General features: G+C 42.6%; 3 protein-coding genes across 4 annotated transcripts; 2 read left to right on the top strand and 1 right to left on the bottom strand.

The window, feature by feature from the left end:
• Nucleotides 1-11,310: 11,310 nt before the first annotated feature.
• Nucleotides 11,311-59,075, top strand: LOC115156901 (ATP-dependent 6-phosphofructokinase, platelet type). Of its 2 annotated transcripts, none has more exons than XR_003868345.1 (22): nt 11,311-11,538; nt 27,689-27,762; nt 29,048-29,125; nt 30,929-31,118; nt 31,377-31,542; nt 31,715-31,759; nt 32,049-32,157; nt 32,706-32,801; nt 38,183-38,275; nt 38,603-38,728; nt 38,963-39,027; nt 39,216-39,285; nt 41,494-41,640; nt 47,762-47,832; nt 47,980-48,067; nt 51,532-51,684; nt 52,506-52,670; nt 54,097-54,158; nt 56,198-56,309; nt 56,470-56,543; nt 56,783-56,888; nt 58,127-59,075. XR_003868345.1 is itself a non-coding variant. In XM_029704698.1 (22 exons), the coding sequence occupies exons 1-22, from the start codon at nt 11,445-11,447 to the stop codon at nt 58,266-58,268; spliced, it is 2,352 nt and encodes a 783-aa protein (XP_029560558.1). In that variant the 5' UTR covers nt 11,312-11,444; the 3' UTR covers nt 58,269-59,075. The 2 variants fall into 2 exon arrangements, 1 of the variants encoding a protein (XP_029560558.1); XM_029704698.1 differs by having other exon boundaries at nt 11,312-11,538; nt 56,444-56,543.
• LOC115156902 (uncharacterized) lies at nt 48,105-50,927 on the top strand. The gene is made up of 2 exons (XM_029704699.1): nt 48,105-50,563; nt 50,614-50,927. The coding sequence occupies exon 1, from the start codon at nt 49,604-49,606 to the stop codon at nt 50,519-50,521; it is 918 nt and encodes a 305-aa protein (XP_029560559.1). The 5' UTR covers nt 48,105-49,603; the 3' UTR covers nt 50,522-50,563; nt 50,614-50,927.
• Nucleotides 59,076-60,831: 1,756 nt separating the features above from the next.
• Nucleotides 60,832-73,470, bottom strand: LOC115156900 (presequence protease, mitochondrial-like). The gene is made up of 27 exons (XM_029704697.1): nt 73,424-73,470; nt 73,076-73,181; nt 72,710-72,816; nt 72,323-72,474; nt 72,035-72,149; nt 71,842-71,938; nt 71,525-71,685; nt 71,160-71,286; nt 70,761-70,849; nt 70,455-70,583; nt 70,195-70,308; nt 70,008-70,104; nt 68,706-68,840; nt 68,241-68,379; nt 68,037-68,153; nt 67,626-67,755; nt 65,608-65,728; nt 65,403-65,479; nt 65,038-65,203; nt 64,763-64,863; nt 64,536-64,656; nt 63,904-63,960; nt 63,490-63,602; nt 63,172-63,294; nt 62,146-62,291; nt 61,602-61,704; nt 60,832-61,398 (listed from the first exon to the last, which is right to left on the bottom strand). The coding sequence occupies exons 1-27, from the start codon at nt 73,468-73,470 to the stop codon at nt 61,305-61,307; spliced, it is 3,084 nt and encodes a 1,027-aa protein (XP_029560557.1). The 3' UTR covers nt 60,832-61,304.
• Between the last annotated feature and the right edge of the window lie 48,734 nt (nt 73,471-122,204).

The raw sequence follows: 122,204 nt of genomic DNA, 5'->3' as shown, positions 1-122,204 counted from the left end.
GCGCCGAATACAACAGGTGTAGACCTTACAGTGAAATGCTTACTTACAAGCCCTTAACCAACAATGCAGTTTTAAGAAAAATACCAAAAAAAGTAACAAATAAAAGTAACAAATAATTAAAGAGCAGCAATAAAATAACAATAGCGAGGCTATATACAGGGGGTACCGGTACAGAGTCAATATGTGGGGGCACCGGTTAGTCGAGATAATTGAGGTAATATGTACATGTAGGTTGAGTTATTAAAGTGACTATGCATAGATAATAACAGAGAGTAGCAGCAGTGTAAAAGGGGTGGGGGGGGGCAATGGAAATAATCTGGGTAGTGCCTCTGTAGTGCCTTGCGGTCAGAGGCCGAGCAGTTGCCATACCAGGCAGTGATGCAACCCGTCAGGATGCTCTCGATGGTGCAGCTGTAGAACCTTTTGAGGATCTGAGAACCCATGCCAAATCTTTTCAGTCTTCTGAGGGGGAAAGGTTTTGTCGTGCCCTCTTCACGACTGTCTTGGTGTGCTTGGATCATGTTAGTTTGTTGGTGATGTAGACGCCAAGGAACTTGAAGCTCTCAACCTGCTCCGCTACAGCCCCGTTGATGAGAATAGGAGCATGCTCAGTCCTCCTTTTCCTGTAGTCCACAATGATCTCCTTTGTCTTGATCACGTTGAGGGAGAGGTTGTTATCCTGGCACCACCTCCCTATAGGCAGTCTCGTCATTGTCGGTGATCAGGCCTACCACTGTTGTGTCATCGGCAAACTTAATGTTTGCCGATGTTGGAGTTGTGCCTGGCCGTGCCGTCATGAGTGAACAGGAAGTGCAGGAGGGGACTGAGCACGCACCCCTGAGGGGCCCCCGTGTTGAGGATCAGCGTGGCGGATGTGTTGTTACCTACCCTTACCACCTGGGGGCGGCCCGTCAGGAAGTCCTGGATCTAGTTGCAGAGGGAGGTGTTTAGTCCCAGGGTCCTTAGCTTAGTGATGAGCTTTGAGAGCACTATGGTGTTACAAGCCAATCTTTGTCCCCCTCCTTTAAAAAAAATCTGACACAGAAAATTGTACTTGTTTGGGGATCAAATGATAAGCAACTCTCAGGTTTTCTTGTCTAAATTTGGAGTCTTTTTCTTTGATTTGAGCTCCCCTTGCTGGTTAGAAAGCAGAAGTACATTCATAGAGGTTCACAACAGCCTGCAGAGATACAATATGCCACTAGATGTCTCTCTTCACTGACAGTAAACAAACAGATGCATTACATTTTAGTCATTTAGCAGACACTCTTATCCAGAGTGACTTACAGTAGTGAATGCATACATTTCATAATTTTTTAAATTTGTATTATTTTTCTGTGCTGGCCCCCCGTGGGAATCGAACCCACAACCCTGGCGTTGCAAACACCATGCTCTACCAACTGAGCTACAGGGATGCCTTCTCGACTCAAATCACATTTTATATGTTACACACGTGATTAGCAGATGTTATTGCACGTGTAGCGAAATGCTTGTGCTTCTGGCTCTGATAGTACAGTAATATCTAACAAGTAATATCTAGCAAATTACACAACATATACCCGAACACACAAATCTAAGTAGGAATGAATTAAGACTATACACATATGGACTAGCGATGTCAGAGCGGAATGGACTAAGATACTGTAGAATAGTATAGAAAACAGTATATACACATGAGATGAGTAATGCCAGATATGTAAACATTAAGTGACTAAGATAGCATATAATACAGTAAATACATATGAGGTGAGTAATGCCAGATTTGTAAACATTATTAACGTGACTAGTGTTCGATTCCTTAAAGTGGCCAGTGATTCCTAGTCTATGCCTATAGGCAGCAGCCTCTAATGTGCTAGTGATGTTGTTTAACAGTCTGATGGCCTTGAGATAGAAGCTGTTTTTCAGTCTCTCGGTCCCAGCTTTGATGCACCTGTACTGACCTCGCCTTCTGGATGATAGCGGGGTGAACAGGCAGTGGCTCGGGTAGTTGATGTCCTTGATGATCTTTTTGGCCTTCCTGTGACATCGGGTGCTGTAGGTGTCCTGGAGGGCGGGTAGTTTTCCCCCAGTAATGCGTTGGGAAGAACGCACCACCCTCTAGAGAGCCTTGCAGTTGCGGGCGGTTCAGTTGCTGTACCAGGCGGTGATACAGCCCAACAGGATGCTTTCAATTGTGCATCTGTAAAAATTTGTGAGGGTTTTAGGTGACAAGCCACATTTCTTTAGCCTCCTGAGGTGGAAAAGGCTCTGTTGCGCCTTCTTCACCACACTGTCTGTGTTGGTGGTCCATTTCAGTTTGTCAGTGATGTGTACACCAAGGAACTTGAAGCTTTCCACTTTCTCCACTGCGGTCCCATTGATGTGTATAGGGGGGTGCACCCTGTGCTGTTTCCTGAAGTCCACGATCATCTCCTTTGTTTTGTTGACGTTGAGTGAGAGGTTGTTTTCCAGGCACCACACTCCCAGAGCCCTCACCTCCTCCCTGTAGGCTGTCTCGTCATTGTTGGTAATCAAGCATACTACTGTTGTGTTGTCTGCAAACTTGATGATTGAGTTGGAGGCGTGCTTGGCCATGCAGGCATGGGTGAACAGGGGGTAAGGGGGGGGGGGGGCTGAGCACGCACCCTTGTGGGGCCCCAGTGTTGAGGATCTGTGGAGTGGAGGTGATGTTTCCTACCTTCACCACCTGGGGACGGCCCATCAGGAAGTCCAGGACCCAGTTGCAGAGGAGCCCAGGGCCTCGAGCTTAATGATGAGCTTGGAGGGTACTATGGTGTTGAATGCTGAGCTGTAGTCAATGAACAGCATTCTTACGCAGGTATTCCTCTTGTCCAGATGGGATAGGGCATTGTGCAGATTGATGGCGATTGCATCGTCTGTGGATCTATTGGGGCGGTAAGCAAATTGAAGTGGGTCTAGGGTGGCAGGTAAGGTAGAGGTGATATGATCCTTGACTAGTCTCTCAAAGCACTTCATGATGACAGAGGTGAGTGCTATGGGGCCATAGTCATTAAGTTCAGTTACCTTTGCCTTCTTGGGTACAGGAACAATGGTGGCCATCTTGAAGCATGTGGGGACAGCAGACTGGGATAGGGAAAGATTGAATATGCCCGTAAACATGCTCTGAGGACATTACTAGGGATGCCGTCTGGGCCTGGCAGTCTTGCGAGGGTTAACACGTTTAAATGTTTTACTCACGTTATCCCCGGAGAAGGAGAGCGAGAGCCCACAGTCCTTGGTAGCGGGCCGCGTCGGTGGCACTGTGTTACCCTCAAAGCGTGCGAAGAATTTGTTTCGCCTGTTCGGGAAGCAAGACGTCGGTCTCGGCGACATGGCTAGTTTTCCTTTTGTAGTCTGTGATTGTCTGTCGTCCCTGCCACATACGTCTCGTGTCTGAGCCGTGGAATTGCGACTCCACTTTATCTCTATGCTGACGTTTAGCTTGTTTGATTGCCTTGCGGAGTGAATAACTATACTGTTTATTTTCTGCCATATTCCCAGTCACCTTGCCATGGTTAAATGCGGTGGTTCGCACTTTCAGTTTTGCGTGAATGCTACCATCGATCCACGGTTTCTGGTTAGGGTAGACTTTTCTCATCATCAAATGAACACCCAAATGAACTGGAATTCTATGACAAAAACTATTAATTTGGAATTCATGGGCACATGTTTAAGTAGTAAAACAGTAAAGTTTAGGAAAACAGTGATGCCTTTTTTTCTTTTATTGTTTGAAAAATCATTTCAGACACAGTGTTTAGACAACTTGCATGCCTGCATGTGTTTGCCCTTTTGGATAGGGTTAAACAACCAACACTGAACAACCAACCAGTTAGAAACCTTAGAAACAAAGGAGATGTTTACGCAACATGAGTTGTGTGTAGCACCCAGAACCTAATCTCCTTGAGCAACTCCCGGCCAGGTAAGGCTGCCAATGAGAAACTACTTGTGGTCACATGCAGGACCAAACCTGCTCTGTGTTGTATGTGCAATATCAGACTTTTTATTTTTATTTCACCTTTATTTAACCAGGTATCAAATCAAAATCAAATCAAATTTATTTATATAGCCCTTCGTATATCAGCTGAAATCTCAAAGTGCTGTACAGAAACCCAGCCTAAAACCCCAAACAGCAAGCAATGCATGTGAAAGAGGCACGGTGGCTAGGAAAAACTCCCTAGGAAAAACTCCCTAGAAAGGCCAAAAACCTAGGAAGAAACCTAGAGAGGAACCAGGCTATGAGGGGTGGCCAGTCCTCTTCTGGCTGTGCCGGGTGGATATTATAACAGAACATGGTCAAGATGTTAAAATGTTCATAAATGACCAGCATGGTCAAATAATAATAATCATTGTAGTTGTCGAGGGTGCAACAAGCACGTCCGGTGAACAGGTCAGGGTTCCGTAGCCGCAGGCAGAACAGTTGAAACTGGAGCAGCAGCATGGCCAGGTGGACTGGGGACAGCAAGGAGTCATCATGCCAGGTAGTCCCGAGGCATGGTCCTAGGGCTCAGGTCCTCCGAGAGAAAGAGAGAAAGAGAGAATTAGAGAGAGCATATTTAAATTCACACAGGACACCGGATAAGACAAGAAAATACTCCAGATGAAACAGACTGACCCTAGCCCCCCGGCACATAAACTACTGCAGCATAAATACTGGAGGCTGAGACAGGAGGGATCAGAAGACACTGTGGCCCCATCCGATGATACCCCCGGACACGGCCAAACAGGCAGGATATAACCCCACCCACTTTGCCAAAGCACAGCCCCCACACCACTAGAGGGATGTCTACAACCACCGACTTACCGTCCGAAGACAAGGCCGAGTATAGCCCACAAAAATCTCCGCCATGGCACAACCCAAGGGGGGGGCGCCAACCCAGACAGGAAGACCACGTCAGTGACTCAACCCACTCAAGTGACGCACCCCTCCCATGGACGGCATGGAAGAACAGCAGTAAGTCAGTGACTCAGCCCCTGTAATAGGGTTAGAGGCAGAGAATCCCAGTGGAAAGAGGGGAACCGGCAAGGCAGAGACAGCAAGGGCGGTTCGTTGCTCCAGCCTTTCTGTTCACCTTCACACTCCTGGGCCAGACTACACTTAATCATAGGACCTACTGAAGAGATGAGTCTTCAGTAAAGACTTAAAGGTTGAGACTGAGTCTGCGTCTCTCACATGGGTAGGCAGACTATTCCATAAAAATGGAGCTCTATAGGAGAAAGCCCTACCTCCAGCCGTTTGCTTAGAAATTCTAGGGACAATTAGGAGGCCTGCGTCTTGTGACCGTAGCGTACGTGTAGGTATGTACGGCAGGACCAAATCGGAAAGATAGGTAGGAGCAAGCCCATGTAATGCTTTGTAGGTTAGCAGTAAAACCTTGAAATCAGCCCTTGCCTTAACAGGAAGCCAGTGTAGGGAGGCTAGCACTGGAGTAATATGATCAAATTTTTTGGTTCTAGTCAGGATTCTAGCAGCCGTATTTAGCACTAACTGAAGTTTGTTTAGTGCTTTATCCGGGTAGCCGGAAAGTAGAGCATTGCAGTAGTCCAGCCAAGAAGTAACAAAAGCATGGATTAATTTTTCTGCGTCATTTTTGGACAGAAAGTTTCTGATTTTTGCAATGTTACGTAGGTGGAAAAAAGCTGTCCTTGAAACAGTCTTGATATGTTCTTCAAAAGAGAGATCAGGGTCCAGAGTAACACCGAGGTCCTTCACAGTTTTATTTGAGACGACTGTACAACCATCCAGATTAATTGTCAGATTGAACAGAAGATCTCTTTGTTTCTTGGGACCTAGAACAAGCATCTCTGTTTTGTCCGAGTTTAAAAGTAGAAAGTTTGCAGCCATCCACTTCCTTATGTCTGAAACACAGGCTTCTAGCGAGGGCAATTTTGGAGCTTCACCATGTTTCATTGAAATGTACAGCTGTGTGTCATCCGCATAGCAGTGAAATTTAACATTATGTTTTCGAATGACATCCCCAAGAGGTAAAATATATAGTGAAAACAATAGTGGTCCTAAAACGGAACCTTGAGGAACACCGAAATTTACAATTGATTTGTCAGAGGACAAACCATTCACAGAGACAAACTGATATCTTTCCGACAGATAAGATCTAAACCAGGCCAGAACTTGTCCATGTAGACCAATTTGGGTTTCCAATCTCTCCAAAAGAATGTGGTGATCGATGGTATCAAAAGCGGCACTAAGATCTAGGAGCACGAGGACAGATGCAGAGCCTCGGTCTGACGTCATTAAAAGGTCATTTACCACCTTCACAAGTTGCAGTCTCAGTGCTATGATGGGGTCTAAAACCAGACTGAAGCGTTTCGTATACATTGTTTGTCTTCAGGAAGGCAGTGAGTTGCTGTGCAACAGCTTTTTCTAAACTTTTGGAGAGGAATGGAAGATTCGATATAGGCCGATAGTTTTTTATAATTTCTGGGTCAAGATTCGGCTTTTTCAAGAGAGGCTTTATTAATGCCACTTTTAGTGAGCTTGGTACACATCCGGTGGATAGAGAGCCGTTTATTATGTTCAACATAGGAGGGCCAAGCACAGGAAGCAGCTCTTTCAGTAGTTTAGTTGGAATAGGGTCCAGTATGCAGCTTGAGGGTTTGGAGGCCATGATTATTTTCATCATTGTGTCAAGAGATATAGTACTAAAACACTTTAGTATCTCCCTTGAGCCAAGGTCCTGGCAGAGTTGTGCAGACTCAGGACAATGGAGCTTTGGAGGAATACCCAGATTTAAAGAGGAGTCCGTAATTTGCTTTCTAATGATCATGATCTTTTCCTCAAAGAAGTTCATAAATGTATTACTGCTGAAGTGAAAGCCATCCTCCATTTGCGAATGCTGCTTTTTAGTTAGCTTTGCGACAGTATCAAAAAGAAATTTCGGATTGTTCTTATTTTCCTCAATTAAGTTGGAAAAATAGGATGATCGAGCAGCAGTGAGGGCTGTTCGATACTGCACGGTACTGTCTTTCCAAGCTAGTCGGAAGACTTCCAGTTTGGTGTGGCGCCATTTCCGTTCCAATTTTCTGGAAGCTTGCTTCAGAGCTCGTGTATTTTCTGTATACCAGGGAGCTAGTTTCTTATGACAGATGTTTTTAATTTTTAGGGGTGCAACTGCATCTAGGGTATTGCGCAAGGTTAAATTGAGTTCCTCGGTTAGGTGGTTAACTGATTTTTGTCCTCTGACGTCCTTGGGTAGGCAGAGGGAGTCTGGAAGGGCATCAAGGAATCTTTGGGTTATCTGAGAATTTATAGCACGACTTTTAATGCTCCTTGGTTGGGGTCTGAGCAGATTATTTGTTGCAATTGTAAACGCAATAAAATGGTGGTCCGATAATCCAGGATTATGAGGAAAAACATTAAGATCCACAACATTTATTCCATGGGACAAAACTAGGTCCAGAGTATGACTGTGGCAGTGAATAGGTCCAGAGACATGTTGGACAAAACCCACTGAGTCGATGATGGCTCCGAAAGCCTTTTGGAGTGGGTCTGTGGACTTTTCCATGTGAATGTTAAAGTCACCAAAAATTAGAATATTATCTGCTATGACTACAAGATCCGATAGGAATTCAGGGAACTCAGTGAGGAACACTGCATATGGCCCAGGAGGCCTGTAAACAGTAGCTATAAAAAGTGAGTGAGTAGGCTGCATAGATTTCATGACTAGAAGCTCAAAAGACGAAAACGTCATTGTTTTTTTTTTTGTAAATTGAAATTTGCTATCGTAGATGTTAGCAACACCTCCGCCTTTGCCGGATGCACGGGGGGTATGGTCACTAGTGTAACCAGGGGGTGAGGCCTCATTTAACACAGTAAATTCATCAGGCTTAAGCCATGTTTCAGTCAGGCCAATCACATCAAGATTATGATCAGTGATTAGTTCATTGACTATAACTGCCTTGGAAGTGAGGGATCTAACATTAAGTAACCCAATTTTGAGATGTGAAGTATCACAATCTCTTTCAATAATGGCAGGAATGGAGGAGGTCTTTATACTAGTGAGATTACTAAAGCGAACACCGCCATTTTTAATTTTGCCCAACCTAGATCGAGGCACAGCCACGGTCTCAATGGGGAAAGCTGAGCTGACTACGCTGACTGTGCTAATGGCAGACTCTACTAAGCTGGCAGGCTGGCTAACAGCCTGCTGCCTGGCCTGCACCCTATTTCATTCTGGAGCAAGAGGAGTTAGAGCCCTGTCTATGTTCGTAGATAAGATGAGAGCACCCCTCCAGCTAGGATTGGAGTCCGTCACTCCTCAACAGGCCAGGCTTGGTCCTGTTTGTGGGTGAGTCCCAGAAAGAGGGCCAGTTATCTACAAATTCTATCTTTTGGGAGGGGCAGAACACAGTTTTCATCCAGCGATTGAGTTGTGAGACTCTGCTGTAGAGCTCATCACTCCCCCTAACTGGGAGGGGGCCAGACACAATTACTCTGGGCTAGTTGAGAACAAGTTCTCATTTACAACTGCGACCTGGCCAAGATAAAGCAAAGCAGTGTGACACATACAACAACACAACGTTACACATGGAGTAAACAAACATACAGTCAATAACACAAGATAAAAGTATATATACAGTGTGTGAAAATTAGGTAGGATAAGGGAGGTAAGGCAATAAATAGGCCATAGTGGCGAAATAATTACAATTTAGCAATAAACACTGGAGTGATAGATGTGCAGAAGATGAATGTGCAAGTAGAGATACTGGGGTGCAAAGGAGAAGAAGAAAAAAATAACAGTATGGGGATGAGGTAGTTGGATGGGCTATTTACAGATGGGCTATGTACAGGTGCAGTGATCTGTGAGCTGCTCTGACAGCTGGTGCTTAAAGTTAGGGAGATATGAGTCTTCAGCTTCAGTGATTTTTGCAATTCGTTCCAGTCATTGGCAGCAGAGCACTGAAAGGAAAGGCGGCCAAAGGAGGAATTGGCTTTGGGGGTGACCAGTGAAATATACCTGCTGGAGCGCGTGCTTTGGGTGAGTGCTGCTATGGTGACCAGTGAGCTGAGATAAGGCTGGGCTTTACCTAGCAAAGACTTATAGATAACCTGGAGCCAGTTGGTTTGGCAACGAATATACATTTACATTTAAGTCATTTAGCAGACGCTCTTATCCAGAGCGACTTACAAATTGGTGCATTCACCTATAATATCCAGTAGAACAACCACAGCGAGGGCCAGCCAACGAGGTCATACAGGTCGCAGTGGTGGGTAGTATACGGGGCTTTGGTGACAAAACGGATGGCATTGTGATAGACTGCATCCAATTTGCTGAGTAGAGAGTTCGAGGCTATTTTGTAAATGACATCGCCAAAGTCAAGGATCGGTAGGAAGGTAAGTTTTACAAGGGTATGTTTGGCAGCATGAGTGAAGGATGCTTTATTGAGAAATAGGAAGCCAATTCTAGATTTAATTTTGGATTGGAGATGCTTAATGTGAGTCTGGAAGGAGAGTTTACAGTCTAACCAGACACCTAGGTATTTGTAGTTGTCCACATATTCTAAGTCAGAACTGTCCAGAGAAGTGATGCTGGACGGGCGGGCAGGTGCGGGCAGAGATCGGTTGAAGAGCATGCATTTAGTTTTACTTGCATTTAAGGGCTGTGACGTAGCCTGGAGGTCTGGGACCCGATGATGGTATTATTATTTTATAATAATGATGACTATGGCCAGAGCTGTGTGCCCCCCCCTCACCTCCAGTGCTGTGTGCTCCACCCTCCTCCTCGCCCTCTCCATCACCTCGAGCACAAGGCTGACTATATTTAGAACTTCTGCATCACCGCTTGTCATATTGACTCGGAGAATAACATACACACAAAATGATCTACTGTTCTCCACCTGGCCTTTCATTCAGGTTCAAGGGGAGGCTTTCAAGGAAGAATGCTGCATGCTACTGACATATTATCCTGGTGTTAATTCTTCATCTTCCTTATCCTTTCTACCAGTGTGTACCACTCTCTCTTTTCTGGCCATGCAAATTATGCTTCACATAAATATTCTAATACCACCCCTCCAGAGGTATCATTTCAGTCTAGACTAAAGCAAAAATTAAGTCTACTGTACCTAAGGATTGTAACAAGCTTAGTGGGGGTTATGTGACCTTTAATACCATCATTATTATTAAATAATAATACCATCATCGGGTCCCAGACCTCCAGGCTCAGACACAGCTTTTACTCACAAGCCATCAGAGCACTGAAATCTTCAACCCGTCTCTTGCACTGACTCCCTGCACCCTAACACACATATACACACTCACACACTCTCACACCTAGACTCGAACACACACACAAACACACTCCCACTCTCTCACACACACGCCCACGCTACACACACACTCCATGACTGCTGCGACTGGATACCTACAGTGCCTTCAGAAAGTATTCATACCCCTTGATTTATTCCACATTTTATTGTGCTATAGCCTGAATTTTATAATGGCCTTTGATCCTCCTTGAGCTGTCACTACAACTTGATTGGAGTCCACATGTGGCCAATTCAGTAGTTTGGACATGATTTATAAAGAAACACACCTGTCTATATAAGGTCCCACAGCTGACAGTGCATGGTCAGAGCAAAAACTATACCATGAAGTCCAACGAACTCCAAGATAGAATTGTGATGAGGCATATATCTGGGGAAGGGTATACAACTATTTTTATAGTGTTGAAAGTTTCCAAGAGCACAGTGGTCTCCATCATTGGGAAATGGGAAAAATATGAAACTACCCAGACTCTGTCTAGAACTGTCCGTCCGACCAAACTGAGCAACCCGGCAAGAATGACCTTAGTCAGGGTGGTGACCAAGACCACTCTGATATAACTACAGTGTTCCTTGGCTGAGATGGGAGAACCTGCCAGAAGTACAACCGTCTCTACAGCACTTTACTCAATTGCTTCCTGTTTAACTGTTCCTCGGTCGTCACTAGTTACCACAGCCTCAAAGGCATAAACCCCGCCTATTTATACAGTTTATCTTATTAAAATGTGATTTTAAACCTAACCATAACCTTTAACCTAACCTTAACCATACCGCGAACCTTATGCCTAACCTTAACCTTAAATTAAGACCAAAAATATCCAAGAAAAAAATCTATATCCAATTTTGACTTTGTGGCTGTGGGAAGTAGTGGAAACCTTCCTAGTCTCTACCATCTTGTCGCTGTAGTAGTTTCTACGGACCCAATTGGTCAGAAAAGTTTGAGGAATATACGTTATTCAGTAATCTATTGGATAACAGCACTGTCAATGAATTAATTACAGGAGGAAAGCTCCCCCATAGGCTCACTGCTGCCATCGGGAACAGTGGGGAGATGAGCGTGTCGAGAGCAGGAAAAGAGGGCGTAACCACTGCATCACTTATTTTATTTCAAAACAAAATAAGACTACCGGTGTTCAGATATTATATTTGTGAAGGATAGAAGAGGAGCCATGGCGAAGCAGCAGGACACAAAGAAGTTATTTGAGAATCTCTCTGGCGCCGGGAAATCCATCGGCGTTCTGACAAGCGGAGGAGATGCTCAAGGTATCGATTATTGAAACAAGTGGATAAGAGTGATATATTGTATCAAATGGATTACAGTGTAATAACTACATGATACTAAAATGGAAACAAACTGTTGAGTTATCATTTTTCCAAGGGCTGTCATTGGCATTGTTTAGCCTAAAGGATCAATTTATCTTACAGTAGGCCTATTTGTTATCTTATGGTCAACAAAATTATGCAACAGATGATATGGTTGAGTATTGACACTGACAGTCGTATAAGCTATTCAACAGAAACATTTAAAATATAGGGGCCTAACCATTATTTGTGGAATTATTTGGAAGTTATGTTACAATTTCTCGTAATTTAAAGAAATGTGATTATGCACTCTTATAACCGATAAAACACATGTAGCCTATAGGAGGAAAACACATGTAGCCTATAGGAGCAAATAAGTTATGATACCATCTTTGAGGTTACTGAAGCCTGCATTGCAGACTTCCAATCGTTGGGTAGATAACGTGGCGCAGACATGTCAGTCTGCAGCTATCGCGCCCTGCATGTTAAAGTCTACATGCCAAGATTTTAGAGAGCAAGGTATAAACCTACACCTCAAATTCCATCATTGACGTGTACCCAATATTGTAATGAATGTAACGTTATAGACTGTTGCAATGCCTTTCATCATCGACTTCCTCTGTCCGTTAAAACACAGGTCTTGTAGCGTGCATGACAGATGGGAAGACATCCACTTGAGTCGTGAGGAAGGGTGGGTGCCATGTACTGTAGGCCAGGCCTACGTGAGGAGCGGGAAGTAGCGGGGTTTTCCCAATGGTTTATATTTAAACTAGATGTCCGATTGGGGGAGCTATGTTGAAGCCATCGGACCTCCATCTTGGCACGCCCCTACCTTGTAAAAATATTTTGGAAGTGATAGAAATGCATTTATGAATGTCTACATTCGTTTTTGCCACGCTTATTCTATTACAGATATCTTAATGAATACTTTTAAATTATGTTATGTGAGCTAAGCATAAAAAAGGAAAATATATGAAAACATTTTCCTTAGAGTATACATTTTTGGAGATGACTAATGTTACTGTCCCCACTACAACCAAAACATACTTAAATACATGTAATTTTGTTCTTGAAACATTTAATTGAAATACTGTAGAATTCCATTCATTCCTATGGAGGACTGCTCCTACTGGGGAATGCCAATATGGCTGCTCTGTTGGTCAAAGCCTCTCAATGCCCAGTCAAGGGTTCAAAGCCTCTCAATGTCCAGTCAAGGGTTTATATACAGTTGAAGTTGGAAGTTTACATACACTTAGGTTGGAGTCATTAAAACTCGTTTTTCAACCACGCCACAAATTTCTTGTTAACAAACTATAGTTTTGGCAAGTCGATTAGGCATGACACAAGTAATTTTTCCAACAATTCCAGTGGGTCAGAAGTTTACATACACTAAGTTGATTGTGCCTTTAAACAGCTTGGAAAATTCCAGAAAATTATGTGATGGCTTTAGAAGCTTCTGGTAGGCTAATTGACATAATTTAAGTCAATTGGAGCTGTACCTGCGGATGTATTTCAAGGCCTACCTTCAAACGCAGTGCCTCTTTGCTTGACATCATGGGAAAATCAAAAGAAATCAGCCAAGACCTCAGAAAAAAATTGTAGACCTCCACAAGTCTGGTTCATCCTTGGGAGCAATTTCCAAACGCCTGAGGGTACCACGTTCATCTGTACAAACAATAGTACAGAAGTATAAACACCATGAGACCACGCAGCCATCATACCGCTCAGGAAAGAGACGGGTTCTGAACGTACTTTGGTGCGAAAAGTGCAAATCAATCCCAAAACAACAGCAAAGGACCTTGTGAATGTAACCGATGTGAAATGGCTAGCTAGTTAGCGGGGTGCGCGCTAATAGAGTTTCAGTCGGTGACGTCACTCGCTCTGAGACCTTGAAGTAGTTGTTCCCCTTGCTCTGCAAGGGCCGCGGCTTTTGTGGAGCGATGGGTAACGATGCTTCGAGGGTGACTGTTGTCGATGTGTGCAGAGGGTCCCTGGGGCAAGGAGAGGGATGGAAGCTATACTGTTACATGAAGATGCTGGAGGAAACAGGTACAAAAGTATCTCTATCCAAAGTAAAACGAGTCCTATATCGACATAACCTGAAAGGCCACTCAGCAAGGAAGAAGCCACTGCTCCAAAAGCGCCACAAAAAAGCCAGACTACGGTTTGTAACTGCACATGGGGACAAAGATTGTACATTTTGGAGAAATGTCCTCTGGTCTGATGAAACAAAAATAGAACTGTTTGGCCATAATGACCATCGTTATGTTTGGAGGAAAAAGGGGGCGGCTTGCAAGCCAAAGAACACCATCCCAACCGTGAAGCAGGGGGTGGCAGCATCATGTTGTGGGGGTGCTTTGCTGCAGGAAGGACTGGTGCACTTCACAAAATAGATGGCATCATGAAGATGGAAAATTTGGTGGATATATTGAAGCAACATCTCAAGACTGGGTCTTCCAAATGGACAATGACCCCAAGTTTACTTCCAAAGTTGTGGCAAAATGGCCACGGTATTGGATTGGCCATCATGAAGCCCTGACCTCAATCCCATAGACAATTTGTGGGCAGAACTGAAAAAGCGGGTGTGAGCAAGGAGGCCTACAAACCTGACTCAGTTAAACCAGCTCTGTCAGGAGGAATGGGCCAAAATTCACCCAACTTACTGTGGGAAGCTTGCGGAAGGCTACCCGAAACGTTTGACCCAAGTAAAAAAATTGAAAGGCAATGCTACCAAATTCTAATTGAGTGTATGTAAACTTCTGACCCACTGGGAATGTGATGAAAGAAATAAAAGCTGAAATAAATCCTTCTCTCTACTATTATTCTGACATTTCACATTCTTAAAATAAAGTGATGATCCTATCTGACCTAAGACAGGGGATTTTTACTATGATTAAATGTCAGGAATTGTGAAAAACTGAGTTTAAACGTGTTTGGCTAAGGTGTATGTAAACTTCTGACTTCAACTGTATAATGGGAAATTTTTTCACCAAATATTTTGAATATAAGGTACGATCCTCGCTGCGCTTTGATAGGTGGGGGCAATGTACTGGTGAGGTTCATTAGCATATTTGGGGACACGGTCAAATATTTGTATATTTGTGCCAACCATCAGTGGAAGTGTTGTAGCAGATTAAGTTTGAGGGTTATGCCAGTGCAAGTTGAGCACCTCATTTGACACTGTCTGTTCTGCAAATGTTGTAAGAGCATGTGTCACTAACTAACAAGCTGCTCTGTAATGAGGTTATTGTGCATTTTCCAGCAATTTAAGAGCAACTTGTTGTTAGAAGTTGCTGTGAATTTGTATTTTCTTAATTAACTGGAAAACATTTGTCAGTAAGTTATTGTAAAATTCACAACAATTTACAGGCAACTGGCTGCCACGAGCAATACATGCCAGTAACGTTCTGTGCCTTCACTGACTCTTCTGTTGACAACATGCAACATTACTTGCTTTTTGGCAGCATACTGTAGAAGCGGCAGCCTATCATAATATTGCAGGCGTGGCTTTCAGCTCCCATGAGAAGGCATATCATCCCAGTTAATGTGATCTGTTCTATTCTGCTCATAAACACCAGCTTGTACACTGTCAGTTCTCCAGCCTTGTTAAAAGCTGACATACACTACATGACCAAACATCTGATTCAAAAATCATTGGCATTAATATGAAGTTGGTCCCCCCTTTGCTGCTATAACATCCTTCACCCTTCTGGGAAGAGAACTAGTGAGGTTAGGCACTGATATTGGGCGATTATGTAAGGCTCGCAGTTGGCGTTCCAATTCATCCCAAAAGTGTTCGATGGGGTTGAGGTCAGGGCTCTGTGCAGGCCAGTCAAGTTCTTTCACACTGATCACGAGAAACCATTTCTGCGTGGACCTCGCTTTGTGCACAGGGGCATTGTCAAGCTGAAACAGGAAAGGGCCTTCCCCAAACTGTAGCCACAAAGTTGGAAGCACAGAATCGTATAGAATCTCATTGTATGCTGTAGCGTTATCATTTCCCTTCACTGGAACTAAGGAGCCTAGTCCTAACCATGAAAAAACATTATTCCTCATCCACCAAACTTTACAGTTGGCACTATGCATTGGGGCAGGTAGCGTTATCCTGGCATCTGCCAAACCCAGATTCATTCGTCGGACTGCCAGATGGCATTGCGCATGGTGATTGCCCATGAAAACCCATTTTGTGAAGCCCCAAGCAAACAGTTCTTGTGCTGACATTGCTTCCAGAGGCAGTTTGGAACTTGGTAGTGAGTGTTTCAACCAAGGACTTCAGTACTCCACGGTCCCGTTCTGTGAGCTTGTGTGGCCTAAAACTTTGCGTCTGAGCCGTTGTTTTTTCCTAGATGTTTCCACTTCACAATAACAGCACTTGCATTTGACCGGGGCAGCTGTAGCAGGGCAGGAACTTGACGAACTGACTTGTTGGAAAGGTGGCATCCTATGACGGTGCCACGTTGAAGGTCACTGAGCTCTTCAGTAAGGCCATTCTACTGCCAATGTTTCTCTGTGGAGATTGCATGGCTGTGTGTTCGATTTTATACACCTGTCAGCAATGGGTGTGGCTGAAATAGCCGAATCCACTAATCTGAGGGGTGTCCACATACTTTTGTATATATAGTGTATCACCCAACCCGACTCTACAGCTTTAAAGATTGTTACTGTGCATGGCCCTAATATTGTGGCCTTACTTAGAGCCTTCAAACACAGTGTTATGTCTGTTTCACTGGCCTGCTGTTTTTTACTTTGCTTGCTTCTATCTCGAAGGGTCAGTAGTGCTGAAAAGAAGAGGTTGTATGCGTACATACGCCTGTGTTGTGAAATACACTGTATCCTGACTTCAACTGTACATCATTGGTTTTGCGTCTATGCGTCACTATTCCAAAGATTGTATATTATATTGACAAGATAGTCAAGTGACCATTATACCAATGGAAATACATGTCCTCAAAGATGGAAGGCAGGTGGGAGGAGGCGAGATCTGGTGGGACCTTTCTAGCCAATGAGAGGTCACATACAGGTGTGAACAACAGGCCATAGAGATAGAGGACTCATCTTTGTATCTGCCATTGTAACGTCTATGACATATCTCCATTTAAAGTATTCAATTTTCTTCTTCATTGGCTGATTGCTCCCAATCCCCACCCTGTTGACTACTTTAAAATGGCAATGTCCATGCTTAAATAGGTTATATCCATGATGAGTACTCTATCTATAGAACAGGTTCAACTTCACATGCATCCACTTATATCAGTCCATTCGTAACATTCGTAACAACCTAACCATCTTCTATTTGATCAAGCAAATTAGCAATAACAAAATGTGTTGACCAATTTTACACTCTCGTTGATCTCCATACAAAAATTCCTCACTTCTTGGGCTTATTTTCATGGACAGATTTTGGGCAGAGTAAAACCTTTCGCTTTGCCTCTTCCTCTCTGATTATCCTCTACACTCTCGTTGATCTCCATACAAAAATTCCTCACTTCTTGGGCTTATTTTCGTGGACAGATTTTGGGCAGAGTAAAACCTTTCGCTTTGCCTCTTCCTCTCTGACTATCCTCTTTTTTTTTTACATCACATAAGTGTTTGGGGTGGGAAAAAACATCTTACAAAGAACATAAAAAAAAATAAAAACAAAAAAAAATATATATATATATATATATTTTTATATTATTGTCCATAAAATTATCTCAGTGAATCTCAGTTGATAACATGACAAATGTAACATTACAGTAGAAAACATAGTACATCCTGATGTCCACTACAAAGGCTGCTCTGAAAACTCACCAAACTGTTACTGAGATATTTATCTATTAGAAACAATTTGAATATCAAACTCACAAAAATGATAATTACACAATTACACACACTTACCATAAAATGTGCTAATTGTAATGGGAATTGTGATGGTTGCCATTTTGAAGAACCAGAAAGAAGAAATTATCAAGGTGACACTCATACACATATGGTATCATTGAAAAACCCAGAATGTCCTCTCTAAGGTACAACAGGACCTAACACAGTGGCAAGTATGGTCTTAGAGATACGGACCAAAAACGAATGTCCTTTAGAGAGAACAAAAATGAGGCTCAGGAGACTACAATAATGTGGAAACCCAACTGACATCCCAGTTAAGGACTGTGGTAGTAATAGAGTAATAGTGACTCAGCCCTTCATTGCTTCATGCCTGGCTGTCATCCAGTAACAATATTGTACTCTCTGAATATGGACTGTCTTATTGGCATACAGGCTACAGTAGGCTGAGATTTCCACTGAATTTAGGATACTGTAGTAGGCTACATTTGCAGTAATAGCCTATCTGTCATTGAAGTGTGACGTGGTGGGGAGTAGAGTAGTAGGCTACTCCCTTTCTCACCAGAGCACCAGTGACAGAAGCCTACAAGTTTCATTTATGACCATGTAATGACAATTCTAGCTCTCCACAATAGGGTTGGGCGATGTCAACCTTTGTCCTATGGTGATTATGTACTCATAAAATATTGTGCTATACCAGGCCTGGGCAACTCCAGTCCTCGGGGGCCTGATTGGTGTCACACTTTCCCCCATCCCTAGCAAACACAGCTGATTAAACTCATTTTAATTTTTAACTGAAGATCATGATTAGTTGGTTATTGGAGTCAGGTGTGTCAGCTAAATAAAAAAAACAAACACCTCTGGTAAAACCCCCGTTGAGCTATAGCGCAAAATCACATGCTACATCTGGACGAATCATTACGAAAGATATTGTTGTTGAAAGCCTGAGCAGAGGTTAAGTGCAGGCAAATGTAATATTTATTTCTGGTGGAGATTCAGCACGGAACAGGTGTGTCTGTCTGTGTCTGTGTCTTGTACATATGATGGAGCAAAGTGACAGTCAGCTGATGAGGAACAGGCTGTTTTACCGTCGTGAGGTTATAAATAATGGGTTTTATAGAAGCAAAGTCTACAGTCATGAGAACTGGATAATAATTGCGTTGCCTCATCAGCCTGTCTTATTAATGGGCTATTGTTTGTTATATCACTCATAAAGCTGTGATTGAGAATAGCCTATAGACTCCGACTTCCATTATTTTTGAAAGCTGCAACTTTAGGACAACAGTAACTTCTTAGGCTATTAGAATATTTGGGAAATAGGCTAGTTGTTCATAACTTTAATTTGTCTTAAATCCTTATGGAAAAAAACACATTTTTTGCCTTTATTTAATCAGGTAGGCTAGTTGAGAACAAGTTCTCATTTACAACTGCGACCTGGCCAAGATAAAGCAAAGCAGTTTGACACATACAACAACACAGAGTTACACATGGAATAAACAAACATACAGTCAATAATACAGTAGAAAAAGTCTATATACAGTGTGTGCAAATGAGGTAGGATAAGGGAAGTAAGGCAATAAATAGGCCATGGTGGCGAAGTAATTACAATATAGCAATTAAACACTGGAATGGTAGATGTGCAGAAGATGAATGTGCAAGTAGAGATCTTGGGGTGCAAAGATGCAAAGGTGCAAAGATAAATACAGTATGGGGGTGAGGTAGTTGGATGGGCTATTTACAGATGGGCTATGTACAGGTGCAGTGATCTGTGAGCTGCTCTGACAGCTGGTGATTAACCCTTTCACACGTACCATCACACGGGTGTGATCGTTCTACAGTGGTCCCTGAAGTGTACGATCACACCACGTGTGATTAGAACACTCATTTAGAATGCTCATTTAGTATGGCCAGTTTCGAATGACGCAACAGTCAGCATTTGAGCTGGCCACACTTTTTTCAGAAACTATTTACACAAATACAGTCCTTACAAAGTTATGTCCAGAATGTGAGCAGTTTATTTTTGGATGCAATGTTCAGATATTCACAGAAGTATCTATAGCATAAAACAATCATCCTAACCGGAAAAATGTAGGCTACATTTGTCCTAGCACTGAGGAAAGATTGACGCAACACAAGCGGTCATATTTTCTAACTCTCGGCTGACATAAACTACACTATGAATTTGCTAATAGCAATTACTCTGTATAATTAATCACATCACGGGTGAGCTCACCGTTGATCAAAATAATTGAGTAAAACACTTTCTAGAAATCAAAAGTAATCCAACGATTAGTTTCAGTGCGCAGCCATGCTTTTTTACCTCACAGAAACCAAAGATAATAAGAGAAGACAAGATTAGTTTGGTCTGTTTATAGTATGCATGTTGAAGGAGTGTGTCGTCTACCATCGTTCACATCCCACATTCACTTCCTGAAGTTCTCAAAAAATGAGTGAACCTTTACTCACCTCATTTTGTTATAGCATCTTTGGTCCGACAGACGATCAAGTGAAACCCAGAATGCATTGTATGTCAACAAACATGGCTCCACACACATAGCTGGAATTAGCTTAGCTCATCATAATCAGTACAACCTTCAAAACATTATTTTACACACATACTATGTGCCCATTACAATCTATGCAAAAATCGGAATGCATGATTTATCACCGGTAATTGAAAAACGTGAATAAAATAGTAAATATATCAATAATACCACACAAAACATTTTCTGATAGTGATTTATTGATACAAATGGTGCGTGCAGTCAGTCAATCACGGTAACCTCTCACTCCCACTCTGAGCCATTCAGTGTTGTTGTTTATGTATGTAGCTAATGAGCTAAGCTGTAGCATTAGCAATGTCTTTCAAAAGGAGACAACTCAGAAATGAAGAAATTCTGGAGATTTAAAAAAATTCTGACAATGAGTCTGAGTCTGAAAGTCAGGAATCAGATCTGAGTGACAGAGGACCCCTTGTCTGAGGACTCCTTGTCCACTGACAAAGTCCCAGTTCCCTTTCAAGATGCTGGTGGTGATGGAGGCAGACCGATAGTGGATGAAGTACAGGAGTTCTGTGGTAGCTGGAAGGCTGCCAGCCATTTCACCCCTCCAGGCCCTGCTGTTTGTGTTGATGAGTCCCAGTCTGGAGTGCAACACAGAGTGCTTCAAGTTGTTTCTGACAGAGGAGTTGGTGGGAGACATAGCAGAGACCAATCGCTATGCCTTGGAGCTACAGGAGAAGAGAGAGCCAGGAGTGGGGGGGACAACCACAATTAGTGAAATGTATACATTGGGGATAGTAAAGAAGAACTCCCTAAGAGAATACTGGAGCAGAGATCCTATGTTTGCAACTCCCTTCATTGCCACCCTCTTTTCCCAAGACTGCTTTCTAGTTCTGCTGCTATGACTGCATTTCATCAACAACGCTACTGACATCCTAAATGACCCGTTATACAAAATAAGAAATGTTAACAGCTGGCAGTAGAGTGCCATGACAAACGAGACGTCCATGTCCTCTCCACTGTCCATACAGCAACCATGTCGGCCACAGGGAAGGTGGACCATATGACGGGAGAGAGAAACAAACCAGACAGAGAAACATCAAACCAGACTGCGTGCTTGACTATAACCTCAAAATGGGGGCAGTTGATAAGGCTGACATGATAAACAGCTTTGTGGAATGCACTCAGAAAACGACCAAGTGGTATAAGATATGTTTCAATTTTTCCAGGGTAGCTTCAAAATACATGCCAATACTTCTGACGCATTTAGCATTGTTTTACAGCGCTAATAGAAGAATATAACTAGCTACATAAGCACGATTGAATATAACACCATAAAAGGTGAGTAACATGAGTAACGTTACCTCGCGTGTCCACTGTTATAAGGAATATACAGAAAAACATTATGCTACAGTAGAAACGACATAACATGACATGCAGAAACTATTATAACGTAATAAGGCACTTACTTTGATAGAAACGCACACATTTCCAAAGTTATTATTGGTAACGAAAACAACTTTGATTGCGATGAAGGCAACAGACGTAAAATATGGACACGTGTATGCAGGACGGCAGATGAGCAAATGTCTGCAGACTTGAACTGCACAAACAATTGAGAAGTATATTGGGGAATTTTGTCCAGGTCAGAAATGTCCCAAAAATGTATTGGTCCGCAAAAGTAAAAATTACTACTTTTATGTGAATGAATGAGGCGGAACACACCTCAATTCAAACTGTTATTACAAAATAAAAAACTTGTTAGAAAATTATTTAAAAATAACAAGTTGAAAACAGACTATAAATAAAAACAGTTTGCGTGCTTTGGTTTGAGGGCAGCGCGGATTAAATGTACTGTTAAGTAACAATCACATTCTGGAATGGGAGAGAACGTTCTAACATCACGTGCATAAAAAAACTCACGCTGGGGCGACCGTTAGAGATATTTGGAACTCACGCATGAAAGGGTTAAAGCTAGTGAGGGAGATATGAGTCTCCAGCTTCAGTGATTTTTGCAGTTCGTTCCGGTCCGGTCATTGGCAGCAGAGAACTGGAAGGAAAGGGGGCCAATTTGCTTTGGGGGTGACCAGTGAGATATGCCTGCTGGAGCGCGTGCTACGGGTGGGTGCTGCTATGGTTACCAGTGAGCTGAGATAAGGCGGGGCTTTACCTAGCAGAGACTTGTAGATGACCTGGAGCCAGTGGGTTTGGCGACGAGTATGAAGCGAGGGCCAGCCAACGAGCGCGTACTGGTCGCAGTGGTGGGTAGTATATGGGGCTTTGGTGACAAAACGGATGGCACTGTGATAGACTGCATCCAATTTGTTGAGTAGAGTGTTGGAGGCTATTTTGTAAATGACACCGCCGAAGTCAAGGATTGGTAGGATGGTCAGTTTTACAAGGGTATGTTTGGCAGCATGAGTGAAGGATGCTTTGTTGCGAAATAGGAAGCCGATTCTAGATTTAATTTTGGATTGGAGATGCTTAATGTGAGTCTGGAAGGAGAGTTTACAATCTAACTAGACACCTAGGTATTTGTAGTTGTCCACATATTCTAAGTCAGAACCGTCCAGAGTAGTGATGCTGGACGGGCGGGCAGCGATCGGTTGAAGAGCATGCATTTAGTTTTACTTGCGTTTAAGAGCAGTTGGAGGCCACGGAAGGATAGTTGTATTGCATTGAAGCTCGTTTGAGGTTAGTTATTAACACAGTGTCCAAAGAGGGGCCAGAAGTATACAGAATGGTGTCGTCTGTGTAGAGGTGGATCAGAGAATCACCAGCAGCAAGAGCGACATCATTGATGTATACAGAGAAGAGAGTCGGCCCGAGAATTGAACCCTGTGGCACTCCCATAGAGAATGCCAGAGGTCCGGACAACAGGCCCTCCGATTTGACACGCTGAACTCTATCAGAGAAGTAGTTGGTGAACCAGGCGGGGCAATCATTTGAGAAACCAAGGCTGTTGAGTCTGCCGATAAGAATGTGGTGATTGACAGAGTCGAAAGCCTTGGCCAGGTCGATGAATACGGCTGCACAGTAATGTCTCTTATCGACCGCGGTTATGATATTGTTTAGAACCTTGAGCGTGGCTGAGGTGCACCCATGACCAGCTCTGAAACCAGATTGCATAGCGGAGAAGGTACGGTGGGATTCGAAATGGTCGGTGTGTTTGTTAACCTGGCTTTCGAAGACCTTAGAAAGGCAGGGTAAGATAGATATAGGTCTGTAGCAGTTAGGGTCTAGAGTATCTCCCCCTTTGAAGAGGGGGATGACCGCAGCAGCTTTCCAATCTTTGGGAAAAACATGTGATCACTTGATTTTATGTGAAGTTAATGTGATAACATGTAACAACATGTGAAGAAAACATGATCTCATTTGAAATAAAAGTGACAACATGGTGATGCAAAATTTCAACATGTGATACCATGAAACCACACATGTGTAAACGCTGTGTCAAATGTTGAGATTATTTTAGTTTCAAATGTATAATGGACATTAATTCAATCAGTCATTGTCCCCTGCAAGTGTTATCTAGTTCCCTGTTTGTGGACAAGAATGTTTTTAGAATGTTGTATAATGTTCCCCTGGATAACTTGGGACTCACAACCTCTTGGCCAAGTTTAGGACCAAAAGGCTCCTTAACAGCTTCTAACACCAAGCCATAAGATTGCTGAACAATTAATTAAATGGCCACCGGACTATTTACATTGACCCCCCTCTCCACTTGTCTTGTACAGTGCTGCTACTCGCTGTTTATTATCTATGCATAGTCACGTCATCCCTACCTACATGTACAAATTACCTCAACTAACCTGTACCCCCGCACACTGACTTTGTACCGGTACCCCCTGTATATAGCCTCGTTATTGTTATTTTATTGTGTTTCTTTTAATTATTTTTTACTTTAGTTTATTTGGGAACTATTTTCTTAACTCTTCTTGAACTGCACTGTTGGTTAAGGGCTTTTAAGTAAGCATTTCACAGTAAGGCGCATGTGATGAATAAAATGTGATTTGATTTGCTACCTGAAGTTCCTGTTGAGCCACCAGGTCTTGTCATAATCCGTGTATGTAGGTGGCAGGGAAGTCAGGTGCAGGAGAAACCAGAGTGGTTTAAAAAATGGAGTATGTATTAACAAAAAACTAACTGCAAAACCAAATGCAAAATCCTGGGCGCTCCTCGTCTCCTGCCTCAGATGGTAGAGGCACTCACCCGCCGCTCTGCCCTCAGGTGGGTGGTCGAAGACCGCCCGGAAACGGCGGATGAACTCCTCATAACGGTCCAACGCCGCATCTCCTCCTTCCACCATAGCGCTGGCCCATTCCAGGGCTCTCCCGGTGAGGCACGAGACGAGGGCGAAAATCTTCTCACGATCTGATGGAACTGGGTGGACCGTGGCCAGATAAAGTTCTAATTGGAGCAGGAAACCCCGGCAGTTGGCAGCACTTCCGTCGTAACCCCGAGGCATGGCTAGACGGATACCACCCGGTTCAGGTTGACAAGGGGCGTTTTGGATCGACCCCGGTTGGGCTGGTGGAGGCGCTGGCTGAATCTCCCGTCTCTCCAAGCGGTCCATCATCTGAACAGCGCGATCCATGGCAGCGCATAGATGTAACGGTCTCTCCTCATTCTCCTGGATGCGCTCCTCCAACTCCTTGTCCGGGATATCTTCTCCTGCTGACTTCAAAAAAATGGTCGGTGATTCTGTCATAATCCGTGTATGTAGGTGGCAGGGAGGTCAGGTGCAGGAGAAACCAGAGTGGTTTAAAAAAATGGAGTATTTATTAACAAAAAACGAACTCCAAAACCAACGTAGAAAACTAATCCGGGTAAACAAATAACCCGTCACACACCGATACTTAAACAACACGTACATAACATAACAAACAATCACCGACAAGATATGAGGGGAAACAGAGGGTTAAATACACAACATGTAATTACTGGGATAAGAAACAGGTGTGTAAGGAGACCAGACAAAACCAATGGAAAATGAAAAACTGATCAATGGTGGCTAGAAGACCGGTGACGTCGATCGCCGAGCACCACCCGAACAAGGAGGGGCCTCAACTTCGGTAGAAGTCGTGACAGGTCTGTGGACATAATGGGGATAGGCTATACATACTGTACTCTATATTGGCAAGAATGCATTTTTGCACTTTGCCAAAAGTATATCCAATAACTTGAAGACATTATTTCTATAAAATGACAGTATGCTGCTGTATTCTGATTTCAATTAGTGTAATAAAAGTACGGTATTATTTCGTACTGTGACCACACTTGGGACTCAGCCTTAACTGGGATTTGAACTTAAAACCTAAACCTGAACTCTCATTCACTAGCAACCTGAAATGTCCTGCTACATTTCCTGCTGCACCACCACACTTAATGGCAAGAATACATTCATACACTTTGCTTAAAGCTGTCCAGAATCTAGTAAATAATTGTCTAATTATCACCACTGACATTACATCAACGTAAAACTAACAGTGCTCAAGGACACTTGACACAGAGTATACATGAATGCTTTGGGGATTTGAATTTGCAACCTCTTGGTTGAGTATGTCAATGTTTCTGCAGTGCCACCAGGTTCATACTTCCCTCTTGGAACATGTATTAACACACTCTCAAAAAATAAGGGTATGGTTAGGGTACAGTATAGTTCACTGGGGTGCAAAAAAAGTAAAAGGTACACTTCGCAGGTACACATATGAACTCACAGTTCGGTAAATTGTAGGTATAATGGGACATTTTTCCACCAAATATTTTGAATATAAGGTACGATCCTCGCTGCGCTTTGATAGGTGGGGGCAATGTACTGGTGGGGTTCATTAGCATATGTGGGGATGCGGTCAAATATATGTATATTTGTGCCAACCATCAGTGGAAGTGTTGTAGCAGATTAAGTTTGAGGGTTATGCCAGTGCAAGTTGAGCACCTCATTTGACACTGTCTGTTCTGGAAATGTTGTAAGAGCATGTGTCACTAACAAGCTGCTCTGTAATGAGGTTATTGTGCATTTTCCAGCAATTTAACAGCAACTTGTTGTTAGAAGTTGCTGTGAATTTGTATTTTCTTAACTGGAAAATATTTGTCAGTAAGTTATTGTAAAATTCACAATAATTTACAGGCAACTGGCTGCCACTAGCACTACATGCCAGTAACGTACTGTGCCTTCATGGACTCTTCTGTTGACAACATACAACATTATTTGCTAATTGGCAGCATACTGTAGAAGCGGCAGCCTATCATAATAATGCAGGCGTGGCTTTCAGCTCCCACTTAATGTGATCTGTTCTATTCTGCTCATAAACACCAGCTTGTACACTGTCAGTTCTCCAGCCTTGTTAAAAGCTGACATACACTACATGACCAAACATCTGATTCAAAAATCATGGGCATTAATATGGAGTTGGTCCCCCCTTTGCTGCTATAACAGCCTCCACCCTTCTGGGAATGCTTTCCACTAGATGTTGGAAAATTGTTGCGGGGTGTTGCATATATTTAGCTACAAGAGATTTAGTGAGGCCGTCATTGTAAATAAGAATTTGTTCTTAACTGACTTGCCTAGTTAAATGAAGGTTAAATAAATATAAATAAAATTGAATAAATTGGTAAACACTGATAAACAAAGGGAAACAAATTCACACAATTACACAATGAATGTGCATGAATTGGCGGGAGTCAGTGCTCATTAGTGGAGAGAGACATTGCACGTCTCTGCCACACAAAGACATATCCATAATCTCTAGGAACAATACTTACCTTGTGATTGGTTAAATGTGTCCCTCGCTATCAAATAAACAGCTGAATCAAACTTTTGTCGCAATCACACCACATTCCTGCTTTGTAGACAGTGGGCTGCCATTAGACCATGCACTTCGTGCAAGACTACCTACCACGTAATCTACCACTGTCTACACAGCAGGAATGTGGTGCGATTGGGACAAATGTTTGGATCTCTGTATGAGGCCAATGTCCCATAAGAATCCATCATAATCCAGGTCTGGCCAATTTGATAACCACTCCATCCTGTAGCCTACCTTGTAAACTAGAGAATGCAGTATGCATATTTTCTCACATGATGTTAGTAAAAACCACTTGCAAGTCTTACCTGCCAGAAAATATCAGTTTGTTCTGTATATAGGGGGATTTCTGTAATGACTCACAGAGCCATTGGCCATGCTTCAGGAAATCTTCCAGTGGATTAATAACTTTTAAAGTGTTTATCATTATTAATCCACATTGAGAAATCTGTGCCATTCTCCATGTGTAGACTCATCTCCTTCATTTTATATCGTTACAGGTATCCTAGCATGACTGCATGGCACTAGCCAACCAACAGTACCAGTATCAGTGCTTACAGTTTCGGTGCAACTAAGATGCCAGTTTTTCTAATCATTATGATCAGTTTTCAGACTGTAAATGGAAAATGTATTAGATATTGAATTAATGCAATGACACATGGCCGATGGCTATGCAAGCATCTTTCTCTGCTGGACGAAGCACCCCATTGGGCAAAGATGTCAATTCAACGTCTATTCCACGTTGGTTCAAAGTCATTTCATTGAAAACAACGTTGATTCAGTGGGACATCACTTTAATGTGGTTGATTTATCTCTGTGATTCATTCCATCTCCCTGATGAGTGTTTTCAGTCTGGAGTCTACTGGATGGAACATGCAATGCAATAGCCATTCATGTACTGCCATTTTTAATTTTCTCTCTCTCTCTCTCTCTCTCTCTCTCTCTCTCTCTCTCTCTCTCTCTCTCTCTCTCTCTCTCATTGTGCAGGTATGAATGCTGCTGTCCGGGCTGTGGTCCGCATGGGTATTTATGTGGGAGCTAAAGTTTACTTCATCCATGAGGTGAGATCATGACAGACACTACTTGGGGGCTTGTACCGTTCTACCACTGACACTGAGACAAATCAATTCTGGCAAGCTCTATGCTCAAGGGGCAAAGCTTTTCTTTCAAATGAGGGTCATGAAAATTAGAAGTAAGGTTATTTAACAATTTGTCATGTCATGGGTGTTAAATTCATGTTTTAAGTATCCCTATATTTCTGTTTTTACGGGGCTATCACTCTGTTATTAGTGTGCCTGCGCAGCAGTCTCATTGTGGATGAACCTGGCCTGAGTGCAATGGAAACCATGTAGTGTGCTAATACGGTTTAGTAAACGTTGTTGAACTGGAACCTTGTCGTTGTGTCATTTCGAGTTAACAATGGGATCAGTCCTAAATTCCCTAAATAGTGCACTACTTTTGACTAGGGCCCTTTATAGAAAATGGGAGCAGTTGGTAGTGGGGGTGGTTTCCCATAGATAAGTAGCTTCTTAAAGCGATAGTTCGCCCAAATTACAAAATTACACATTGGTTTCCTTACCCTGTAAGCAGTCTATGGACAAGGTAGGACAGCAATTCATGCGTTGGTTTTGTTTCCCTAGCACTGTTTCCACATGCTAACGTTGCTAAATCAATCATGCTAAATCATCCAAAAGTATCTACAATTTATGGTGAAGCTCAACAAAGTCACTTAGATGATTTGAACATGATGTGCGAACAATGCTAATATTGGTCCCATGACTTGAATGGGATTTGTGCCACCAATGTTAAAATGATAACATGTGGAAACAGTTGCAGGGAACTTTGCTTAAGTGTTGTCTATTGTTAGAGACTCTGGTGTTTAATGAGTGATGAAAGGCATTCCATTGAGGAGGCTCACATCACACTCACTGGCTTTGTCCCAAATGGCACCTTATTCCCTATATAGTGCACTATTTTTGTCCAGTGCTCTGTATAGTGCAATACTTTTAACCAGGGCCCATAAGGTTTCCTATTTTGTGTCCTACATTTGATCGGGGCCCATCGGGTTCTGGTCAGAAGTAGTGCACTATTTCCTATATAGTGCTCTACTTTTGACCAGATTCCTATGGGTCCTGGTCAAAAGTAGTGCACTATACATGGGATTAGGGTGCCATTTGGGATGCTGCCACTGAATGTAAGAGGTGTTAGGTTCTATTTTTAGAGTAAGAACTCGATGGACACTGTGAAAGCTTAAACCAACTTTATTCTTCCCAGAGGGTCAATACAGCTGCATTAGACAAAGCCATGAAATATAGGCCAATGTTAATGTTTCTTTTCTCCTTGCAGGGTTACCAGGGTATGGTAGACGGTGGAGATAACATAGAAGAGGCATCATGGGAAAGTGTCTCCAGCATGTTACAAGTGGTAAGGAGGGCAGTGAACTGACTACTGTGTGTATTTGTGCCTTTAGGCAAAATACTAGGGATTTCTTTAGAATTTCCATAGGCTATGTACAGTATACAATGCTAGGAATATGAGCTGAAAGTTATTCCGCTACCTAAGAATAGCAAAGCACCCTTAAGCCAATCAGCCTGTTACCAACCATTAGTCAACTTTTGGAAAAAATGGTGTTTGACCAGATACAACGCTATTTCAAAGTAAACAAATTAGCAACAGACTTTCAGCATGCTTATAGGGAAGGGCATTCAACATGGAAGGACATTCAACGGCACTTACGCAAATTACTGAGAAAAAAAATTCAAAAGAAAACTGTGGGGGCTGTTTTGTTAGACTTCGATGCAACTTTTGACATTATCAATCATAATCTGCGTCTGGAATAATGATGTGTTATGTCTTTACACCCCCTGCTATGTTGTGATTGACAGTTACCTGTCTAACAGAACACAGAGGGTGTTCTTTAATGGAAGCCTCTCCAACACAATCCAGGTACTCAGGCATTCCCCAGGGCATCGGTCTAGACCCCTTACGTTTTAAAATCACTGGCACTGAGTAAAGCCTGTGTGTCTATGTAGCAAGGAGCTGCAGTCAGTTTCAGAATGGGTAGCAAGAAATAAGCTGGTCCTAAATATAAAAAAACTAAAAGCATTTGGGACAAATCATTCACTAAACCATAAACCACAACTAAATCTTGTAATGAATAATGTGGAAATTGAGCAAATTGAGGAGATTAAACTGCTCGGTGTAACCCTGGATTGTAAACTGTCATGGTCAAAACATATTGATTCGACAGTAGCTAAGATGGGGAGAGGTCTGTCCATAATTAAGCGCTGCTCTGCCTTAACAACACTATCAACAAAACAAGTACTACAGGCCCTAGTTTTGATGCACCCGGACTACTGTCCAGTCATATGGTCAAGTGCCACAAAGAGGGACAAAGGCAAATTACAGTAGGACCAGAACAGAGCAGCACATCTGGCCATTAGATGTATACGGAGAGCCAGCATTGATAATATCCATGTCAATCTCTCCTGGCTCAGGGTGGAGGAGAGATTGACTGCATTACTGCTTGTCTTTGTGAGCGGTATTGACATGTTGAAATTACTGAGCTGTCTGTTTAAGTGACTAGCACACAGCCCAGACATGTTTTATTGTATGTAATTGTGATTGGAACCCAGGATGTGTAGCTGCTGCCTTGGCACCTAAAGGGGATACAGAATAAAATCCAAATCCCAAATGGTATAAATACATTTGTGGTCCCAGACTTGTAATTTACAAATTGCATGTGACAGATGAGCGCAGCTGCATTTCTGCCTGATGCTAACAGGGTGGAAGGTGCCTTGTCATTGTGGATTCTGCATGAACCTGTTAGTTAATGACAATAACAAAACACACCACACAACACAAAAAAACTAAATAAGAGGTTGAATTAATGAGGCATATCAATGACTGCAGCAGTGCTCCATTGTGTCAGATTATGCCATCCATTGTTTTGGTCTAGAGCTGTTGTGTTCCATCCATCCAACCTTCATCTGCCCATTCATCCAACATCCATCCACATTTATCCATCTATCCTTCCAACATTCATTCATTCATTCATTCAATCATCCATCCATCATCCCTCCATCTATCCTTCACCCATCCACCCAATCTTCCTTCATCTATCTATCCAACCTCAACCTATCCATCCATCAATTCAATTGTCATCCATCCAGCAACCCATCATTCATCCATTCATTTGAATTCTTAGCTGTTGTGTTTTACTGTCAGGGTGGCACAGTCATTGGCAGTGCCCGCTGCAAGGAGTTCCGCAGCCACGAGGGGCGTCTAAAGGCTGCCCACCAACTGATTCTGCGTGGCATCACCAACCTGTGTGTGATCGGAGGGGACGGTAGCCTCACGGGGGCCAACCTCTTCAGAGAGGAGTGGAGCGGACTACTGGAAGAACTTGTCCAACAGGGTAACTGAACGCTGTAGTCCATGTAGTGGACCAAATGTTCACAGTAATCTACTCGATCACTAAATTAGATATCTAATTTCTTACGTAAATTGCAAAAAATGTATTTTCCCACATGATATGTAGTAAGACATGCATTACTAGGTATTACCAAAGCCTGTATACCAAAGCCTGTATACAGCCATTCCACCTATGAGTGTACATTACTCAGTAGTAAAACCAGTGGGTTAAATGGTGGTGTCTTGTGTATCCTGTTTAAAGGTCTGATTGATGAGGAGGCTGCCCAGAACAACTCAGAGCTGCACATCGTGGGAATGGTGGGCTCCATCGACAACGACTTCTGTGGCACTGACATGACCATCGGGACAGACTCTGCCCTGCACAGAATCATAGAGGTGGTGGACGCCATCATGACTACTGCACAGAGGTACTGACAGAAACAGTATAGCATGTGTATCCCAAATGGCACCCTATTCCCTATATAGTGCACTGCTTAATTGGGAAGCATCCAGTGAATTTAATAAAGGGTACATATTACAGCTCAGTGGTGTTGTTTGTACACACTCAACATTTACACAAACTTCTCGCCTTTCTCTCAGCCACCAGAGGACGTTTGTGCTCGAGGTCATGGGAAGGCATTGTGGGTATGGAATGACATTAATTTGCTGCTCTGACTTCTTGCTTTATTCTTGTGTATTTCCTTGCTGTAATTTAGCTATGGGCTCTCAGCGGTCTTGCTTTGAAAATGTTTGTTCATAATACATACAAATGGGTTTGTGTTTGCATGTAGTTATTTCTATTTTATTATATTCTAATGTGTGTGTGTGTGTGTGTGTGTGTGTGTGTGTGTGTGTGTGTGTGTGTGTGTGTGTGTGTGTGTGTGTGTGTGTGTGTGTGCGTGCGTGCGTGTGTGTGCGTGTGTGCGTTTTTTAGGTACCTGGCTCTAGTCAGTGCTCTGGCCTGTGGGGCCGACTGGGTCCTGATCCCTGAGATGCCCCCTGAGGATGGTTGGGAGGAACATATGTGTCAGAAACTATCTGAGGTAAAACACACACACACACACACAGGTGACATCTGACATGTGCAGATGTAACAATAAACACATTTTAAATGTATGCTTTACATTGAATGGGATGTACTGCTTAGTGATCACAAGTGTTGTAGTGTATTGTATTCCCTTCAACCATAGCAAAATCAACAGTGTTCATTCCTGCAGTGTGTTTCTTAATGCCCAGAGCCGATCCAGGGGTTCAAGGCTGAATATAATCATAGTTGCTGAAGGAGCCACTGACAGACAAGGAAAGGCTATTACTGTTGATAATGTCAAGGATGTGAGTACCTGAATATGCAACGAAGGGGGAACCAAAAGCAGGCCCTATAGATGCGTGAATAGCTCCATGCTTTACAATGGAAAGGAATCTGTACAGTGAAAGATAGAGAAAGAAAGAAGAGGTAGTAGACATACTACCTCGTAGTTCTAAGGTAGGCATGCAGCTGTTTCAGCATAAACCGGGTCCAGCTTTTGACAAGCCAAATGCAAAACTTTTCTGTCATGTACTGTATATCTGTGCTTTGTTTGTATTCCTATAGAACCGTGCAGATAAGAAACGGCTCAATATCATTATTGTAGCTGAGGGGGCGATAGATTGCCACAACAAGCCTATCACTACAAACCATATTAAGGAAGTAAGTACTATGAGAAGACCAGCCCAGCCCAGCTGTCTTGTACTGGTACAGTACTTCTCTGCAGACCTGAGATCAAATCCTATTTAAAATCTTTCAAATACTTTGAATGTTTGCTTGAGTGGCAGATGGGTGGGGTTTGCAGTTTTGCGACTATTCTATTGTTACCAAGCGCCAGCCAAGCTCAATCAAGCCCAACGTAAGCATTTTAAATTATTTCAAATCGTTTTTGAACCCAGATCTGGTACAGTACTCCTTTGTGCCGTGGTTCCTTCTGGTTGGACATTGTCATCTCTCACTCTCTCTGTCCCATTAACAACATGTTGTACATGTTTTAACTCTGAAGTCTTTTCATGGACCTTTCTTAGCGATGTGAAGTTCTGTAAATTATACTCCTTCCTGTTTGTGCATTGCCACCTTGTTCTTCGTCAGCATACCTAAGAACCTGATAAACATAGAATTACATATAGAACTTATAGGATCTCTGTGCTGGTAAGAGTCTTATACAGTACATTTTACCTGGGAGAACAGAAGAACAAGTTTGAGTCCAAAGTGGCTCCCTATTCCCTATATAGTGCACTACTTTTGACCAGGGCCTATTAGACTCTGGTTAAAAGTAGTGCACTATATACGGAATAGGGTGACATTTGGGTCACAAAAGGTATAAGTGTTGAAGGTGTTACATCTGCTCCTGCCACGCCCTCTACTGCTCATCCTGTGTCTCCTTGACCTGCCACATAACAGTATGATCTGGCCAAAGAGATGAACCCAGCGGATTCAGATCCTCTCCACCAAACCCTCGCCGGCCAAGGCGCCCTGCTCAAGCAACATGACCAAGCCCTTCTGGAGCATATCAAGGAGTTTTCACTGAGCCTGTCTGACCTACAGGGCCGAACCTTCGCCCAGAGCTCACAACCAGTCCCAAGTACTTCTTCTCCGCCCCAGGAGCCGTTTGTTTCCGACTCCCGAGTGCTACGATGGCAACCTCTGAGCTTGCAGAGCCTTTTTAGTACAATGTTCACTAATATTTGAGCAGCAGCCCTACTCTTATGCTAGCGAACGGGCCAAGATTTCCTTCCTGATTGGCTGCCTCCGTGGAGCAGCGCTTTCCTGGGCCACGGCGGTGTGGGAGAGACAGTCCCCCATCTGCTTCTCCTACTCCAGATTCACGGAGGAGATGAAGAAAGTCTTCGACCACCCTGTCTGCGGTAAGGATGCCGCTAAACGACTCCTGTCCCTCCATCAAGGCCCCCATAGTGTTGCTGAGATGGCATGTGAGTTTCGCACCCTCGCCGCTGAGAGCGGCTGGAATGAGGAGGCCCTTCAGGGAGCATTCCAGAACGTGCTCACTGAGACCATAAAGGACGAGTTGGTGTCCAGGGATGAGTCTGATGGACTCGATGAACTCATCTTTCTCGCCATCTGCATCGACAACCGTCTCCGTGAGCGTCGGAGGGAGAGAGTAGGTAGGATTGCATGCACCATAACATCTGCTTCAGCACCTTGTACTCCTTCTCCGACTGCATCCCTTTCCAAGGCTCTTCCTGATCCTGAACCCATGCAGCTCGGCCGGGGCTGTCTCTCTCCAGAGGAGAGACAGCGGCGAATCGACGCTAGGAGCTGCCTATACTGTGGTCAGGTTGGTCACTTTGTCTCCACTGGTTCCCTGTGTCCAGCAAAAGAGGGGGCTCGGCAGTAGTGGGGGATATACTGTTGAGCCAAATCGCCTGCCCATCTTTCCCCAGACCCCTGCTTGAAGGCAACCTTGTGTGGCAGAGCCAGGCTTTTCCTCTTTCTGCTCTCATCGATTCGGGCACCGACAGGAGCTTCCTGGACCGAAGTGTCGTTACCCAGTTGGGCCTGGACACTGTCACACTCGATTCACCCCCTCGATGCCAACGCTGTCAACGGACAGCTCCTCGCCCGTGTCTGTGAGAGAACCGTCCCTACCATCCTGTGTCTCTCTGGAAACCACCAGGAAAAGATCAGTTTCCACATAATCGACTGTCCTTACTCCCCCCTGGTTCTTGGCCATCCATGGTTAAAGCTACACAACCCACAGATTGACTTGACCCGCGGAAAGGTAACCACTTGGAGTTCATTTTGTCACTCTAATTGTCTACATTCTGCCTTTCCCCCTGCCTTGTCTGTGCCCCAGTTCATTCCAGAACCTCCGGACTTGTCATCAGTTCCTCCAGAGTATCACGATCTAGCTCCTGTGTTCAGCAAGCACCGTGCCCTGTTGCTGCCGCCTCATCGGCCAAACGACTGCGCCATTGACCTCCAGCCTGGAGCTCCTCTTCCCAGTAGCCGGTTATTTAACCTCTCTCGCCCGAGCAAGAGGCTATGGAGAGGTACATCCAGGATTCTCTGGCTGCAGGACTTATCAAGCCATCTTCCTCCCTGGTGGGTGCTGGGTTTTTCTTTGTGAAGAAGGATGGATCACTGAGGCCGTGCATAGACGTCCGTGGGCTGAATAATATCACAGTGAAGAAAAGTACCCCTTGCCACTCATCAGCTCTGATTTTGTCCCCCTCCATGGTGCCACGGTGTTTACCAAACTCAACCGCCGGAATGCCTACCACCTTGTCCGCATAAGAGAGGGGGAGGAGTGGAAGACTGCGTTCAACACACCACTGGGTCACTTTGAGTATTTGATCATGCCTTTTGGTCTAACTAACGCCCCTGCTGTATTCCAGAACCTAGTCAATGATGAGCTGAGGGATGTGATTGACGCTTAGTTTTTGTCTATTTAGATTACATCCTGATTTTTTCCATGGACCCTGAGGCTCACCATCACCATGTTCGCCAAGTTCTTCAACGGCTGTTGGAGAATAAGATTTTTGTTAAAGCTGAAAAATGTGAGTTCCATGCTGCCTCAGTGTCTTTCCTGGGTTATATTATTGCACAGGGACAGTTACGTATAGACCCTGCCAAGGTCATGGCAGTCACAGAGTGTCCTGCGCCCTCCAACCTGAAGCAGCTACAGCGTTTCCTGGGGTTTGTACATTTTCACAGACATTTCATCTGCAGCTACAGCCATCGGCTGCACCTCTCACCACTCTCACCTCCACTTCCACTCCATCCCAATGGACTCCTGAGGCAGAGGCAGCATTCCTGGAACTCAAGCGTCGCTTCACCTCCACTCCGGTCCTTACTCAGCCCGACCCAGGACTCCAGTTCATCGTGGAGTTGGATGCCTCTGACACAGGAGTAGGTGCTGTTCTGTCTCAATGTTCCCTCTCTGATCAGAAGGTCCACCCATGTGCATTCTTTTCTCGTAAGCTCTCACCTGCAGAGAGGAATTTTGACATCGGAAACCGGGAACTCCTGGCAGTTAAGCCGGCTCTTGAGGAATGGCGTCACTGGCTGAAGGGCTCTGTAACCCCCTTCATTGTGTGGACTGACCATAAAAATATGTCCTACATCCAGACTTCCAAACGTCTGAACTCCCGGCAAGCCAGGTGGGCCTTGTTTTTCGGTAGATTCAATTTCACACTCACTTATCGCCCCGGTTCAAAGAATATCAAGCCTGATGCCCTCTCCCGCCAGTTCACCACCAACAACATGGATACCGAGGCAGAAGCCATTGAGCCATCCACCTGCATCGTCGCTGCCGTCGCCTGGGAGATCGAGTCCCATATCCGCCAGGCTCAGCAGAACCAGCCTGATCCAGGTAACGGTCCTAGGAATGCTATGTTTGTTCCAGATTGTGTTCGCTCTGAAGTTCTTCAGTGGGGCCATTCTACTCACCTCACCTGTCACCCTGGTATGAACCGGACCCTCGCCTTCCTGCATCAGCACCTCTCTTGGCCCACCATGGAGAGAGATGTCCGGGAGTTTGTCTCAGCCTGCTTGGTTTGTGCTCGGAACAAAACTTCCACTAAACCACTTCTGGGCTGCTGCGCCCTCTTCCCTTACCCAGTCGCCCCTGGTCACACATAGCTCTGGACTTCATCACTGGTCTTCCCCCATTTAACGGTAACTCCGTCATCCTCACCATTATTGACAGGTTTTCCAAAGTGGCTCACTTCATTCTCCTCTCCAAGCTCCCGTCTTCCAGGGAGACTGTGGACCTGCTAGTATCCCATGTGTTTTGTCTGCATGGCATTCCCACTGACATCATTTTCGACAGGGGACCCCAGTTTACCTCCCAGGTATGGAGATCCTTCTGTTCAGCTCTTGGTGTCAATGTCAGTCTTTCTTCTGGATATCACCCCCAGACCAACAGCCAGACCAAACGGGCCAACCAAGAGATGGAGACTGCCCTATGCTGCGTGACCTCTGCTAACCCTTCTTCCTGGAGCGCTCAGCTACCCTGGGTTGAATGTGCCCACAACACCCTCACTAATGCCTCGTCAGGTATGTCACCTTTCGAGTGTGCTCTGGGTTACCAAACCCCTTGTTCCCCGCCCAAGAGGTTGAGGTTGCGTTGTCCAGGAACATCTGCGCTGTTGTCATCATACCTGGAGGAAGGCTTGGGCTGCCCTTCTTCGTGCCTTCGACAGGACCCAGTCCCAAGCCAACCGTCGCCGGGTCTCAGCCCCAGTCTACACCCCAGATCAAAAGGTATGGCTCTCATCAAAGGACCTGCCATTGAAGGAGGCATTGAATAAACTTTCCCCCCAATTCATTGATCCCTTTGAAATTGACCGTGTCATTAACCCCTCTGCTGTGCGCCTGAAACTCCCAGCCTCTCTTAGGATCCATCCTACCTTCCATGTATCCCTGATTAAACCTGTGTGCTCCAGTCCCCTATCTCCTCCTGCAGCAGCTCCTCCACCCCCTCGGCTCATCAATGACCATCCTGCCTATACCTTCCGTCGGCTTTTGGATGTGCGCCGTCGGGGTCGCAGCTGGCAGTACCTGGTGGACTGGGAAGGATATGGGCCGGAGGAGCGCTACTGGGTGCCCCACCGTCACATTCTGGACCCCTCCCTCTTATGTGATTTCTATACCTCGCACCCAGATAAGCCTGGTCGGGGGGGGGGTTACTGTTATATCTGCTCCAGCCACGCCCTCTATTGCTCATCCTGTCTCCTTGACCTGTCGCATAACAGGAGGCTCACTTACTGTGTACATGACAGTGTTTTGCATGTGTCTACAGTGCTTGTGCTTTCCCCTTCTGTCTTTCTTCCTGAGAAATAGCATGCCATTTTCATTCTCTTTCTGCCATACATAGTGTATTATGTAACATAACTCAAATACCACGTTTTCAAATAGTCAATAGTTACGTCCCAAATGACACACTATTCTATATATAATGCACTACTTTAGGTCAGAGCTGTCTGGTCAAACGCAGTGCATTATATAGGGAATAGGGTGCCATTTGGGATGTAACCAGTGTTATTTAAGTACACTCTGATTTTCCTCTCCTGCTATAGCTGGTTGTTAGCTGTCTGGGGTTTGACACCCGAGTCACCATCCTGGGTCACGTTCAGAGAGGAGGAACCCCCTCTGCCTTCGACAGGATCCTAGTGAGTGGTACATCCACATACCAATTTTACATATTTAAAAGGCACTTACAGATTCAGTATTGCTTGCCAAATAGCACCCTATTCCCTATATAGAGCGCTACAGCCATTTATGCTGCTGCTTGTCTAATAGCTGCATAATATCCCTGGTTTGTTTGTTTTGGTTAGTGACCATGAGGCAGGCAAAGTTTCAGAGTGGTCATAATAATTTAAAGAGCATGTCATGTCATACTATTAAGCAATTTCTAACTTGAACTTGAAGTTACAGCATTTTCCCAGTGTCCCAAGTCACTATTAAAATACAGTGTAACCTTTGACCTGTCTGTCCAGGCCAGTCGTATGGGAGTGGAGGCGGTCCTGGCCCTGCTGGAGGCGTCAGACAGTACCCCGGCCTGTGTGGTGTCTCTGTGTGGGAACCAGGCTGTCCGTCTGCCCCTCATGGAGTGTGTTCAGATGGTAAGTGCTGTTGGCCTGCCACATACACCGTGTGTTCAATATTGCTTTACTCAACTGTAAATGAAGCACACATATGGAGTGATAGCCTACCCCATTATTTAGTGGTGTGTTTTTATGTTGTACACTCCCAAGTACTTCTACCTACTGTATACATTATAGATATATTATGAATAAAGATAATTGGTAGGCTGTTGATTAGAGACAAATTACCATTCGTCGTTATTTTCTCAATAGACACAAGATGTCCAGAAATCCATGGACGAGAAGAATTTTGAGGAAGCCGTGAGACTGCGTGGGAGGTACATTATCTGACTGTGTATATAGGACATTTCTTTGGTAAAATAAACATAAATCTCTGTATTTGGAAGCTTCATTGAATTGTGATTGATTTTCCACTGGCCTTTAAAAGCTTATGCAACTCAGTAATGGAGGCTTCTGGAGAATGGTAGAGGGATGAATAACAGTATGTTTCATTAATATTTTGCAGGAGTTTCGAAAACAACCTGAACACCTACAAACTCCTCTCTTACCACAAAGCAGACTCTGAACTCCCAAATGTAAGTAACCTCAGATAACCGAAGATAAAATGAATAATGTACATACACAAAGTAACTGTGACATTCATATTTATTTCCTCCTAACGTTTGTGTCATTTCAGCATTTTTCAGATTTGCGCGTTAGGACCAGGTACTTCCTATTGAGGTGCATTGTGGGTCATGCGGAGGTCTTTTTGTGACAGTAACAGTGTTTGTTGAATTGCTTCTGTCTTAAGGGGATAGGAGGAGGATGAGCCCCCGTATAATGTATGTACTATACTGTAGCCTACTATACTATAATAGTTCTAGCTCTGTGCTCCTAAGTGCCAACTATTAGTTGCAACTATATCTATTTTTAATTATTATAAAAAATAAAAAAAAACTTTTTCTCCCCAATTTTGTGGTATCGAATTGGTAGTTACAGTCTTGTCTCATCACTGCAACTCCCGTACGGACTTGGGAGAGGCGCAGGTCGAGAGCCGCGCGTCCTCCGAAACACAAACCAACCAAGCTTGACACAATGCCCACTTAACCCGGAAGCCAGCCACACCAATGTGTTGGAGGAAACACCATGTCAGTGCGCCTGGCCCGCCACGGCCAAACCCTCCAATAACCCAGACGACGCTGGGCCAATTGTGCGCCGCCCCATGGGTCTCCCGGTCGCGGCCGGCTGAGACAGAGCCTGGACTTGAACCCAGAATCTCTAGTGGCACAGCTAGCACTACGATGCAGTGCCTTAGACCACTGCGCCAAGTTGCAACTATAGCTATACCTTGTCAGATATCAGTCTCAACGTCAACAATGAAGAGGCTGGCAGCTTCATTAAAAGTACCCGCAAAACACCAGTCTCAACGTCAACAGTGAAAAGGCGACTGGGATGCTGGCCTTCTAGGCATTGTTCCTCTGTCCAGTGTCTGTTCTTTTGGCCATCTTAATCTTTTATTTTTATTGTCCAGTCTAAGATATGGCTTTTTCTTTGCAACTCTGTCTTGAAGGCCAGCATCCCAGAGTCGCCTTTTCACTGTTGACATTGAGACTGGTGTTTTGCAGGTACTATTTAATGAAGCTGCCAGTTGAGGACTTGTGAGGCATCTGTTTCTCATTCTAGACACTCTAATGTACTTGTCCTCCTGCTCAGTAGTGTACCGGGGCCTCCCACTCCTCTTTCTATTCTGGTTAGAGCCAGTTTGCGCTGTTCTGTGAAGGGAGTAGTACACAGCTTTGTATGAGATCTTCAGTTTCTTGGCAATTTCTCGCATGGAATAGGCTTCATTTCTCAGAACAAGAATAGACTGACGAGTTTCAGAAGAAAGTTCTTTGTTTCTGGCCATTTTGAGCCTGTAATCGAACCCACAAAATGCTGATGCTCCAGATACTCAACTAGTCTAAAGAAGGCCAGTTTTATTGCTTCTTTAATCAGGACAACAGTTTTCTGCTGTGCTAACATAATTGCAAAAGGGTTTTCTAATGATCAATTAGCCTTTAAAGTGATGAACTTGGACTAGCTAACACAACATGCCATTGGAACACAGGAGTGATGGTTGCTAATAATGGGCCTCTGTACCCCTATGTAGATATTCCACTAAAAAGCTGACGTTTCCAGCTACAATAGTAATTTACAACATTAACAATGTCTACACTGTTTTTCTGATCAATTTGATGTTATTTTACAAAAAATGTTATTTTCTTTAAAAAACAAGGACATTTCTAAGTGACCCCAAACTTTTGAACGGTACTGTAAGTGATTACAACGTTTATGAGGTCACTCATTATACGTGGGGTCTATCTGTCCATGATCTTACTGTGATCATGTGATTGACAGCTAACGAATTTCCCTAAGCTCAGAGCCAGTGGTCTATGTGAATGAAGTACAACAGCCTATAAAGATGTAACATCTTGGAGCCATAGCAAGAGGCCTTGTTAGAGATTATCAATGCATGCTGCTCCATTCTCCACAGAGACAACAGCTTTGCCAAGCCTTTACAGCATTTCTCTTTGTATTGTATACAGAGGGTGTGTGTCAATATGTGTGTCAACGGCTTGGAGTTGGGGCCAATTCTATTTCAAGAATTGGATAAGTGCCATTTATCTTCAATGAATGTTTTGACATGAACTGAATTGAAACAGAATTGACGCCATCCTCGCTGTCTAAAAGTGTGTGTGTCTGCGCATATGCGTGTGTGTGTGTGCTCGTGTGTGTGACGGTTGTGCTGTGCTGTTGATCCTCAGAGCTCCTTCAAAGTGGCTGTGCTGAACGTGGGCGCCCCCGCGGCGGGCATGAACGCAGCTGTCCGCTCGGCCGTCAGGGTGGGCATCAAAGAGGGGCACAAGATGTTTGCCGTTAATGACGGCATCGAGGGATTCTACAAGGGACAGGTACTGGGGTTAAGACATAAATCTGTTTTGTTTACCTTGTTGTCATTTCATTCTTGCCCAATGAGGATTATTGTCCCTTATCACGCCCCTATGACACCTACGTCCTGTTATTGTTAGTAGCGTCTCACTGCCACATGATCAACAGATCAACGTGATAAGAAGACATTAAACACATTTTGACCGTATTTGTCCCCTAGTATTGTTTACACCATAGAAATAGTTCTGTTGTTTACACCATATCTTGAAATCTAGCAAAACCAGAATACTTCTGCATATCTGATCAAAAGATATCAGACAGTGTTGGCTGTGATGAAAACATGACAGCTAAAACAGGTAAGCTATAGGTTATAGTGACCTTGTTGACTGGCTCTGCAGAGTAGAACAATAGCTGGCTACTTTAACCTCTCTAGGGTCACCTACGTAACAGCCAGTGGAATCATGTGGCGCGTTATTCAAATACCTTAGAAATGCTATTACTTCAATTTCTCAAACATATGACTATTTTACACCATTTTAAAGACAAGACTCTCATTAATCTAACCACACTGTCCGAATTCAAAAAGGCTTTACAACGAAAGCAAAACATTAGATTATGTCAGCAGAGTACCCAGCCAGAAATAATCAGACACCCATTTTTCAAGCTAGCATATAATGTCACAAAAACCCAGAAGACAGCTAAATGCAGCACTAACCTTTGATGATCTTCATCAGATGACACACCTAGGACATTATGTTATACAATACATGCATGTTTTGTTCAATGAAGTTCATATTTATATCAAAAACCAGCTTTTTACATTAGCATGTGACGTTCAGAACTAGCATACCCCCCGCAAACTTCCGGTGAATTTACTAACAATTTACTAAATTACTCACGATAAACGTTCACAAAAAGCATAACAATTATTTTAAGAATTATAGATACAGAACTCCTCTATGCACTCGATATGTCCGATTTTAAAATAGCTTTTCGGATGAAGCACATTTTGCAATATTCTAAGTAGATAGCCCGGCATCACAGGGCTAGCTATTTAGACACCCAGCAAGTTTAGCACTCACCAAAGTCAGATTTACTATAAGAAAAATGTTATTACCTTTGGTGTTCTTCGTCAGAATGCACTCCCAGGACTTCTACTTCAATAACAAATGTTGGTTTGGTCCCAAATAATCCATAGTTATATCCAAACAGCAGCGTTTTGTTTGTGCGTTCAAGACACTATCCGAATGGTAAAGAAGGGTTACGAGCACGACGCATTTCGTGACAAAAAAATTCTAAATATTCCATTACCGTACTTCGAAGCATGTCAACCGCTGTTTAAAATACATTTTTATGCAATTTTTCTCGTAAAAAAGCGATAATATTCCGACCGGCAAAGCCTGTTTACATTCAATGAGAGAGAAAGTAAAAGCATGGGATCCCCTCGTGCACCAGCCTTAGTCTGATGGCCCTCTGTTCGGCCACTATCCAAACGCGCTAATGTGTTTCAGCCAGGGGCTGCCTCGATATCATTCAGCTTTTTCCCGGGTTCTGAGAGCCTATGGGAGCCGTAGGAAGTGTCACGTTACAGCAAAGATCCTCAGTCTTCAATAAACAGAGGCAAGAAGCTCAAGGAATGGTCAGACAGGCCACTTCCTGTAAGGAATCTTCTCAGGTTTTTGCCTGCCATATGAGTTCTGTTATACTCACAGACACCATTCAAACAGTTTTAGAAACGTTTGGGTGTTTTCTATCCAAAGCCAATAATTATATGCATATTCTAGTTTCTGGGCAGTAGTAATAACCAGATTAAATCGGTTACGTTTTTTATCCGGCCGTGTAAATACTGCCCCCTACCCCCAACAGGTTAATACACTTTTCAAACCAAGATGTTTTGCCGCCAACTTTAGCATGCTGCCAACTTTTTTCTATATTTTCTTTATATCTGAAAGGTGTTGCCGGCAACAAAGCCTGTACTTTTATTTCCGCCGACCGACCTAGTCATGGTTGCGGTATTATTTAACCTGATAAGGTATAGGGGGCAGTATTTTCGATTTCGGATGAAAAGCGTGCCCAGAGTAAACGGCCTACTCGGGACCAGAGTCAAATATTTGCATATTATTCGTAGATTTGGATAGAAAACACACTGAAGTTTCTAAAAATGTTGTCTGTGAGTATAACAGAACTCAAATGGCAGGCAGAAACCTGAGAAAAATCCAACCAGGAAGTGTGGAAATCTGAAATTGTAGTTCTTCTTTTGAATCCCTATCGAAACAACAGTGTCTGTGGGGTCACGTTGCACTTCCTAAGGCTTCCATTGGCTGTCAACAGCCTTCAGAAAGTTTTTCCATCATTCCCCTGTTACTGGGCAGAGAATAGTAGCTCAGTCAATGAGTGGACTGCCTGGGACCAGTGAGTTGTTTACTGCGCAGGCACGTTTGTCGCGCCCCTCCTTCTTTTTCTCCTGGAATGAATACGCTATTGTCCGGTTAGAATATTATCGCATTTTTACGTTAAAAATACCCTAAAGATTGATTGTAAACAACGTTTGACATGTTTCTACGAACGGTAATGGAACTATTTGACTTTTCGTCTCTGGTATTGTGCTTGCGCGTTATGCCTTTGGATAGTGATCTGAAAACGGAGGTATTTGGACATAAATATGGAGTATTTCGAACAAAAATAACATTTCTTGTGGAAGTAGGAGTCCTCGGAGTGCATTCTGACGAAGATCAGCAAAGGTAAGAGAATACTTATGCCAGAACTTGGCGGGTAGCTGTATAGCTTGCTTCGATGGCTGAGCTATGTACTCAGAATATTGAACAATGTGCTTTCTCCGTAAAGTTATTTTGAAATCTGACAAAGCGGTTGCGTCAAGGAGTAGTGTATCTATAATTCTTTTAATAAATGTTGTACATTTTATCAACGTTTATGATGAGCATTTTTGTAAATTGATGTGCACATTCACCGGGAGTTTTGGTGGGAATACATTTTCTGAACATCACGCGCCAATGTAAAATGCTGTTTTTGGATATAAATATGAACTTTATCGAAAAAAACATACATGTATTGTATAACATGAAGTCCTATGAGTGCCATCTGATGAAGATCATCAAAGGTTAGTGAATATTTTAGCTGTACTTTTGGTTTTTATGGTGCATGTCCTTGCTTGGAAAATGGCTGTGTGGATTTTCTTGTGAAGTTTATATTCTAACATAATCTAATTTTATGCTTAAGTCGTAAAGCCTTTTTAAAATCGGACAATGCGGTTAGATTAACGAGAGTCTTATCTTTAAAATGGTGTAAAAAATTTTGAGAAAATGAAATTATGAGATTTTTGCTGTTTTGTATTTTGCGCCATGCTATTTCACTGGCTGTTGAATAGTGTGGGACGGTCACATCCCACCTAGCCCAGAGAAGTTAAAAGTCTCGCCAACCCCTCTGTATAAATGTCCCCTTTCATCTTACTGGCTTTGTCATTATGAAAAAGTATAAACACAAAAACGACTGTCTGCATGACATCGCAGCCCCCTGGTCCAAATAGCAACATTACCTGCTCAATTATTTGTACACCAAAAAACCCATCGGTTTAAACGTTTATTTAGGATATGTAGCTATTAAATCTAGCAAGGCAGGGAACTAAAAGCAAACTTTCTAGACAATGTTTTGGTTTGTTGCTAACGTTAGCTTGTTTGCTAGCTATCTAGCTGACTAGCCAGCTCATATAATTAAGAGAACATATCTAACAATGTTTTGAGTTCAACTGTAGCCAACTTTTTATTCACCATAACAGGAAAATGAACACATTACAAAGTAATTATTTAAAAATTATTTACAAGTATGGCGTGCTGCTAACTTACTGTTGTGAATGTGAAGAAATAGAACAACTTGCAGCTGTCACTCATGTTACCATGGCTACTGTTGCAACAACAGGGTCTAGGAGCTAGGGTCAAAGTTAAATGTCTCTTGCTCCTTGCCGGCTAAAACAATGGCGATATAAAAGGGGAATGCCGACAAGAAAGAGGTAGAAATAGGGCTGTTTGAAATGGGATCATAGAAACATTGCCCGATTGTTTTTACAGGCAACATACCGTCAATCCTATGTGAAAGCAGTATAAGTCACCTATACCCCTGTGCCCATGACGCTGGCACAGACAGTGTTTTACAGATACGACTTGTATGGGGAGATAAACAGCTTACATTAAGCCATTTACTCTCACCCTCATCCCTTCTCCCTTATGCAGGCCTCTCTCTCACCCCCACTCTCACCCCTTTTCCCTTATACAGGCCTTTCTCTCACCCCTACTCTTACCCCGTCTATCCTAATTCAGGCCTTTCTCATCCCTGGTTCCCAGGCCTCTCACCCCCACTTTCTTAGCCTCACCCCCACTGCCTTTCTCTGTCACTCTTTCACCCAAATCTCACGCCCTCGCCCAGGCCTCACAACACTGCCTGGGCCAGTCTTTGTTTTGAAACCCTGGGCACTCAACTGGAGGAAAGCATGAAGGCAGGGATAAGTGACTGAAAAGCATTGGCTGCTCATCCAGACATTGTCTAATGCTACTGTACCTCGGCCAACACTGGGGGATGAGTAAGATGTGGGTAGAGTGCTGTTGGTAGATTATAGCCTGTGTGCTACAGTACAGACAAGCCGTCAGCTCAGCATTCAACACCATAGTGCCCTCAAACCCCTCCAAGCACATCACTAAGCTAAGGACCCTGGGACTAAACACCTCCCTCTGCAACTGGACTTCCTGACGGGCCGCCCCCAGATGGTAAGGGTAGGCAACAACACATCTGCCACGTTGATCCTCAACATGGGGGCTCCTCAGGGGTGCGTGCTCATTACAATCCTGTACTCCCTCTTCACCCATGACTGCGTGGCCATGCACGACTCCAACACCATCATTAAGTTTGCCGACGACACAACAGTAGTAGGCCTGATCACCAACAACGAAGAGACAGCCTATAGGGAGGTGGTCAGAGAACTGGCAGGGTGGTGCCAGGTCAACAACCTCTCCCTCAACGTGAGCAAGACAAAGGAGCTGATCGTGGACTACAGGAAAAGGAGGGCCGAACACGCCCCCATTCACATCGACAGGGCTGTAGTGGAGCGGGTCGAGAGCTTCAAGTTCCTTGGTGTCCACATCTCTAGCAAACTATCATGTTCCAAACACACCAAGATAGTCATGAAGAGGGCACGACAACGCCTATTCCCCCTCAAGTGATTAAAAAGATTTTGCACGGGTCCTTTTCAGTCATCATCGCTTGGTATGGCAACTGCTCGGCATCCGACTGCAAGGCACTACAGAGGGTAGTGTGAACGGCCCAGTACATCACTGGGTCAAAGCTTCCTGCCATCCAGGACCTCTATACCAGGCGATGTCAGAGGAAGGCCCTAAAAATTGTCAAAGACTCTACCCACCCAAGTCATAGACTGTTCTCTCTGCTACCGCACGGCAAGCAGTACCGGAGCGCCGAGTCTAGGTCCAAAAGGCCCCTTAAAAGCTTCTAACCCCAAGAAATATAACTGCTAAACAGTTAATCAAATGGCCACCCAGACTATTTGCATTGACCCCCTTTTACGCTGCTGCTACTCACTGTTTATTAATCACTTTACCCCTACCTACATGTACATATTACCTCAATTATCTCTACTAACTGGTACCCCCACATATTGACTCGGTACCCGTACTCCTTGTATGTTATTGTTATTGTTATCGTTATCGTTATTGTTATTTTATTGTAACTTTTTTTTTTTTTTTTACTTTACTTTAGTTTATTATTATTACAATTTTTTATTTGTGCAAATATTTTCTTACTTACTTTAAAAACAACTCTGCATTGTTGGTTAAGGGCTTGTAAGTAAGTATTTCACCTGTTGTATTTAACGCATGTGACAATTTGGGGGGGGGGGGTATTGTAATACAAAGCAAGATAAATGTTGATTGCAAATCTGATGTGCTTGATTGCTTTTTAGAATGTAATTCATTCGTTTAGCGTAAATGCTAATGTTTTGTGTCCCCTTGAAATGAACATGATGAATGATGATGTTCGCATTTAGCACATCTTTTTGTAGACTACACAGAACACATTTGAAACCTCATTCTCAAACACAGTTTTGTTGTTTTTGTCTCCACACAGATAAAGGAGATTAAATGGGGAGATGTAGCAGGTTGGACCGGCCAAGGAGGGTCCATACTGGGAACAAAGAGGTAGGCTAATGTTTATGCTGTGGGACCTCAATGGCAACCTATTCCCTATATAGTGCACCACTTTTGAACAGGGCCGATAGGGTGCCATTGAAAAGAATCAACACTGACTTGTGTAGATGATTATTGGATTTTCATTTCTAATTTCAGAACCCTTCCAGCAAAGCATCTTGATAAGATTGCTGAACAAATCAGGATACATAACATCAATGCTTTGCTTGTTATCGGTGGATTTGAGGTATGCAGAGCACATAACAACATCAAATACATTTTATATGTAATATATTTACAATATTATTACAGAATTATACCACTATTTTGCAGTACCAAATTGTATATTGTACTTTTATAATTTTGAAAAGTTATTAACATTAAGGGTATGAGTAAAATTGGAATCTTTGAGTGATAGGGAAACATATACTCTCTTCTCATGCGTCTTTGTATCTTTTTCAGTGTTTCACGCCGTTATATTCATTAATTTCACAATCTAAAGTTACAAAATATTCTCCATTATTTCCTCCTATAATAATTAAGAACATGTTTCTGTATTTTCAAAGAACCCCTTTAGGCTCTCTCCTCCCTGTGTGTCCCTCCCCATCTCTGTGTGAGTTACTGTGTGGTGCTTCCTGTCTGTCACACTGTCCGTTGTGATAGGCCTGGCTCCCTCACCCTGGCTCCGCCCACCTTGTCTCATCTTTACTCATGTCTGTGTCCCAAATGCCTTTTCCCTATACAGTGCACTACTTTTGACCAGGGCTCACGGCCCTGGTAAAAAGCCCTCTGGGCCCTGGTCAAAAGTAGTGCACTACATAGGGAATAGAGTGCCAGTTTGGGCAAACACATTAACTCCTCGCTCTTAAGCCCTGGCTCTGGCTCTGCCCTGTACTGCAGGCCATCCTGGGAGTCATAGAACTGCGTCCCCATGGTTATGGTCCCAGCCACGGTCTCCAACAATATACTGGGCTCTGACCTCAGCATTGGCGCAGACACAGCCTTAAATGCTATTACTTATCTAAGTGTGGCTGGGGATCAGAGGTCGTGAGGTCAGATGTGTTTAGAACACCTACCAGCCAATCAGAATAAAGAACTTCAATGATTGCAGCTTGGGGAGTTGCGTGTACCAGCATCACAACAGGCTGAACATAACTAGGTCTAACCCAAAGGCACCATGCTGATTTGTGTTGACCTAGGTATGCATGTGCTCCTATAACGTCTGAAGGAAAATAGTTAGATAGAGTTTAAAAAGCCTTAGAAGGGAATAATAAACACAATGAAATAGCAAGAAAAGGTATGACAACTCATCTTCTGATCAGCTGCAAACAATGTGTAAATTAGAAACAGCAAGCAGTTACAAAACAGTGTTTTCATTCAAGCTCAACCCATGCAGAGGTAAAGTAGTATATGATTAGGGGCCGGTTTTCCGGACACAGTTTAAGCCTTGTCGTAGACTAAAAAGCACTTTCAATGGAGATTCTCCTTATGTTTTTTTTTGTCCAGAACTAGGCTTAATCTGTGTCTGGTAACTGTCCCTGTAAGTCTAGGTCTTTCAGTCTGAGGCTTCTGTTGTTGCTGGTAAATATCACAATGAAAATCACAGGTAAGTGATAGATACTGGCATGAAGTGACGTCAGTGGCATGTTTTTGACCCAAGGGCGAGTGTTGTTCTGCCTGCAGCTGCACCTTTCTATGATTGTTTACTAAACACAATGACTTGACTTGTCCCTGGTCTGGTTTAACACAACAGTTCCTATCCTGCTATCTCTATAACACTCCTATGCTGCTATCTCTACAACACTCCTATCCTGCTATCTCTACAACACTCCTATCCTGCTATCTCTACAACACTCCTATCCTGCTATCTCTACAACACTCCTATCCTGCTATCTCTATAACACTCCTATGCTGCTATCTCTACAACACTCCTATCCTGCTATCTCTACAACACTCCTATGCTGCTATCTCTACAACACTCCTATCCTGCTATCTCTACAACACTCCTATGCTGCTATCTCTACAACACTCCTATCCTGCTATCTCTACAACACTCCTATGCTGCTATCTCTACAACACTCCTATGCTGCTATCTCTACAACACTCCTATCCTGCTATCTCTACAACACTCCTATCCTGCTATCTCTACAACACTCCTATCCTGCTATCTCTACAACACTCCTATGCTGCTATCTCTACAACACTCCTATCCTGCTATCTCTACAACACTCCTATCCTGCTATCTCTACAACACTCCTATCCTGCTATCTCTACAACACTCCTATCCTGCTATCTCTACAACACTCCTATGCTGCTATCTCTACAACACTCCTATGCTGCTATCTCTACAACACTCCTATCCTGCTATCTCTACAACACTCCTATGCTGCTATCTCTACAACACTCCTATCCTGCTATCTCTACAACACTCCTATGCTGCTATCTCTACAACACTCCTATCCTGCTATCTCTACAACACTCCTATCCTGCTATCTCTACAACACTCCTATCCTGCTATCTCTACAACACTCCTATCCTGCTATCTCTACGACACTCATATCCTGCTATCTCTACAGCACTCCTATCCTGCTATCTCTACAACACTCCTATGCTGCTATCTCTACAACACTCCTATGCTGCTATCTCTACAACACTCCTATCCTGCTATCTCTACAACACTCCTATCCTGCTATCTCTATAACACTCCTATCCTGCTATCTCTACAACACTCCTATCCTGCTATCTCTACAACACTCCTATCCTGCTATCTCTACAACACTCCTATGCTGCTATCTCTACAACACTCCTATCCTGTTATACATTTGTCTACAAGCCAGTTGGATGAGGTAGAGGTTTTTAAGGGTAGGGTATTAATGAAGTAGTAGTAGTGGTAACATTTAGATGTTGTCTCTAACCAATATTGTTACTTTCACCAATCTAGTTGATTTTAATTCCATCATCAACCAAAACTAGATTTTCACTAAGCATCTGAAAAGCATTTGAATAGTCACTATACTGTATTGGAGAAGGAAGTGAATTCACTTAAGTAACCTACTTGTTGTGAACAAACACAGTATCTTATTTTGTGTATACTGAGAATCTATTGCTAATAGTGAAAAATGGAGATTGAATGTGCCATAGAACAGTATTAGACTATCTAATTGTTGTCTTGAACCAGGCCAGACCTCCATCTTGTTTTGAACACTGTCTGCATCGGTAGTGGACCTCACGAATAACAGCCAGCATTTTTCCCACTCGCGTACAAACATTCCCTCACGTCATGAGGCCAAGTGCAGTGTCGCCAGGCTGCATCGTGACAGACTGAGTCTACTGTTGTTTCCACGTCAACACTTCTGTCTGTCTGCCAGCCAGGGTGACCAACCTACCCCACCCTTCTCTTCTTTACCAATGGGATGCCAAGCCAACCCCCCTATCACACGGAGATAGCCACCCTCAGGATACACACACAGATACTACATTTTCTACATCAGACCCTAGCAAGGTAACAGGAGGTTCTGCCTCCCAAATGAGAGCCTTTTATAGTGCACTACTTTTGACCAGAGTCCCATGACCCCAATAGTGCACTGCATAGAGAATAGGGTGCCATTTGAGACAACGCCCATAGTCGGGGTAAAATGAAGTAGGGTCTCTCTTTGAGTCTGAGAGTGCCCCCCCTAATGGTCTAACACGTTTGTGCCGCACCATCTCCAGGCGTTTGAGTGTCTGCTGCAGCTCTATGAGGCCCGGACCAGCCATGAGGACTTTTGCATCCCGATGTGTGTGCTGCCTGCCACCATTAGTAACAATGTGCCCGGTACTGATCTGAGTATCGGGGCAGACACTTCCCTCAATGCCATTGTGGAGGTAAGGTAGAACTCACATAGTCTGGTCCCAGATCTGTTTGTGCTCTTGCCAACTCTATTGCTGTCATTGTCAAGACAAGCATGACAAGGAGTGACAGGGAGTTGGCATGATAGCACAAACAGACTGGCACTCAGGCAAGAACTCACAGCTTTCAACAGGGGTGAAATTATACCGTACTATTGAAATTATTATACCGTACTATCTACAAGTATACTTATGAGCATTGTATTAGCTAAAATACAAAAACAAAAATAGTTTAGTCAAGAATTCTCTTATTGGACAGACCCTAGTTGACATTGTGGAAAAGAAGAATGCACAAATGTACTTGGGAATATAGACTGACAACAGACATAGACATTTCTCTCCCACATTTACACAGACTTACACGAGCACACTGTACACAAACCCATTTCTGTGCACTTACAACATGCATACATTACTAGTTAGAATTACTCTTCCCTTACTGACTGTTTTCTGCTTTAGTGTTATGGAAGAATTCTTTATCAGACTGCATCCTGGTAAATCTTGCAATACTGTTTGTATTTTACGATTGTATCATATTGTGACATGGAGCATGTTGTGGGGCATTGTGTGAGCATTTGATACCTACTGTATAGACAGCATTTTTGTATGTACCTACTACCTAACAAAATAACATTGTCTGCAAGCTATTGATAACCTTACAGTGGATGTGTCCCAAATTCCCTATAGTGCACTACTTTTGACCAGAGCCTTATAGGCTTATAGGAATAGTGTGCCATTTGGGATGCAACCCGTGTGTCTATTTGATCTGACTATGAGCATCTGTGTGTGTGTGTCAGACATGTGACCGCATCAAGCAGTCTGCCAGTGGGACCAAGCGGCGTGTGTTCATCATTGAGACCATGGGGGGGTACTGTGGGTACCTGGCCAGTGTCGGAGGGCTGGCTGCGGGGGCTGACACTGTCTACATCTATGAGGAACCCTTCGGCATCAGAGACCTCCAGGTGAGGACCATTGTTTTACAAAGGGTTGCAAAATTCCGTCAACTTTCCCAAAAATCGCAGTTTTTATAGAAATCCTGGTTGGAAGATTCTCGAAATCAGGAGGGAATAAACAGGAAATTCAGAAACCTCCAACCATGATTTATGGAAAACCTAGGGAATTTTGGAACCCTAGTTCTACACAGTATACAGTACATTGTTACAAATGTAAATGTTTACATTATAGTTAATTCCTCAGTGGATACATGTGCAGCTGTGACAACTTTCTATGTTGAAGCAGTTTTTTTAGTATGGAGAGAAATCTCCATGTGCCTGTCAATGGTTATATTGTCCTATTTATACAGTGCTGTACAGTACAATTACCACTCCAAGGAAAGAGCATCCTTGACAGCAATGTTTGTATTCCCTTTATAGTGCACTACTTTTGAGCTCTTTTGACCATGGTCATAAGTAGTGCACTGTAAAGGATGGGGTTGCAGGGAGCCTAGTTGTTAGAGCGCTGGGCCAGTAACCGAAAGGTTGCTGGATCAAATCCCTGAGCTGGCAAGGGAAAAATCTGTCCTTCTGTCCCTGAACAAGGCAGTTAACCCACTGTTCCCCGGTAGGCCGTCATTGTAAATAAGAATTTGTTCTTAACTGACTTCCCTAGTTAAATAAAAAAAGGAAACATGTTTCCTCTTGGGATGCAACAAATTACTGAACATATCAAACTAGCTGCACTCTGTCCAGCTGCCAATCAATCTCTCCTCCCTCAGCGCAACGGGGCCTCTATTTTAGGAGTGCTCAGGTGACCCAGATACAGTACGTAGATAAGGCAGTTATTAATAGGTGGAGAGCATCATTATTCCAGGAGTGTTACGCTCTGATCAAGACACATCACATTGTTATGGTTTGAGGAGGTCTACTCAACATCACTAGAGAGTTGTTGATGTGCCAGTTTTTGATTTCCGAGAGACACATTGCTGTTTTCAGGTACACAACAGTTGTAGAGCCCCTCAGATCATGGAGAAAATATGCAGTCTCCTTCTAAGACCAGACCAACGACATCAAAATGAAAGTATTATTTAATGCAATGAGTGTTATGGATATGCTACATTGTGAAACGAGGTGATGATGACATTTACCCATGTGTTGCAAAGAGCAAACAAAAGATGGTGTTGATTTTGTGTAATGAGTGGTCTACCATAATGTTCAAGCTGTAGCCTGGAGTGAATGGCGACAACTCATCGAAGTGGACAGAAAATCAGTAAGACGTGAGCCACCTCATGGTCACCAGAGCACACTGCAGTACTCTGTCCCTGAGACACAGCAGAGAAATGAGCTTCATTCTGCAGCTCTGAAAGTTCATGTAGGTTAGAGATAGAGGAGGAATACTCAAGGATACTTCAGACTTCTCACAGCTAATGTGAGGGTTTTCTCACTGCTTCAGTCCAACGTCGAGCACTTGACAGAGAAGATGAAGACGGGGATCCAGAGAGGCTTGGTGCTGAGGTAAGTAAGGCAGAGCTCACGTCCTGCATGATAGCCTGTTAACAAATAAACAGTAAGTTAACAATAAAGGCATATGTATATGTAGCCAGCTATGTATGATAATCATACTATCTTTATTCCATACTGTATAGGCTATTAATACAAATTGTCTAATAAAACTCGTATGTTAAAATATAACCTTTTTGGAATTATTCATCACAATTATGGCCAATTTATATTGTGAACGGGCCCTAATTCTTCCTGTATTGTTGATATTCTATGGAGGCTCTATCAAGGCCACTCATCATTGCTCTGTATACAGTCGTATGAAAAAGTTTGGGCACCCCTGACAATTTCCAGGATTTCCATTTATAAATAATTGGGTGTTTGGATCAGCAATTTCATTTCGATCTATCAAATAATTGATGGACACAGTAATATTTCAGTAGTGAAATTAGTTTTATTGGATTAACAGAAAATGTGCAATATGCATCAAAACAAAATTAGACAGGTGCATAAATTTGAGCACCCCAATAGAAAAATCACATCAATATTTAGTAGAGCCTCCTTTTGCTAAAATAACAGCCTCTAGACGCTTCCTATAGCCTCTAATGAGTGTGTGGATTCTGGATGAAGGTATTTTGGACCATTCCTCCTTACAAAACATCTCCAGTTCAGTTAGGTTTGATGGTTGCCGAGCATGGACAGCCCGCTTCAAATCATCCCACAGATTCTCAATTATATTCAGGTCTGGGGACTGGGATGGCCATTCCAGAACATTGGATTTGTTCCGCTGCATAAATGCCCGGGTAGATTTTGAGCAGTGTTTTGGGTCGTTGTCTTGTTGAAATATCCAGCCCCGGCGTAACTTCAACTTTGTGACTGATTCTTCAACATTATTCCCACGAATCTGCTGATATTGAGTGGAATCCATGCGACCCTCAACTTTAACAAGATTCCCAGTACCGGCACTGGCCACACAGCCCCACAGCATGATGGAACCCCCACCAAATTTTACTGTGGGTAGCAAGTGTTTTTCTTGGAACGCTGTGTTCTTTTGCCACCATGCGTAATGTCCCTTGTTATGACCAAATAACTCAATCTTTGTTTCATCAGTCCACAGCACCTTATTCCAAAATGAAGCTGGCTTGTCCAAATGTGCATTTGCATACCTCAAGCGACTCTGTGGCGTGTGTGCAGAAAAGGCTTCTTCCGCATCACTTTCCCATACAGCTTCTCCTTGTGCAAAGTGCGCTGAATTGTTGAATGATGCACAGTGACACCATCTGCAGCAAGATGATGTTGTAGGTCTTTGGAGGTGGTCTGTGGGCTGTTTTTGACCGTTCTCACCATCCTTCCCCTTTGCCTCTCCGATATTTTACTTGGCCTGCCACTTCTGGCCTTAACAAGTACTGTGCCTGTGGCCTTCCATTTCCTCACTATGTTCCTCACAGTGGACACTGACAGCTTACATCTCTGCAATAGCTTTTTGTAGCCTTCCTCTATAATGTTGAACAATCTTTGTTATCAGGTCATTTGAGAGTTGTTTTGAGGCCCCCATGTTGCCACTCTTCAGAGGAGAGTCAAAGAGAACAACGACTTGCAATTGGCCACCTTAAATACCTTTTCTCATGATTGGATGCACTTGTCTATGAAGTTCAAGGCTTAATGAGCTCACCAAACCAATTGTGTGTTCCAATTAATCAGTGCTAAGTAGTTACAGGTATTCAAATCAACAGAATGACAAGGGTGCCCAAATTTTTGCATAGCCTATTTTTCACATCTGATTTAATTTCATACAACTTAATATTGCTACACTAAAAATCTTTGTCTGGACAATACCCCAGTACTCAGCTTTTATTAGAAAATGAATGGCATGTCACTGTGATCATTTACTCTGACGACAGAGTAAATTATTATGCAGCCTCAGAGGGGTGCCCAAACTTTTTCATACGACTGTAACTGAACTGAGAGGGAAGAGTCCCCCTGTAGTGCAGCAGCATGACAACTGAAACCTTGACATTGTGTGTGCGTGCATGCGTGTGTATGTGACGTGACAGGAATGAGAACTCCAACGAGAACTTCACCACAGATTTCATCTACCAGCTGTACTCTGAGGAGGGGAAAGGAGTGTTTGACTGCAGGAAGAACGTGCTTGGACATATGCAGCAGGTATGGTTAGCTCATTACCCACGCACACGCACACACAGCTGTGTATTCCACATAATATTATTAGCCTACTCCAACCCTAACCCATGAACCTGACCTGAGTAAAACAGATCCATTTTTAAAATGTATTTCCAAAGGGAGGTGCTCCTTCTCCATTTGACAGGAACTTTGGAACGAAGATTGCAGCAAAAGCAATTCAGTGGATTTCAAGAAAGCTAAAGGAATCCTATAAAGACGGTACTGTACATGTACTGAATGTAGTTCATAAATCCTGTTTTAGTACTAACATGATGTGGCCTCTTTAGTTTCCCTTTTGATTAAGTCGCATCCCAAATGGCACCCTATCCCTATATGGTGCACTACTTTTGACAAGGGCCCATAGGGCTCTCTAGTCAAAAGTAGTGCACTATATTTGGAATACGGTGTCATTTGGGACATACATAAATGTGTGCTGACTGTATTCCCTTACCATGCAGGGAAAGTGTTCGCTAACACAGAGGACACGGCCTGTTTGCTGGGGATGCGTCGCAGAACCATGGCCTTCCAACCAGTGGTGCAGCTGAAAGATGAGACAGACTTTGCGTAAGACAGGCACAGCACTTACACCTACACCTACACACACACACACACACACACACACACACACACACACACACACACACACACACACACACACACACACACACACACCCATTTAGGCTTTCAACCAATGACTGCTCTTCAAATGAGAGAGAGATAGTCATTTTTCTGTGTAGACCTCCATAGTAGCACATAATGAGAAGAAAGTACAATTATTTATTCCATATGACTGACCAATCCTACTTCAAATCAAACCGTATTTGTCACAGGTGTAGACCTTACCGTGAAATGCTTACTTACAAGCCCTTAACCAGCAGTGCAGTTCAAGAAGAGTTAAGAAAATATTGACCAAATAAACTAAAGTAAAAAATTATAAAAAGTAACACAATAAAATAACAATAACAAGGCTATATACAGGGGGTACCGGTACCGAGTCAATGTGCGGGGCTACAGGTTAGTCGAGGTAATTTGTACATGTAGGTAGGGGTGAAGCGATTGTTTAGCAGTCTTATGGCTTGGGGGTAGAAGCTTTTGGTCCTAGACTTGGCGCTCTGGTACCGCTTGCCGTGCGGTAGCAGAGAAAACAGTCTATTACTTGGGTGAGTGGAGTCTGACAATTTTTGGGTCTTTCCTCTGACACCGCCTAGTATATAGGTCCTGGATTGCAGGAAGCTTGGCCGTGTACTGGGCCGTACGCACTACCCTCTATAGCGCCTTACGGTCAGATACCGAGCAGTTGCCATACCAGGCGGTGATGCAACCGATGCTCTAGATGGTGCAGTTGTAGAACTTTTTGAGGATCTGGGGACCCATGCCAAATCTTTTCAGTCTCCTGAGAGGGAAAAGGTGTTGTCGTGCCCTCTTCACGACTGTCTTGGTGTGTTTGGACCATAATAGTTTGTTTGTGATGTGGACACCAAGGAACTTGAACCGCTCGACCCACTCAACTACAGCCCCGTTGATGTTAATGGGGGCCTGTTCGGCCCGCCTTTTCCTGTAGTCCAACGATCAGCCGCTTACAACTCCTTACAACGTCCACCCGTTCAAACGTACAGTGGCAAATTAAATTGTCTTTATGGTCTCTTTTAGGTCTCTCATACACAGTATGTGTCTCTTATCATCTCTCTCTCTCTCTGTGTGTGTGTGTGTGTGTGTGTGTGTGTGTGTGTGTGTGTGTGTGTGTGTGTGTGTGTGTGTGTGTGTGTGTGTGTGTGTGTGTGTGTGTGTGTGTGTGTGTGTAGCCACAGGATCCCTAAGGAACAGTGGTGGTTGAAGCTTCACCCCCTGATGAAGATCCTGGCTAAGTACAAGACCAGCTACGATGTGTCTGACTCTGGCCAGCTGGAGCCAGTGACCCGGGTCAGGCCCAAGAAGGCAGACTGAACAGACCAGCAGTCTGACCAGCAGATAGCTAGTCTAGACTAGAGGGCTGGGCTGCTTTGAGCTGATCTATTCAGTGTAACTTAGCCTTTATCATGGTAACTCTTACCAGCACTTTTCAGTCCATCCCATTCTCATGTCTCCTCAGAAACTCCACCCTTCATATGCACTTGCACACTTTCTCTTATGGGTTTTACAATGGTGAAAACTGCTTCCAGCCAACACTTATGCTTTTAAATTCATGACTGGGAATGTGCAAAGGCACACTTCTGGAAAAAGGTGGAGAATCAGGATGTAGCTTGTCAACTCCCATAGGTTATTCTTCCCTCTCTATTTTCTTCTAAAGGGAGAGCTGACTGTGTCTCCCATCACCTACTGTAGGTCTATTCCACTGTGTGTTGTTACTCTATACTTGCACTTTGTATCAAACCTGGGCTGTGGCACTTAAAGGGATAGTTCACCCAAATAAAAAAAAAGAACAGAGTTTTTTTTACTCTGTAAGCAGTTTGTGGCACTTAAGAGTAGGGTCTGTATTCAATCCGTGTTGCAGAAATTCAGCGTTACAGCGTGATTGAAGTGCAATGTTCCTGCGTTAGCTGCACATGTCGGCTCAGTAGGAAATGACCTTTACATCGCTTCAGCGATACAGATTGAATAGAGCCCTGGGTCATGTTTGTTCTGCTGCTGTATTATGTTGCTTTGTTGAGGATGATGCATTTGTGAAAACCATTATTATGCAATATAACCAAGTTCTAATATGTTGACTCACTGTGTGTTTTCTCCAATAAAAGAATACTTGTGAAACCTGAATCGCATCAACACTATTCAATATGAGATCAGAGGAAGGGCATGTAAATCTCACAGAATAAAAATGCATGTAGAATTGTCTGGTATAGAGATGGATGTTCAAAGCCTTGTGAAACCGACTGACCGCTGTATTTGTATTTATTATGGATCCCCATTAGCTGCTGCCAAGGCCGCAGCTACTCTTCATGTGGTCCGGCAAAATTAAGGCAGTTATACAATTTACATTCATTACCGAATTCACAACACACTAAGTGTGTGCCCTCAGGCCCATACGCCACTACCACATATCTATAACACAAAATCCATGCGTATCATGTGTGTGTGCATGTGTCTGTGCCTATGTTAGTGTTGCTTCACAGTCCCCGCTGTACCATAAGGTGCAGCATTGCCAAGAGTGTGCAGAGCTGTCATCAAGGCAAAGGGTGGCTACTTTGAAGAATCTCAAATGTAAAATATATTTTGATTTGTTTAACACTTTTTTGGTTACTACATGATTCTATGTGTTATTTAATAGTTTTAATGTCTTCACTATTATTCTACAAGGCAGAAAATAGTAAAAATAAAGAAAAACCATTGAATGAGTAGGTGTGTCCAAACTTTTGACTGGTACTGTATATCATAAATGACACATTGTTGTTGTATAACATGATAATTTAATGGTCATATTTTATACAAACACTGAACAAAAATATCAATGTAACATGCAACAATTTCAAAAATTTGACTGAGTTACAGTTATAAGAAAATCAATCAATTGAAATAAATAAATGAGGCCCTAATCTATGGATTTCACATGACTGGGAACACAGATACACATCTGTTGGTCAGATTCCAAAAAAAAAAGTAGGGGCATGGATCAGAAAACAATTTGCCTCATGCAGCGCGACACGTCTCCTTCACATAGAGTTGATCAGGCTGTTGATTGTGGCCTGAGGAATGTTTTCCCACTCTTGAATGGCTGTGTGAAGTTGCTGGATATTGGCGGGAACTGTTACACACACGCTGTCATACACGTCGATCCAGAGCATACCAAACATGCTTAATGGGTGACATGTCTGGTGAGTATGCAGGCCATGGAAGAACTTGGACAATTTCAGCTTCCAGGAATATTGGGTACAGATCCTTGCGACATGGGGCCATGCATTATCATGCTGAAAATAGCCCTTGAAAGTGAGCATTTGCCCACTGAAGTCGCCGAACTGCAGTCAGGTCAAGACCCTGGTGAGGATGACGAGCATGCAGATGAGCTTCCCAGAGACGGTTTCTTACAGTTTGTGCAGAAATACTTTGGTTTTGCAAACACTCAGTTTCATCAGCTGTCTGGGTGGCTGGTCTCAGATCATCCCGCAGGTGAAGAATCCGGATGTGGAGGTCCTGGGCTGGCGTGGTTACACGCGGTTGGCTGTTGTGAGGCCGGTTGGACATACTGCCAAATTCTCTAAAATGACGTTGGAGGCAGCTTATGGAAGAGAAATTTACATTAAATTCTCTGACAACAGCTCTGGTGGACATTCCTGCAGTCAGAATGCCAATTGCATGCTCCCTCAAAACATGAGACATCTGTGGAATTGTGTTGTGTGAAAAAACTGCACATTTTAGAGTGGCCTGTTATTGTCCCCAGCACAAGGTGCACCTATGTAATTATCATGCTGTTTAATCAGCTTCTTGATATGCCACGCCTGTCAGGTGGATGGATTATCTTGGCAAAGGAGAAATGCTCTATAACCAGGAAGTAAACACATTTTTGGAGAGAAATGTGTTTTTTTATGTGCATGGAAAAAGTCTGGAATCTTTTATTTCTGCTCATAAAACATGGGACAAACACTTTAAATGTTCAGTATATGTACCCTATGGAAATACAGTATTTCAATAGACAGAAGCCATCTTTGTACATACATTTAGAAGCCAGAGGTGAGTCTATGTCTAGAAAGTACACTAATAAATTAAATGTAAGTTGTCATAATTGTATATTATGAATATGGTATCGAGGTGAGGTTAGGCGTAATGTTATCTATCGGACCATCTGTTCTCTGTTGTGCGCATTCCGTTTTTGCCCAAAAACCAATAGACTTTCTGGTTAATTCAATACAATTCAAGTTATATTATTACCGGACACAGTCCAGTTATTCAGGACAATCAAGTAACATTGATGTTCACCATCTTATGACACAGTGCCTCTGAAGTCGCTTAATTGGAAAATGCAAAAACAAAAATGGATAATTCCATGTCTGGTTATTTTACCACCCATGAGGGGTCTTTCTTGATGGTGTCATTCTCGGGGCCCAGAATAGCAACTCCACATGTCCTTTGTCCAATGCCAAGGTACCTGTGTAAAACATAAATCCAAAATATTAAAATGGCCATTCTCTGCATATAACATTTTATTCAGTCCAATAATATGGTTTACCTAGGGACAACTTTAAAAAATACTAATTCATGGTAAACTGTAGTTGGAGCACTCAAAAAACAGGTTCATATCTGTATTACAAATTCAACACTTGAAATGATATTCAACCAAAACTACATTACCTGCCAGCCACATCGACAATGCTCTTGTCTGTGACAGCAAAGAGTCTCTCTCTGTGGGCCTGTTTCAGCTCATCTGTGATTCCACTCAGGAAACGGCCCATACCTGCAACACGGTGGTGTGATGTGTCAAGACATGGATTGACAGTCGGTCTATTTCATCTCTTTGTTTTGGTCTATTTATAACATGTCATTTAGAAGTCACTAATGAAATGTATTTCTTTGTAGACACTGTAAATGTGTCCAGTGCTGTCCTCATGTACAGTAAACGTTAACAGGACATAAACGAACAGCATGTTAAATGTCAGGTAAAGAGGTTTAGAGCTGGGATTTAGGCGACTCCAGGAGAGATAAGGAAGGGCCCATCTTTTGTCAGCTGTAGTATTTGTCATTCAGTTGGGTTTCAGTTCAGTATGGAAGGCTCTGAGTGAGTCCCAAATGGCACCTTATTCCCTACATAGTGCACTACTTTAAACCAGGGCCCATAGGGGTACTCATAGGTCTCTGGTCAAAAGTAGTGCACTAAATAGGGAATATGGTGCTCTACCTTTATCGGAGGGGGCGACGGGGGAGTCCACGGCTGAGAACACGGACAGCTTGGCCTCATTGATGTCCTGCTGGGTAAACTGTCCTGATATGGCCCAGTCCACACCCTTACGAAACGCTGACAGAGTCTGCACCGTGTTGGGGTCTCTGAAATAAACACAGGGGCATGCAAATTAAATATGACAAGTTATCTAATGCATTCAAATTTTACATTCATTTTAATTAATAACTCCCCTTAATGTACTCTGAACATTTTGATAGGTTCTGACTTCTAAACGTGAAATATGAAACGTTTACGTTCTGTCAGAACATGTTATTGTTAGACATCAAGTATCCTATGGAAAGGAGAAGGGCCACAGTCTGGTTTCAGTTGTTGGGTTGTAATTTGAAATACTTGCTACATCAGAAGTGAATGGTTATCTGTCGGAGGAATGTATATGGTGGGTCAATAAAGGTTGGATATGAGTCAGGGGCTTGGAATGTTACTGAGGAAGGGAAAGGCAATCAAATGGTTGTCGTCACTGATAAGGATGGATAGCTGTGGATTAGTGAGGAATGGGGGCAGAGGTCAGGTCGGGTCACATGAAGGTAGAAGGAACAGTTTATTACCCACATCACTTAACTTCCTGCCTAGCAATGAAGATGTAATGTTTAGAGAAAAGGAGAAGACTCCACCTAAAGTGGGGTATACATACATGCACGTGTGGGAACATGTCTTTGGCTGTTCAGCTCTCTGACCCATTGGGTGAATAAACTTGGTTTTAGCTTTTCCTGGTTGTCCGTTAGGTACTAAATAAACGGAGTAAAAACTAACAATTTCATGACTCTAAGATCAAGAAAAAGCATTCAAAATAGTTCCGATGTTTCGTGATTGCATGTATTATTTTCCATTTCCTGAAAAGTTCCAGTTTTGGAGAATTTCTTTCGACAGTGACTCTGTCATGTTTTAATCTGGTTAACAACTGTTAAAACCTGTTTGAGTACGATATAATCCTGTCTTATTACAGTACATTAATACACTACACACCTGTATGAATAGAAGGTGAATAGTCCTCCTCCCATCCTGGCCCCTCCACCGTAGGCCCCACCCTTTTCTCTGATCTCTCCGTGCAGGTACTTAGCCGTCATCATCCGGGCCAGGATATTCAGGCTGAGGGAGACAGGGGGCAGAGCATGGCTAAGTTTTCCAGAAACCCTGGTTGAAGGATTCTGGGTTTCGTGCATTTTCTAAAGTAACCAGCATTTTGGAACCCTAGTAAATGTAAACATGGATCTGAGAGGGTTTGGAAAGACATGGAACATGAACTACTAGGGCGATAGCTTAACACAGTATTAAGACTGTCACCTGGCACAGTCCTCATGGGTGAAGGGCACGGTGCGGATACACTCGCTGACAAAGTTGATTGGGAAGGGCATTGGGAAAAATGTCTTCATCTGGCAGGGCTTGAAGTTGGGCTCCTGTGTGGGGATGATCAAATACACTCACATTAGCTCAATGGTAGAATATGGAGGTCAGAGACCAATGATAAGTGTTACTTAACAACAATGAAAGTAAGATCAAACTAATGTTCAGGGGCTGTATGGATCAAGCGTCTGAGAGTAGGAGTGCTCATCTAGGATCAAGTCCCCTGTCCACGATGTAATCTTATTGATTGTGATCTAAAAGGCAAAACTGATCCTAAATCAGTATTCCTATTGAGATGCTCTATACAGTACATACGGCCCCGGGGCCTAGTTTAAAAGTGGAGGCGATACGCACAACGACAAGTTTTCTACTTGGGCCAGATCCAGGGGGTGCCAGTGGGTCAAGAGGTCTCTGTTAGGATCAAAAGAAAAGTGAATGAAAAATCCTGTCAACTCACAGTGAAATACAGGCTTCATCCCAAATGTGACCCTATTCTCTACACAGCGCACTTCTTTTGACCAGATTCCTATGGGCTCTGGTCAAAATGTCACATGGAATGATGCTGGAGAGACGGAGCAGGTACGGGGAGTAAAACATTTAATAAATAACGGACATGGAACGAGACAGGAACAGCGTCAGCAAACAGGTAACACAAACAAAAACAATCAATGCAGAAGCGGGGAACAGAGCTGGGGAACTGACAAATATAGGGGAGGTAATAACAGGTGATGAGTGAGTCCAGGTGAGTCCAATAACGCTGAATGCGTGTGACGAGGGAAGGCAGGTGTGTGTGATGGATGATAGGAGTGCGTGATGCAGGGCAGCCTGGCGCCCTCAAGCAACAGAGGGGGAAGAGCGAGAGCAGACGTGAAAATAGGGCACTATGTAGGGAATAGGGTGCTACTTGGGACAAACCCACAGTACACATTCCAATTGGTTATAGTGCAGTCTCAGTACAGTACCAAGATAGTGTGACAAATTCATACCTCAGTGATATTGGACTGGACTGGTTTGCGATCCTTCTTATTGGAAGCAACATTACACATTAAGTTATCCAACTGTCCAGCGGCATTAGACATCTTCTGCGGTGTTGCGTTAACCGCACATCTGTCCGAAGAAGTTGTAAAACACTTTACGTAAAGTCAACAGAGAGAAATCATAGTAAAATCTTAACCTTTGATAAGTAACTGTCACGTGTAAAGACTTTACCCACCTCATGTTCAGTGGGTTGAGAATGTGTCTCTTGATTCTAGGAAGTGTCCGTAGAACTTGGGTGAGGTCTGGCATCTCTGCAACCCTCTTCATAAACTTGACCTGATATTGAAGATACACAAGATACCTGAGATTATTCATTTGAGGGTACAGAAGTGCATTATATTCTCATTCAGAGGGTACAATACCAGTGTCCTTCGTCATTAGAGCTTTTTCTTCGCTTGTAGACCCTCAGGTTACATGGTCTGACTTCACCACAGTCCTCCCCCCTCTCACCTGCTCCATCCCTCCGAAGGTCTCCTGTAGTTCTCCTGTTGGGGTAAGGTTGCGAGCTGCCCGTGTCATGGCATACATGTGACCAGAATTAGAGATCCCATTGGCCAGTTCCTGAGCCGACATCATGACCAGCACACGCAGACGCTCCTCGTCATCAAAGTGCGGGCTGTGGGTCAAGGTTCAAGGGTCAGAGCAGAGCGGGACAAGGGCTCAAATAATATCAATCAAATGACTTATTAGAAAACAATGGACATGTGGATTATTAGTGGTAGATGGATTATTTACAGTTTGATAATTATCTGATAAGAACATATAACCATGTAATACTGTTCCATGGTATTATTCTACTGGACATGTGAGCCTACCTGTTGAATATGTCACTCCACAGGTGAAACATATCAGGGAGATTCCTCTCCAGGCAGGAAGATGAAAGGAGGACTCCCTGTGAACCAGAGGTGATTGAGAATGCTCTTTCTAGTAGCTAATTGCATTGCGTACTTGTGTAGGGTATAAACTAGGCTTTATGGTGACTGACTGGCTGGCTTGCTTGCTGACTGGCTGGGGACTGACCTGTTCATACATATCCATGTTAGAGTAGTCAGGGTTGACCGATGTGGAGATGGACATGCCTCCTGTCTTCAGCTCCATCTGCTGGTCCTGCTGCCTGTAGTCCAGCCCTCCACAGCCCATCCTGAAATAACACACCTTCTCAATTATCATTATTTCAATTATCTCATTTTACAGCCACACTGGACCAACACACACTCCTTATCATACACACCTTACATCCCATCAAGAAAGAACACCAACTCCCATGACCTTTTCACAAATCCTACTGACCGAACAGCCAACACAGCACGCCATCTCACAATCACCTCAGTAACCCAGACTGACACACATTCTCAACACAAAAACTCAATAGTCTGTATCACAATTGCAACTACCTCCATTATCTTCAACTAGAGGACTAGACCGATTAATTAGGGCCGATTTCAAGTTGTTTTCATAACAATAGGTAATCAGCCTTTTTGGATGCCAATTACATTGCAATCCACGAGGAAACTGCGTGGCAGGCTGACCACCTGTTACACGAGCGCAGCGTCAAAAGGACCTTGTGGCTGCAAGGAGCCAAGGTAAGTTGCTAGCTAGCATTAAACTTATCTTATAAAAAAACAATCAATCTTCACATAATCACTAGTTAACTACACATGGTTGTTGATATTACTAGGTTAACTAGCTTGTCCTGCATTGCATATAATCAATGCGGTGCCTGTTAATTTATCATCGAATCACAGCCTACTTCGCCAAACGGGGGATGATTTAACAAAAGCACATTCGCGAAAAAAGCACATTCGTTGCACAAATGTACCTAACCATAAACATCAATGCCTTTCTTAAAATCAATACACAGAAGCATTTTTTTAAACCTGCATATTTCGTTAAAATAAATGCATGTTAGCAGGCAATATTAACTAGGGAAATTGTGTCACTTCTCTTGCGTTCAGTGCAAGCAGAGTCAGGGTATATGCAACAGTTTGGGCAGCCTGGCTTGTTGCGAACTGTGTTTCTTCCTAACAAAGACCGGAATTAATTTGCCAGAATTTTACATAATTATGACATAACATTGAAGGTTGTGCAATGTAACAGCAATATTTAGACTTATGGATGCCACCCGTTAGATAAAATACGGAACAGTTCGTATTTCACTGAAAGAATAAACGTTTTGTATTCGAAATGACAGTTTCCAGATTTGACCATATTAATGACCAAAGGCTCGTATTTCTGTGTGTTTATTATAATTAAGTCTATGATTTGATATTTGATAGAGCAGTCTGACTGAGCGGCGGTAGGCAGCAGCAGGCTCGTAAGCATTCATTCAAACAGCTCTTTACTGCATTTGCGAACAGCTCTTAGCAATGCTTGAAACATAGCGCTGTTTATGACTTCAAGCCTATCAACTCCCGAGATTAGGCTGGCAATACTAAAGTGCCTATAAGAACATCCAATAGTCAAAGGTATATGAAATACAAATGGTATAGAGAGAAATAGTCGACGCGTCATAATTCCTATAATAACTACAACCTAAAACTTCTTAACTGGGAATATTGAAGAACTGGGAATATTGAACCACCAGCTTTCATATGTTCTCAGGTTCTGAGCAAGGAACTTAAACGTTAGCTTTTTTACATGGCACATATTGCACTTTTACTTTTTTCTCCAACACTGTGCTTTTGCATTATTTAAACCAAATTGAACATGTTTTATTATTTATTTGAGACTAAATAGATTGTATTTATGTGTTATATTAAGTTAAAATAAAAGGGTTCATTGTTCATTCAGTATTGTTGTAATTGTCATTATTACAAATATATAAATAAATAAATAAATAAGTATACATATATAAATAAATAAAAATATCGGCCGATTAATCGGTATCAGCTTTTTTGGTACACCAATAATCGGTATTGGCGTTGAAAAATCATAATTGGTCGACCTCTACCTTCAACACATGTATATGAAACCACACGAGCTAAGCCTTCTGGACAATACACAAATGATCTTTCATATCATATTGGTTCTGGACTCACTTGGTGATGACACTGCAGAAGAGGGGCACGTATAGTCTGAGGTCCTCAGGGAGGCTGTTGAGACTACACATAGCTCTGAAGTAGACCATGCCATTGGTGGGCTGCTCACAGTACTGTACTGGCACTCCTCCTATTGGGATGAAGAGAGTAGAACAGGACAAATGTCAAAGGTAGGCAAAACCATGAGACAAATGACCCGAGTATCCTAACGTTGAACTTCAAGGACTGATTCTCCAGGGAGCTACAGAGTTTATACATCAAAACGTATCCATAGTACCGTGCATGTTGTTTTAAATGAGGGGTTTAGTCTATCAAAACAGACAGACTGGGTGGACTAGAGTGTAATCTCAGAACCCAGAGTAACTAGAGTGTAGCGTCAGCGTGTATCCATTAATACAGTAAGTACTGTACCTGCAGTGCCCGTCTCCACACGTGTGACTGCTATCGTTGGCTCAATATCAGATACTTTCAGGGCAGGGAGACATGAAGCATCCTGGGTCTTGCTCTGAATCGACAGCAGCTCAAGACCTGAATTGAAAACAACACAAAATAAAAAATGTTTTCACAATGAAGTCAACGAGTCTCTCGATTCTCCTTTATAGACGTAGAACTGACCTTTCTCATAGATGTCTTTCTTGTCACTCTCAGACAGAGCCTGTATGTTCTTCTGGAGTTTCTCCTCCTCTGCTTTGACCTGTTTCTCCAGGTACGCCTCATCAGGACTCATAGACAGAGTCAGTCTGTGAGTATTATCCTGCACAGGCACAAACATGACCCTCATGACATGACATGACCCTCATGACATGACATGACCCTCATGACATGACATGACCCTCATGACATGACCACAACACTAAATAATGTAAATTACATTATTACACTGATGATGTCATGTTCTGCTTTCAACAACACCATGGTCTATGACCCCTGCACGATGACTTCTCAACTTTCTTGATGAGACTGCTGTATCTCCTTTATTGATTTGTTTTGTTGAATGTCCTGTTACATACGTAATTCAGATTTAGATGCTGTCTATACTGAAACTTAAAACAACTTATTTTCTCCTGTCTGGTTACTCACCTTGAAGTAGTGCACGACTTTCTCCTGGAGGAAGCGAGGGTTGTCCTTCAAGGCCTGTCTGAACTGGGTCACACGGTCGCTGATCTTCAGCAGCTGAACCGGGTCTCCATCATGGTTCCAACAGGAAGCTATGTACTGTTAGCCGAGAGACGACAACACAGGGTGAAACATGGTTACACTGTACACAAGAGCTGCCCAGGTGTGTGTGTTTGTGCGTGTCCATCGTGTACAGCAGACAAGTAAGCATGAGTTGACCCACACAAAACACCAAAATAGTTAGAGAGGTGCTGACTAACGGAATACTAAGCTTACCAGAGGTCATACTGTATACAGGAGTGCTCCCAGGACAATCACTATGGTTATGTGTACATTCTTGAGTCTGTCTTTATATACAGTGAGCTCCAAAAGCATTGGGACAGTGATACATTTTTGGTTGTTTTGTCTCTGTACTCCAGCACTTTGGATTTGAAATGATACATTTTGTGCATCTAACTTTCCAACTCATCATTATTCACGATTCATTCAGGATTATCCATAACATTGGTAGCATCCACATGAATGTAGAAGTGTTTAGAAACATATTCTATTCATATTAACAATTAAAGTGACTCCAAAATGACACATTGGGCACCAAATAATCTGAAACACAACCAAAAGAAACAGCAAATGCATCCAAACAAATTTGTAGTCACAAGCTTGATGTAGTCATTGCGTGCTATGAATATGGGACCAAATACTTAACTTTTACTGCATCTCAGTGCTGGAGGCGTCACTACAGACCCTGGTTCGATTCCAGGCTGTATCACAACCGGCCGTAATTGGGAGACCCATAGGGCGGCACACAATTGGCCCAGCGTTGTCCGGGTTAGGCCATCATCGTAAATAAAAATGTGTTCTTAACTGACTTGCCTAGTTACATAAAAGGTTAAATAAAAGTACATTTGACCTAATACTTTTGGTCCCCTAAAAAATGGGGGACTATGTACAAAAAGTCCTGTAATTTCGAAACGGTTAACTCGATACTGATGAAAATACCCTCAAATTAAAGGTGACAGTCTGCACTTTAACCTCATAGTCATTGTATCATTTCAAATCCAAAGTGCTGGAGTACAGAGCCAACACAACAAATAATGTGTCACTGTCCAAATACTTTAGGAGCTCACTGTACAACTTAATTCCCTGCACATTTAAGCTCTGTTTAGGGTGAACATGTGTGTGTTTAGGGACTTGTCAAGGACTTGTTCATGGTTAAAACAGCACAGGGAAGGCACTAGTCATGCTGTGGCCCTGTACTGTACTCACCGAGGCCAGAGACAGGCCGAAGCTGGTAGACTGATGTTTCATCTGGATCTCAATCTTATGAAGCAGGGCCTCTATCCTCTCCTCCTCAAACCCATTACTGGACCATTAGGAGGGAAGTACAGTTAGATGAAATGGCATTATTGTGATGACAAAAGTTACAACAAACATTAGCAGCAAGTGCACTTACGCAATGATCTCATCAAAGGTTTGGATGATGATTTGCTTGACTTTCTCTATATCTTCTTCGGCCATTCCTTGTAAGCCAATACTGAACGATGCCTCTTTGGTGCTCCCATCATATCTGAAAAATATACACCGGTAAATTAAGTATATACTGTTTCACTTAAAAGGCAAACACTTTAAACAACATTTCTTACATAGCTCCCCAGAATACTATGAATGTTGTTCTCATGTAACAAGTTCTAAACGCCTCCCACTTGAACCTACCCTACGACAGAAGAAAAGTCTGTTCCTATCTTGGGTTCTATAAGGGCCTTGTAGAAGGGAGCGTTGGGTCCAGAGATCATCAGAGAGGACAGCAGGCTCAGGGTGAAGCCCTCAAACGTATCTGTGATACTGCAGAGAGAAGGACACATGAATGACACCACTACATTATCACTTACTGATTTTAAGCTAAATGACCAAAATGCATATGGAAATCACGGTACGCACCAATTGAGGTTACAGTCACTTTAAAACTGACCAATTTTAGAGAAACAACGGTTAGTGTTGCAGTAGATCAGCATTACATACTCTCCAAGCAGGTAGCTCATACACAGTGTGTTCTGTTTGGATGCATCAGGCGCCATAGCATCAGGACTGCAGGTCACATGGTCCTCTCTCTGTGGACAAATCAATTAGAATTACAAGAATTAGAAAAGCTTTATTGCCCACACAATGTGGAAATTTATATTTGGCTTCACACATAAAAAAAAACAGACATCAAAACATTATCAAACAGCACCTTATCATCAAGATCATTCAAATAAGCAATTACAGTGAAATGTATTCAAACTTCCAAGCCATAGACCTTGCCAAAGTTGCTCAAGTTGAGAGAATAGATTTGGAAAATCTAGGAGCTGATGATGAATGAACTAATATCTGACAGCTGGTACTGACTGAGCTACAGTGATACTGAATGGGAAGACTCACAGGCCTGTCCCAGTGGGGTTGGTTAGGAACAGCAGTGTCAGGCTCAGTGCGTTCAAACTTGGACAGAGCCTCCTCATGGATCTGTTTCAGGTGCTGCTCTAAGGGCATGTCCCCGTAGGTGAAGAACCTGAGGAGCAGAAAAGGAAAACCCTGTTACTGCCAAGGTCCAACAGAGTTGTGTGACAAGACACAGTGCGACTGTACCGAGTATTTCATATTGGGGTGTGTGACAGTGTGTTGTGCCGTGCATTGCTAATTGGTAATGTGTGACAGTGTACTGTGCAGGTCATGGTGTATCACAATGTACTTTACAGTGTGTTGCTAGTATGGAGCAGTAGCTAGTGTGGCAGCATGTTAGACTGTACCTTGCGTTGCTGGGGTGGTAGTGTGTGGCGTGGAAGTGCTTGAGTTGCTCCCAGGAGAGGTCAGGGATGGCCAGAGGTTCCCCTCCAGACACCACACCATATGTGTGGTCAGGATACAGCTTGTTCTGGAGGTACTGGGCATACACTTGCTCATTGTCTGACTGAAATCACATACAGAGAAGAAATGCAAGACTCCAATATGACATCCATCCACATCTCCTGAGCAAATGATTCTGTAATTAACATAGCCTAATTCTCACAAATTAATCACAAATACAATGAAATATCTACTAATTGTTTGGAAAGAAATAACTCACAAAAGCACCCTTCATTTCATTGAAGACAACTCCTTTGAAGACCAAAGGGGAAGTAGGATCTGAAGGGTTTTCATTCTCCAGTCTCCATCCCTCCTGCCTTTAATGAAACCCATTGAGGACAAGGGTGTGAATGGCAGACTTCTGATGTCACTGATTATGATGAAAGAGGCATCTATTTAAACATCACACTTACCGAAAATCTAGTTCCCCCAGACAAGGGAAAAACACTGCATCCAGATACACGGAGAGGAGATTCTGGAAGTCTTTCCCGTTTTGTGTGGAGAATGGATACATGGTGAAATCACTGGCTGTGAATGAAAAACAATGATTTTTAGACACTGTTCTCTCTCACACACACACACACACACACCACACACACACACACACACACACACACACACACACACACACACACACACACACACACACACACACACACACACACACACACACACACACACACACACACACACACACACACCTGTGAATGCATTCATGAAGGTGGAGAGTGATCTGTTGAGCATCTTGAAGAAGGGGTCTCTGCAGGGGTACTTCTCTGAGCCACACAACACTGTGTGTTCCAGGATGTGTGGGACCCCTGTGTTGTCCATCGGGGTCGTCCTGAGCTGAACACTGCAAAGGTGTTAGGACAAGAGAAGGAAACACTGTCATTACAAAAAGCATTGTCTTAAAATAAGTACTTTGTTATTAAACTAAACATTTAATTTGATCTAATCTTTTCCACCAGCCCGCTCTCTCTCTGTCACAGTAGCAATTGAGCCCGGGGACAAGGTTACATTTGACCTAATCCAAATTACATTTGACCTAATCCAAATAAAGCACAATCCCACAAATGTGGGATTATTACCTAAAGAGATTGTTTTTGTCATCTCTAGCTGCGTGTAGATACTGGGCGCCTGTGTTGTCATGGGTCAGTTTGACAGCTGTAAGGAACAGGTCAGGAACAGCAACCACCTGCAGAAATACAGGAAGATAAGATCACATTTTATCTTTACCTTACGCTAACCCTTGACTAAAACTGTATGTGAAGATGATCAGAATCAGGGTGATCTTTTTGTTGTGGATTGGTGTTTTCCAATCCTAGGGTCCCAAAGGGATGCACACTTTTGTTTTTGCGTTTGATTAGTGGAATCAGGTGTTTTAGTGCTAGGGCATAACAGGACCATGACTGAGAAACACTGTTGTGAGTAATGTGATGACTTGGTCATTTCACCTCCTTGACTGTGAAGCCATGGATCTTCTGTCCTGCCTGGTACTGCAATACCCTCTCTGTTGCTGGGGTGCTCCTGAACCTCCATGATGGATTATGCCCCTGGAAACTGGATTTGCCAAGAGAGAGACCATTGCTGGCTTGCATCAGCTGTTGCATCACGTTATACATTTGTTTAGGTGTCTTTCTAGACAGCAGAACACAGAGCAAGAATACAGCTGTACAGGTTTACCTACGTGTAAGGAAAGCATCGATATACTTGACACCACTGAAGGAAAGGTGTTTGAATATAAGGTTACAGTATTTAACTGGCTAGCTGACTGGCTAGCTAGCTAACGTTACATTACTCACCTTAGCGATCGAAGTTTCTGGAGAACTGTTTTACTCTGCCTAAACATTATTTCCTTAATTTAGCGACAATAAAAATAATGGGTATTTATCCGTACACATGCATATCAGAATACTACGCTCGGAACAGCTCTACTATTAAAAAAGAATAATCACGTTTTGGTTATTTACACATCCATGTCCTCTCATGCGGACTATACTGTTGTAGCTAGTTGACACACTGAAATTGAAGTGGACAATGTCAACGTTGCGTCAGCTGCGCAATGACAGATAAACTAATACATGTATTGACCCAAGTCACTCATTGATATTAGTATGGGTGGGTTCATGTTGTTTATAGATCTACATAAATTGCGGCTTGCTATTTAGAGTTGATGGACTAGACTTTCAGTGTTGTACAACTTAACTTTCTATTGGCTAAGTAGGTAAGAACATCCGATATGATTGGGTAAACGTGGTATGACGACGGTTACAACGCCATGACGTCCGGAAGTTTACGGGCAACACCAAAATAATGTACAACGAACCCTGGCAACACGTGGTTCGGGGCGTAGCTAGCGTGCGGCGAGTAGTGCGGAAGAAGTGGAGAACATGTTTGAGAAGCATTAGCTGTACTTCAATGCGAACAATATGGGTGTCAGTTCTGATGATATGGAGCGGGAGGATGAGGGTCAAGGACCGGAATGGTCTGTAGTGGAAAGACATACAGCACCAGGAAAAAGTTAGGACACACCTACTCATTCCAGGGGTTTTCATTATTTTTACTATTTTCTACATTGTAGAATAATAGTGAAGACATCGAAACTATGAAATAACATATGGAATCATGTAGTAACCAAGAAAGTGTTAAACAAATCAAAATACACTGCTCAAAAAAATAAAGGGAACACTTAAACAACACAATGTAACTCCAAGTCAATCACACTTCTGTGAAATCAAACTGTCCACTTAGGAAGCAACACTGATTGACAATAAATTTCACATGCTGTTGTGCAAATGGAATAGACAACAGGTGGAAATTATAGGCAATTAGCAAGACACCCCCAATAAAGGAGTGGTTCTGCAGGTGGGGACCACAGACCACTTCTCAGTTCCTATGCTTCCTGGCTGATGTTTTGGTCACTTTTGAATGCTGGCGGTGCTTTCACTCTAGTGGTAGCATGAGACGGAGTCTACAACCCACACAAGTGGCTCAGGTAGTGCAGCTCATCCAGGATGGCACCTCAATGCGAGCTGTGGCAAGAAGGTTTGCTGTGTCTGTCAGCATAGTGTCCAGAGCATGGAGGCACTACCAGGAGACAGGCCAGTAGATCAGGAGACGTGGAGGAGGCCGTAGGAGGGCAACAAACCAGCAGCAGGACCGCTACCTCTGCCTTTGTGCAAGGAGGAGCAGGAGAAGCACTGCCAGAGCCCTGCAAAATGACCTCCAGCAGGCCACAAATGTGCATGTGTCTGCTCAAACGGTCAGAAACAGACTCCATGAGGGTGGTATGAGGGCCCGACGTCCACAGGTGGGGGTTGTGCTTACAGCCCAACACCATGCAGGACGTTTGGCATTTGCCAGAGAACACCAAGATTGGCAAATTCGCCACTGGCGCCCTGTGCTCTTCACAGATGAAAGCAGATTCACACTGAGCACGTGACAGACGTGACAGAGTCTGGAGACGCCGTGGAGAACGTTCTGCTGCCTGCAACATCCTCCAGCATGACCGGTTTGGCGGTGGGTCAGTCATGGTGTGGGTTGGTATTTCTTTGGGGGGACGCACAGCCCTCCATGTGCTCGCCAGAGGTAGCCTGACTGCCATTAGGCACCGAGATGAGATCCTCAGACCCCTTGTGAGACCATATGCTGGTGCGGTTGGCCCTGGGTTCCTCCTAATGCAAGGCAATGCTAGACCTCATGTGGCTGGAGTGTGTCAGCAGTTCCTGCAAGAGGAAGGCATTGATGCTATGGACTGGCCCGCCCGTTCCCCAGACCTGAATCCAATTGAGCACATCTGGGACATCATGTCTCGCTCCATCCACCAACGCCACGTTGCACCATAGACTGTCCAGGAGTTGGCGGATGCTTTAGTCCACACTACTGAGCCTCATTTTGACTTGATTTAAGGACATTACATCAAAGTTGGATCAGCCTGTAGTGTGGTTTTCCACTTTAATTTTGAGTGTGACTCCAAATCCAGACCTCCATGGGTTGATAAATTGGATTTCCATTTATTATTTTTGTGTGATTTTGTTGTCAGCACATTCAACTATGTAAAGAAAAAAGTATTTAATAAGATTATTTATTTCATTCAGATCTAGGATGTGTTGTTTAAGTGTTCCCTTTATTTTTTTGAGCAGTATATATTTTAGATTTGAGATTCTTCAAAGTAGCCACCCTTTGCCTTGATGACAGCTTTGCACACTCTTGGCATTCTCTCAACCAGCTTAATGAGGGAGTCACCTGGAATGCATTTCAATTAACAGGTGTGCCTTGTTAAAAGTTCATTTGTGGAATTTCTTTCCTTCTTAATGTGTTTGAGCCAATCAGTTGTGTTGTGACAAGGTAGGGGTGGTATACAGAAGATAGCCCTATTTGGTAAAAGACCAAGTCTGTATTATGGCAAGAACAGCTCAAATAAGCAAAGAGAAATGACAGTCCATCATTACTTTAAGACATGAAGGTCAGTCAATCTGGAAAATATCAAGAACTTTGAAAGTTTCTTCAAATGCAGTCGCAAAAACCATCAAGTGATATGAAACTGGCTCTCATGAGGACTGCCACAGGAAAGGAAGACCCAGAGTTACCTCTGCTGCAGAGAATAAGTTCATTAGAGTTACCAGCCTCAGAAACTTTTGCCCAAATAAATGCTTCACAGAGTTCAAGTAACAGACACATCTCAACATCAACTGTTCAGAGACTGCATGAATCAGGCCTTCATAGTCGAATTGCTGCAATGAAACCACTACTAAAGGACACAAATAGGAAGAAGAGACTTGCTTGGGCCAAGAAACACAAGCAATGGACATTAGACCAGTGGAAATCTGTCCTTTGGTCTGATGAGTCCAAATTTGAGATTTTTGGTTCCAACCACCGTGTATTTGTGAGATGCAAAGTAGGTGAATGTATGATCTCCGCATGTGTGGTTCCCACTGTGAAGCATGGAGGAGGAGGTGTGATGGTATGGGGGTTCTTTGATGGTGACACCATTGGTGATTCTGCAGCAATACGCCATCCCATCTGGTTTGTGCTTAGTGGGACTATCATTTGTTTTTCAACAGTACAATGACCTACAGGCTGTGTAAGGGCTATTTGACCAAGAAGGAGAGTGATGGAGTACTGCATCAGATGACCTGGTCTCCACAATCACCCGACCTCAACCCAATTGCGATGGTTTGGGATGAGTTAGACCGCAGAATGAAGGAAAGGCAGCCAAGAAGTGCTCAGCAAATGTGGGAACTTTTTCAAGACTGTTGGAAAAGCATTCCAGGTGAAGCTGGTTGAGAGAATGCCAAGATGATGCAAAGCGGTCATCAAGGCAAAGAGTAGCTACTTTGAAGAATCTAAAATATATTTAGAATTTTTTTAACTTGTTTGGTTACTACATGATTCCATATGTGTTATTTCATAGTTTTGATGTCTTCACTATTATTCTACAATGTAGAAAAGAGTAAAAATAAAGAAAAACCCTTGAATTAGTAGGTGTGTCCAAACTTCTGAATGGTACTGTAGGAAGAAGAGAGATTATGATACTGAAAGCAGTAAAGCGTCTAGTAAAGAAAGCATAAAGAGGGCCAAGGTAGGAAGCAAGAGTAATAATGTGTCGGAGTGGAAAGTGGTGATGGTGTTTGAGACCACAGGGCCTCATTTACACCCTAACTGACTAACCACTGCTGTAGAAAAAGAAAGAGGTGAAGTCAAATTTGCCCGGTTCATTGGAAATGGTAGATTGTTAATATTTTGTGGTAGCCATGCTCAGCAAGGGAAGATTATGCAAATGGTATAACTTAATGGGAAGAAGATTAAAAGCCATGTCCCTGGTGCTTATGCTAGGTTGAGGGAGTCATCACTGGGGTCCCAATATCTATGTAGAAAGATGATATTAAAGAAAATGTGAAGGGCGGTAGTGATTGCGGTCAAAAGGTTGATCAGTAGGAAAGCGGCTCAAAGAAGTGAAAGCTCATCAGTGCTGCTGAGGTTTGAGTAGGTTTTGCCTGGAAAAGTACAGATAGGATTCCTTAGTTTCAATGTCAGAAAATGTGTCCTATCAGTGTTTTAAATGCCACAGAATGGGACATGTAGCTGTTCAGTGTAAAGGAAAGACATGCCAAGTGTGGAGGGGAACATGATTACGGTGAATGTGGGAGCAATGTGAAGGTTAAGTTTTGTAATTGTGTGTGTGTGGGGGGGGGGGGGGGGGGGCAGCGGTATAGAATCAGTCATATTGTATTGTATGCAGAGGCTGTAACACAGATTAGTAGAACTACAGTGCGGACTGATTGAGCTTACATGGTTATCAATACGACTTGGGTTGTGGAAAGCAGAAATGCCAGGTTGAAGGTTATTGTGGAGACGGTAAAATAGATATTGGGGGTAACCAACGTTACTGTTGAAATTATTGTTGACATGCTGAACAATCCTATGGTTGGAGTGGTTCAGTATGATATAGATAAAGTTTAATGCGGTAGGGGGCTTGAGCAGGGGCAGGGTGTGGTAGAAGTTAGTAGGGATTTGTTTGGTTTTGAACATATTTGTTTATGGTAGTACAGAATTGGGTAGATCATAATTGATCGTACATTCCAGCACAGTAGGTGGTGGCATGCACTTCAAATGTTTGGACCGCCATGATATCAAAGAAGAGGAAGAAGGGTAACATGTGGACCAAGATGGCGTTGTTGAGAAGCGGGAGTGTTTGAATTCATGTTCCTTTAAGTTGAGGAGTTTGTGATAATACTTGTGAATTTGATGACTCTTGTTCTTTCAACCATTTTAATTTGTTGCACCAAAAGGTGATTAAGACGAGACATCATAGTTTTAATGGGCACAAAAGATAACATTGTGCGATACAAACACCTTCCTGCGAGCACAGATATAAATGTAAAGTATTCAAAACATAACATGTCCATAGTCAATACTTAGACTGCATTTTTATTTTTCATTATTACATTTGTGCACACTTTCCAGTTATGTTCCCAGCAGAGAAAGTATCTCGCTAGAGATAAAAAATATCTTCCCAGTTCATAGTCTGGCTGTAATTTGCTTGGCCTACCAGAAGATGGTGGTAGAGGGTCATGTCTTCCAATTATGGTCGTTTGAGTCAAAATGTTGTAATTTTGGGCAGTTTCCGTATGATGAAGAATGCAGAACATGTTACTTTAGCAGAGATCTGTAGCCTAATGTTAAAGTGTGATTAAACTTCAATTACTTGTCACAAACCAGGCTATTTGCCCACACACTACAAATATTGCTTGTATTGATATAATACCAGGCCAACTATATTGACAAGGGTCTGAATGTAATGTAATGCAATTTATATGATTGATGCACTCAGGGTCATCATGTCAATTTCCAATGACAACAAACTGAAGTTATTCCACCATATCAGCATGAGGAGACCTTGAGCTGGAGGTCAGCATGAGGAGACCTTGACCTGGAGAACAGCATGAGGAGACCTTGACCTGGAGGTCAGCATGAGGAGACCTTGACCTGGAGGTCAGCATGAGGAGACCTTGAGCTGGAGGTCAGCATGAGGAGACCTTGAGCTGGAGGTCAGCATGAGGAGACCTTGACCTGGAGGTCAGCATGAGGAGACCTTGAGCTGGAGGTCAGCATGAGGAGACCTTGAGCTGGAGGTCAGCATGAGGAGACCTTGAGCTGGAGGTCAGCATGAGGAGACCTTGAGCTGGAGGTCAGCATGAGGAGACCTTGAGCTGGAGGTCAGCATGAGGAGACCTTGAGCTGGAGGCATGAAGCCGCTTGCCTTGAGCAGAGGGCCAACGTTTTTTAGATATATTTTTTATTGTTGGACGTAAGACTGTAAGAACACCAGCAAATCAGCTCCAAGTGATTATCATTTAGGAAATATGTTCCAGAGAGATATATGCGATCATATAGCATACAAATGTAAGCAAGGTTTGAAATGATGTTTTAGTGAAATATTATAGTTGCAGCACAGAGAGAAAAAAAAAAGTATGATATGTATGAAATGTATGCATTCACTACTGTAAGTTGCTCTGGATAAGAGCGTCTGCTAAATGACTAAAATGTAAAAATAAAATGTAAAAAAAATGTTTGGGCTTCTTGCATTCAATTTACAGTCAAATTATTTTTAATTGTGTACTGTCCCCTCACCATCCACTCAAGAACAAAATCTCCCTGCGGCTGAATCTAGTTGATGCTCCCTGCTCTACAGTATACTGTATGATCTGTTCCATTGAAATACCACAATAAAAGTGCATCAGATTGTATACTTGGAATCTTGACAAATACAAGCGAAGCTAGTTTTAAAAAAGTGGCCATTGATATAGAACCCTAGATCTAGAGCCTAGAACACAATGTAGAAGTACAGTGCATCATGCAGTAGGTAGCAGTGCATCATATTCAGTGTTTGTAGTGCATCGTATTCAAATACAGGCTTGTGGTGTGCTAAACAATGTGCTCTCTAGCACACACTGTTGTTATGGCCAGTGCTGTGCAGGACAAGGCTGTCTACACAGGATCCAAGATCTTAATTCAGGCATCTGTGCAGGATAGCGTATTGATAAGGATTCTGATATTGTCTCCTGTGAGCTATTGCTGTTTTGATGTACCATGCCCAGCCCTCAGGTACCATCAAGTAGCCAATGTAAATGAGCAGAATCAAACATTTTAGGTTGACCAAGTATGCACTCACTTTCACGCACACACATCTCTCTCTCTCTCCTGATGTGTTTGGTGTGAAATATTAGAGTTGATCTCAGTGGGACAATTATCAGGACAGATATCCTCCCCCAGCCACTCAACACATATAGACCTCTCTGACGAATGGCCCCGGGTCCTGCTCTCTTTTATTCAGACACAGTAAAAACCATGCTGTGGCACTATATAGAAATCTGCCATGTTGTAAGAGCACAATGAACAGCACTTGTGAGATTGAGATTAATTGGAGAGAGCCAAGAGGTCGATAACATGCAAAGTCACTATATTCTGAGTCAGGTAGACTGCTAGAGTTTAATATCTAGCTTTTTCAAATCCCTCTGTGGCCCAGTTGGAATTGTTTCATTCAAATGTAAAACTGTCATGGATATCTCAAGTGGGCTATTCACAGCAGCCTCAATTGTGAGAAAAAAAAATAAAATAAATGTATAAGTAATCAGAGCCGAATTTTCATTTCTGCAAATTCGATACCATTAGCTTCTGTATCGCTCCAGTTTCCCCCATTGCTTTTATTAACTAAGCTGTGCTTCACTCTAGTAGACAATTCTCCTTAGACTGGACCCCACGGACATTCTCATTCTGCTGGTTGAACAGTTCCCCAAAGATCAATTCAGTGAGTGAGAAGCTCCCACTCAGATCCAGTTTGCTTTGCATGGGCTGCTTTAGCCCAATAATGGACTGAAGGAGCCTAATATTACTCCTTATAGTCCAAGGACCTTACATGTCTAGTTCTGTTTAAAGGCGAATAGGCTCTGGAAGCAAAACATTTGCGGTATGGTTCTAGAAACATAAATCCCTCTACTTTCATATCACGTCAAAATAATTGCCCGAATACAAAATACACACTTACTATATGTATTCTGTTTTAACAGGTTTTAACACAGTTGCAGCCGATTGTATTTTTCAGTGACAACTTGTTTGTTGCGTCCATCTTCCGTTTAACACAATACCCCATAATGACAAAGAGAAAACAGTTTTTTAGAAATGTTTTCAAATGTATTGAAAATAAAAAACAGAAATACCTTATTTACATAAGTATTCAGACCCTTTGCTATGAGACTCGAAATTGAGCTCAGTTGCATCATGTTTCTATTGATCATCCTTGAGATGTTTCTCCAACTTGATTGGAGTACACCTGTGGTAAATTCAATTGATTGGACATGATTTGGAAAGGCCTACACCTGTCTATATAAGGTCCCACAGTTGACAGTGCATGTCAGAGCAAAGACCAAGCCATGAGGTCGAAGGAATTGTCCGTAGAGCTCCGAGACAGGATTGTGTCAAGGCACAAACCTGGGGAAGGGTACCAAAAAATTTTTTCAGCATTGAAGGTCCCCAAGAACATATTGGCCACCATCATTCTAAAATGGAAGAAGTTTGGAACCACCAAGACTGTTTCTAGAGCTGGCCGCCCGGCCAACCTGAGCAATTAGGGTAGAAGGGTATTGGTCAGGGAGGTGACAAACAACCTGATGGTTACTCTGACAGAGCTCCAGAGTTCCTCTGTGGAGATGGGAGAACCTTCCAGAAGGACAACCATCTCCGCCGCACTCCACCAATCAGGCCTTTGGGGTAGAGTGGCCAGACGGAAGCCACTCCTCAGTAAAAGGCATATGACAGCCCGCTTGGAGTTTTACTAAAGGCACCTAAAGACTCTCAGACCATAAGAAACAAGATTCTCTGGTCTGATGAAACCAAGATTGAACTCATTGGCCTGAATGCCAAGCGTCACGTCTGGAGGAAACCTGGCACTATCCCATCGGTGAAGCATGTTGGTGGCAGCATCATGCTGTGGGGATGTTTTTCAGCGACAGGGACTGGGAGACTAGTCAGGATCGAGGGATAGATGAACAAAGCAAAGTACAGAGAGATCTTTGATGAAAACCTGCTCCAGAGCACTCCGGACCTCAGACCTGGGCGAAGGTTCACCTTCCAACGACCCTAAGCACACAGCCAAGACAACACAGGAGTGGCTTCGGGACAAGTCTCTGAATGTCCTTGAGTGGCCCAGCCAGAGCCTGGACTTGAACCCGATCGAACATCTCTGGAGAGACCTGAAAGTAGCTGTGCAGCGATGCTTCTCATCCAACCTGACAGAGCTTGAGAGGATCTGCAAAGACTGGGAGAAACTCCCCAAATACAGGTGTGCCAAGCTTGTTGTGTCATACCCAAGAAGACTCGAGGCTATAATCGCTGCCAAAGGTGCTTCAACAAAGTACTGAGTAAAGGGTCTCAATTCTTATGTAAATATGATATTTCTGTCTTATTTGTAATAAATTTGCTAAAATTTCTAAACCTTTTTTTCCATTGCATTATGGGGTATTGTGTGTAGATTGACTATTTAATCCATTTTAGAATAAGGCTGTAACATAACAAAATGTGGGAAAAGTCAAGGGGTCTGAATACTTTCCTAATGCACTGTATACTTACATCATTTTAAAAAACGGGTACCAGGGGACCTTCAGACGAGTCTTGTGATGCCTGTGGGCGGCCTAAAGCAAAATAACTGACAATTACATGTTTATTATTCTCACCTTTGCACACAGGGGTATTAGTGTGTAGCCCAAACTGTTCGGACACTACAGACAGAAGTAGTCAGATCGGCTGTACTGCTCCAGACACTTGTGGAGGTCGGAGAGCAAAACAGAGAACACCATCATATTTGTAAGAGTCACATTTTTAATCTTTCATAACAGTTTGTAGGCCAAACCGTTCAGCAGCTACCGACTGTTTTGTGAGAAGACCTTTCACTGCAGATGCTGAAGTGCGACATAGGGGCATGCGGTGGATTGAGATGCATCCAATGCAAAAAAGTATATCAGTTATCTCTAGCTTCAACTAACAGATGTTTATGGGGATTTTTTTTATCATGCTAATTCGATTTTCGTGGGGGCGCAGACATCGACCGTAGTGGGCACACAGGTGTTCGGAGACGCAGATGGCTAATTAGCACAGGTTGTCCACTCTGTCTTCCGTCTGTTTTCGGTAAACAAGCGCTGTAAAATGGAAATATAGACGTGTGGGAAGTTGGGAACGCTAACCATATTAAGGTGTATAGTAGTGATGTGCGGGTTGACTCATAACACGCAGTCCCCGAGGTGGGCGCACGCCAAATAGCCTACATGCCAAATGCTTTTGGGAACGGGGAGAAAAGTTCATGTTGATCCAAGGAGGCAAAATGACAATGTCTGAGTTTAGTGCAATAAAATAAATGTTGCAAAATGGAGAGTTGAAAATAAAGAGAAGAGAGGGCCAGGAAAGTAGGCTAATGTTTGGTAAAGTGGTAAAAGAGGATGATAGCAGTTGTGGCTATGTTACGTGTGATGGTTGTGACGCGGTTAACATGCCAGTTACAAGACGGGGACTTCAAATAGGCCTGTGGCACATCAAGGGAACTGTCGCCTACTGTTCAGATTGGCTAAATGGAAACTGAAATCTAGACACTGACTGTAGGTATAACCCCACAAAGCCTTAATATGAACTCTGCAGAGTTAAGCATTTCTTGCAGTAAAATTATACACCAAATGTAGGCTACATTTTAACTCGGGAACAGGAGTGGAGAAAAATGATTTATTTCTTTCAGCATCTTGAGAGATTGCGAATGCGCGGTTAGACGCCATCTGTAAAGCTGCCCTCTTTATCAGCATTATAAAAGCGGATAGAATTTCAACCACATAAAATATGCGTTCTAGCCGAACTTAAATCTTATCAGAAACATTTTTGGTCGTTTTCACATCTTTCTACCTCCTTACAAACGGACAAATGGATGTCATTTAGAAATTTGACAGAAGAGAAGCTGCATATCTAATTATAGACTAACAAATAGCCTACCATAAATAGCACGTTCAACAAAAACATGTTTTCCCATCTCAAGAGGCTAAATTAAAAAATGACATTAGTAAGTGCCTAATAAAGTAACACGGTTGACCATAACAGGGCTGACGATTTCATCTTAAATCAGCCATATCAGCCTCTCTACGGGGGAATGGAAGCTTGTGTGCAACATGGACATGGAAAGAGGATACCTAGTCAGTTGCACAACTGAATGTATTCAACAGGAGTGGAAATTGAATGCAAGCTTCACAAAACATCTCTAGCCTGTCTATTTATGGGTAACGAGTTGACTCAGTTTTCCACCACAAAACACCAGAAAATTACCAGAAAGAGTAGAACCAGCTCACCTGCTTTTACACTGTTCATTGTTTCATTAAAAAAATATATTTAAAAGGAATAGTTTCACATATTAAAATGGGAGTTTAGTTCACATAACAGGGTTGACCTTAAAATGAGGGACAGACATAAATGAATCACTAAATCACATTAAATAAATAATAATCTTCAGAAATGACTTTGTCAAAGCAACAAAATAACTAGGGCTTTACAATGATGGTGAAACTTGGAGATATTTTTGGATTAAGTTGGTAGAAATCGTCCTAGAAGTGACAGTCAACCTACTCCCTATGTGGTGCACTACTTTTGAAAGTAGTGCACTATAAAGGGAATGGGGTGTCATTTGGGGTGTATGCTGTGGCTCTGGTGTAAACTTTCTCTATTGTGCGATTATGAGCACATGTACAGTAGTGTAGACTTCCTAACAGTAAGCCTTTACTCTACACTTTATAAATGTTATTACACCTTTATTTAACCAGGTAGGCCAGTTGAGAACAAGTTCTCATATACAACTTGTTGCCAACATTTGTTTTTGAAATAACAATCACACAGAATAGTTAATGTGATGTTATCTGACATTGTAACCCTGAATGCCAGGTTTTTTTTGCGTCACATTTGAAGTGTGTTTCTAACACATAGGATGTTTTTAACGAATAGTTGACAGCGATATCAATTTAACAAGCCACGGTCATGAAAGGCAAACCTTGTTTGGCAGTTTCTAAAAAGCTTTCTTTAATGCAATGTTGTCATAAATTTAAATTATTCATTAGAGTTATTATAGACAGGAATATCATTATATACTTTGACATTGTTGTCGAAAAATCCCCAAATTCATTTTTATCTCTCAAACATTCATGCATATTTAATGGCGAATGCAAAGAACTTCACAGAGCAATATAATCCCAATATGCAGACACTCGTTATCACTGTCATATGCAATAATTCCTCATACCACTTTGTAAAAAATGAAAGCTTCCAAAGTCGAACCCCAGAGTTTGGATCCCCTGGGTCTTGTTCTTTGTTCTCCGCTGCCCAAGAGACAGGCGCTGTTAACTCAGTGACACTCCTTGATTGGCTCCTTGTTCTCCTCAGGGGCTCCGTTGCCTGGAGCCGTGTAAAGCCATCACAGCTCCAGAAGACCTGTTGACAAAGCAGCAAGAGATTTTTAAGGAAAGGGACTAGAAAATGGGGCTATAAACAAATGAGATAGGTATTCATTCCCTTGCTTTACTCTGTAAGTTTATCTCACTCTCAAGGTAAATTTATTTAATCAAAGGTGCACCTGCCAAACAAGGCATGGAATTATATTTGTCTTGTCGAAATGTTTAATTAAAGACTGTCTGTGTGTCCCCTGTGACTTTAAGATTGCATGAGTGAGCAGAAAATATCTACTACAAAAAAGCCATTCAATAATGTAGCCTATCGCTGCCAGAAGAAACATAAAAATGGAAAATGAAAGACAACAGAAAGACTACATGCCACATAGAGATCAGCACACTCAATAAGACTCCCTCACAGGGGTACCTACACAGAGATAGAAAGCCAACGTCATAAAAGGGACCAACACTATTCACCATGACTTAAAGGCAAGGTTTTTTAATTACATTTAATGGGAGAAGAGGGGAGAGATGTTCTTTTCTATGAAGCACAAATTGAGTCGACGTGCCAGAGAACATCACATGGGCACAAGTGTCACTGCACTTGTTTGGGTTTCCAAACTGGGTCCTGGAGCCACCCCTGGGTGCACATTTGGTTTTTGCAATAGTACTACACAGCTGATTCAAATAATCAACTAATCATCAAGCTTTGATTATTTTAATTGGCTGTGTAGTGCTAGGGCAAAAACCAAAACGTACACCCATGGGGGGCTCCAGGAGTGAGTTTGGGAAACCCTACAGATTAGGTTACTGGTCAACAGGTAAAGCTGCAGCCTGAACCTCGCAGGGCTCTACTCAAAAGTAGTCCACTATAGGGAGCCATTTGGGACACAGACCCTCTCCTCTCAACATACACACGTACACAGAATAATGGCCACACAACCCTTGTTACAGTTTTGGACCCTTGCCTTATACCCATGTTGGGCACAGACCTGGTAGTACCTGAATCCCTCAACTCTACTCTCATACAGAGATTAATGACCATGCTATTTACGACCCTTGCTTTATGCCCATGTCTGGCTGTGTTTTCTCCACAGCTCATTTCAGATGCACAGACCTGTTCACCAGAGTCATGGGCTGCTTCCCAAATGGCTGCTTCCCAAAAACATTAAGAACACCTGCTCTTTCCATGACATAGACTGACCAGTTGAATCCAGGTGAAAGCAATGATCCCTTATTGATGTCACATTTGAAATCCACTTCAATCAGTGTAGATGAAGGGGAGGAGACAGGTTAAAGAAGGTATTTTTAATCCTTGAGACAATTGAAACATGGATTGTGTATGTGTACCATTGAGAGGGTGAATGGGAAAGAAAAAACATTTAACTGTCTTTGAACGGACTATGGTAGTAGGTGCCAGGCGCACTGGTTTGTGTCAAGAACTGAAACACTGCTGGGTTTTTCACGCTCAACAGTTTTCCGTGTGTATCAATAAGGGTCCATTACCCAAAGGACATCCAGCCAACTTGACACAACTGTGTGATGCATTGGAGTCAACATGGGCCAGCATCCCTGTGGAACGAGTCCATGCCCCGACAAATTGAGGTCGTTCTGAGGGCAGAAGGGGGGTGCAACTCAATACATGAAGGTGTTCCTAAAAGTAGTGCACTATATAGGGAATACAGTAGGGTACCATTTGGGACGCAGCATGGTGAGACCTTACCAACACCTTTGAGAGCCACCTGCTTTTCATGGGTCTGGTGGGCTATTTGTGTCCATTCATAAAACTGCTGCTGTATTTACAAACGTCAGGTAAATTGCAGATGTTGACCTTGACCTGACGACCATGTAATGTGGGACACGCATATTTAACTGGATATTGTTTATTACCTTGGATATACGCAACACAGCACTGTAGCTATGGTTAAATCCCAAATGGCACCCTATTCCCTATATAGTGCTCTACAAAAGTAGTGCCATATGTAGGGAATAGGGAGCCATTTGGGACACGACCTAGATGCTGATTTGTGTCTATTGTGGAATGTAACTGGGTGTTTATATTAAAATTAATTCACTGTGACCTCAGGGGGTTGGCCTTGCATTGATGTATGAGATGGGTTTGGGCTACGGTGCTACAGTTACACCATAGAAATGTTAGTGTGACTTCAAATCACTATCCCCAATACTATATTTTGGACCATTCATCATTGTTTTTGCAGTGTCATCTGACAACTAACTGAAGTAATTTGGAACAAAAAAATGACGCTCTCTACCTTTCGGTGACTTGTGAGTGTGCGACAGAGGTAGTAGACTAGAGGATAGGAGGCTGTCTGACTGGCTGCCAGGTAGGATGTTCTGAGACACACGATGCATTTGATGTGCGCCTCCCTTCCAGAGTCCTTGGCTCGTTATCATTGTGCATCAGTAGTTTCTCTGTGTGAGTCCCAAATGGCACCCAATTCTCTACATAGTGCGCTACTTTTGACCTGGGCTATATAGGGAATAGGGTTCCATTTGGGACACAGCCCTGGTATTTAGATCTGCTCTGGGTTCATCTAGTGGACGGTTACAGTCTTATCTCCCTCGGGGCTCACTCACCTGGAAAGGCAGAAATTATGGAGCTCAGAGTTCAGTGGGGAAAAGGCTAAAAGAAGCGTCCCTTTGTTAGATGCCAACCTTTCATAGTTCTCCTTGTGTATCTGATATCTAATGAGCTAGAAATGGTTTTGATGTTATATGATTCTTTTATGGAAGATTAGATAAGACTACATTTCGCCTAATGCACATTCATAAAGGCAAATGTAAGGGTGCATACTGTATGTATGTCAACAACAACATAAGGTTTCAGTGACCTTTCAACTTGTTGACATATGAATTTCCATGTTTCATAAACATGAGAATAGACTATCCATTTAGAGACCATTAGGCTGCTTTTTTCTGCTTACCATGAAAGATTTACACAATATTAAATATGTTTATACAACAGCGTTAGTGAATACTAGTTTCTGATTGGCTACAAGGGCATTCTAGACTGGACATTAAAACCAGATAAAGGGACAGTTGAAAAATATATCGGGACACCTTGCAATCATCAAAGTTACAGAACGCTAAACCAACAACCACATACACTGAAATTGGATACAATGTTAACGCAGGTCCAACGAGGAAAAACGCAGTTAGCTAGCTAGCATTTATTTGTTTTTGCAGATCATTTTTGGGGGAGCATCTGATGAGCTCATGGTGAGTGGTGAACATGATTATTTTGGTCCCTACTGTTGGCTGCAGTCATGATGCAAGTGGTGCTATGCTGTCAAATCCTCCCACGTTTCTAGTTTGACCAGCGGTTTTCAGCAACTGGTATTTTTTTAATTCGATTGTCATATTGGCAGGTTTGCTAGCAACAAACTATTTAGCTAGCTTCTAGCCAATTGTTTGATATGCAATGTGATCTCCTAGAAATTAACAGTGTTGAGTGTTCTGACAAGAAGCCACACTTTTCTAGCAATGCTAGGCGAATAGGGCATTATGAGCTCATTGGTATGGATGTATCCAAATGAATGTCAATAGAAAACAGCTACTGTGCTGTTATTCTGTCTGCAGAGGCCATGACTGTGTTAGCCATAGCTAGCTAGCTAGTTAGCAAGCAAGAGATAAGAACGTTGCTATGGAACATAAAGAACAAACGACTGGGTCGCATCCATAAATATTAAACTAACATGCTGACCACACCTCCCACGTTGCATGCGCGAGCGTTGCAAAATAAATGTACACATACATGTTATTCAATAATTTCATCCAAACTGCTCGCGTGTGTCAACGAGCGTCTGTGTAGCCAGGCGCTAAAATAGAACGCGCTGCAAGTCCCTCCTCTCTCATCTCCTCAATGGTTTTTAGGAGCATATACCCACATATGTAACGACTGTTGTAGCGAGGGGACCAAAGCACAGCGTGTTGAGTGCTCATAATGACTTTTTATTTTAACACAGAACACTAAAGAAAATAACAAAAGCGAAAACGATCAGCTCACAGTTCTGTCAGGTACTGAAGACTATACAGAAAACAACTGCCCACAACACAGGTGGAAAAAAACCCTACTTAAAAGTATGATCTCCAATTAGAGACAACGAGGACCAGCTGCCTCTAATTGGAGATCATCCCCAAAAACAACAACATAGAAATAGAAAACTAGAACTAAACATAGAAAACATAGAAAAACACAAAACACCCCCTGTCACGCCCTGACCTACTCTACCATAGAAAATAACATCTCCGGACTGGGGAGCGTCGCTGGAGGCTCCGGACTGGGGAGCGTCGCTGGAGGCTCCGGACTTGGGAGTGTCGCTGGAGGCCTAGTGCGTGGAGCCGGGACAGGTGGCACCAGACTGGTGACACGCATTTCAGGGCGAATGCGAGGAGCAGGCACAGGACGTACCGGGCTGTTGAGACATACAGGAGACCTGGTGTGTATAGCCGGTATCACTTGTTCCGGAACTTCCACACACTTCTCAGGACGAGTACGTGGAGCTGACTCAGGTGGCACCAAACTGACGATACGTTCCTTTGGGAAAAACTCGTGTGTCCTCCACCAACTCAACAACTCTCCCATTTCTCCCTTCTCCAAATTTTCTCTCTTCTCCGGGATTGTCTCTGGTTTACTCCTCGGCTCCGCCGACTGCTCCATGTGCCCCCCCCCCAGAATTTTCTTTGGGTTTCTGTAGCCTCTCATGCCTCCCCGGCAGGCTTCTATATCTGTCCAATACTTGGCCCCAAGTCTAGTTTATCCTCTCTAGCCTCTCCTCCAGAGACCAGGTATCCATCTCCTCCCGAGCACGCTGCTTGATCCAGTTGTGGTGGGCAGTTCTGTAACGACTGTCGTAGCGAGGGGACCAAAGCGCAGCATGTTGAGTGCTCATAATGACTTTTTATTTTAATAACACAGAACACTAAAGAAAATAACAAAAGCGAAAACGATCAGCTCACAGTTCTGTCAGCTACTGAAGACTAGACAGAAAACAACTGCCCAAAACACAGGTGAAAAAAAGTATGATCTCCAATTAGAGACAACGAGGACCAGCTGCCTCTAATTGGAGATCATCCCCCCAAAAAACAACATAAAAATAGAAAACTAGAACTAAACATAGATATAGAAAACATAGAAAAACACAAAACACCCCCTGTCACCCCTGACCTACTCTACCATAGAAAATATCATCTTACTATGGTCAGGACGTGACAACGTGGGTGATTGAAAGATGAACAAGGTCCACACTCCAGTCGTTGGTTGCGGTAATGCACCTTAAAGTTCGTTGCCATATAAAATCCACAGAAGAAGAAGACTAAATGAGGAGAGATTACAAGGAACTAACTATGTTTCCCCTTTTATCAGTGGATTAATTGTCAGAGGAGAGAATACACAATTTTGTGTGACTCAAAATTGGTCAATAATCTATAAAGATCCAGCAAAAAAGGACCGTGCACATTTCAGGTAAAATAACAACCCAATGTTTATATCCCAGGAACAATTAGCAAGCATCAGCAAGCTAGCTAGCTAAATGTCCATGAATGTTTCATACGTATTTTGACCACTCCCCAAATTAATATAGTTGGTTCAGTGTTCATTTTGATATTTAAACCTGCATGTCATGATCATGTCTGGTGTCGATGGACAAAATCAACATGCGTGCGATGGCGCACGAGGATGCATGCGCGTGGCCGGTGTAGTCAGCATATAATTGAATGACTGGGTCTTGTCTCTAGCAATCAAAAGATGAGAAAGTATGAATTTGTTTATATAAATTAAAATATATATACATTTTTTTATTTCTACCGGTAAATGTGTGCTTAGTATTGTTTCCTTTGGCAACTGTGGTATAAGCGGGATAAACAGCTTAAACAAATGCAATGCAATAAACTGTTATTCTGGCTGCAGAGGTCGTGACTGTGTAGCCATAACGTTAGCTAGTGTGCTGGCAAGGTAAAAGAACGTTGCCAATGAGCATGGCAATGAAACATGCATAAAGAATGAACGACTGGGTCGCATCCATAAATATCGAACTAATTCAAAGAACGACTGGGTCACGTCTCTAGCAACTAAAAGATGAGAAAGTATGAAAATTAAAATTAAAATATAAACGAAAATTATTTTTTTCTACTAGTAAATGTGTGCTTTAGTATTGTTTTCTTTGGCAACTTTGGTAGAATTGAGATAAACGCCTCTGTTCTGTACATTGTCTTGGAAACATTTACTCAGCTCCGCCTCGTGGTCCATTATATCCAAGGTAATGTACAGAATGTCGGTACGCGGATGCCTGGATACAGCTCTTAGCCGTGGTATATTGGCCATATACCACAAACCCCTGAGGTGCCTTACTGGTATTATAAACTGATTACCAACGTAATTAGAGCAGTAACAATATATATTTTTTGTCATACCTATAGTATACTGTCTGATATACCGTGGCTGTCAGCCAATCAGCATTCAGGGCTCGAACCACCCAGTTTATAATATGTTTTATACAACGGGTGGGTCTAATCCTGGATGCTGATTGGTTAAAACCGCATTCCAGCCGGTGTCTATTCCACAAGTTACCACCGGCTACTATGACGTTGACATGCCTATTTACTCTGTTCCATCTGACTACGCAATCCACTGTCTCATCAGCTCAGCCTGGCAATTGATATACTAGATCTACACTGTAAAAAGCATATAGACATTATCTCCCATTTCTTTAGACTAGCATTTGGCTTTCAACAGCGGAGATATGTAATAACCTTGCTGTCTGTCTCTCCGACATTTGCAACATTGTTTCAGTGTTGAAATTCGATCTCCAAATTTCCTATGGTAATGATCGTGTCGGGAGTCAGGACAAGACAGACAGGCTGGCAGCTTTTCTCAGCCAGTCAAAATCATTCATCAGCATCATGTTTATGGATATATACAAAGAAATGTCAATTGAAAAATACAAAACTGTGTTAGTCAAAATTGGCTAGCTAGCAAGCAAGGGATAGGAACATTGCCAGCCATCATTTCAACGGAACGTTTCGAATGAACGTCCATAGATTTAAAACAAAAATACTTAATGACTGGGTAGCATCTCTGGCAACCGAACCGATAGAACAAACAACCAGCCGGCTTGGGTAGCAACCCTAGATTTGTATCGGGACTATATCTTGTGGAAGGGTGAAATAGTATGAATAAATTCATCAAAATATATTTTTTGATGAAAATATGATAATCATTATTTTAATATGTTGGTAACGCGTTGTATAAGAGTGATAATGCCCTCAAAACCAGTGTTTGGAGGATATATTGGCACGGTTTTTGTCTCGGGCCTAACAACACCCGGGCCAATAATATTATATCCTCCAAACACCGGCTTCTCGGGCATTATCACTTAAGTCAACTCTTGAGTGAACTATTCTACAGGTGAGGGTGAATGTTTTGTTAGAATGTCATAATCAGAAGTCTTTCATTAACGCATTCTCCTTGGGTTTCCATGGAAACAGACTACAGTCACGTGTTTATAAATGGATGGATAACACAGCGTAAGAGGGAATAGCTTGTGTGTAATTGTGTGTGCGTGTGCGCGCACTTGTGTGTGGTGTGTAAACGCCAGAATAAAGGAACATTTTTGGGAGAGGAGAGGACTCAGTTTTGAACAGACTTTGTTATCCTCTTTTCTTTGAACGCCACCCACCAAACACAAAGCAACTTCCCCATTGAGCATCCACTATGGAGTTGACACAATTGAGCCTACTGTATCACCACAGGCAGGCAGAGGCAGCTTGCTGTCTGACATTTCAATGTTAAAAGGGAACTCATTTGACAGATTTGACTCTCCAAAAGGCTTTCTTGATCCCTTATTAATGCCAATTGAGTTTCTCGTTTGTACATCCGAGGTCTCTGTAAGAGTTCAGCTCATCAGGGAAGCTTTATACACAAGTCAATTTATGACATCTTTGATCTCAATAGCATCATTTATTAATAGGCTAGCTCCCTCCAAGTCTCCCTCCCGCCTGCTTTAGAGTACAACGGCTTGACATACACACCAAAAAACTAGACTCCCCTAAGCTCGCTCCATTGAGTGTTATACCAGTTGATGGACTGCTTCTGAAACATCTAGCAGAGCTGCATGTCCCTGGATCTTGCCTGTATGAAATCACCCCCCAGTGCACCGTGCACCAACACCGTGTCTGAATTAGCCCGGGTGCCTCCGGCTACTTTCATCTTAATAAGTATGTTGTTTATGGGCCTATAAGCAAAATATTGCCTGCACTGCTCATTACTGCTGAGTGGGGGGAAATCCCATGAGGTCTGCCTGCCACGCAGTTAAAACAATTCATATCCACGGCTTATGGCAGGCTCAAGGAAACACAATATAAAACATAGTAACAGTCCAGTGGAGCTGCTGATGCTCCAGCTGCTGCTTCTCTCCAAATGGCACCCTGTTCCCTCTGTAGTGCACTACTTTTGACCAGAGCCTATTAGAATAGGGCACCTTTTTGGGACGGAGGCTCTGAGTGCCTCTCCAATATTTTCACTGGGCACTTCAACATACATTACGGCCTACAATGAGGACTGTGAACACTTATTCGTGTCAGCAGTAGTGTAAATGGTTCAGTGGTTCCGTGTTATCGCTACTGTACCAATCTAAACTGTACTGGGTGCGTCGTAACACTCCTATATAAAAAAGATGACTGGGTATGCATCCCAAAAGTAGTGCACTAAAGGGAATAGGCTGCCTTTTTTGGAGCCTAGTTTTTTTTAATATACAAAAAATGTAAACGCGACATGTAATTCATATAAGGAAATGTTTTATTTAACCTTTATTTAACTAGGCAAGTCAGTTAAGAACAAATTCTTATTTTCAATGACAGCCTAGGAACAGTGGGTTAACTGCCTTGTTCAGGGGCAGAGTGACAGATTTGTACCTTGTCAGCTTGGGGATTTGATTTTGCTAGATTCGGTTACTAGTCCAACACTCTAACCACTAGGCTACGCTGCCGCCAATTTCAAACATTTGAAATAAATTCACTGGACCCTAATCTATGAATTCCATATGACTGGGAATACAGATATGCATCTGTTGGTCACAGATACAGTTGAAGTCATAAGTTTACATACACCTTAGCCAAATACATTTAAACTCAGTTTTTCACAATTCCTGACATTTAATCCTAGTAATTTTTGACATTTAATCTTAGGTCAGTTAGGATCCCCTCTTTATTTTAAGAATGTGAAATGTCAGAATAGTAGTGGAGAGAATTATTTATTTCAGCTTTTATTTCTTTCATCACATTCCCAGGGGGTCAGAAGTTTACATACACTCAATTAGTATTTGGTAGCATTGCCTTTCAATTTGTTTAACTTGGGTCAAGTGTTTTGGATAACCTTCCACAAGCTTCCCACAATAAGTTGGGTGAATTTTGGCCCATTCCTCCTGACAGAACTGGTGTAACTGAGTCAGGTTTGTAGGCCTCCTTGCTTGCACACGCTTTTTCAGTTCTGCCCAGAAATGTTCTATAGGATTGAGGTCAGGGCTTTGTGATGGCCACTCCAGTACCTTGACTTTGTTGTCCTTAAGCCATTTTGCCACAACTTTGGAAGTATGCTTGGGGTCATTGTCCATTTGGAAGACCCATTTGCGACCAAGCTTTAACTTCCTGACTGATGTCTTGAGATGTTGCTTCAATATATCCACATCATTTTCCTCTTCATGATGCCATCTATTTTGTGAAGTGCACCAGTCCCTCCTGCAGAAATGCAACCCCACAACATGATGCTGCCACCCCCGTACTTCAAGGTTGGGATGGTGTTCTTTGGCTTGCAAGCCTCCCCCCTTTTCCTCTAAACATAACGATGGTCATTATGGCCAAACAGTTCAATTTTTGTTTCATCAGACCAGAGGACATTTCTCCAAAAATTATGATCTTTGTCCCCATGTGCAGTTGCAAACTGTAGTCTGGCTTTTTTATGGCGGTTTTGGAGCAGTGGCTTCTTCCTTGCTGAGTGGCCTTTCAGGTTATGTCGATATATGACTCGTTTTACTGTGGATATAGATCCTTTTTTACCTGTTTCCTCCAGCATCTTCACAAGGTCCTTTGCTGTTGTTCTGGGATTAATTTGCACTTTTCGCACCAAAGTACATTCATCTCTAGGAGACAGAACGCGTCTCCTTCCTGAGTGGTATGACGGCTGCGTGGTTCCATGGTGTTTATACTTGCGTACTATTGTTTGTACAGATGAATGTGGTACATTCAGGCGTTTGGAAATTGCTCCCAGGGATGAACCAGACTTGTGGAGGTCTACAATTTTTTCTGGGGTCTTGGCTGATTTATTTTGCTTGACATCATGGGAAAATCAAAGAGGCACTGAGTTTGAAGGTAGGCCTTGATATACATCCACAGGTACACCTCCAATTGACTCAAATTATGTCAATTAGCCTATCAGAAACTTCTAAAGCCATGACATCATTTTCTGGAATTTTCCAAGCTGTTTAAAGGCACAGTCAACTTAGTGTATGTAAACATCTGACCCACTGGATTTGTAATACAGTGATAAGTGAAATAATCTGTCTGTAAACAATTCTTGGAAAAATTACTTGTGTAATGCACAAAGTAGATGTCCTAACCGACTTGTCAAAACTATAGTTTGTTAACAAGAAATTTGTGGAGTGGTTGAAAAATGAGTTTTAATGACTCCAACCTAAGTGTATGTAAACTTCTCCAACCTAAGTGTATGTAAACTTCAACTGTATATATAAAAAAAGTTAATGGCGTGGACCAGAAAACCAGTCAGCATGCAGCGCGACATATGTGTGGCCTGTAGAATGTTGTCCCACTCCTCTTCAATGGCTGTGCAAAGTTTCTAGATATTGGCGGGAACTGGAACACGCTGACATACAAGACGATCCAGAGCATCCCAAACATGCTCAATGGGTGACATGTCTGGTGAGTATGCAGGCCATGGAAGAACTTGGGAAAATTTCAGCTTCCAGGAATTGTGTACAGATCCTTGTGACATTGAGCCGTGCATTATTATGCTGAAACATGAGGTGATGGTGACACGACAATGGGCCTCAGGATCTGTCCGTAGCTTATGCCTGCCCATACTATAACCCCACCGCCACCATGGGGCACCCTGTTCACAACTTTGACATTAGTAAACCATTTGCCCACATGACGCCATACACGTGTTCTGCGGTTGTGAGGCCGTTTGGACGTACTGCCAAATTTTCTAAAACGACGTTGGAGATGGCTTTTAGTAGAGAAATAAACATAAAATTATCTGGCAATAGCTCTGATGGACATTCCTACAGTTAGCATGCCAGTTGCATGCTCCCTCAAAACATGAGACATCTGTGGCATTGTGATGTGTGACAAAACTGCACATTTTAGTGGCCTTGTATTTTCCCCAGCACAAGGTGGACCTGTTTAATGATCATGCTGTTTAATCAGCTTCTTGATATGCCACACCTGCCAGGTATATGGATTATTTTAGCAAAGGAGAAATGCTCACTAATAGGGATTTAAACAAATTTGTGCACAAAATGTGAGAGAAATAAGACTTTTGCTTGTATGGAACATTTCTGCATATGGAACAATTCTGGGATCTTTTATTTCAGTTCATGAAACATGGGACCAACACTTTACATATTGTGTTTATATTTTTGTTCAGTATAAACTCAGCAAAAAAAGAAATGTCCCTTTTTCAGGACCCTGTCTTTCAAATATATTTCATAAAAATCCAAATAACTTCACAGATCTTCATTGTAAAGGGTTTAACTTCTCTGGGCTAGGTGGGACGTGACCGTCCCACACTATTCAACAGCCAGTGAAATAGCATGGCGCGATATACAAAACAGCAAAAATCTCATAATTTCATTTTCTCAAACAATCAACTATTTTACACCATTTTAAAGATAAGACTCTCGTTAATCTAACCACATTGTCCGATTTCAAAAAGGCTTTACGGCGAAAGCATTAAATTAGATTATGTTAGGACATAAACTTCACAAGAAAATCCACACAGCCATTTTCCAAGCAAGGACATGCATCATAAAAACCAAAAGTACAGCGAAAATATTCACTAACCTTTGATGATCTTCATCAGATGGCACTCATAGGACTTCATGTTATACAATACATGTATGTTTTGCTCGATAAAGTTCATATTTATATGCAAAAACAGCATTTTACATTGGCGCGTGATGTTCAGAAAATGTATTCCCACCAAACCTCCCAGTGAATGTGCACATCAATTTACAAAAATACTCATCATAAACGTTGATAAAATTTACAACAGTTATTGAAAAAATTATAGATACACTACTCCTTGACGCAACCGCTTTGTCAGATTTCAAAATAACTTTACGGAGAAAGCACATTGTTCAATATTCTGAGTACATAGCTCAGCCATCGAAACAAGCTATACAGCTACCCGCCAAGTTCTGGCATCAACAAAACTCTGAATTAGTATTATAAATATGCTCTTACCTTTGCTGATCTTCGTCAGAATGCACTCCGAGAACTCCTACTTCCACAAGAAATGTTCGTTTTGTTCAAAATACTCCATATTTATGTCCAAATACCTCCGTTTTGTTTGTGCGTTCAGATCACTATCCAAAGGCATAACGCGCGAGCACAGTACCAGAGACGAAAAGTCAAAATGTTCCATTACCGGTCGTAGAAACATGTCAAACGTTGTTTACAATCAATCTTTAGGGTATTTTTAACATAAAACGTCGATAATATTCCAACCGGACAATAGCGTATTCATTACAGAAGAAAAAGAAGGAGGGGCGCACTCGCGGGATCACTCATAGGCAGTCCACTCATTGACTGAGCTACTATTCTCTGCCCAGTAACAGGAGAATGATGGAAAAACTTTCTGAAGGCTGTTGACAGCCAATGGAAGCCTTAGGAAGTGCAACGTGACCCCAGAGACACTGTAGTTTTGATAGGGATTCAAAAAAAGAACTACAATTCTCAGATTTCCACACTTCCTGGTTGGATTTTTTCTCAGGTTTTTGCCTGCCATATGAGTTCTGTTATACTCACAGACATCATTCAAACAGTTTTAGAAACGGCAGAATGTTTTCTATCCAAATCTACTAATAATATGCAAATATTTGACTCTGGGCCCGAGTAGTAGGCAGTTTACTCTGGGCACGCTTTTCATACGAAATCGAAAATACTGCCCCCTATACCCTAAAAAGTTAAACACTGTTTCCCATGCTTGTTCAATGAACCATAAACAATTAATGAACATGCACCTGTAGAACGATCATTAAGACACTAACAGCCTACAGATGGTAGGCAATTAAGATCACAGTTATAAAAACTTAGGACACTAAAGAGGCCTTTCTACAGACTCTGAAAAACACCAAAAGAAAGATGCCCAGGGTCCCTGCTCATCTGCGTGAACGTGCCTTGGCATGCTGCAGATGTGGCCAGGGCAATAAATTGCAATGTCCGTACTGTGAGACGCCTAAGACAGCGCTACAGGGAGACAGGACGGACAGCTGATCGTCCTCGCAGTGGCAGACCACGTGTAACAACACCTGCACAGGATCGGAACATCAGAACATCACACCTGCGGGACAGGTACAGGATGGCAACAACAACTGCCCGAGTTACACCAGCAACGCACAATCCTTCCATCAGTGCTCAGACTGTCCGCAATAGGCTGAGAGAGGCTGGACTGAGGGCTTGCAGGCCTGTTGTAAGGCAGATCCTCACCAGACATCACCGGCAACAATGTCGCCTATGGGCACAAACCCACGATAAACGCGAACCAGACAAGACTGGACCAGACAAGACTGGCAAAAAGTGCTGCTCTTCACTGATGTGTCACGGTTTTGTCTCACCAGGGGTGATGGTCGGATTCGCGTTTATCGTCGAAGGAATGAGCGTTACAACGAGGCCTGTACTCTGGAGCGCGATCGATTTGGTGGTGGAGGATCCGTCATGGTCTGCGGCAGTGTGTCACAGCATCATCGGACTGAGCTTGTTGTCATTGCAGGCAATCTCAACGCTGTGCGTTACAGGGAAGACATCCTCCTCCCTCATGTGGTACCTTTCCTGCAGGCTTATCCTGACATGACCCTCCAGCATGACAATGCCACCAGTCATACTGCTCGTTCTGTGTGTGATATCCTGCAAGACAGGAATGTCAGTGTTCTGCCATGGCCAGCGAAGAGCCCAGATCTCAATCCCATTGAGCACGTCTGGGACCTGTTGAATCGGAGGGTGAGGGCTAGGACCATTCCCCCCAGAAATGTCCGGGAACTTGCAGGTGCCTTGGTGGAAGAGTGGGTTAACATCTCACTGCAAGAACTGGCAAATCTGGTGCAGTCCATGAGGAGGAGATGCACTGCAGTACTTAATGCAGCTGGTGGCCACACCAGATACTGACTGTTACTTTGATTTTAACCCCTCCCTTTGTTCAGAGACACATTATTCCATTTCTGTAAGTGAAATGTCTGTGGAACTTGTTAAGTTTATTTCTCAGTTGTTGAATCTTATGTTCATACAAATATTTACACATGTTAGGTTTGCTGAAAATCAATGCAGTTGACAGTGAGAGGACGCTTCTTTTTTTGCTGATTTTATATCATGTCTTCACTCTAGCCATGTCTGTACTGCTTTTACTTCACTGGTTGTTTCGGCTCTCTGGGTTTGCCAGAACATATTTGTTGGGTTTGTGATCAAAGCCTCTGGAGTTTTATTATGGTCTTATCGAGGCATCTGACAGACCGAAAACATGAAGAAATGACGGTAACTTACAGTGACTTAGGCCTACAAACTTTCATCCATGTCTCGACTTCAACAGCATAGTAAATTAGATAATGTAACCTTTACTTATTTGCTGGAAAGTGTTTGTTATGGTTCTGTCCAGGGTTGTGTCCAGTTTTGATCTGGTTTTATGGAGATGTCTGTGTGACGTGATGAGGTTGGGACCCAGGAGCTGAGACCAGACAAGGAATCAGTGGTTTGGATAAACGTAAATACTTTACTGAGAAACGGTACCAGAAGGATCACAGTAACACTGGGAAAACAACAAACACTATGGCTCAAAAACTCACTCTGGAGACAAACGCACATGGCAAACGAATCAAGCGTCTGCAAAAGGAAACAGAAAACAGACCTCCCTTAAAAGGGAAATCATAATTAGTGATAGAACACACCTGAGTGTCATAATTGTCTCAAGGACGGTCTCTGGTGACAGGTGGAACCATGACAGTCTGAACTTGAATGGGCCAAAAAAGAGCAAGTAACTATTCCCACTGTGACTTCAATACAACAGACATTTAAGTGGAGCTATCAACATGACTCCCTCCACCTACAGTAGATGATATCTTGACCTGTATACTGCATGTATTTGCGTAACATACATGAATGCATACATATGCAATACAGCAGAGGCTACAGTGGGGGTGTATTAGGTATGTATGCCAAGATGCTAAAAATACTAGGAGATGTAGAATGAAAAATAATTCAATTTATTGAAACATTATTCTCACTTAATTTAGCAAATAATTTAATCAAATTCCTATAATACCTATTACACCATTTTCAATCTCTTTAAGAGATACAAAAAACAGTAACAAAATTATAAAATGTATCCCTCTGCCGTTTTATTATACTAAACTCAACGAGTGAACCATGATATGAATCTACTTAAATTCAGTCTTGATGATCTAAAATTGATTGACACCATCAAAACCCAAATAACTGCCTTAAAAATAACTAATTAATGTAGCTCAAACACACTAGTCTACAAAGCGTATAGTGGCATTAATATTATCTTGTTGAGCTTTCATCAAATTTGATATCACAGCGATGGAAGCTCTTATTGCATCCCGAATGGTACCCTAGTCCCTATAGTGCACTACTTTTGAGTAGTACACTGTATAGGGAATAGGGTGTCGCTTGGGACACACCCCTTGTCTAATAAAATAAACCAATTATGGTTCAGACAATTATGTGTGAAACCCTGTTCTTTTTTTTGTATTTTCCTGTTCTTTCGATGAAAGCCTTTTGACATACAGTATCAGTCAAAAGTTTGGATACACCTACTCATTCAAGGGTTTTTTCTTTATTTTTACTATTTTCTACATTGTATAATAATAGTGAAGACATAAAAACTATGAAATAACACATATGGAATTATGTAGTAACCAAAAAAGTATTAAACAAATATTATATTTGAGATTCTTCAAAATAGCCACACTTTGCCTTGATGACAACTTTGCACACTCTGGCATTCTCTCAACCAGCTTCATGAGGTAGTCACCTGGAATGTATTTCAATTAACAGGTGTGCCTTGTAGTGGTGGTATACAGAAGATGGCCCTATTTGGTAAAAGACCAAGTCCATATTATGGCAAGAACAGCTCAAATAAGCAAAGAGAAACGACAGTCCATCATTACTTTAAGACATAAAGGTCAGTTAATATGTAAAATTTCAAGAACTTTTAAAGTGCATTCGCAAAAACCATCAACCGCTATGATGAAACTGGCTTTCATGAGGACCACCAAAGGAAAGGAAGACCCAGAGTTACCACTGCTGCAGAGGATACGTTCATTAGAGTTACCAGTCTCAGTCAGAAATTGCTGCCCAAATAAGTAACAGACACATCTCAACATCAACTGTTCAACTGCGTGAATCAGGCCTTCATGGTCTAATTGCTGCAAAGAAACTACTACTAAAGGACACCAATAAGAAGAAGAGACTTGCTTGGGCCAAGAAACACAAGCAATGGACATTAGACCGGTGGAAATCTGTCATTTGGTCTGAAGAGTCCACATTTGAGATTTTTGGTTCCAACTGCAGTGTTTTTGTGAGATGCAGAGTAGGTGAACGGATGATCTCTGCATGTGTGGTTCCCACCATGAAGCATGGAGGAGGAGGTGTGATGGTGTGGGGGGTGCTTTGCTGGTGACATTGTCAGTGATTTATTTAGAATTCAAGGCACACTTAACCAGCATGGCTTCCACAGCATTCTGCAGCAATACTCCATCTCATCTGGTTGGCGCTTAGTGGGACTATCATTTGCTTTTCAACAGGACAATGATTCAACAGACCTCCAGGCTGTGTAAGGGCTATTTGACCAAGAAGGAGAGTGATGGATTGCTGCATTTGATGACCTGGCCTCCACAATCACCCGAGCTCAACCCAATTGAGATGGTTTGGGATGAGTTGGACCGCAGAGCGAAGGAAAAGCAACCAACAAGTGCTCAGCATATGTGGAAACTCCTTCAAGACTGTTTGAAAAGCATTCCAGATGAAGCTGGTTGAGAGAATGCCATGAGTGTACAAAGCTGTAATCAAGGCAAAGGGTGGCTACTTCGAATAATCTAAAATCTAAAATATATTTTTATTTGTTTAACACTTTTTTGATTACTACATGATTCCATATGTTTTATTTCATAGTTTTGATGTCTTCACTATTATTCTACAATGTAGAAAATAGTAAAAATAAAGAAAATCCCTTGAATGAGTAGGTGTGAACAAACTTTTGACTGGTACTGTGTGTATACATATAGTATATATACTGTATATTTGACATTTTACTGTATAGTTCACATATGGTTGAAGCCAGCGATATTTCCTACAATATCTATCTCTAAACCATTCACTAGTGAAAGTACTAAAGACCTTGCTCTTCACAATTCTGTGAGAATTTGTTACATTTCTAAAAAGACACAAAAAGGACATAAAACATTCACAGCCATATAGACCAACTGTAAGATTACGCACCCGTGCACTCCCATTGACCCTGTTGGCGCGCCAATCCCTGAGTCCCTTGGGTGTGGTGTTACATACAGTAGTGTCTGACTGCATTTAAATCCCAACCCTGAGGCTACTAAGGGTGTAAAGACACAAGGAACAGGATGGGAGCCAGCACTCTCACACTGAGCAGAGTGCCACTGAACTACAGTATGCATTGTGTCTTTACATTTCCTGTGCTGGGAGGTAATAATTTATAGGAAATATAGGCTACCCTTTCATTCCAACAAGGGTTAGGTTTTAAGTCAATGTTCTACAGTACTGTCGTATGCAGCACTATGGCTTAATCCCAAATGGCACCCTATTTCCTATATAGTGCACTACTTTTGACTAGAGCCCTATCGTTCTACTTTTAAGTAGTGCGCTACATACGGAATATGGTGCCATTTGGGAAGCAGATAAGGCTTGCCCAAGCGGTCTGAAAGGGGCATGATTAACCAATAAGACTGGATCAAATTGATTGTACTTGTAATCAAGGCAATTGAACACCTCGTGAAGTTGAGTGATGATAGTAATAGCAAGCTGATTTACCCGCCTCAATTTTGCAGTTTTTATTGTGGGATGCTTACAGGCAGTCTCGCCCAATACTGCATATTGGTGCTGATGTGTTGATTTGTTTTCTTGTGTTGGCCTAACTGTTCCCGTCACAAATGGAAACCTATTCCCTATATAAAGCACTAGTTTTGATCAGAGCCCTATTGGCCTTGTGTAATGTTTAGGGAATAGGGTGCCATTTGAAATGCTGCCACTGTTGTTCCTAGAATTCAAACAGTATTTCAAAAGCATCTCAATAAACCAGGGTGTCCTTGGATTTCAAGACCTGCAGAATGTTATTGTCTCATGTGTCTGAAGAAAATCTGACACAGCCTCACAATATGCCCACTGAATAAGAAATGCTTGCTATCTTCAGTTACCTTGGTTTCGTCACCAAAATGTAGAATTTTAACACAGAATAAATATCTCACAGGCAAGTTTGTGTCTTTGTGTTAATAGATAAAATACCACTTTAATTAGCATTACATATGAAGTGTATTTAATAATAGTGTGTTAATAATTTGAAACACACACGTTTTAATATTCTACCTTTTGTATTTCACACAATGATTCAGTATCAGTGTAAGTCACCAAGTGCATTTGATGTTGGCAATGGTATGTGATCAAAGTCAAGTGTAGAGGCAGTCAGTAGTAAAGGAGGTGGTGAGAGAAGGTGGGGGAGTGGATTGTGTCAGGGAAGGCAATCCCCTTGAGTCATGCAGTCACCCATGATGCCTTCCTCAGTTGTGATACGCTGATGAGCTCATTTATGATTAGCTCACCATCTCTGTCTCTTCTCTTTACACTTTGAAAGCCAAGACACTTTTAAAGGCGCAATCTGGGATTAGACTTGAATGAATGATGGCCTTCGTTTCTTGAGGAATATACAGTGCCCTTGGAAAGTATTCAGACCCCTCAGGTTTTACAATTTTTTGCAAATGTATTTAAAATAAAAAAACAGAAGTATTTATACCCTTTTTTCTATGAGACTCGAAATTGAGCTCAGCTGCATCCTGTTTCCATTGATAATCCCTGAGATGTTTCTACAACTCGATTGGAGTCCACCTGTGGTAAATTCAATTGATTGGACATGATTTGGAATCATGTCAGAGCAAAAACCAAGCCATGAGGTCGAAGGAATTGTCCGTAGAGCTCTGAGACAGGATTGTGTTGAGGCACAGATCTGGGGAAGGTTCCAAAAAATGTCTGCAGCATTGAAGGTCCTCAAGAACACAGTGGCCTCCATCATTCTTAAATGGAAGAAGTTTGGAACCACCAAGACTCTTCCTAGAGCTGGCCACCGGGCCAAAGTGAGCAATCGGGGGATAAGGGCATTGTTCAGGGAGGTGACCAAGAACCTGATGGTCACTCTGACAGAGCTCTTGAGTTCTTCTGTGGAGATGGGAGAACCTTCCAGAAGGACAAACATCTCTGCAGCACTCCACCAATCAGGCCTTTATGGTAGAGTGGCCAGACAGAAGCCAATCCTCAGTAAAAGGCACATGACATCCCGCTTGGAGTTTGCCAAAAGGCACCTAAAGAACTCTCAGACCATGAGTGAGAAACAAGATTCTCTGGTCTGATGAAAGCAAGATTGAACTCTTTGGCCTGAATGCAGGGCGTCACACCTGGAGGAAACCTGGCACCATCCCTACGGTGAAGCATGTTGGGGGCAGCATCATGCTGTGGGGATGTTTTTCAGTGACAGGGACACTAGTCAGTATCGAGGGAAAGATGAACAGAGAAAAGTAAAGAGAGATCCTTGATGAAAACCTCTTCCAGACCTCAGACTGGGGTGAAAGTTTACCTTCCAGCAGGACAATGAGCCTAAGCACACAGCCAAGACAACGCAGGAGTGGTTTTGGGACAAGTCTCTGGATGTCCTTGAGTGGCCCAGCCAGAGCCGGGACTTGAACCCGATCGAACATCTCTGGAGAGACCTGAAAAGAACCTGCAAGAGCTTGACAGGGTCTGCAGAGAGGAATGGGAGAAACTCACCAAATATATTTGTGTCAAGCTTGTAGTGTCATACCCAAGAAGACTCAAGGCTGTAATCGCTGCCAAAGGTGCTTCAACAAAGTGCTGAGTAAAGGGTCTGAATACTTATGTAAATGTGATATTTCCATTTTTTATTGTTAATGATTTAGCAAAGATTTCTAAAAACCTGTTTTTGCTTTGTCATTATGGGGTATTGTGTGTAGATTGATGGATTTTAGAATTAGGCCGTAACCTAACATAATGTGGATAAACTCAAGGGGTCTGAATACTTTCCGAATGCAGTGTAACTTAGAACTCATTTCTACCAGCATGTTAAAGGTGCAACCAGAGGGGAAAAAAACTCTAGACCACCTTTACTCCACATACAGAGACACGTACAAAGCTCTCACTCGCCCTCCATTTGGAAAATCTGACTGTACCTCTATCCTCCTGATCTCTGCTTACAAGCAAAAACTAAAGCAGGAAGTACCAGTGACTCGCTCAATAAGGAAGTGGTCAGATGACACAGATGCTAAGCTACAGGACTGTTTTGCTAGCGCAGACTGGAATATATTCCGGGATTGTTCCGATGGCATTGAGAAGAACACCACATCAGCCACTGGCTTCAGCGATGACGTTGTCCCTGCGGTGACCGTGTGTACATACCCCAACCAGAAGCCATGGATTACAGGCAACATCCGCATCGAGCTAAAGGGTAGAGCTGCTGCTTTCAAGGAGCGGGACTCTAACCCTGACGCTCATAAGAAATCCTGCTATGCCCTCCGAAGAACCATCAAACAGGCAAACTGTCAATAAAGGACTAAGATAGAATCGTACTAAACCGGCTCCAACCCTCGTCGGATGTGGCAGGACTTTCAAACTATAACGGACTATAAAGAGAAACACACCTGGGACGAGCTAAATAACTTGTATGCTTACTTCGAGGCAAGCAACACTGAAGCATGCATTAGAGCATCAGCTGTTCCGGACGACTGTGTGATCACGCTCTCCAGCCATGAAGTGCTTTGAAAGGCTGGTCATGGCTCACATCAACACCATTATCCCAGAAACCCTAGACCCACTCCAATTTGCATACCGCCCCAACAGATCCACAGATGATGTAATCTGTTGCACTCTATTGCACTCCACACTCCCCTTTCCCATCTGGACAAAATGAATACCTACGTGAGAATGCTATTCAAATGAAATTCAACTTTGTCACACGCGCCGAATACAACAAGTGTAGACTTTACCGTGAAATGCTTACTTACAAGCCCTTAACCAACAATGCAGTTCAAGAAGAAGAAAATATTTACCAAGTGGACTAAAATAAAAAGTAATAATAAAAAGAAACACAATAAGAATAACATTAACGAGGCTATATAATGGGGGCACCGGTACCAAGTCAGTGTGCGGGGGTACAGGCTAGTTGAGGTGATCTGTACATGTAGATGGGGGCGAAGTGACTATGCATAGGTCACAAACAAACAGCGAGTAGCAGCAGTGTACAAAAGGGAGTGGGGGGGTCAAAGTAAATTGTCCAGTGGCGATTTTATTAATTGCTCAGCAGTCTTATGGCTTGGGGGTAGAAGCTGTTGAGGAGCCTTTTGGTCCTAGACTTGGCGCTCCGGTACCGCTTGCCCCTGCGGTAGCAGAGAAAACAGTCTATAACTTGGGTGACTGGAGTCTCTGACAATTTTATGGGCTTTCCTCTGACACCGCCTATTAAATAGGTCCTGGATGGCAGGGAGCTTGGCCCCAGTGATGTACTGGGCCGTTTGCACTACTCTCTGTAGCGCCTTACGGTCAGATGCCGAGCAGTTACCATACCAGGCTGTGACTCAACAGGTCAGGATGCTCTCGATGGTGGAGCTGTAGAACCTTTTGAGAATCTGGGGACACATGCCAAATCTTTTCGTGGAGAGAGAGGTTTTTATCCTGGCACCACACTGCCAGGTCTCTGACATCCCTATAGGCTGTCTCATCGTTGTCGGTGATCAGGCCAACACTGTTGTGTCGTCTGCAAACTTAATGATGGTGTTGGAGTCGTGCTTGGCCATGCAGTCATGGGTGAACAGGGAGTACAGTAGGGAACTGAGCACGCACCCCTGAGGGGCCCCTGTGTTGGGGATCAGCGTGGCAGATGTGTTGTTACCTATCCTTACCACCTGGGGGTGGCCCGTCAGGAGGTCCAGGATCCAGTTGCAGAGAGAGGTGTTTAGTCCCAGGGTCTTTAACTTAGTGATGAGCTTTGAAGGTCACTATGGTGTTGAACGCTGAGCTATATCAAAAAGATTTGAAGACGGCCCCGAAGAACATGGCTGACGTTTTAAATTCTCCCAACCAATTGTGCTATTTTGTTATTTCTCTTGCAGTTTGTGTACCTTATTGTTTTACTTATTGTGTACATAATGTTGCTACTACCGTCTCTAATGACCAAAAATAACTTCTGGACATCAGAAAAGCGATTACTCACCGCGGACTGGAATAAACTTTTTCCTTTAACGAATCCGACAAGAAGGACATCCTGCTTTCACTGGAACAGGCCCGATCCACACCTTTTGCGTAAAGAAAAGACATCGGAAAAGGGGCCGCAGATCAGGCATCCTTCTGAGAATCCGGAGGCGAGCGAGAACTCCCACAGCCTTCAATTCTTCTGGCTAAAGTGCAATCATTGTAAAATAAAATTGATGACCTACGATTAAGATTATCCTACCAACGGGACATTCAAAACTGTAACATCTTATGTTTCACCCGAGACGTGGCTGAAACTATCATGGTCCAAACACACCAATACAGTTGTGAATAGGGCACGACAACACCTATTCCCCCTCAGGAGACTGAAAAGATTTGGCGTGGGTCCTCAGATCCTCAAAAAGTTCTACAGCTGCACCATCGAGAGCATGGTGTCAGAGGAAGGCCCATAAAATTGCCAAAGACTCCAGCCACCCTAGTCATAGACTGTTTTCTCTGCTACCGCAGGGCAAGCGGTACCGGAGCGCCAAGTCTAGGTCCAAAAGTCTTCTTAACAGCTTCTAACCCCAAGCCATAAGACTCCTGAACAGCTAAACAAATGTCTACCCGGACTATTTGCATTGCCCCCCCCCTGCTCACACCCATTTTTATGCTGCTGCTACTTTCTGTTTATTTATCCATGCATAGTCACTTTACCTCTACCTACATGTACATATTACCTCAACTACCACGTCTAACCTGTGTCCCCGCACAATGACTCTGTACCGGTACACCCTGACCCGCTACTGTTATTTTATTGTTGCTTCTTAACTATTTTTTTTATTTTTATTACTTCTGGGGTTTTTTGTAAATACTTTCTTAACACTTTTTTTTTAAACTGCATTGTTGGTTAAAAAATATATGGTGGACACCACAGTTTATCTCCTTAGCATCAAACAAGTGTCTCGCCCACATCCACTCATTGGACCCTATCAGTTAGGTATGTCTTCACCTATAATAAGGAGTCAGTGCCAAAACCAATTGCTTTCAGTTTTACAACAAAATATTGTTTCACAGTATCAAAAAATGTTTGTTGGTCAAGCATGACCATACCACAGAAGTTGCCCGTGTCAATTTCTTGCTTGATAAAATCTGTCAAGTAAAGTTAACGTGTCGTGGAATAGGATGGTCTACAGCCAGACTGAAGGTCATAAAATGGTATGGTCATCAATGTATGTACTTTAGGATCTGTTCATGGAGTGTTCTTTTTAAAATCTTTGAAAACATACTCAAAAATGACACTGATCTGTAGTTCCCTTGTTCAAAGTGGCTTCTTTTTTGTATAAAGGAACAACTCTTGTATGTTTCAACTCCTGTGGTACCTTTCCATGTTGAATGGAAAGGTTGATGATGTGTGTTACATAAGGTCCGATACGATCAGCATCATCACTCAGGAATCTAGCTGGGATTCCGCGCTTCTAGATTGTTTCGGTCATGTGAACTGGGATATGTTCCGGGTAGCCTCATAGAATAACATGGACATATCTGCTGACTCTGTGAGCGAGTTAATAAGGAAGTGTATAGGAGATGTACCCACTGGGAGTATTAAAACCTTCCCTAACCAGAAACCGTGGATGGATGGCAGCATTCTGGCTAAACTGAAAGGACATTCCACTGTGTTTAATCATGACAAGGTGACTGGGAATATGGCCGAATACAAACAGTGTTGTTATGCCCTCCATAAGGCAATCAAACAAGCAAAGTGTCAGTATAGAGACAAAGTGGAGTCGCAATTCAACTGCTCAAACACAAGACATATAGGGCAGGGTCTACAAACAATCACGGATTAGAAACAGAAAACCAGCGCCATCGCGGACATCGACGTCTTGCTCCCAGACAAACTAAACATCTTCTTTGCCCGCTTTGAGGATAATACAGTGCCACCAACGCGGCCCGCTACCAAAGACTGTGGGCTCTCCTTCTCCGTAGCCGACGTGAGTAAAACATTTAAACGTGTTAACCCTCGCAAGGCTGCCGGCCCAGACGGCATCCCTAACCGCATCCTCAGAGCATGCACAGAACAGCTGGCTGGTGTATTTACGAACGTATTCACGAACGTATTCAATCTCTCCCTATCCCAGTCTGCTGTCCCCATGTGCTTCAAGATGGCCACTATTGTTCCTGTTCCCAAGAAAGCAAAGGTAACTGAACTAAATGACTATCGCCCCGTAGCACTCACTTCTGTCATTATGAAGTGCTTTGAGAGACTAGTGAAAGATCATATCACCTCCACCTTACCTGTCACCCAAGATCCACTTCAATTTGCTTACTGCCCCAATAGGTCCACAGACGATGCAATCGCCATCACACTGCACACTGTCCCATCTGGACAAGAGGAATACCTATGTAAGAATGCTGTTCATTGACTACAGCTCAGCATTCAACACCATAGTACCCTCCAAACTCATCATCAAGCTTGAGACACTGGGTTTCGATCCCGCCCTGTGCAATTGGGTCCTGGACTTCCTGACTGTCCAATTTAATTACATTTCAGGTACCCTAAAATGTAATTAAATTATAATATTTCATAAAGAAGTATGTTCAATAGAAAAGTAAAATTAGCAAGTGCGGGTCCTCCTCGTCGCACGCCCACAGATTGCCTGCCATATGAGTTCTGTTATACTCACAGACACCATTCAAACAGTTTTAGAAACTTTAGGGTGTTTTCTATTCAAAGCCAATAATTATATGCATATTCTAGTTACTGGGTAGGAGTAGTAACCAGATTAAATCGGGTACGTTTTTTATCCGGCCGTGTAAATACTGCCCCCTAGCCCTAACAGGTTAATTGGCAAAAACGCGTTTAGTATCTCCAGGCCTTCACACATACAAGCTGGACACAAGCCGCTGATGTGTGCCTTTGCAACATCTACATTTTAAAAAGTATAATACATCAACTGAATACACAACATCACAATAAATCTCTTCTTTATTTTAGTAAAGTCTAAAGAAACACTATGAAATGAAGAACATGTTTCAGAAGAACAGAATAGCTTATGAGTTGGCTATGTTACCTGGCTATGCTCCATGCCATAGGCTGTAGGCTTTTTGATTTAGCTGACAAGATATGCTTATAAGTCCCATGCTATTATTTTATATTATATGCTTTTATAGTAAGAAGAATATAATTCAACTTAGCTGAATAAAATAGAAAAGACCCTTCCGGAGTACACATATGATATGAAGTTAAGAAGTGGCTATATTGAGCGTTATTATTTGAAACAGGTCCTATATGCTAGATTTAGAGTTGTTTAGCTACTTTAGTTGTGAATGATACAAACCTTAGAAAATAAAACATACATGTGCGGAATGATGCAACTATAGGCTATGGCTGATTTGAGAATCGCAAAAAAAGCTTGTGCTCTGTTCCTTGCCTTAGGCTGCACAGCTGTTCTCTCATCAAGTTATCATATTATCACCCATCAGCAGTGGTGTAAAGTACTTAAGTAAAAATACTTTAAAGTGCTACTTAAGTATTTTTTGGGAGTATCTGTACTTTACTATTTATATTTTTGATTACTTTTACTTTTACTTCACTACATTCCTGAAGAAAATAATGTACTTTTTACTCCATACATTTTCCCTGACACCCAAAAGTACTCATTACATTTTGAATGCTTAGCAGGACAGGAAAATTGTCTAATTCACGCACTTAAAGAGAAAATCCCTGGTCATCCCTACTGCATCTGATCTGGCAGACTCACTAAACACAAATGCTTTGTTTGTAAATTATGTCTGAGTGATGGAGTGCCCTTGGCTATCCGTAAAGTTTAAAAACAAGAAAATCGTGACGTCTGGTTATAAGGAATTTTAAATTATTCATACTTTTACTTTTGATTCTTAAGTATATTTTAGCAATTACATGTACATTTGATACTTAAGTATATTTAAAACCAAATACTTTTTTACTTTTTCTCAAGTAGAATTTCTGGGAGACTTTCACTTTTACTTGAGTCATCTATTTAAACCTCTTAGGGATCGCGGACTGCTAGTGGTCCACCTGCGACAACATCCGGTGAAATTGCAGAGCGCCAAATTCAAAATAAGAAAATCTAAATATAAAAAATTCATGAACACACAAGTGTCTTACATCATTTAAAAGCTTAACTTCTTGTTAATCCAACCGCGTTGTCAGATTTAAAAAATGCTTTCCCTTGAAAGCATATCATGCGATTATCTGAGGACAGCGCCCCACATCAAGTACTTTTTGAACCAGCACCGACTTCACAAAAATCACAAATAGCGATAAAATAAATCACTTACCTTTGAAGATCTTCCTCTGTTTGCAATCCCAAGGGTCCCAGCTACACAATGAATGCTCGTTTTGTTCGACAAAGTCCTTCTTTATATCCAAAAAAGTCTGTTTAGTTGGCGCCATTGATTTCAGTAATCCACTCCTTCAACATGCATACAAAGGCATCCAAAAAGCTACTGGTAAACTTCGTCCAAACAAGTAAAACAATGTTTCTAATCAATCCTTGGGTACCCTAATATGTAAATAAATGATAATATTTCAGACGGAAAGAACGGTGTTCAATAGAAAAGGAAAATAACGAAGAGCACGCCCTCGTTCACGCGCGCCAAAAGTCTACCTGTCCTGATGAGAACACCTTGGATAAACTACAACTACTTATTTGTTTTTCAAGAAACAGGCCTGAAACCATTTCTAAAGACTGTTGACATCTAGTGGAAGCCATAGGAACTGCAATCTGGGTCGTTTTTTTTGTCATTTTTTTTGTATATCCCATAGGCTAGCATTGAAAAGGCCTGTGACCTAAAAAAAAAAAAACATTTCCAGATGGATTTTCCTCTGGTTTTTGACTGCCATATCAGTAATTTATCATAATTTGAACAGTGTTAGAAACTTCTGAGTATTTTCTATCCAATGCTACCAATTACATGCATATCCTAGCTTCTGGGCCTGAGTAACAGGCAGTTTACTTTGGGCACGTCAGTCATCCGGAAATTCAGGATGCTGCCCCTAGCCCGAAGAGAGTATGAGAATTGGGTATTTTTTCCACCACTCCATCAGACTATTCTCAATTTAATATTGTCTTTACTAATATGCAAAACTAGTTTCAATTTAGAATGGCCCATTATGAAATGGGCAGGGACAGGGGGAAAAATATGTAATCTGTATGCACTGTAATAGTGACTGGAGGCAGCGCGCTTTCCCGCCAGTCTACTTCGGTTTTATAGCTGAGCATGTGCTTAAGAGGTTAATATGAGCATCTGAGAAATGAATATAAGAACACTTATTTCAGTCCATGAGTCAACAATTGTTTGGGGAGCATGCTCTTGCTACGCAACAGGTGACAGTCCGCCAAACTCTGTATGTCATTGCTCCCCAACCTTGTTCCTGCACCTACCCCGTGCTTATTTTGGGAAACCAAGTGAAATCTGTTCGGGAACATCAATAGTAACATGTTTTCGCAAGGAAACATATTTCACTAAATTGTTGACAGCCCCTCAGCGCGCTCGAGAAAGGAATTAAGGAGGAAGAGGAGAAGGTGGAAACGCATGGTGGTGAGATATTCTGTATAGCTAAAGGTAATGTGTCAACTATTTCATTTTGAAAGTATTTTTTTTTAAACTATTGCTAGGCTTTTCAAAGTCGTCCTCCACAGTCAATGAACCAACTGCATCACCTAGGGCTATACGTTCTCTCCCAGACTCGTGGATATACATTTTGGAGCGTAGCATAAGGTAACCAGTCCACCTAGTATGCATTATAATACAGTCAACACTGGAATTAGTTTGATTTTGGAGTATAGGCTTGCTAGACCAAAAATGTACCAAATACATCTTAAATCAGTTTTGTTTTATGTTTTTCTGCCATGCGTAATATAGTATATTGTATAAAGGCACTAAGATAATTTTAATTCCGGGTTTTTTTTCGGTCTTGGGTTCATAAAGCATACATATGCATAAACTCTAATATGCTCATGGATGTTTTGAATTAATTATCGCCTTAAAAAGAAAGCCCTGTCCATTTCGTTATGTTAGGTTTTGAAACAACATCCACAATGACAATGTTTTACATTCAGTTTCAACCTGCTGTGAAACTTCCTTCAAATTGATCATCACAGTTTTAAAAGCATGATACTGTTTTGATAAGTGTTTGATGTGATTTTTTTATTACATTTGCAATGATGTCAGAGTGGTTAGAGGGACAATATAACCCTGAGTACCAGGCCATTAGGACCTGATGGAGGGACAATAGAGCCCTGAATACCAGGCCATTAGGACCTGATGGAGGGACAATAGAGCCCTGAGTACCAGGCCATTAGGACCTGATGGAGGGACAATAGAGCCCTGAATACCAGGCCATTAGGACCTGATGGAGGGACAATAGAGCCCTGAGTACCAGGCCATTAGGACCTGATGGAGGGACAAGAGAGCCCTGAATACCAGGCCATTAGGACCTGATGGAGGGACAATAGAGCCCTGAGTACCAGGCCATTAGTACCTGATGGTAGTTAGCAAATTGGGTACTACCTAAGCATTCCAGAGTGCAGACTCAATGGTCATGTGGAATTTTACTGCGGTCATGACTGCTGGTGTGGCGGTAATATAGTCACCATAACACCTCCATTTCCAAATTCTCGGTCAAGTGTAATGGTGTAGCGGTGAAGGAGAAATGCTCTGTTACATACTTGAGATGTGAACTGGACCACACATGACAGGTGAACTCTCTGTAGGTCATCAGGACCCTGGCAACATCTCTGATACAGTGCCACTGTGACTATGCCTGTATCTCATGGTTCAGTGGCATAACAAAAAATCTTTAGGACAAAGGCCCAAAACAAATTGATGAGAATTATACTCAAGCTCAGCCCTAGGATGCACATTGGTCCTAAGAATTTTAGGGAACTTAACTGGCTTCCAGTTGATCTCTGGGTGGTGCAGATTAACTATTGATGGTTTTTCAAGTTACACATGACCTTATCTGATTATTTCAATTTCATTATAGACTCTCATAGCCATCACACCAGAGTTAGTGTTGCCAGTATCCGACCGCTGTGCTATAGGAGCATTTCTGGAAAAAACTCTTTCCTTACACCGGTACAGAGGAATGCAATGGTGTACCAAACCACATAAAATCCATCACTATGCTAGGGAGTTTTAAGATAAACCTGAAGAAATGGGTTATGGGCAACATGCTTTAAAACTGCATAGGCTAAAAGAAAGTATAATTGTATCAATGAACATTACTTGGTCATCTACTTTATTCCTTCACCCGTTTCCTCCCTATTGATGACATATATTTGAGATGTATTTTATTTTCATGTTATAATCTTGTCTATATTTTGTTTTCATGTCTTTTCAAGAGGACCACAGTGGAAATATGTTATGAAACTTTTTTTTGAGTGATCCTTGATTATTTGAATGGCATTGTACAGTATCCACCCGTGTGGTTGTATTGTGTTTTAAAAGGTCAAATACATCAAATACCTTTTTGTTGATCACTCACTATATTTTGTCATTTTGATACAGTAAAGGTACAGATTACCTCATTAAATACCATGTATCAAAAAGACTATCCTGAACAAATACCTTACTGTCTAAACATAAAAACAGAAGTGTGTGCCTAGGTTTTGATATTCAGCTTCAAATGGCAGCTTGTGAAATGTAGTAAATTGGTTTCCTTCCCTCTCAATTCGATGTAGCACAAGGTACATGAGAGGGGGTTTGGTAGTAAATTACAGCACTTTCCTCCCCTGAAGGTAGTGGACTTGCGTTGGTAAATTATTGGGCCAGGAGCTGACATAAAACATTATTCAAATCATGCTTATCCCCAGACCGCTAAAATCTGTTATTTAGCTGCGACATGAGCCAGTTCAAAGAGTAATAACACAGGCACACAGAGGGTTTGGCCAATGTTTGTGTTGTCATATCAAGACTCTGGTGGGAGTTCCCCCAAGACCCTTGCAAGGTGCTCTTATTGCTGTCCGCTTATTAATCAAATATTTGACATGGAGCTGGTCCAGATTTGAGACAATGAAAAATTACTTTCTCTAGCTAATAACACACACACACACACACACAACATTTTCTCTACTCTTCCTGTGTACATTTTGGAGAATAGTTGGTTTCGACATCAACTGAGGGGTATCTTACGAAGCAGGTTTGAGGCGTTAGCGAGGTAACTTTGGTCAAATATGAGTTCAACTCGGGATAACAGGTACATTTCTATGGCAATGAATCCTTCAGAAGTAACTCCACTTACCCTGAATGAAATGACTGATCCGCGAGTTGAGCACCAACGAAATCAGATTCCCTCCCCTTCATTTGAGGAAGACGACTGATTAAATATTGTATTAATCAAATGTTTGTGTATTAAATAGTAGTAATGTTAAAATATATTGATAGAAGTGGGAAAAATAGGAGCTTGTGCATTGATAAGCACACCAAAGACTACATTAACGATGCGTAATAAAATAAAGACGACATTAACGATAATTCATAAAATAAAGACGGCACTTCTAAAAGCCTCTTTCACACCATAGCCTGCTGAATTTGCAAGCTACATTTTCTTTCATTTTGATTTCGGCACAAAGAAAAATGTGGCATTGACTTGCCCATGGATTGATGGTTCAGCATTGTAGCAATGAATAGTTTGGCGTCCCACTAGCCACGTGCGACATGCACACACAGTTACAAGCCTGCAAGAGTTAGCGGTAGGCGGACGAGCAATATCCACCGTTAGTAGTATGGATGAAGCCCAAGCTGGAATGTGAAGCTAAATGAAACTGGTTAGCTTTAGAAAACCCTGAGTAGATCCAGCTTGCTTCGCAGGATGCCCCTCTGGTGTCTAAGCCTACGGATTTCTCAAGATGACAAAACATTTGAATTACCATACTGCTTATTCTACGTTCTCTCTAAATAATAAGGTCAACTAAAGTTAATATCAACAGGAAAAAGGCTCATGCATAGAATGGGGTATGGTCCTCAACAATGCACATGGTACTGTAAGTACTGAAGGGATCACAGTCAAATCCCCAACAGATGACAATCTCTAAATGGTGATTCCCCCAGCTGCCTGTGAAATGCTCTGGAATGCCTGAGTAATGTGGTTCTGCCATAGCCTAATATGTCATCATCACACGACATTCACATCCAACAGTCAGAACCAATGGTTTGTTTGCCTTCAAAAGCACAAGTTACCCTTTGCAAATGTAATATGATTTCTTTTAAATGCTTGAATGTAGGATTGTATTTTGGTTTATTAAGGACAGCAGCGCTTTAAGAGTAAGAAAAAAAATGCATTTTATGTCAGAATAAAGAAAATGGGAGGCCAAGTGTAAAGACTTTCCACTGTTGCAAAAAAATAAAATCTGAAACAAAGCACATACTCCACAACCTCTAGGTTTGCCAAAGTTCAATACCCCCACACACTGTACTATACTGTACTACACTGCATTTCAGTACTAATAAAGAATGCTGCTATCTATTCACACGTCTCTTCCTTTGTGGGCTGCTTTTATGAAGAAGACAGTGGGGCTTTGGGTCAGGTTTGAAGGATTCCCCCCCATGTGTCATCCTCCCTCGCAGTTCGGGACAGAAGGAGAAAACAATAGCATTGTGGCTGTAAACAGGCTGGCCACATTCCAAACAGTACACTATTCCCTTTATAGTGCACTATATAGGGAATAGGGTGTCATTTGGGACGCAACCGCTGTCCACGAATCTGTCATCAGCTATCTGGGAAACAACAAAAAAAAGGCTTTGTTGCCATTGCAGTAAAGAACCAGTGTCTCGGTGCTGAGTGAATACTTATTGATAACTATTGGAATGTATGTTCGGCTGAATCCCAGCCATGCTTGTGAACATGGCTGGGATGCACTCTACATGCTGGCTAGGGCCTAACCCCAGAGGGATGTTTCATGAATGAGATCACTGCCTTTTTTTGTAGAATGACCCCCTTTGTACTGGTGCTGTTAGGGGGCAATGAATAAATCAAATGTGGGATATACAATCCAGTCAACAATAAACTGGAGCCAATGATTATCTTTGTCTCTCCCTGGGGCTGCTGACAGCGCAGGGATGGATGGGGGCTGGGAATGCACAGTGCAATGACCATCCTGGGAAAGCCCATTCGCCCATACGTCCGTGGCTAACTTGCTCTACTATAAACAACATGCAAGGGTTACTCCATACCAAATGTATTTCCATAACAGCAGCTTACTAATAACTATTAAGGGCGATCCACGCCCGCCATTGACCAAGCCTGCCGTTGTCATAGAAACATCCAATAAAGGAGACTGTGAGTGTGGATCTGTGGAGAATTCAGCCTAAACCTGGGGGTCATAGTTACAATATATTTATGTCTCTATTGGTTGTTTGTGTTGACCTTCACATTAATGAGACAGAAACAGAAAAGGCAACAGCACTATCAAACAACTGCCCTGATTCATGTGCCACGTCTGTAAACTGACTGTCTAGCTATACCGAGGCTTGATATATTTCTATGGAATTGCCCAAGTTTAGGGCATTATCTGAAGATTTCAAATTAGTTACCTGTTAGAATGTAACACATTTTGTTGTGTTAAAGCCTGAATTCAAAATTGATTAAATAGATTTTTTTCTCACCCATCTACACAGTACTCCATAATGACGAAGTGATAGCATGTTTTTAGACAATTTTGCACATGTATTGAAAATAAAATACAGAAATATCTAATTTATGTAAGTATTCACAACCCTGAATCAATACTTTGTAGAAGCACCATTGGCATCGATTACAGCTGGGAGTCTTTATGGGTGAGTCTCGAAGAGCTTTCTACACCTGAATTATGCAACATTTGCCTATTATTATTTTCAAAATTATTCAAGCTCTGTAAAATTGGTTGTTGATCATTGCTAGACAACCATTTTTAGGTCTTGCCATAGATTTTGAAGTAGATTTAAGTCAAAACTAACTCGGCCACTCAGGAACATTTACTGTAGATTTGGCCTTGTGTTTTAGGTCACTGTCTTGCTGAAAGGTGAAGTAATCACCCAGTGTCTGGTGGAAAGCAGGCTGAATCAGGTTTCCTCTAGGATTTTGCCTGTGCTGAACTCCCCAGTCCCTAGCGATTACAAGCATACCGATAACATGATGCAGCCACCACTATGCTTGAAAATATGAAGAGTGGTACTCAGTAATGTGTTGTATAGGATTTGCCCCAAACATAACACTTTGTTATTAGGACAAAAAGTTAATTGTTTGTTGCAAACAGAAGGCATGTTTTGGAATATTTTTATTCTGTACAGGCTTCCTTCTTTTCACTCTGTCATTTAGGTTAGTATTGTGGAGTAACTACAATGTTGTTGATCCATCCTCAGTTTTCTCCTATCACAGCCATTAAACTCTATAACTGTTTTTTTGTCACCATTGGCCTCATGGTGAAATCCCCGAGCGGATTCTTTTCTCTCCGGCAAGTTAGGAAGGACGCATGTATATTTGTAGTGACCATCCAAAGTGTAATTCATAACTTCCCCGTGCTCAAAGGGATATTCAATGTCTGCTTTTGATTTATTTTTACCCATATTCCAATAGGTTCCCTCCTTTGCGAGGCATTGTAAACCCTCCCTCGTCTTTGTGGTTGAATCTGTTTTTGAAATTCACTGCTCAACTGAGGGATATTACAGATGTTTGGGGTAAAGAGATGAGGTAGTCATTCAAAAATCATGTTAAACACTATTATTACACAGTCCGTGCAACTTATTTTTGCTCCTGAACTTATTTAGGCTTGCCATAACAAAAGGGTTGATTACCTATTGACTCAGACATTTCAGCATTTCATTTTTAATTAATTGGTAAAAATTTCGAAAACATAATTCCACTTTGACATTATGGGGTATTGTGTGTAGTCCAGTGACCAAAAAAATCTACATTTAATAAAACATTTATTCAGACTGTAACACAACAAAATGTTGAAAAAGTTAAGGAGTGAATATGTTCTGAAGGCAATTACATTTGACATTTTTTGCTTTTTATTGTATTAGTTATTTTATTGTACTATTGTATATATTTTTGCTGGATACAGTATGTTTTTTACAGTATGTTTGCTCCCATGATTCTCTGTTCTGTTTCATTTCAGTTAAACATCGAGTCTGTTATTTGTCAACTGCATGTCTTCTGTGTTGTCTTCTCTCTCCAATCCTCCCTGCTAGCTATCTGGTTGTCTCACCAAGCTATCTTAAGATGAAGGCACTAATTGTAAGTTGCTCTGGATAAGAGCGTCTGCTGAAAGACTCAAATGTAGAATGTAATTACCCCTGAGGTTCTACACAGTAGGGTCTCAGCCGGGTGGAATCAAGCATGAGTGCATCCCATGGTTGCCATAGAAACCCTGTAAGCCACCAACAGCTATGGGACCGGGGAACTTAGGCTCGCTGTATATGGCTACAGAGTTAAAACTCCAGCTCAAATGGCAGCACAACACAGTTGACAATAAATTAACTATTGAAATAGTGTTTTGCGTCTCCATGTATAAAGGGTCCCTGCTCATCTGTGTGAACGTGCCTTGGCATGCTGCAAGGAGGCATGAGGACTGCAGATGTGGCCAGGGCAATAAATTGCAATATCCGTACTGTGAGATGCCTAAGACAGCGCTACAGGGAGACAGCACGGACAGCTGATCGTCCTCGCAGTGGCAGACCACGTGTAACAACACCTGCACAGGATCGGGACATCCGAACATCACACCTGCGGGACAGGTACAGGATGGCAACAACAACTGCCGAGTTACACCAGCAACGCACAATCCCTCCATCAGTGCTCAGACTGTCCGCAATAGGCTGAGAGAGGCTGGACTGAGGGCTTGTAGGCCTGATGTCCTCGCCAGACATCACCGGCAACAACGTCGCCTATGGGCACAAACCCACCGGCGCTGGACTAGACAGGACTGGCAAAAAGTGCTCTTCACCTTACGAGTCGCGGTTTTGTCTCACCATTTGCGTTTATTGTCGAAGGAATGAGCGTTACACCGAGGCCTGTACTCTGGAGAGGGATCAATTTGGAGGTGGAGGGTCTGTCATGGTCTGGGGCGGTGTGTCACAGCATCATCGGACTGAGCTTGTTGTCATTGCAGGCAATCTCAACGCTGTGCATTACAGGGAAGACATCCTCTTCCCTCATGTGGTACCCTCCCTGCAGGCTCATCCTGACATGACCCTCCAACATGACAATGCCACCAGCCATACTGCTCGTTCTGTGCATGATTTCCTGCAAGACCGGAATGTCAGTGTTCTGCCATGGCCAGCGAAGAGCCCGGATCTCAATCCCATTAAGCACGTCTGGGACCTGTTGGATCGGAGGGTGAGGGCTAGGGCCATTCCTCCCAGAAATGTGGGGTAACATCTCACAGCAAGAACTGGCAAATCTGGTGCAGTCCACGAGGAGGAGATCCACTGCAGTACTTAATGCAGCTGGTGGCCACACCAGATACTGACTGTTACTTTTGATTTTGACACCCCCTTTGTTCAGGGACACATTATTCCATTTCTGTTAGTCACATGTCTGTGGAACTTGTTCAGTTTATGTCTGTTGTTGAATCTTATGTTCATACAAATATTTACACATGTTAAGTTTGCTGAAAATAAACTCAGTTCACAGTGAGAGGACATTTCTTTTTTTGCTGAGTTTATGTGTATGTGACCAATAAAATTTGATTTGATTTGGCATCCACCAAATCCAGATCCGTCCGTCGGACTGCCAGATGGTGAAGTGTGATTCGTCACTCCAGAGAACGCATTTCCACTGCTTCAGAGTCCATAAGCGGCGAGCTTTATATCACTCTATCCCACACTTGGC

The sequence above is a fragment of the Salmo trutta genome, chromosome 21 (assembly GCF_901001165.1).
Source record: "Salmo trutta chromosome 21, fSalTru1.1, whole genome shotgun sequence".
Classification (NCBI taxonomy): Eukaryota; Metazoa; Chordata; class Actinopteri; order Salmoniformes; family Salmonidae; genus Salmo; species Salmo trutta.
The sequence above is the reverse complement of the archived record's forward strand: the minus strand, read 5'-3'. Positions and strand labels throughout refer to the sequence as shown.

Coding starts and splice junctions, on each gene's coding strand:
- LOC115156901 (XM_029704698.1), top strand. CDS start 11,445: ATGGCGAAGCAGCAGGACACAAAGAAGTTATTTGAGAATCTCTCTGGC. Junction 52,671..54,096: donor TCGGCATCAGAGACCTCCAG/GTGAGGACCATT, acceptor TCACTGCTTCAG/TCCAACGTCGAGCACTTGAC. Junction 56,310..56,443: donor TGCTTGGACATATGCAGCAG/GTATGGTTAGCT, acceptor GTATTTCCAAAG/GGAGGTGCTCCTTCTCCATT.
- LOC115156900 (XM_029704697.1), bottom strand. CDS start 73,470: ATGTTTAGGCAGAGTAAAACAGTTCTCCAGAAACTTCGATCGCTAAG. Junction 70,105..70,194: donor ACCTTTGATGAGATCATTGC/GTAAGTGCACTT, acceptor CTAATGGTCCAG/TAATGGGTTTGAGGAGGAGA. Junction 65,204..65,402: donor TGGAGTGACATATTCAACAG/GTAGGCTCACAT, acceptor CTTGACCCACAG/CCCGCACTTTGATGACGAGG.
- LOC115156902 (XM_029704699.1), top strand. CDS start 49,604: ATGCTGCTATCTCTACAACACTCCTATCCTGCTATCTCTACAACACTC.